This window comes from Sphaerodactylus townsendi, linkage group LG05, assembly GCF_021028975.2.
Source record: "Sphaerodactylus townsendi isolate TG3544 linkage group LG05, MPM_Stown_v2.3, whole genome shotgun sequence".
In the NCBI taxonomy this organism is placed as follows: domain Eukaryota; kingdom Metazoa; phylum Chordata; class Lepidosauria; order Squamata; family Sphaerodactylidae; genus Sphaerodactylus; species Sphaerodactylus townsendi.
The window spans coordinates 76372024-76502102 of NC_059429.1; the positions used below are offsets into that span (position 1 = coordinate 76372024).

General features: G+C 44.2%; 3 protein-coding genes across 7 annotated transcripts; 2 read left to right on the forward strand and 1 right to left on the reverse strand.

Annotated features, from left to right (window-relative positions):
• Positions 1–14736: 14736 nt before the first annotated feature.
• HYI (hydroxypyruvate isomerase (putative)) lies at positions 14737–22625 on the forward strand. The gene is made up of 8 exons (XM_048497165.1): positions 14737–15061; positions 15964–16075; positions 16681–16795; positions 18630–18708; positions 19019–19068; positions 19389–19458; positions 19663–19797; positions 20096–22625. Exons 1-8 carry the CDS (start codon positions 14860–14862, stop codon positions 20167–20169), a joined length of 837 nt encoding a protein of 278 aa, XP_048353122.1. The 5' UTR covers positions 14737–14859; the 3' UTR covers positions 20170–22625.
• On the reverse strand, positions 21076–113742 carry SZT2 (SZT2 subunit of KICSTOR complex). 5 transcript variants are annotated; one of them, XM_048497163.1, is made up of 72 exons: positions 113636–113742; positions 110156–110281; positions 109812–109985; positions 109204–109374; positions 107149–107280; positions 98586–98700; positions 98235–98341; positions 95965–96175; positions 93265–93435; positions 88599–88830; positions 88079–88208; positions 85716–85858; positions 85309–85461; positions 84813–84927; positions 83456–83661; positions 81419–81643; positions 81103–81181; positions 80732–80823; positions 80171–80339; positions 79342–79462; positions 79147–79260; positions 78552–78752; positions 78376–78476; positions 77584–77725; positions 76713–76841; positions 73819–74041; positions 73332–73444; positions 72809–73037; positions 62080–62233; positions 61885–61977; positions 61701–61782; positions 59204–59482; positions 58890–59025; positions 58674–58790; positions 58522–58585; positions 58128–58313; positions 52402–52695; positions 52106–52286; positions 50086–50160; positions 49740–49878; positions 48187–48292; positions 47564–47687; positions 46996–47148; positions 45225–45327; positions 44921–45038; positions 44681–44792; positions 44128–44246; positions 43817–43981; positions 41107–41191; positions 38261–38434; positions 37885–38067; positions 36915–37075; positions 36086–36252; positions 35660–35757; positions 34285–34417; positions 34013–34137; positions 33789–33898; positions 33481–33663; positions 33109–33379; positions 32714–32793; positions 29449–29574; positions 29117–29319; positions 28773–28866; positions 28504–28584; positions 28039–28113; positions 26980–27193; positions 25569–25752; positions 24520–24642; positions 23815–24295; positions 23511–23627; positions 23053–23121; positions 21076–21698 (listed from the first exon to the last, which is right to left on the reverse strand). In XM_048497163.1, the coding sequence occupies exons 1-72, from the start codon at positions 113663–113665 to the stop codon at positions 21555–21557; spliced, it is 10635 nt and encodes a 3544-aa protein (XP_048353120.1). In that variant the 5' UTR covers positions 113666–113742; the 3' UTR covers positions 21076–21554. The 5 variants fall into 5 exon arrangements, with proteins under 5 accessions (XP_048353120.1, XP_048353116.1, XP_048353118.1 ...); XM_048497159.1 differs by having other exon boundaries at positions 78552–78749; positions 98586–98745; XM_048497161.1 differs by having other exon boundaries at positions 73819–74023; positions 98586–98745.
• On the forward strand, positions 113658–121672 carry MED8 (mediator complex subunit 8). The gene is made up of 7 exons (XM_048497164.1): positions 113658–113819; positions 115082–115200; positions 116396–116540; positions 118696–118836; positions 119851–119932; positions 120135–120383; positions 120836–121672. The coding sequence occupies exons 1-7, from the start codon at positions 113664–113666 to the stop codon at positions 120898–120900; spliced, it is 957 nt and encodes a 318-aa protein (XP_048353121.1). The 5' UTR covers positions 113658–113663; the 3' UTR covers positions 120901–121672.
• Positions 121673–130079: the final 8407 nt, after the last annotated feature.

Below are 130079 nucleotides of genomic sequence, written 5' to 3' on the forward strand. Positions count from 1 at the left end.
ACAAAGCAGTTGTGGATTGGCACGCTCATGTTTTGCTAATGGTAGTCTTTGACAGCTCCCCTTTACCACCATTCATGATCTGCTCTGAAATTCAGCTCCTCTTTCTGCAATTTGCAACTGTCCATCACTGGCCAAGATTTTTTATTATTGCTGAGGAGTGGAGTCATGCTTGCTCTCATTGATTAATCAATAGCCTTAATTGAGTTGTAGCTCTTTAATGGATAGCCCACTGGCTCTTGTTTTTTAATCCCCTTGCATGCATTGACCTGAGTCACTCACCTGCAGAAAACTGCTTATGCAGTGGAATGAGCTGGGGGTGGGGGAGAGATCATGAAGGTCAACCAGTGGCATAAATCCAAGTTCACAGGTATGAAGCAAGGCCTGGGTACAATTTCTGCAATCTGTGAAGGGGGGGGGGATGAAATAATTTGCTTAAGAGTGGATGGGTGCAATAATGAGGGTGGATAACTCCTACCAGCTTCAAATTCTTGCTCAATAGCTTTCAAAGGAAACATTCATGGCCTACTCTAGTGAGGTTTTTCTAGTAAAGAATTTGTGTTCCTTGGCCTGGTCTTTGTTAGGACTCCCCTGCATTGACAATGAACCAGTCAAACCGATAAATGTTCAAACCTTTATTGCAAGAGCCAGGAAAGAAACAAAAACCTGTTCTGAAGCTCAAGCTCTCAGAACAGTAGTAATATGGAATGCCCTCCCCCACCCCCACCACCCCGTGAAACAATGCATAGAAACTTTCTCTGAAGCAGTTCTCCAGACTGTCAAGGTTACAGTTGGCTGATAAGACAGCTGTGGAAAAAGACAGAGAAGCAAAAGCATTGCATAGCTGAAAGCCACAGATCCCACGGCAGCCCAAACCCCAAGACTGCCATCCTGACAGTCTTGGTGGGGTCAGGTATAACATTTTTTTAACAGTAGCTTCTTTTACCATGAATCTTGTTTAAGGTCCAAGTCTATTCATTGGATAAATAGATTAGGAATCCTTGATGGAAGAATGAAGGGTGGATAATGCTGTCCTCCTATTTTACATTAATGCTCCTTGCCCAATCTATAATGCTCCTTGCCCAAGCTTTTGTACCATCAAAGCCTGGCAGGATATTCCCTACTGTATTACTTTCTGGATGCCAGCTTGCATGGTCATAGTAATTGTTCATGCAGCATGGCTCCAAAGGTCTCATTTAGAAATACCTCATTTAATGCCAAATATAACAACCTCTATATTGGAAATCCATTGAATGATCCCCTCCTCACAAAATTATTTCTCTCTAGTCCCATGTTGTTTCTGTCTGCCCTTTGCAGACCATGACAGGGCAGGGACGTAGGTATAGACTTTTTATGGGGGGGCTTAGGGGGGCCACACACACACCCGCCCCTAGGGCATGGCCACGCCTCCCCAAGCCCCACCCCTGGCCTTGCGCTTATAAAAGCAGCTCTCCGAGACCAGGATGGCAGACTCCCCTGCCCTGCCCTCCCTTGACCCCCACCAGCTGGACTCCCAGCCGGCAGCTGGAAGTTCTTTCTGCCCTCCCCTCTGGGCAGAGGCATAGAGGGAAAATGGAGCCCAGTGCAAAATCTGAGTTTTATGCCCCCCCTCCCCCCACAGCCGCTGTGATGCTGGAATCCACCCCCAAACAGCATCACTTACATTGGTGTTTAAACTAGAGAGCCCAAATTCTCCTTTTAAATCCACCTTAAAGGGAGAATCGGTGGTTCCCAGTTAAACAACATTGAAAGTGATGATGTTTTGGGGTGGATTATCCCCCACCCTAAAACAGCATAACTTTCAATGTGGCATAGTGGTTAAGAGCAGGTGCATTCTAATCTGGAGGAACCGGGTTTGATTCCCTGCTCTGCTGCTTGAGCTGTGGAGGCTTATCTGGGGAATTCAGATTAGCCTGTGAACTCCCACACACGCCAGCTGGGTGACCTTGGGCTAGTCACAGCTTTTTGGAGCTCTCTCAGCCCCACCCACCTCACAGGGTGTTTGTTGTGAGGGGGAAGGGCAAGGAAATTGTAAGCTCCTTTGAGTCTCCTACAGGAGAGAAAGGGGGGATATAAATCCCAACTCTTCTTCTTCTAAACTGAGGACCTCAGATTCTCCCTTTAAATCCATGCCGAAGGGGGTGGATTTAAAAGGAGAATCTGGGGAAATTTGGGGGGTGCCTGCTGTCAGGGGTGCAATTGTTAAGCTAGCAGCACCAAACTTTCGGGTTTCTTTAGGAGACTCTCCTAATGATACCACCCAGGTTTGGTGAAGTTTGGTTCAGGGTGTCCAAAGTTATGGACCCTCAAAGGTGTAGCCCCCATCTTCTATTAGCTCCCATTGAAAACAATGGAGGATGGGGGCACCACCTTTGAGAGTCCATAACTTTGGACCCCCTAAACCAAACCTCACCAAACCTGGGCAGTATCATCAGGAGAGTCACCCAAACAACCCCTCAAAGTTTGGTGCTGCTAGCTAGCCTAAACAATGCGCCCCCTGGAGGCCAAAAACAAAAAACACTAAACTGTTTTTAAAACCCACAAACGGTGGGGTGGAGCTTCGGACATGAATGGGGGGGGGGTTTGAACCTGAGAACCCCTTACCTACGTCCTTGTGACAGGGTCATTTGTTCCGGCTACTTTCCCTATGAAACTTGGGTGGGAAGTCCTGATTTCTGAGTAAGATCTCTGGCTCACACTACTTTGCTGGTAAAAGACTGACAAAAGGAAATCTACAAGAGAAATATTTATTTATTTATTTATTTATATTTTAAATTTCTAGGCCGCCTCTTCCCCGAAGGGGAAGCTCAAGCTCAAAACACCTCAGCTCTTAGTTATGTCAGTGGCTCTGGCCAAATTAAGAATAAAAAGATATAACTTCTCATTCCTTGCTGGAACGCCCCGGAACACCACACCACACCCCCTGCCACGCCCCCTTCATTGATCTGCCCGGGGCATCATGCCCACCCGGCCGCATTGGCGCTACGCTACTGGTGTAGAGTTTAGGGTTTAGAGGATTGCATGTTTTCACCTCTACTTTATTTTATTACTCGGTCCAGTGCTTGAACAGACCATGTGTACTCTTTTTATTTTGTATTATACTTTCTGATATTCTGAATGCTTGAAGCCTGATACACCACACCTATTTGGTTTTAATTTTCAAAGAGCGGTAGAAGGGAAACAGGTGAGCTTGCCATGCCTTAAACACAATTGTTTGAAACTGTTTATTCCCAGTACCCAAGGGGACAGAGCTTGCAAGTCTATTCCTTCCAAACCCCTATAGGAAAAAGTATGAGTTCCGATCTGTAGTTCCTTTCCATGCAGCCTAATGAAGATTTCTTTGCAATCTTAGAGATTGCAAGCTTGAATAGTAACAGAGTTTGGTAAAAATAATAATATCACTTAATGTCTGCATTCCTTGAGACAGTTTTTTTCTTTTTCTTTGTTTTTGGTAAAATATGCAGCGTCTGTGTGAAAAGAGCAAATGTTTTCTCCATTAATGAGCTGTAGTTATGGACTGGCTCCCTAGGAAACTAATTAATGCACCTCATTGGATACATCTGGCTAACACCTGGCCAAAAATATCTTGTGTGGAATTACTATTTTTTGCAATGTGTTTCACTTCTCCAAGTATCCCTTAATGGGATGAAAACCTTTGCTACAATTAAATATAGACTACAGAGAGACCTAGGCCTTCCACTTTGTCCTAAACAAAGACACCAAGGGGCCTGTGGAGAAATATATTCCATTTCTTGGCTACAAAACCTCCACCTTCATTTCACAACAGCAGGATAGTAAAAAGGATTTAAAAAATCATTCTCAAGTACCCCTATCCCATCTCAAGCACCTCCTAGTCCTTAAGGTTTGGACATGCAAATGCTTCCAAATGCTTCTAACTAGCAGAGAACAAAGGGCCATCTCACACCCTGCCAGGAACGTGACATCTTGGTGGGGACAGAGATTTGGTGATGCAAAATGTCTCCTCCTGAGTATCTCCTCCTAAGAAGGAGAGAAAAAGAATGAACAACTCACAGAGAAAGGTTATAAATACATTGGACATTAGGGAAACATGGGTCATTGGGGATGATCTACTTTATGAGGTCCTTTTGGTATGGTCAGTTTCAGCTGTTAACATTTGGAAGGTTGATATTGCCACATGGAGCTCAAAAAGGGCCAGCAGCCCAGGCAAAGACTTCATGGTAATGGAAGAATACTGTTAGCTCCTAAGCTTAAAGAGCTTTCTTTACAATAACACCAAACTGGAGCATGAATAGGGCCGAGGGTCAGAGGTCTGTGTGTTTCTACCACTTCTTTCTGCCCTTTGCTCTATTCATTGCTGTGTAGAGTATGTGTATGAACCTTTCTTTTTCAATAAATCTTTTTCTGTTTTAAATTCTGGTAGTTGTTCTTTGTACTACATAGACCTCCACTGTTTGAGCACATTATCTAAAAATGCTTGGGAGGGGAAGCGGCTGGTTCCTAGATCACTATCTCTCCAGGAGTGCATAAGAGCAGTAAATCATCCCTATGGTAACCTGTAAGTGGATGTCAGAAGATGTAGGCAATAGACAGAGCCTTTAAAACTGCATTGCTGATGGAGTACTAACCCTTGTTGTTGGTAATATGCTAACCAGCCAACTGATAATGTTACCGCCCAAGAAAATAGTCAAAATACTTTCTTGAAGTCAAGCTACATGACTGCACTGACCTCGTGTCAGGACGCAGAGACCTATGTGTTTCGGAGGCCCCCTTAGAGTTAAATTCATGATTTGCCTGTTGTTTAGGATTTTAGTTTAACTAGATTCCCCAGTTAGCATAAGGTTTTGTTATTGTTAATGTAGGAGATTCTTATGTGCTTGTATTGTATTGTTTTCCCTAATGTTTACGTTTAGAAAAGTTATTTTGATATTTGTGCTATTAGTGAAAGCAGTAGCCTGTAGAGGCTGACATTAAGGGACAAGGAAGTCAGCCCTGGAATGCAGCTTAGACCAACACCCAGCCAACTCCTTAGCGAGGACAAAGACCCCCTTTGGATTTACAAATCAAACTCTGCGGGCAGCACCCAGAGGTCCCAGCCATTGGAAGATGTGCAGAGACCACCATTGGACAATTTGAACTCCCCCTTGTTACAGAGATGAGGCGTGGGAGCCTCAGGACATAACTGAAGGAAACAGCCATCTGATAAAGGAGATAGCTGGGTGTGGTAGTGAGCCCACCTAGGTTTTCTGAATGGACTTTATCTGCTATCCCTTCAGCACCATTGTGAGATCTCGCGGGAAGACGTTTGACAGCAGGATTTTGTAATCCCATTCAAAAGTTGTAATTGTATCTTCTTTTGTATTGTTGTTTTCTTATTGGTGTTTGATAAGGGACTTGCCCCCTTTGATGTTGGTGAATAAAAGTTCTTGCGCTTGTTCGCAAGGCGCGATTCTCCTGCCCGAGCTGTGACCATCACCTCCAAATAAAATCCTTTGCTTGAAGAACGCCGGCTTCCTGCGCCTCATTATGTTGCTGAGCTGAAATCACTTATTGTTACTCGAGCAGCAGCGATAACAATAACAGAGGAAATACCAGACAGAAAAGTGAAAACTCCTCCAAGGGTGGCATGTGGCCAGGCAGAGAGTCCATCAACCACTGAGCACCTGGATACTTTGGAAAGCCAAAATGGAATATGGCTCACAGGACTCAAAGTCAAAAGCTCTTTTCATTTTACATGTGACCCCCCCACCCCCCAGACATGTCAGGAGTGGTACATGTTTCTCAGCCTTCCTATGGAACAGATTTACAAAGATATACACTCCCATTAAAGCTCTTCAGCAATGTACATGAGAAAAAATATGGGCATTCTCTCTAAATGGATTTTGCCCTTTTCTGACAAGTCAGGCTCAGGATGGCTTCCAATAAAAGTTTATAACAATTAAAATATATAGACATTAAAATGCCAATTAATAAAACTCAATGATGTTTTAAACACGGGGGCGGGGGGACTAGTCAGAATGGGAAAAGGCAGGTTAATTAAAATTTGAATAGGAAAATGAAAAAGCAATAATTTAACAGTAGATCATAGGGGAAAGGTAAGGGGGGGGAGAGAGAAGGGAACAGCAAGGTGGAAAACATAGGCTTGGCGGAATATCTCAGCCCTTCAAGCCTGCGCAATTGCATCAGGTCCTGTTCTCACATGAAAGAGAGTGTTATCAGGCTGGAGCCTGGCTCCTTAACTTTCCAGGCACCTTTTGTACAAAGAATAGAGCCTTCAGTGGCTACATACAGAAGAATTGGGGGGTATGATGAACTGAGACCAGACAATCAGAATCACCATTAAAGAATAGGATCTTTATTGCAGGCTGAAGCTCCATCCAAGGACTTGCTAGGAATGAGATAAAAACTACAGAACTTTGTCTAAGCAAACACTCAGCCACCCCCCTCAACCTTCACAGTCCACACCAGACCATTCCGGGAAGAATGCCAGCCAGCAGCAGATAACATACAGTTGCAAAAGCAAAAGTAGGTGTTGAACAGCTCCCAAAACAAGAAGTCCAGTCTCGTCCTTACAGGGGTGTGGATTACGAGGATCATGACCAGTAGAGTATTGTGGTTGTACTGGTGATATTAGTAGAGGTAAGGAGAGAAAATTATGGAGGAAAAAAGCTAGGGAAAAAAGCAGGACTGAATGATAGTGAACTGTGAAGCAGAACCTACAAGGAATTTCATCATGGGACCAGAAAAGGGGTTACAAAGTACATTAAGCCTCTATGCTGCTCGTGAACAGACGAGTAAGCAGGAGGTCAAGGAGGGGGAGGAAGGGATTTGGCACTGCTCTGATATAAGGAATCAGATTTATATCCCACCGTTTTTACTATGTATTTACTGTTGAAGATGGCACGATGCATACACACAAATATCCAATTTATTTCAGAACCCAGATCTGTGAACTGCAAAGTTACTAGCAGAGCCTTGTTCTTCATGAGACTGATGTTTGTGCTGAACTGTTTGATGAAAATTGTACTCATCTTCAAACAAGAAGTGTTTCTCAGGATGGAACAGTTGCTTCTTTAAAACTCATGTGTGCAAAAACCACTCTTACCCTGGAGGAACCGTGGTGAACTCCCTGCAGTAGGAGGCATATAAGAGTGAAATTTCAGACCCATTCTGTGATCAGAGCTGATTCCTGTCCCAGATGGCCTCAGGAGACTGTTGTCATCTGTTGTGTGAGATTTCCCAATCCAAGGGATCTATGCTTCATGCTACTTTGAAGGAGATCCTCCATAGTGACAGGGCCAGGGAGCAACACTAATTGGAGTGCTGGCATTTACAGGCTGCTGCCTATTACTGCAGACAGCACTAGGTGCCATGGATTAACCAGGTGCCCTGGAGACCCAGTGAGTTACACTGTCACCACCGCTTCCACGCTTGGCTGTCATGGTATCGCTGTAATGAGCTAGAGAAGGGCAAGCTGGGCTGTTTCCATGCTCCTCCCCCTCCCCTCCGAGCTGGGTACGGATGAGCAACAGCATCTCTGAGCACTCAGTGGTATAATTAGTGCTAGGGGCAGGTGAGGTGCCCAGCCCTGCTAATGAGCAGAGCCTGAGGCTCTTTCATTCTTTCTGGAGCCTGCAATCTGGGCACAATAAGAAGGCTGGCTTGCATGGAGCACGGCCAGTGACGTACTGAACCTATGTTAATGGTGCATGGGTGCTCTCACTGGAAAGAAACAGAAGGTGAACAAGGCTCTTCCAAGATGTCATAATGAGACAGTATTCTGCAAATATTTATAATTAATATATCTATAGTATACCATGGAAAATGGCAGCCTGTGATGGCCACTTAAGATGATCTTGCAGAGGATACAGAGACAGATTTTGAGGGGGTTATGCCACAAGTTAAACTGACCAACTTGTTGATCAATAATAAGGAGTTGGGTGTTACGGGTTTTCTAGACTTTGTGACCATGATCTGATCGCTTTTGCTCCTAACTTTTTGCCTACATCTGTGGCTGACATCTTCAGAAGTATGTCATGGTAAGATGTGTTTCTCTCCATGACATGCCTCCGAAGATGCCAGCCACAGATGCAGATGAAACATTAGGAGCAAAAACTACCAGACCATGGCCACAAAGCCCAGAAAACCCACAACAGCCAGAAGATTTCAGCTATGAAAACCTTTAACAGTACATCAAACCAAGGAGTTATGGATCAATGTATTATAGATGGGAATGGTTGTGGTGGGTTTTCCGGGCTGTGTGGCCGTAGTCTGGTGGAAAACCCACCATAACCAGTTGAATCCGACCGTGAAAGCCTTCGACAATACATGGATGGGAATGTTTCCCTCATCTCCACTGCCAATGCTCCCTGTCCACCCTAGTTATACACTGACCTTGGTTTTTTGTAGCCTGAGCCTTTCCATGTTTCCTCTCTGGATTTCCATCTATTTTTATTATGCATGCCCTTCCCCAAAGCTGCTGCCTTTCATCCAGCTGCCCCCATTTGACATTTATCTTCTTTTAATGGTTGTTCTTTCATTCAGTGCCTCAGCATTCCATCTAGGTTTCTCACTTGTTATTGCATTCCTCCTTCCAGCATTTTTCAGGGGATGCTTTCATTTTATAGCTTCTGAGGTATTTCATTGGCAGTAAATTGACATGCTTACAAGCTTTCCCCCAATATCAGAGAACAATAGCCCAACCTTGTGTGGTGATGCAAGCACCATACCAATTGTAGTGAATCAATTCGAAACAATACATCCCGGCAAGCTGTTTTGCTAGTTACATAATTATACTGCAGTTATTCCGTCACTGCAGGGGCTCTCATACAATGTCATAATGAGCCTCTCTGAGTCAAGAAAGAAATTGTTTTAACCTCTCTAATGATAATGCAAAAACAAAACAAAAACAAAAGAAGCCCCCCACACAAAAAAACTCACAGCAGATTACTCATTTGTCAATGCTTACTGTAAACCAAGAGGAAATCATGTCCCAAGAAAAGGAGATCAGGTCCACTGAGTGACGTAAGGTTTTTGTGTTCCCCAGGAGAATCAGGGAAAAAGCAACAGAGGCACAACATACGGCAGCTGTTGGTACCTGAACTGGCTGACAAGATTGCCTAGGGCTAAGCATTGGGCTGACAGACCACACTGTACCGCCTAAGGAAAGATTCACCTGCAAACAACATGTGGTAAAACCTCCATTGAAACTGCACTCACTCCTGTTACTCTTGTGAGATCCTCCATCTTCCCCTCTGATTTGTGGTTGGTTGAAATACCATTCTGCTCCATACTGGCATAAGAGGAACTACCATGTGTGAGTAACTACTAGCAAACAGCCATGTCCCTCACTTTCTTTGCTTCTTGATAATTAACAGAATTAACAGGCAAACTCATGGATGGTTACTATTTCATACTATTTTTCTTTGTTTTTCCTAGGTATATGCTGGGAGGGTGGGCTTTTTTTAAGATCAGCTGTCTAAACTGCTGCTATATTGACAGCAGGCGACCAAGCATAGTGCCAAGAGACAGTGGAGAGATAGTGAAGGTGGTCTGTGGACAGGTGGCATTGATTGGCCAAACTGAGTTTAGAGGTTCCAAGTTGCTAACCACAGCCTTCTATGCTCTCTGTATTGTTAATATAAGGAGACAGTTGATAAACATATACAAGATTATATGGGACAATATGCAGTGGTGGGATTCTAATAATTTAACAACAGGTTGTTTACAAGCACCATTTTAACAACCGGTTCTGCTGAAGTGGTGCAAACCTGCTGAATCCCACCAGTGACAATATATCTCCTGCTAGTTCGCAACTGCTGGAAAAAAATTCTGTAGTGTTCTATAGTGTTCTCTGGAAAATATTTTGAAAGCCTAAATAAACTGCATTGCCTGTTGCCTTCCTCTTGGATTCTTTTTGATGTCCCATCTATATCCTACCTATGTGACATAACAGTCTAAAGCAACACCTAGCTCCCTCTGCTTCAATTTATGGCAAACTACTGGGGCACACATATAATTTCTGGAACATACAGTACTTTTGTTACCTGATGAACAATGAACATATAAAGTTATGAAATGGTGTTGTTGGAAAGTGGAAATTTCATGTTTTGTACTATCAAATCTAGAAGGTAATACTCTAAAATCATTGTGTGTGTATATAAATTGCTGCCAAGTTGCAACCGACTCATGGCTCCCCCAGTAAGGGGCTTTCAAGGCAAGTGAGAAGCAGAGGTGGTTTGCCATTGTCTTCCTTAGTAGTCTCGCTTCCAAATACAGACCTTGCTTACCTTTCAAGATCTGATGAGATCAGGCTATACCATGCCACCTTCTCTTCCCTAAAACAGGTGGAGAGAATATGAATTTAAAATATGTGATGGCATTTTCTAGTTTTTACAGTTAATTCTTTCTATTGACTATATTAACTGTAATTAATACAGTCTATAATTTGCAGACTGTTTAATTATAGACTATTTCTATTTATGTGTTCTGATCAAACACACAAATACATGTTCCAGAGGACAATCTAGATAAAGTAATGTGAAATAGGTTTTGCTAAACTGGCAGCAGCAGCAGGGTATTCTTGAACTAAAATATCTATGGAACAAGGGAGAACGATAACTCAGTGTTATGGTTGGGATCCATACATGTGAGAATACCCGGTGCTGTTGACAAGCAATAGGGGTAGGCTCTCAAATCTTGCTTCTGAACTCCCAGAAGTATATCGGATTTCACAGCTCCAGGGGCCCGAGCCAGCAGTGCTCTTGTTCTGTTCTTATGAATTAAAGTTGTCATTATGCAGAGGATTGAAGGGTTTGGGTTTTGGTCTGCAGTGATTCTTAAAGAATCGCTGCAGCTATATTGTTGCAAACAGTACCTTGCAGCTTCATAGCTGAGGCTGTGCCAAGACAGGTGCTTCCTCTGTTGCTACTGACCTGAAATAAGCATTAAATTTGATAAAGAGGATGCTATGTTGGAAGGAGGAGCAAAGCTACATGCAGGGATTGTGTACAGACCCTGGAACAATTCTGTGTTTGGATTTCATTTCATTCTGGTGCTCTTGAACTCCTGATCTGCCATGTGAACTAATAAGGATCAGCTATGGGACTAGCATCATCTATGACTTGTAGGCATCAGGTGTTCTGAATGAGCCCATCTGGCATTTCAAAAATCCTTATCTAGAAGCACCATAATACAACATCTCTCATGTCCCCCAGCTTCTTCCCTCCTGGGCTGTATTCTAGCTGACTTGCTGCTGTTATATAGTAAATAATAATTGCAACGCAGAACACATCACTTTGGAACAGGCCCATTTTTATTAGTCTGCAATGCCTCTGTCTGTGCTGAAGAAAGAAAAAATGGGGCAACACAAAGGCAAGGCAAAGCAGAAGAGCCAGTGCCCCAAAAGCCATTCCTGTCAGTTCTGGGTAATAAAAATAAGGTCTCCGGGATGCAGAAATTCACCAGGGATTTCAGTGGATGGTTGGTGTTTGATGTATGAGGCGAGTTAAATTGGTATCAATAAATACTAACCCTGGAATGACATTCTTTAATTATCAGCGCAGATTATACATCACTTCAAAGCAAACAAACAGCATGCATCGGGCCACAGAGGAGCCGTGCGCAAAATGCAAAGCAGAGACTGGGCAAGGCAATGCCGCAGAGCAGCTAAGAATTGCAAAGTGCATGGTTAGGAGGGTGTGCAATCTTGTGGGGTACTGAGAAAACAGCCATAGGTGCAGTCTTTACAAACATGTCTCTGAGATGCCCTTGACAACAAAACATTTTTGAAAGAAAGCAGGGTGTGTGTATAGGCCTGTCAGGCAGTCATTTGTAGAAAGGAATGGACATGCACCATTCCTGATAATGTGTAGTTTGGCCAAGGCTAGGTTAAGACATGCTGAAGAGCTAAACTATGCCAAGTTTAGGCCCCAGAGCCTGATCAAAAATTATAATTTAGTAATGTATTTAAAGGCCATTCATAATCTGAGCCCGTAAACTGTCATTTACTTAGTTTGTGCATAAATCTGGGTGTTGGCTTGTTTTGGTGAGCTATCTAGGGCTATTGGTTTTCCAGTATGATTGTTTTCTGCTTGTAGCACACTCTAGCCTGAATTACGCAGGCTGGTTGATCTTGGAGTGGTAACGAATTAGATAGATTGAATCGACATAACACACACTACTTAAAGTGCTTTTCAGCCCCTTGCCCACTATAGGTGTTCATGTATGGAAAAACAGAAAAGCAATTTTAAGTGCGCTTGTACCAGGATCCTGAATCAATTTATGGCCATAAAGGAAGGTTGACAAAGGCATTTCAAATTTCTCCGCTTTACAATGTACATGTGATATTGGTCTGTTCCTGTTCTGTGATTTTATGATTTTTCTTTATAAGAGGGTCATGGAATGTGAACCCTCTGGATGAAAGAAACTTGCCTTTTGAAGGAGTTATCTGATTTCCTTACACTTCATACTGCCCTACAAATTTTAACATCTCTTGTGAAAGACAGGAGACCTTTAAAAATTGATACAAAGGGACAGAGAGCAGCGGCAGGTAAATGGCATCTTCTGGAATCCTCTGCAGAAAATGGCTGCTTCACTGTGTCATATTAAAGCCCTGCTTATGCCTGAGGGCTCATTTACTGACCCAGAAAGGTATAGCTGAAATGAACTGGCAATAAGGATTGCTCATGGCTGCAGAGCTGGTCATTCCACAATGAAAGTTCAGCACCTTTCATTTTGGGGACAGAGAAAACCCAGTAAGGACAGAAAATATGGGAACCAAGAAGACTTTTGCCCAGATCTTAGACGTTGGGAACAGTGTCTCCACAGCAGGCAGTGAAATGGCGATTGTGGTGTGTGTGAAAAGGCTGGAGGAACAGAGAAGATGGGAATCTGGGGGGCAGTATTAAGAAATAGTAATGCCTGTTTGCAGACAGTGATGAGGGCATAGGCGGCAAGGTCGACACAGGGATTGTGAGCCGCCATTACCAGGTGAGAGAGAAGGCGGGTAGGATGCTCGCGAGCAGCGCTAAGGGCCCTTAGAAGTGTGTTCAGACGTTCCAAATGAGCTTGACTGTTCTCGGTCTGGGGAAGTCGGTTTTCGATTTGGTTTAAAACGGATTCAGCTCGTGTCGGTACAAAAGTTCTGCAAAAGGAACATAAAGCGATACCAGACTTGCTTGTGAGTCACCCAGAAGGGTTAGAATTATACACAGAGACCCAGGGACGTAGGTATAGATCACACCCGCCTCTAGGGCATGGCCACGCCTCCCCAAGCCCCGCCCCCAGCCTAGCGCTTATAAAAGCAGCTCTCCAAGGCCGGGGATGGCAGACTCCCCCACCCTGCCCCCCACCAGCTGGGCTCCCAGCCGGCATCTGGCAGTTCCTTCTGCCCTCCCCTCTGGGCAGAGGCATAGAGAGAAAATGGACCCCGGTGCAAAATCTGAGTTTTATGCTTCCCCCCCCCCCCCCCCCCCGAGCAGCAACTGTGATGCTGGAATCCACCCCCAAACAGCATCACTTACATTGGTGTTTAAACTAGAGAGCCCAAATTCTCCTGTTAAATCCACCTTAAAGGGAGAATCTGGGATCCCCAGTTAAACATCATTGAAAGTGATGCTGTTTTGGGGTGGATTATCCCCCACCGTGAAACAGCATCACTTTCAATGTGGCGTAGTGGTTAAGAGCAGGTGCATTCTAATCTGGAGGAACCAGGTTTGATTCCCTGCTCTGCCGCCTGAGCTGTGGAGGCTTATCTGGGGAATTCAGATTAGCCTGTGAACTCCCACACACGCCAGCTGGGTGACCTTGGGCTAGTCACAGCTTTTTGGAGCTCTCTCAGCCCCACCCACCTCACAGGGTGTTTGTTGTGAGGGGGAAGGGCAAGGAAATTGTAAGCTCCTCTGAGTCTCCTACAGGAGAGAAAGGGGGGATATAAATCCCAACTCTTCTTCTTCTTCTAAACTGAGGATCTCAGATTCTCCCTTTAAATCCATGCTGAAGGGGGTGGATTTAAAAGGAGAATCTGGGGAAATTTGGGGGGGGTGCCTGCTGTCAGGGATGCAATTGTTAAGCTAGCAGCACCAAACTTTTAGGGTATCTTTAGGAGACTCTCCTAATGATACCACCCAGGTTTGGTGAAGTTTGGTTCAGGGTGTCCAAAGTTATGGACCCTCAAAGATGTAGCCCCATCTCCTATTACCTCCCATTGGAAACAATGGGGGATGGAGCACCCTCTTTGGGAGTCCATAGCTTTGGACCCCCTGGACCAAACTTCACCAAACCTCGGTGGTATTGATAAAAGACTGTCCTGATGATACCTGCCAGGTTTGGTGAAGTTTGGTTCAGGGGGTCCAAAGTTATGGACCCTCAAAGGTGTAGCCCCCATCTTCGATTAGCTCCCATTGGAAACAATGGAGGATGGGGCACCCCCTTTGGGAGTCCATAACTTTGGGCCCCCTGAACCAAACATCACCAAACCTGGGCAGTATCATCAGGAGAGTAACCCAAACAGCCTCTCAAAGTTTGGTACTGCTAGCCTACACAATGCGCCCCCTGCAGGCCAAAAACCGAAAAACACTAAAAATGTTTAAAAACCCACAAACAGGTGGGCGGAGCTTTGGACATGAAGGGGCGGGGGGGGGGGGGGTTTGAACCCGAGAACCCCCGTTACCTACAGATTCTACAACAGCTTATGAGCTTTCATTGCGCGCGGCCCTCCACCGGAGCAGCCGCAGAAGACGCCATGCTGCGGCTCCTCCTCTTCCGAAGCCCAGAACGCGGACTCTGCCTCGACAGCTTGACGCCTTTCCTTGCGAACGGCGCTTGGCCGCGGAAGCCGCCGCCGCCCTCACTCTCGGCCCGTCGCAGCGTCCTGGGGGGGGCATGGGGGTTCCATTGCGCTTCGCCGCCAACTTGGCCTGGATGTTCCAGGAGCAGCCGACGCTTCCCCAGCGTATAGAGGCGGCGGCGCGGGCGGGCTTCCGGGCGGCCGAGCTGGGCTTTCCTTACGCCTGCAGTGCTTCGGAGCTGCGGGCGGCGGCAGAACGGGCCGGGCTAGAAGTGGTCCTTCTCAATACCCCGCCAGGTACCCGCACGTCCGAATTGCCGTCCACTGTCGGACCCACTCTTCCCCTGCCTCCTCTAGAGCCCGCGAATCCCATCACGCCCCTGATCTCAAAATCCGCCCCCTCGCAGGATACGAGGCACCCAAGAGCGCCCTGAGTCACCTTTTCGTTGCTTATGGGAAAGGCAGAAACACACAGGTGAAAGTTTCCTGCCTTTTCCTTTCCGTGCAAGGGGAGGGGACGGGACTTCCAAGTTTTCTGTTCATTTACTTTATCCCGCCTTTCTCCCCAATATGGACCCATTTATCCTCACAAAAACCCTGTGAGGAGGGCTAGGCTGATAGTGTGTGATTTGCCCAAGGTCACCCAGCAAGCTGCCATGGCAGAATGTGGATTCTGCCTATTTTTACAAAGCTTCTAACCATTAAGATAGAAAACTTTGACCAGCCTCACCAACTTGGTTTTACAGTTGGTGCTGACCAGGTGCACCATCTCTCCTCTTGTCCTGTCCACCTTTATCATGATGTCCAGGATAATAATGACTAACATCATACCTACTGCTTTCCCTGTCAGCTTCCCTATATAACCCTTAGTGAGAGCAGTATTTCTGTTATGCTCCAAGCAGTCGCTGGTGCTACCTAGAATTTTTTTTTAAAGTTTCAACCATTCATTATTCATAAATTATCTGAAGCAGGATGAAACAGAGCCCTGCTGCCTTCCAGGGATTCACAATGTCCTCTTGCCTCAAATCTGTGTTCATACGCAAAAATCTATGCATACAGTACTTGCTGCAATAGAGTCAGCAGTTGTAATATATCCCATATCCTTTTCTACCCGAATTTGTTCCCCTCAGGCATAATGTGATTTACCATGTGCCCTGCTACCCTTGAGGCTTGAGACTGTTTACTGCTCTTTTTCTCAGGAAACCAAGAGAAAGGTGACATGGGCCTAGGCGCTGTGCCTGGCCGCCAGCATGAATTCCGAGAGGCTCTGGCCTTGGCAGTGCAGTATGCCAAGACCCTGCGGTGTCCAAGGTATTATTACCCATAAGATGTATAGTAAACCATTAGTGGGTGAGTTCCTATATATAACACGGTATCAGCCTTGCAGAGTTGTGCTCAAAAGGGAAGTTGCTGTGTGCAGGAATAACCAGAGCAGAATCTTCCTGGGGTTGTTACTTTATTGATGGAACATTCACAACGCTTTCCATTGCATCACAGTGCTGCTGGGGGAATAAAATTATTTTAGCCCCCACCCTTATGCCCCATTCATTTTCTGGATTGATGATTCCAGTTTGATTCTGAACTGCATTCAGTGATAGAACATTGATTAAAAGGTGGTACATGCACTGTAATCGTAAACATTTTAGATTCTCTTGTAACACTTGCACCATCCTGAATGTGTTGGCTGGTCCCATATTAAAAGCCTTGGAGAGTAAGGTGATGTTAGTTATCCGTTGCTAAGGGTCATTTCATATGCCAGTGGACAAGCAGCAGACAGTTTTTGCTGAAGTTGCCCTACAGTAGTTAGGTCTGTTTTGATCTGAGGACAAAGACATCGACTATTTCTGCCTCTTAATCCGTGCCAGAATCAACTGGCTCAATTTCACTTTCACCTTGATCTGCCCCTATGCTTGTAGGATCCACATTCTGGCTGGGCGACTTCCTCTGGGGGCTGAAAGGGAGGCAGTGTCTGCTGAGATGGAAGCCACCTTCATAGAGAACCTCAAATATGCTGTTGACATCCTGGCTCAGGTAGGGATTGGATGGATACAATTAAACAGCCGTGTTTGCTACTTTAAAAAAGGAGGTCAGGCAGGGATTCTGTGAGAATTGGTTTCATAGAATAGGAAGAACTCTCCTGAAAACCAGTCCCATAGAAGAGAAACTTTAAATGGATCATTTGAATGCCCATTCTTCTGTGGAGTCAGGACATCTTGCTTGGGTGATTCCCACCCCTTTCTTCAGGGGGGCATGAATGCAGTGGCGTAGGAGGTTAAGAGCTTGTGTATCTAATCTGGAGGAACTGGGTTTGATTTCCAGCTTTGCTGCCTGAGCTGTGGAGGCTTATCTGGGGAATTCAGATTGGCCTGTGCACTCCCACACACGCCAGCTGGGTGACCTTGGGCTAGTCATAGCTTCTTGGAGCTCTCTCAGCCCCACCTACCTCACAGGGTGTTTGTTGTGAGGGGGGAAGGGCAAGAAGATTGTAAGCCCCTTTGAGTCTCCTGCGGGAGAGAAAGGGGGGTATAAATCCAAACTGTTCTTCTTCTTCCTGTCTCCTGCCGTGAGAGATTCCCTGCTTCAATTCAGGCCTTTCCCCCAGCAGTTAAATATCAGTTCTGACTATAATAATGTCTGCTTACAACTGGTAAATAAACTGACAGAAACAGTAACAGGCTAGTAAAAGCAGAACAAGGAAACAAGAAGAAAAAGATACAGAATAACTCACTAACTCATTAATCACATAGATGATGAGACTTTGAGAGGACCAAGATATCCTCTTGACTCCATGGGAGAAGGAGCATTCATGGTGAATATCGAAGAAGAATTTGGATTTATATTCCCCCTTTCTCTCCTGTAGAAGACGCAAAGGGGCTTACAATCTCCTTTCCCTCCCCCTCCCCCCCAACAAACACCCTGTGAGCTGGTTGGCGCTGAGAGAGCTCCAAAAAGCTGTGACTAGCCCAAGGTCACCAAGCTGGCGTGTGTTGGAGTGCACAGGCCAATCTAGTTCCCCAGATAAGCCTCCTAGGCTTAAGTAGCAGAGCAGGGAATCAAACCCGGTTCCCCAGATTAGAGTGCACCTGCTCTTAACCACTACGCCACTGCTGCTCCATTTTATCCTTACAGAATGTGCACAGGCCTGACCTGATGGATAATGTCCTCGGTTCTGACACCCATCGAGCTGACGTAATGGGCACCAAGAATAGTGTTTTCATTTATAGCCATTTCAGCAGAATGTCCTTGATTGGCTTGAATGCAGGTTTTGGGAGTGCAGATAAGACTTGTGTAAATTCATGTGGGAAAAAGTGTATCTTTTTATAACGGGTAGCACGGTGGATAAGGCTGCCACTTAACATCGATCCCTTGAGGCCTGAACTATGACCCTCTTGTAGGAATTCCAGAATTGTGGAGAGTTGTGGTTTCAGGAAGTCTATGTCCTTCCTCTTGCATCTAACAAATACCTTCCATGTGGTGTTCTATATAGAGGTAGATTCATGAAGCTAGAAGTGTAGAAGTTACTTCTGGAGAATACCCATCCTTAAGAATCTCTGTCACTCAATTTCCAAGCAGTGAGTTTAAACCAGTGGGGGCATGGATGGAATATGGGTCCCTGACTCAATGTATCTGGTTCTATTGGAATAGTCATTGGAGGGACGATGGCTAACTCCTGAAGGGTGAAGAACCATGGAAGTCTTGGCCATTATGGCACCAGCATGATCACCAGGGTTCCCAGCTCTCCAATCCTCTGTAGGAGTTTGTCATTCTGCTGAGCAAGGCAAAAACGGGAAGGAAAGCTCAGTGCCAAGTTTCACCTTCCTTTGCAAGGGCTGCATTCCCATTTGTTTCCTATCTGGTTTTACAGCAAAACCTGATTGGGCTGCTGGAGCCCATTAACAGTCGGATTACTGATCCCCACTACTTCTTGACCACCCCCCATCAAGGTAAGCCAAGGCTTGAGGTGGGGATGGTTCTTTTAGATCAGGGGTCTGCAACCTGCGGTTCTCCAGATGTTCATGGACTACAATTCACATCAGCTCTGCCAGCATGGCCAATTGGCCATGCTGGCAGGGGCTGATGGGAGTTGTAGTCCATCAACATCTGGAGAGCTGCAGGTTGCAGACCTCTGTTTTAGATGTTGTTCCAGGACTGGAAAAAAAAGTTACTGGGACTGTGAGATTGGGAAAGACAGAAGAGTAATGATCCCTTTTTAGAATCCCAATACTGATATTAATTACCTTGTATTCCCTTCAGCTGCTGCCATCTTAAAGAAAGTGGGACACCCGAACTTGAAGTTGCAACTGGTGAGTCCTGCATTTAAGAAGTAGTTCCTTACATTTTAGTTTTGTGCATGCAGCCAAGGCCATGGGCTCAGGTGGCTGATTGGCCCAGCATATGGTCCGTAATTAGAAACCATTTCACAAGTTCATAATCTGCCCCATCACTCTTCCCGTCTTGTGTCTGTAATCAGTGCCCTCTTCAAAACTGGACACACACACACACCCCTTGTGCCTTGGTGTTATGGAGGCACTGGGGAGGCAGTACATTCTGCCAAAGGAATTGTCTGTATTACCTGTTCTGACCTTGAGCCAAAGATCTATACATTCTGATATTTGCTCCACAGGACATTTTCCATTGCCAAATCATGGATGGGAATCTGACTTGGAACCTGGAAACATATTTTCCAATTATTGGTGAGAAGGAGAAGTGGAGTTGAATGCTTAGAAACCATTTTACAAGTTCATACCTTGCCTCTTTATGCTCCCAGTTTTGGGTCTAGTCAGTGCCCTTTTCAGAACTGGAGTCCCCCTTATGCCTTGGTGTTAAAGGTATTTAAGTAAAAGGACTAATGGTAGGTCTAACTGCAGCATGATTTTGACAAATGTCCTCCTCTGCAGGACACGTTCAGATTGCTCAGGTACCGGCACGGCATGAGCCTGACAGTCCAGGAGAACTGGACTTCTCCTACCTCTTCCAGCTTCTGGAATTAAAGGGTTACAGTGGTTATATAGGATGCGAGTATGCTCCCACAGGTAAGCCTTCCTTTGTCCCAGGGAAAGGGGAATTTTAATTTTTAAAATTAGATTTATATCCCGCCCTTTCTTGACTGTGAAGCAGACAGGTCTAGATGGAGATTTTTGGACAGTTCTGAACCCACAAGCAGCATCTCCCCTTGCCTGTGCCTGTCAATGCAGACAGTAGACTCCCAGCTGCTGTTTTCTTGCCCTGGGCATGGGCTTTATGGATGTTTCAAGGCTACGTCAGGCCTTTTTATGGGCTTTGACTCTTGACTTCAGTTCTATTTCATGAATATAATGGCTTCCCTTGTAGGAGACACAGTGAAGGGGCTTGGCTGGCTTCGCTTGTACTGGGAGAGTCATGGCCTGAAAGATGGCAGAAGCTGAGAAGTTAAGCTCTGGGGCTGAGAAACTAAAATAAAATGCATCAAAGACGGAATGAGCCATAACCTCTACTACTGCACGCCAGAATAGAGGAAAACCTGGGCTCAGGGCTGGATCAGTTATCTAAAATGTTTCTTCAGAATATGTCCCTCTGTGGGCACATTGCTGCAGCAGGATGTTGTTGTCTCCTAATAAAGTGGCTATGCTAGTATATTTAGTACTGCTGAGATCCCAGAACTGCTAAAGCTCCACTCCCGTGTCACTTCATGTTTGTGAGCAGATGGCATTCCTCCTCACACTTCTTGTAAGAGGCATACTCTGCCTTGCTCTTTTGGAGTGCAGTGTGTCTGCAGCTGCCCTTTCCACCCCCACCCCTTTCTAATTACAGTTATAAGGGTTAACCATGTAGGAGTGAAAAATTAAGTTTTTACTGATAGATAATACTACAAGCCTGTCTCTGCTTGCTGTAAAGGTTGGGAATAGTTTGCTGCGAGAAAAGAAAGAAGTCCATCTGCCTCCAAACTAAACTCTCTGCTACCACCTAGTGGCCCCTATATGAGATTGTCTGTTTGTATTCCAAGAGGCATCTATAGTTTTCAGATTATGTCTTCATGCTGCTCAGCAGGTTGCTGCTTGAATTTCTTACATCCACCCCCAGCCCTACCTTTGGAGAAGCGTATCTTCACTGCTGTACACTTCAAGGCCCTGGGCTCCCACAGAAGATCTTAATTATATAACTTACCCAAACCAGAATCAGTGACTTTGGAAAATTAACTGACGTAGCTAACAAATCTGCGATAGGAATCTAGCAGTGATCTCACCCACCAACCCAGTCAGATGCCTGAGCAACATTGGTGGTTTTCCCCAGGGACAAAGGCAGCAGCTTGGGGTAGAAGCCAACACAGTGTATTTTACAGTCACAAGTAATCTGCTTTATTTAATTTACTGTACATTCACTTCCTGTAAAACATTCTCATTATTGTGCTGTATCCTCCCACTGCTAAAACCCACCCGGTGAGTCATTCTAAAAAGCAGGGCCAAGACTGCCACTCCATCAGGCTTTTGTCCTGCTGCCAGAGAGCCTAAGGGCAAACATCTAGCACCGACAAAGCCAAGGATGGCCTTGCTCTGTGAAGGTGTGGGATCCACCCTTTCATCTCGGCAGGACAGTCTATGCTCCTGTATCCAGAGCATCCCACTTCCCTCAGTGTTTCCATTCAGCTTAGCCAGCTTCCCTCAAAATGCTTTGTCCTCTCAGTTGGCTGGTTATAATCTCACACTGCCAAAAGTCTTTCTGGGCACCTGCCATCCTGAGTCTTCTCCTTTGGTCCAGCCCCACTGTTTCAGGGTCTGTGCTGCATGTCCCAAATGAGAGGGACCAACCAATACTACAGCAACCCTGTCCAGAGGTTGAAGCAAGCTGTGTTTATGACAGATTCCAGATGGTGGTAAGTGGATACAAGTTGAGGCAATGGGCTCTCACTGTTCTGGGGTTGCACTGGAAATGGCTCCCGAAAAACCACCGTCAGGCTCTGCAAAGGAAGACTGTGAGGGTTATTTGCTTCATTTATAGTTTGTCTTCTAACTGGGAAGGTGGATTACAAATATTATAAGAGCTGTTCAGTTAATCAGCAAGCATAATGAAATACAATAATGCAAATCTAACAGCAAAGATTCTTAGTAAAACAGATTAATTCAGTGAACTGATTGCAGGTATGTGAAAGACTATACAGTCAATTAGAGAACAAAGTACCAAATATGATAAGTCAAACAGCAAAGATTCTTATTAAAGTGATGCAGTGAGACTGGGACTGGAGAACTGAAAAACAACAGAAGCAAACAAACAAAACTATCTGAGGCAGGGGTCTCCAAAGTGGTTGATATTGACCCCTGGGAGTCAATTATTTAATTGATTGATTGATTAATTAGATTTGTATACCGCCCTCCCACGAAGGGCTCAATGGAACTATCCAAGGATTAATAAATGCCCAGGGGTCAAAAGGGGGTCGATTATGAACTGTTGGGGTCAAAAACTGACATCTGTATAAGAAATAAAAATGCATGAAGTAATACAATACATTTAAATTACAACTTATTGATTCATGGCTGGGATGTAACCTTGATCAGATGTTACACGTTGTTATACAAATTGTCTCTCCTTGCATGGCAGGGGGTTGGACAGTTGGACTTGATGGTCTCTTCCAACTCTATGATTCTATGATTCTTTAAAAATATATATTGATAATATTTGTTTATTTTACATGCCTGGGGGTGAATGAGGGATCAATGATTCCATGAAGGGGTAGATGGTCTAAGGTTTGGGGCCCCTGTTCTAAGGTAATGAGATAAGAGCCACGGTATACCAAATCCAATTCATCATCATCCTCATCATCATCCTCATCAATGTAGACAACAAACCTAACAGCAAGATTCTTAATAAAATAATAAAATACTACTAAGAACTGGAGAATTATTCAGAGCAACAAATCAGTCAAGAGGGAAAGTTTATTTCATATAGAAATTGTCTCCTGAGCCGATGCATTACACTATAGTTCTCTTTTAACAATGCTCTCCTGAACAGTTTGGTTTTGTACATTCTGCAAAATGGGGTATCTTGGATGCCCTGTCTCAGATACTGACCAGTAAAATCCCTGGGTTGTCTTTTTCCAGCAGCCACACACAAGGGCAGCAGCTCATGAATGGCAGCAGCTTTTCAAACCAAATCAGAAAGCTGGGCACATTCTGCTCATGGTCAGCTAGCTTAAGTGCCAGAAACATATTTTCCAATGTGTTGGGAAATGTTCTTCATGAGCTCTACAGATTCCCCATAACTATCACTCTCATTCTCCTTTGAACTTGCTGGCCAGTACAAGTAAAATTTCTTACCGTTTTTCCTGAATGGGAATCAAGAAATACAAGAACAAAACAGTCTGTAAATTTCTGGTTCAGCACGACCTACAAAGAGAGAGCAATAGTGCTATCTCAGGAGAGAGCCTCCACATTACAGTGATAAGCAAAAGGAAGCAAGGCACTGTCATGTGACTTGTGGGAGGATCAGGGATTCTGCTTGGGATGACAGGGAGGACAAAAGCAATCCATAAAAGAGATACTACAGGATGACCAGAGGGCTTCTGACAACCTGTACATCCAAACTGAAAAAAACCTCTGTTCAGTGGGATCAACTTTTAATAAAGATGTGAAGAAACATCTTTCCTGGAGGGCTCCTGGGCACCGTTTGGTTTCTGACTGGCCAAGAATGGATTGTCTCTGGGAACACTCATGCAGGGAAAGCTAATTAGAAGACAGAGACCCAGCAGGAAAAAAAGTTGCTGGAAAATCATTACCAGGTACTGGGTGCCAGCATCTGCATTTTGGAAGTGGCGACAGCTCTGTGGGAAACGACTCAGCAGCACCTTGATGAGACTTTGGTACCAGGAGACAGTCATGGTGAGAAAACAGCTCTGTAAGGGACAGAAAAAAGAAGAGGGGGCTGATTAGCTTGCAGAACTGTGCATAGAGATGGATGCTCTGTAGCTCAGCAAGAATGGCAGATGCCCTTTTCAACTCTGTTGTGTGTTTCAAAATAGTATGTGTTTCAACTTGCCATAGGATCTGCTGAACATGACTTGACCCAGCCCAACTACTTACCAGCTGGGGATCGATGTCTGCAATGGACTTCCTGTGCACAGCATCCAGCAGCTCCTCCAGTTCTCCCAGGGAGAGCTTGCCTAACTTGAGCTTGTCAGAGGCAAGGGGCTCAAGAAGGAAGAGCCGCTTCCAGAGGTTGTCACGGCGACAGTGACACTTGGCCAGCTGCACCATGTCACTGAGCTGTGTCTGGGCGGCTGCAACTTCTGAGGCGAGCAGTGGAAAGAGAGGGGATGTGTAGAAGAGCCCAGGGCCCACCTTGATCTGTGGGCCTCCAGCATAGAACTCGCCACTGTTCTCTACCTCCTCCCAGGGCTCTGGAACTTCCTTTCGCTGCCATCCATTCTCTGCTGCCTCCCAAGCTGCACGTCCCAGAACTGGCTCCCGCTGCAGACGAGGCAGTTTTTTGAAACGCCGCATATCAGCTGTTAACCGTGGGAACAATTCCCGCTGGCTTGTCATGATCACATAGAAGTTCAACCTGGGAGGGGGGAGGGGGGAGAGGAGTAAAAGATTGCCATTGCAGCTAATTCCTCTTCAAACAATCTCAAGGCAATTCAGCAACTCTAATATAACCCCTTCCTCCACAAATTCTACCCATAAGTGGCCTGGTTTGCTGCATGGCATGGCCAAAAGAGTCATGTCCCTTCAGACTCATTCTGCTCTCCCAAGTTTCTGCCTGCCACTGTCCAACCCCCCTCTCACCGTAGCATATGTCGCTCGACATCACTCTGCTCCTCAAAGGGTGCTGCACTATGGTAGACAAGAAGCGATACATCAAAGTCATCATGGTGACGCAGACCCTCAGAATCCTTGTAGGAACCAGAGCTGAAAGCACAGAGTGACATAAGAGATTCTCTATGGGGTATGTGTGTTAAGAGGGATGCAGTGGGGGAGACAGGTGAAGTTTTTTGGCTCATTGCAACTAGTAGTTCAAATGAACTGGAAGGTAACACCAATGCAACATATACTTTGCCTCTTGTGAGCTAATCCATCACCTACAAATATATGTATGACTTGACTCATCATTAATGAAGAACTGTAATAAGCTTCAGACATGCTTCGGGTTCATGGATGTCTGACAGCTTTTGATTTACAGCTCATTTGCCATATTATACAATTTGGACCAAGTCATCAGATTAGTAAAGTCAATAGACAGTAATAGCTCAATAGGTCTGGAATTGCAGGACATCATATATATTTGAAAGTGTGTACCTGGGGTCCTTTATGTGTTAGTTTCCCTGGCCAGCAGTACTCATTAAACAACTAACATCTCCACCCTATAATTCATCCATGTACTATAGTGGAGTCTGTATATATTTGCTTTTTTGTGAATACTAGTAATGATCTACAAAAACAAGGCAATTAGGAAGGCTGTTGCTGGAAATGTCTGCCTTTTGTGCCAGAAAAAATGTACGCGCACTTGTTTGTTTTGTGCAAGAGGAGTGTTCTGCATTTGAATTTTCCCATCCTGAATATTGAAACTTCCCTGTAGTGCATGCCTAAATCCTGCTCCAGGGCAGCTAACACTTCACAGGAGTACAAATTTCAGCATAAAATGATAGAAAGCTCATTCCATTAGATAGTGAATCTGGAATAGTGAGTGTCCCATATTAAGGAATGGAATTACCTTTACAAGAACTACAAAACAAGTGAAAAATAGAAGCTGACCAAAAGGACACTGGCAGTACCAACCAAATGGCACAGGTGGTAGAGAAACCATGGCTTGTTAACACATACAGAAAATTGCTCACCTGTTCCAAATGGAGACTAGGGCATACTCATTTTGCTCAAGGCTGGGGGTTCCCTTCTTGCCCTCAGTGCCAGTTCCTGGCCTGACCATGCGTAGTGGCTTCGTGCGGTAGGTGCTGGCATGGTCAGTTATGTAGTTGTAGAGCTGGTGGGCTGTGATGGTGTTGGTAGGCAAGGCCAGTGAACCTGTGGAAAAATAATGTGCACATCATTATGTGCACATCACCTATACCTTACGACTTATATATACGACACTGACTTATGGCAATCCAGTGGGGTTTTCAAGGCTAGAAACATTCAGAAGTGGTTTGTCACTGCCTGCTGTGCATTGTGACCCTGACTTCCTTGGTGGTCTCCCATCCAAACACTAACCAGGACTGACTCTGCTTAGCTTCTGAGATCTAACAAGATTGGGCTAGCCTGACCTATCAAGGTTGGGGAGCAGATGTTTCTAGGCAATGCTAACATACCCCCTGCTGTGAGCTGGGCTTTTGCAGGGTTGCTGGATCCATCTAAATGACCTCTGCAATGGGAAGGATGGCATTTTGGGCACATGTGCTCCCACTGCAGGTGCCTATTTCAAGCTGAGGTCACTGTGGATTCCATCTTGCCCGTCTCCTTGTTCCAGCTGTTATCCAAACCCCATACAGCAAACTCTATGTCATGTCACAAACACATGAAGTATGTCAGGATTAACCTTAGGAAACTTACAAAACATGATGCTGCCCAAAGCCCTATTAACTGCAGACCGTGGTGTATGTATATTTTATACCCGTGCAATACACACACATGGCCCCACCTCCCTCACACTATACAGAGGCTTATTTGCTCCGTAAATCTGGCTTGAAGAATGTATAGGCTTTTTATAGTATCTGCTCAGTCCCATGTTATGTGTAACCAGGTATCTTTTTCTAACTGGAATGAAATGCACAGTGAAGTGGAGACAGCTCCTGTGGAATTTAAATCCAGAATTTGGTCTTGTCCCTCAATATTAATTTTAAAATGTTAGTTCCTTGGTCTTCGGGACCTGTCTACTTTGGTTATGAAAACCTATAATATCACGTACATATGAAACCACCTTACACTAAGTCAGACCATTATTCTGTCAAGACCAGTCCTGTCTATTCTGGGCTAACAGAACCTCTCCAGGGTTTCCTTCATATCACCACCTGATCAATTTTAAATGAAGATGTCAGAGATTGAACTGGAACCTTCTGCATGCAAAGCACTCTAGCCACAGTCTCCTCACACTGATGGTGCTGCATAGTAAAATCAGCCCAATTACTATCAGCCTTCTTTTGGCTCCCATATACTATGGCTACTTACTGGTTCTCTAGGACAGTCTTGGATGGATGTCACAAGACCTGTAGTGTGAAATCTAGGAACCTCCCATCTGCCCTCAAGAGCATTTACCCTGGAAGATGTGGTTGCGTCCAAACTTGGGAATGTCAGGATGCTGGGCAATGAAGTCTTCCAGGAATCCGGTGAGGTGATAGCCTTGTCGCAGTGCCATGTAGGAGCCAAGCAGGTATTGGTGCACAATGCGCAAGTGGAAATCATAGCTGAATGAGTGCACATGCATGAGATCACGCACCTTGTCGCACTCCTCCGTGAAGAGCATGGAGAGCTAGGAAGAATCAAGAAATCACCAGCCTGCAATCGACAGTCTAGCATGGCTAGAGTATTATTCCATAGTTTATGGATTAAATGTGATGCATGGATTAGGAGTTTCACATAAAAGGGGGTGATGGAAGCTGTTGAGTCGGATACTTTTCTCAGTACTGATTCTCTCCAATATAGGCAACAGTTTAATTTCTATAGAAAGTATCTTGAGCAGAAGCCTTGGGCAGAATCACTGGGTATAGCTATGTTAAATGACTTTCCTTATTTTGTCTTGGGAGCACTAAGGTTTAACTTGCACAGCCCTAATCTGTGTAGTTATCTTCACAATTCTCCCACAGAATCCAGCTCCCAACTCTTCTATATGCCACATGCCCGTATCCCATGAGCCCAATTCTTCCTCCTTCTCTGGTATTGATGTTTGTTTGCAATTAAGACCAAATGGAAAAACTCGGAATCTGTCCCTTGTGGTTACTTCTGCTGATGTTTCATGGAGTGCTTCATGAATGAAAACTGATTAGTTTAATTAAATAATCTAACATTTACATAATTTATTTAGTCTTCCTTCAAGTTGTGGCATTTGACTTTTTGAGTTGCAGCTGATAAAGAGCTGGTTTAAACATGACAGCCCCCATGTGAAGGCCACCCAAAAGTACTGTTTTTCTTGCTAAGGCACAACGTAAGAAAGGAGAACAGACTGGATAGAACCCACCCTCTCTCTCAAGTCACAGCCAGGGAAGACTTCAGATTCACACTGTCCTCAAGCCAATTTTCGCATATGTATTGGAGCAATATTTCCTAAACTAACCCACATTTTGGTTCCTGCAGCAGGTCATTATCTAGAAATGTTACCTGTGAATTGACAGTCTGACCCATGGGGATCCGTGAGCACTCCAGTGCATACTGCTTCACACAGAAATAACAGCCCTAAGGACAGCAGAAATAAATGAAATATTGGCCTGCACCTGAACAGGTAGTCAAACCTTGTCATTTGCAGAACTGACTGCTGCTTAGAGTGACTAGATCAACAGTGCCACTGCTACCTTCCATCGGAGCTGGACTAGCTCAACCTGTATTTTTCCCCATCAGCGTCAGCTCTATTAGCTTATTCATGGCTGACCATGTCCTACTCCACTGTACCATAGCTCACTTCTGAGGCCTGTGAACACATATACTTGCTTTTGTCACTTAAATACACTACTAGTATTTAAGTATACACTTAAATACACTACCAGAGCCCTCCAGGGGTGGGCGGTATAGAAGTTGAATAAACAAACAAACAAATAAATAAATAGTATGGGAGCACTTTTCACTCACCTGGAAAGCCAGTTCCATTAGCACAATGCCCCCAGGCAGAGCTCTTTGCAGGTGGTATGTAGTGACAGGAGGGCTGGTGCTCTGGAAAAAAAGTGTTTGCACTGATGTGGTGCAAGAACAGCTCTCTGGTATCTAGGGATCATCTGTTGGTGTCTGGTGAACAATCTCTAGCCTGCTCTAAACAAATCAACCCTCCCTCCAAACAGTAGGCCACATGGGCTGGTATGTTTATGCCAGAAGGCCTCAGTGTCCAGTAGGAGATTGCTCACCTTTGGACTCCCATCAGTCTTTGGTCTGCTGAATGAGAAGGATCCTCGCCCTTCACTGCCCATTGCTGCCAGAGCTCTGATCCGATTTGTGCTGCTGCAAACCAGAAGTTATTATAGGGAAAATATCAGGGATCTGCAGGGGTATCCTAACCCTACTGGATGTCAGTATCAGACTGGACATCCCACTTTTTTTTTCATTCTGAAGTAAATATTCCTAAACATCTCAAAGCCACATTCTGAAGCAGATCCTCCTGCAAAACAAGCATTTGCATACTATGCAGTTCCTAAAACAGTAACAGTTGTTCCTAAAATTAAGACTGCCCTGGTCTTCAATCCCCACTGACCTGCGGGTGGGTGAGGTTGGGCGCACCTGCACCAAGATGAAGCCCATGCTCTGCAGGTACTGGATATACTGCTGCAGGAAAGCATGGCACAGCTCTAGCAGCCACGCCTCATCCTTGGTCCGACATGGCAGCCCCTCTGTAGAGTCGCAGCTGTGGCTGCGGTCTCTGCTGGATGCTGTGGAGTCATTTGAATGGTGTCGTTTCTGCACAGCAAGCAAGAACAGAGATAGTTTTCACAAAGAGCGTGGGAAAGGACCTTGCGCTGAAACCCAAGAAACAGTTTTGATTACATGTATCAAAGAAATATGCACAGGTTCCCCGTATTTTTTCACCTTTCCCTCTGGCTTGCTTTGTTGATCAGCCTGAATCTGCTGCCGGAAGGTTGGATCAAAGAGCAGTGGTGTAGCACAGTAGTGGACCAAACGCGATGACTGCTTCAGGGTTTCCAAATCTGCAATCTGCACACACATACATACATGGGTAACCATGAAGCACTTTCTGGCTGTGGTTATATCAAGTTCATCTTTTTGCCATATGGACCTCTTGGAGAATAAAGGGGACTGATGTTATGAAGTTGAACTCAGTTCCCAAAGGTTTTGTTCCTGGCCACAGACATCTCACACAGGCATGACAGCTTATCTGTACAGCTCAGAGAACTGAACATACAGCATTTAGCAAGGGTGCTTGTCTTTAATTTCTGATAACGCGAAACTGAATTTCAGTCCTCGTTAGTCTGAACGGTTACAAGTTTGCTACAACTGCGTCTATGCCTATCATTTGAAGTAGCGTGAATTCAGCTTGCTGCTGCGACAAAAGTGAGGAACCTAAAGGAGCCCTTGTACCAGCACATCTTGCTTTGTTTTATTTTATTCCACATCACCCCTTTTGTGGCTCTGTAGTTCACATGTACAAGGATCCAAATGGGAATGAGCGACAAATGTAATACATGAAGCATTAAGCCAATGCACCAATGTATATGACTGACACTCATGCACCCTAGCCTGCTGTTTCAAGATACAAGCAACAGGAGCATAATTGCTGCCCAGAAATGACAAGGAGACTCTGCCTAAAAGTCAGCACCTTAACTTTTTCTAGTAAAGTTTCCCCTTCAGTCGTGTCTGACCCTGGGGTACCACTGCAAGCAGTGATTTCATAATATACTTTTTCTAGTATAGACAGCCATTTTCAGGAACACTATCCAGAATAGAGACTATTGAGAAAACTCAGCAATCAAGGAATAAGAGGGGAAGTCCTCCTATGGATTAAAAACTAGTGTAGAAACAGGAAGCAAAGGGTGGGTGTAAATCGGAAGTTCTTACAATGGAGGGATGTAGGTAGGGTCCCCCATAAACGACCTGGAAGTAGGGGTGGGTAGCGTGGTGGCCAAATTTGCGGTTGATACCAAATTATGTAGGGTGGTGAGAACCGCAAAGGATTGCGAAAAGCTCCAAGCGGACCTTGATAAATTAGGTGAGCGGGCTAAGAAATAGCAAATGCAGTTCAATGTAGCAAAATGTAAAGTGATGTACGTAGGGGCAAAAAATTCCAAATTTCACATACACGCTACGGGGGTCAGTGCTATCAGTTACAAACCAGGAAAAGGACTTGGGCATCTTAGTTGATAGTTCTATGAAAAAGGCAGCTGTGAAAAAGGCAGACTCTGTGCTGGGGATAATTAGGAAAGGAATTGATAATAAAACTGCAAAGATTGTCATGCCCTTATATAAAGCAGTGGTGTGACCACACTTGGAGTACTGTGTTCAGTTCTGGTCGCCACATCTCAAAAAGGATATTGAAGAGATAGAAAAAGTGAAGAGAAGGACAATGAGGATGACTGAGGGATTGGAGCACCTTCCTTATGAGAAGAGGCTGCAGTGTTTGGGACTCTTTAGTTTGGAGAGGATACATCTGAGTGGGGATATGATTGAAATCTATAACATTATGCATGGGGTAGAAAATGTTGACAGAAATTTTTCTCTCTTTCTCACAATACTAGAACCAGGGGGCATTCATTGAAAATGCTGCGGGTAAGAATTAGGACTAATAAAAGGAAACATTTCTTCATACAACGTATGATTGGTGTTTGGAATATGCTGCCACAGGAGGTGGTTATGGCCACTAACTTGGATAGCTTTAAAAGGGGCTTGGACAGATTTATGAAGGAGAAGTTGATCTATGGCTAGCAATCTTGATCCGTCTTGATCTGAGATTGCAAATGCCTTAGCAGACCAGGTGCTCGGGAGCAGAAGCAGAAGGTCATTGCTTTCACCTCCTGCATGTGAGCTCCCAAAGGCATCTGGTGGGCCACTGTGAGTAGCAGAGTGCTGGACTAGATGGACTCTGGTCTGATCCAGCAGCCGCTTTCTTATATTCTTAACAGATAAGAGACTTTAAGTATCAAATGTTTGCAGTATGCCCTGAATAAGTCTTAGGCTAAACAGCTTTAAGTCAACTGTTTGGCCTGGGCAAATAATCTGATACACAAATGTGCCATGCTATAAATTGCCTCAGTGTGTTTTGATGAGATAAAGTATCCATTTACTGAATTAAAGAAATAATGCTAATGTACTGGCCATTGTGGGTTTTCTGGGCTGCATGGCCAGGGTCTGGTAGTTTTTGCTCCTACTATTTCTTCGGTATCTATGGTTGGCGATTACAGAGAGCAGCCACAGAGAGAAACGCATGTTACCACAACGTGCCTCCGTAGATGCCAGCCATAAATGAAGGCAAAACGTTAGGAGCAAAAACTACCGGACCATGGCCACAACAGCCAGTTGATTAAGGCTGTGAAAGCCTTCAATAATTCAAATCCTTATGTACAGTGAACAGACCATATGCTGGAACCCAGTAGCACTCAAATGATAATGTCCAGTTAACTCATCCTGGTGAGCTTCGCATACTCTGTTGTTCACAGCAACCCTAGCTGCACAGAGACTCCTCTTCACTACCACATCAACACTGCCCTGCTCCACCCCACCTTGGGCTAGTCACAGCTTCTCGGAGCTCTCTCAGCCCCACCTACCTCACAGGGTGTTTGTTGTGAGGGGGGAAGGGCAAGGAGATTGTAAGCCCCTTTGAGTCTCCTGCAGGAGAGAAAGGGGGGATATAAATCCAAACTCTTCTTCTTCTTGATTTAAAAGATATTATTTAAATTGGTTGTCTTATACTTCAGATATTTCAGTACACTGCTTTGGATCTCCTTGGGGTCAGAAATGTCTAAATGAATGAACCCACATTTGCCTTCACATACTAGTTGTTTCTGGGATGGTTGGGAGGAATCTGTGGAGTCTATTATCTTGTGTGAAGTAGTCCTCAGCCTAATAGTTAGACTGTTCAATTCACACTAAACAAACCCCACTGAAATCTATTCTGTGCTTTGTTAATGAGCGTGAAAATAGCAGGGATACAAGTGGCTTCCAAGTGAGTAGGTCCTAAGAAGCCACTGATCTTGTGGGTCTCACAGCTCTCCAGCAAAGTCCTTTTCCAAATGGAAGAAAGCTTCCACTACACCCTTCCCTCTCATTTAACCCCAAGGGAAGCAGTATCAAGCCTTCCCCCTTGAAGCAGTGCCCATGTCCCAAGTCTCTCTGAACTCACACTGATGGGCATGTTGGACTGTGCGGACCTCTGCTGCCATGTCACAAAGAGATTCTCAATCTTCATCTGTTTCTCCAGCTCTGTGGAAGAGAAGTAGGAGCTGAGGAGAGCAGGACCAGACCAAAAGTGTGATAACATTTCTCAGTCGAAAACTCAAGCTTCACCTGGCCTAGAAACTGGATGCCTTCAGAAAACCTCCAACACAGGAAACCTTTCTAAGCTCTTTCTTCCGAAAACAAGACCGTTTTGTGGCTAGTTCTCCTTCTTTATTTGTACCAGTCTTGGGGAATTTTTTCTTGCTCCGTGATCACAGAGAACAGCCCCATCCCTGACCCAATGCAGAAATACTCACAGCTGCACAGAGACCTCTCCCTTACCCCCATCATTCCATTTACCTTTCCTCTCTATATTCTTGATCTCCAGGAACTGAGCTCCATGCTGGGCCACCCGGTCAAGGACACTCAGCTCTGAGCTGTGATGGATCGGTCGGTTGACTGAGATATCACGAAGGGCCTCATCAAAAGGAACCATATAAGAAGGGAAATGCATGGGTGGCAAGATACGTGCAGAGCTGCTCAGCCGACCTTGTTCTTTGCTTGGGGGAGCGCTGGAATTGCGGATCAGGGCATCCACATCCAGAGTGGAATTCAAAAAGGGATTTTGCTCCTATATACAAGGAGGAGAGGGCAGAGAGATTCAGCGCAAAGCAACTAAGGACAGATGGTTAAATGGCAGTTCAGCACAGGAAAGCTAAGAAATAGGGGTACCTGCTTGCTGTCCTCATGCCATGGTGTGTCCATGTAGCAGTAGTGATGGAAAAGGCCAAGTTTCTGGCTGAGCAGACAGTGCACAACATGGGCACGGGCATTCTGCCACTGCAACAAGCGAGTGAGGGAGCTGCTCAAAGCACTGCCCAGGTCCACAGACCAATTGTAAGTGTAAAGAACCATCTGAGGGGGGAAAGGGGACATGTAAATCCACATTTGCATTGCTAGCACAGACTAAAATGGCTCAAAAGCTCAACCTGGGCCCAGAAATTTGTGTAGGTCAGGCTCTAACCCTGTCTGGTAAGCACCTTTTTGTCAATGATCTCCATAAAAAGGAATCTTTGCCGAGGGACCACATCAACACCTTTCTCTGTGGTGCCAAACTCAGTGGCCTCAAACCGCTGGAATCCCTTTAGGACTGAAATGATACAGAGAAGGCAACAAAGCAGAGTTTATTTCTGAGATTCCTGCCTTGATCCAGAAGCAGTAAAGAGCAAGTTTTCACTTTCTGGCTCCCCACACTGCCTTTCACCTTGTTCTGTGCTGTGATGCCATTGATGGAAACTACGCCCCAGCAAGGTGAAGTGTCGAATGACAGCTGGTCGGGCAGTGGTGCCTGGCAGGGAATATGGCACAAAGGAGACCCCTTGGGGACAACTGCAGAAGAAAGACAAGGAGTTTCATGGAAGTACAGTAATATCCACCCCCATCATGTACCATTCTCGCCCTGCTGAGAAAAGTACCCAAATGGCATTCTAGGCAGCATCTAGCCAGCCACCAAGGTGGTCTTGCTCCAGCTCCTACCTGACTCTTTCAAACACTTTGACAGAGATGTCATTTGCCAGTGTGGCGACAAGGCTCACTACCTCCAGCAGGATGGAGGGGAGGAGGAAGCGAGAAACACACTCCAATGAACACTGCTGTACAGAGGGACACCCTGCAAGGGAAAGGAAATGCCATGTGAGGGGGAGGCTTAAGTGAACACTCAGAAAATTTGCAAAAGGCAAAGGAAAGACATGCTGTGGAATGATCAACAATACTCAGCCATTTGTAAGGATTCTAAGACTAGTACTAAGTCAAAATATCCTATAAAGAATTACGGACAAGAAGAAGAGAGGAGACCAAAGAGAGCGCCCTGCATCAAGCACAGCCATGTTCCTAGATGTATGGTGAAAAAAGATCTGGCATTCACAACAGTTAGAAGCAACTTATCTATTATATGTTCCCTCCTGCACACACCCTCTGTTTCTCTCACTTTCTGCGCCCCAAACAGAAACAACCCAAAATCTACGCTGCTGATGTTGCAGGCAGGATGTTGACCAGAGTTGGCTGTAGGGACCTTGCCACTTCACTCTTGGCCCAACTATACTGGCTCCCAATTTGTTTCTGAACACAATTCAAGGTGCCTGTCTTGATCTTCAAAGCCTTATATGGTTTGGGACCAATATACCTGAAGGCCTGCCCGCTCCCTTATGAAGGTGCCTAAACCCTGTGGTCATCTTCAGGAGTGGGTTGCTCTGTGTAGTCCGGCCTTCTGAGATTACAGGCAGGTAGCCACTTGGGAGAGGGTGCTGACAGTGATGGCATCAAAGCTCTGGGACACAATCTCCCCAGGGAGATTCATCTGTTTCCTTCTGTTGCCATTTTCTGCCAGCAGGTAGAGACTTTTTTAAAAATTTCATTTGGTATTCCCTCAGTTATCCCTCCTTCCTAACCAATGTTTCAATTGCTGTTTTTATGTCTTGCACACATTTTAACATTTTTATTGTTCTAATGATCTGTGAAAAGGGGTGGTTTTAATAGTTTTTATCATATTTATTTTCAATTATTAACCACCTTGGGTAAAGGCAGCAGGACGGAATATAAAATGTTGTTAATACCAATAACAACAATTATTATTGTTATCTAGGTTAGCACAGAATTTAAACAACTGACAAGAACAGGGGTGGTGGTGGCACAGCCTCAGTCTGACAGCAGAGGAGGAAACCAATGAGGAGGGAAAGAATTGCTCAAAAGGCACAAATGCCCAGGAACATCCATTTCTGGCTTCTGAATCTGTAACACCACTCCAGCATCGGCAAGCTTTCTTTCCATCCTTAAAAATGCAGAAACAAAGCCATGCTGGGCTACAGTGGAACAAACTGTAGAAGTGAAGTAATAGGGCAGGTTAGGCACAAACCTAGGTGCTTCATGAATGCCATCCAGAACTGGCAGGTCTGACTGAAAACTGGGTGGAGGATACCAGCATCTCCTTCCTCTAATTGGCAGGTCCGACGTCTGTGAAGAGAGCACCTGTTACTCAAAGTCAAACCCAGAAGAATATAAAACAAAATGAGGGGCAAGAAAGGAAAAATCAGGTCAAAAGGCACCCCCCCCCCCACACACACACTGAAATACATGAAGATGTGCAGTGCCCAGAAATCAGCTAAGACTATATCCAGTCTGCACTCAGCAGCACCAACTAGATCACTACAGTAGCCAGCCCTCCCTCCTGGGGGGCGGGGCCCAGGATCTTTTCATAGAGAAATTGTTCCTTCCAGCCAGTGAAGAAAAGGCAGTCTTTGGATAAGACTGCCTGTTCCCAGCTTTCCTGAAAGATGCTTGCCTCTGGGTCTGCCCCTGCTCTACAGCTGCTGCAACCCGCTCCTGGCTCGAGGGCTGCTTTACATTCTCAGTCTTGTGGCGACGGCGGGTGCGACTCTCTTCCGGCCGCTCCAGCACAATGTCATCTGTGGTCTTCGGGCTTCCTTGTTCCACCATCTCTGGTTTACTCTGAAAATCAAGGTTGGGTATTAAAAAGAGAGGCCAAAGCAGCCATGCTTACCCCCATTTCTTTGGCATGGATGGTTTCACACTGTGTCTATCTCTCCCGCAAATTTCTGCATTATGTAACTTTTATTTACTAGCACTGTTCTTCTATTTTTAGCATTTATATAGGATTTTTAAAGCATTTATATATTTTGAAATGCTATTTTTTAGCATTTATATATTTTGAAATGCACTTTTTGGATTTCACAACATTTCAAATACATTATTGTGGTAACCTTGAAAACCAACACTGCAGGGCAGTTATTTTTATATAACAAATAGGGGGTTGGGACAGATGGAGATGTAGTGACTTGGTTGAAGTTCCTTAGTGAATTTACAGCCAAGGCACTTCCTGCCCAACAGGAAGACACACCCTTAGCCATTATGCCAGATTTACCCAGCTTGTGATGCACCAAGATCAGCACCAGGGCTTTCACAAATGTCTTGGGTTTTCTGCCTTCCTGAGGCTATTCAACTACCTGGTTGGTCACAATACCTGGCTGCTGAACCATTTGGATGAACAGGTTATAAATGATATAGGCTGCGCTATTCACAATGATTAGTTTCTGCTCTCCCCTACCATTCCCACAACATATCCCACCATCATCTTCCCATGAAATCATTACCAGCATGTCCCAGAAGCTGCGCCGGCCCATCTTACTGGTAGGTGTAATGGGTTCACCAGCAACTGCAGCAGGCACCATGAAATGCAGTGGGTGAGGACAAACTCTGCCTCCAGCAGGTTGGGTCAGTCCCTTAGTCTCTGTCACCATCCCGCACAGGTTTCCTGAAAGCATATTGCCCATCCATTAGATAGATATTTTAAAATATTAGAACCCCAGTTTTCTCTGAAAGGGCTCAAGGCAGTTCCACCCTGTTTTGCCTCCTTCTCCAAAACTGCTCTAGAAACTCCCTTCCCCTTCTTCCCACCCGTGGAAACTACAAAACGAGCTGCCTTTCTGTCCTGTTGGGTTTCTTGCTTCCACGAGCTTGGCAGCAATATTCACCAAAAGGCACGAGGGGGCAAGGTGGATATGGAATTGCAATTTTTAAATTTTTAGTGCAGTATTGAGTGAAGGTCCTGACCTGGATAGCCCAGGCTAGCCTGGTATCATCAGGTCTAAGATGCTAGCAGGGTTGGCCCTGGCCAGTGCTGGGATGGGAGACAACCAAGGAATACCAGGATCACTATGCAGAGGAAGGCAACGGCAAACCACCTCTGTTAGTCTCTTGCCTTCAAATCCCTTCTGGATTGCCATAAGTCTGCTGCAATTTGATGTACTTTGTACACATTAAGCAAAGATGCTGGTTTTCATCTTCTGGATGTTGGATCTTTTTATGAGTTTTACTGGGACTCAGCCTTAGGTTTAGGAAAGGTTGGTTACAGATGCTTCAACAAGTCAACCAAATGATGCCCTGCAAGCTGTTCCTTGCTACTTCATGTAGTGCCCAGCAAACTGAAGCAAAAGACAACACTGCCTCTATACAAAACAACACCAATGAGGCAACATACACTTGTGTAGTCTTTTCAGACATGTCCTCATGATTGGGGACTCAAAAGCTGGAAAAGCTGCCAGCTCCAAGGCAAGCCCTTACCACTGTTGCCTGGATCCTCTAGCTCAGTGGAAGGCTCCACACATAGTGGATTGGGAAGAACACAGAATTCCATGACAGCATCACACAGGGCATGGCGTACAGTACGGCGCAGCCTCTCGGACAGCTGCAGCAGGCTGATGTTGCCCTTTTCCCAGATATCCAGGCGCACCAGAGGACAGATTGCTGTGGAGGAAAAAGCCAATATCAAGAGAGTGTACTTTGGAAAAGGCACAGGTTTTCTGCTGACTCCCAAGTGAATACCAGATACAACCTGGTCTGCTAGATCTGAATAATGAAGGCCACAGTTGCCCAGTCCCATGTTTGCCCACAAACTGCTAGCCTGCCCAAAAAGCAGGCAGTAGTTCCATCTTCTCACCGGGCTGTGATGTGCCAGGTTCAGCCTGATACTGGTTGACAGCAGTCAAATTCTCAAAATCCGCCTCCTGAAGGAATGATGCATTCAGCAGGGATGTGGGTGGTCTCGCCCAGTGAGTTAACGAGATGGGATTTCCACAGCTGTCCACAAAAGACAGGGCAATGCATGCAATCCCTGTGGGATAAGTAAAAGGCCTGCTTGAATCCCAAAGACCACCATGATTACAACCTCTTAGGAGACAGTAGCCTCAGGGTACTTGTTACAGACACACACACAGCCTTCCTTGGAATGCAACTCAAGGGATAAAAAAACATTGTGCACAGGAACAAGATCACAAGCAAGAGCAGATGGAATGAACAGCCAATAGATCAGCACTGCTGGGTATTCATATGTGAATGGGAAAGGGAAAAAGCCTGCACTCACGAGAAACGTGCTGTGAGCTTTCATCTGCAGAAAAAAGACACCCATCAGACACTCAGCAAAGTCCAACCAGCAAAAGCAGCAAGGAGACTTCACCCCTGTCCAGATATTGTTTCCTAATTTAGCTGAAATTAGCAAGCCAGCAGCTTATCCCACCCGCACTGTGCCAAGAGGAGGCTCTGGCTTGTGCTGCTGGGCGCAATACCTTCGCCAGGAGTCCCTCTGGAAACTAGAAGATTGATCAGTGAGTTAATGGATGGGGTCCCATTTGGGCTCTTCTAATCTTTCTCCCAACCTCAGGAAACCGGTATCAATGATCAAACAAAATGTGGGTGAGGTGTTGCTGTCTGTAAGGCACAATCTCTTACCCAGTCAGAGTCTGACATTTCCATGAGGATTGTGAAAGGAGCTGAGGACTCTTTTAATTAGTGGATGAAATCAGCATGCAGTAACAAGATCCTAGGCCTCTATCCAAGAAAACTGACACTCCTCATAGAAAAAAATAGACATTCTCTCCACACACAAAAAAATGTTGACTGAAGAAAAAGGGGAAGCAGAGATGTTGTGCTCCGCATCATCTCGGCAGGAACCATCAACATAACCCCCATCTTCAGTGTAAATCTCAGCAGCCACCCTCAATCTCCGGCCAGCCCTATTTCTGCTTGATGCAGGCTTTGCATGCTAGAAATGCTTACTGCATGCCTGAGGAAGGGAAGCCTATTCCAGGCATGCAGTGGTCAAAATCCATAGAGATGCAAGCCCCAACAATTCTCCCTAGCCTAAATAGCTGCAGCATGTCCAGTATTACTTTATTCAAAAGAAGAAACTAAGAAGAAGCAAAGCAACAGGAACAAGTCATGTCAGCTGTTTCCTGGCCAACCACACAACCGATAACACTAAAAAGGACCGTGGACATTAAACTCCATGGTCTAAATAACCACAGATTAAGCCATATAATCTAGACATTAGCTATATGCCATAAGCAGATTGCACAGAAGGTGCCGGCTCAACAATGAATGCCAGATGGCTCAGGAAAGACAGCCAAATCCACATGCTACAGCTAATGATAGCAGCTCTCCCTCCCCACCCACAAAATACCCTGAGCAAATATGGCATGGGGGAAATTTCTGCCTGCTTGCAAACATGGCACAAAATGTCCAGCACAAAACAAAACCCATTTTCCTGGGTATCAAAAATGTTCAGTAGCATCAGTAACCTCACCCAGCTCATCAATCTGCCACTTATTGCAAAATTCCAATGCACCAAAGAAAGTCTAACTAGCCTCATTCTTCTGGGGAAAAAATCCTTACCAACCTCAAGTCATAAAATGAGGCACCTAAATGTTATGTTCTGTAAGAGTATTCAGCTTTCTTCCATAACTAGTGAAACTTTTAGCGCTCACATCTCTTTTAAAAGAGAGTACTGAAGAAATTGACCTCTAATACAAGAATTCTTCTAATCTTCATACAACATACAGTAATAGCAAAGTTTCCATCATTATTTCTGACAGCCACTATGAATTCTTGAATCTAAGAAACCCAGCTCCTTGGGGCTGGAAGATGATGGAGTCTGTAAAGGCATCTACTGGAAGAGATCTGGACAATCCACACAGGAGAGGAAAAGCGGGCGATACAGTAGGTACCAGAGCAGAAGCAGAAACCACAGCAGGTATTAGATCAGGAGGAGGACAGGAGCAGCACTGGAAAGGTTCATTGGAACGTCAGAATCTACAGGAAGCTACCTTGAAACTGGGAAGGTGGAAACAGGTGCTGCACAAGATCCAACATGGAACCTACATGACAGAAGAATGTTCAGACGCACTTTGAAGTGGTGTGCTGCCTGTACAACCAGACCACAGTGCAGGTAGGAAGAGAGGCAAGTGGATGGGGGGGGGGGGGGAAGAGCACACACACACAAACACACACTCACTCTTACAATATAGCATAAAACCAGCCACAAGCTTTCAGTACCAGCTTGTGACAGCTTGTGTCAGCCCACGGAATAATAATAACCCTAACCCTGCCCCCACCCAGCATTAATTCATGCTTGAATTCTGCCTGTGTACTCAACAAAGGGCCCTCATGTCTCATTTTCAACAAGTTGCCCTTGCTGTCTCATTTTTCTTTTTGGTGCCTTGAATTAGCAACAGTAATATTGCCTGCACAACTCACAGGGCTCTTCAGAAGAGGAACTCCCATCTAAAAGCTGATCTCCATCCAGTTGTTGACCTCATACCAGACAAAGGGAAGGACTGTAAAGGCATGAGGGCCTTCCAGTTTGATCCTCATAGACCAAGAAGCAAGTGACTCTTCTGTATGATCTTCTGGCTTCTGGTATGTGAACACCACAGATCCAGATAAACTTTTTTTCTCCATAAATTGCTTCACCAAAAGATTCAGGCTGCAGAAGTAAATTATGCTGTTTACCTTTGCCACCAGTGCCTTGGCCTCCAGGTTTATTGTATAGGTACAGATCCAGGTCAGGGCCACTGATGTTCTGATGGAAATAGTGCTGAAAAGTAGGGCAAAAACTTATCAGAATTTGGTTAAGAGATGTCTTCCTAGCAAGTGGAGAAATAGAACTTCTTATGGAGGGTTGTGCTAAGAGCAAAATGATTGTATTTCTTAGCACAGAACACCGCTAGGCCTTAGCTTTTGCATTGCAACAAAGGTTCATAACAGTAAGCAGACATTTATTCTTAGACATAAAAACTGTTCTTGTTACTTCTCCGTGGCTTATCCCACTCTTCTGCAACTAGGCTCAGGGTGAGGTACATGGTCCTTTTTTCCTTCATTGTACTCTCACGATAATACTATGATGTAAGTTAGGCTGAGAGAGAGAGTTTTTCCACATACTTGACTTACACCTGATTTTCTGTTGTCATTTGTGGTGTCATCAGTGGCGTCTCAACACACCCATTCCATTTTATTCTTTTGCACATGCTAATGCTGATACACTGCTACAATGATAAGTTAAGCAGGTTCTCTGAATTGCCAGCTTTCATTTTTTTAAAAAAGTCGCTTATCTTCAGGATGCAATGACAACTGTCCAATCATCAAAAAGTGGCCTTGAGGTGGGTGGGACAAAGAAGTGGCAGAAACTTTACTCACAAGAGTAAGTCGAATCACAATTGGCTTCCAGAAGAACATTAAGGTAAAAGTGGTCTCGAAAGAAACAGGAAACAGGGAAAAACCTGAAGTGAAACTAAGGGCCCAAAAATGTGCATGGAAACCAGGGGGTAAACTAAAGTAGTATGGGGACAAAACGGATGAAAAAAAAACTTATGTGGAAAAGCCCAGAGAGGGGGTAGGGAGAGAGAGATTGGCCCAAGATCTCTCAGTGCGCCTCCATACTGACTGAAGACATGAGTCCATCTTTCCCCATGCATGCCACTCTGCACTTCACAAAGGAAGAGGGATTAAAAACATGTATTACACAGAAATAAGTCCTAAAGTTAGGGAGCATTAATTGCGAGGCTGGCTCTGGGCACAAAGTCATCCCAGTGTACACTTGTCATCCTATTTCAGAATTCCCATTACTTTCCTGTCTGTAGCAGTTCAATCTTCCTGTTCTCTATTTCCTTTTGCTCAGAAAACAAAGCCATTGCCTACTATGCCTTTTTCAGCAGATGGTTGTTTGGCATTGTTCTTGGGACATGTTTTCCCATAATCCAATAAGGCTGCTGGAGTCAATTAGTTGAATTTTTCAGGTTTTGGTGGGCCTTTTCAAAGTGTGGGATGCCACACTGTGCCCTTGAGATGGCATAGGATAGATAACAAATCTAAAATGAACAGCTGTCCTCCTGCAAAGAGGAGCCTTTTGCAAACTGAAAGTATATTCTCCCACAATTAAAAATTAAGAATTCACTGTGTAACATTGCCAGCCACAGATGCAGGTGAAACATTAGGAACAAGATCCACCAGACCACGGCCACACAGCCCGGAAAACCCACCACAACCAAAAATTAAGAAGTTGCATCTGACTGGATCAAGCACATTTTTTTGTGCGTTAGACAGTGGGAATAACTTTTTTAGTTGAAGTGACACCTCCAGACAGTGCTGCAGGGTGTCTTAGCAAGCTAAGTTATGAATGGTGCTCAGAAAAGACAAACAAAGAGGCATCTTGAATGAACCAACACCACCATGACATTTAAGCCCAAGTTCACAGTTTGGTATCTAAACAGAGTCCTAACTTGGATAACAGGCTCGAGTGATTTCATCAGATTTTAGAAGCTAACCAGGGTGGGCCCTGGTCAATATTTGGATGGGAGACCACCAAGGAATTTCAGGGTTGCTTTGCAAAGGAAGGCAATGACAAATCATCTCTGTTAGTAGTTTGCATTTAACTCTACAGGGTTGCTCTAAGTCAGCTGTGACTTGAAGGCGGGCGCATGAGCGCACACACACATATACAAAACCTAAGCAATTATTCCAACCTAGGAAATAGATCAGCAACTGTGTTAGTTTTGAACTTCTGAACTTGTGTGCGGTTTCAAAGAATTATGCATTATGACTACAGAAGCTTACCATATTTAAGTGTGAAGTGTGCATTTCAGATTGTGAGAAAAAATCTTACCTATGGCAGATCTCAAGGAGTGGCTTGCTACCACACTCTGAAGCCTTTGCTCAGTTAATGTAAAGCAAGAATAACTTTTTTCCTTGGTCCAATGCTGGGAAATACACACGGAGGCAACAACAACCATGGAAGGAAAGCTTTCTTGATCTGCTGCCTCAACTTCTATTGGCCCTATTATTGTATCCAGAACCAGCTAGCTAATTAGACGGTTGCTTATCCTAATATCAAGAAGTTTTAATAATCATACTTCTTCAAGGGTATATCTCAATTTGGATTCTTTTTTCTATTTTATATTCTCATTCTTAGAGCTTCCGATCAATGACAAATGGACCTTAGAAACCAGTGATGCCCATCCTGGCTTATATCACGAAGTAGGAAACAGAGGGAGATTCAATACCATATTTCTGCCTCATTCTGTAAACTATACTGTAGCTTGGCACCCCTGCTATGCCCCTTGTCCTTTGCATATACACCCTCTGTTCTCTCAATAGAAGAATGAACACTGACATGACTACAGTTCTTCTAGAATTCAGCCAACTGCACAGGTACCCACATGCTCACCTTGAAGTGGTTCTCTACATTGCTGTCCGTATACTTAGGTGTGTGCAGGAAGATCAGCAGGTTCTGATGTAAGTAGCAAGCTACAGCTGGGAGCCAGGGCAGGTAGAATGGAGGGAGAGTAAACTGTAGCACTTCAGTGGGTGGGCTGCCTGGAGGCTGTATAAACTGGAGAGAGAAGAACCTGTCATTGGTTAGAAACAGGAACACATCCATCCCAGAGGCCTACAAATTTCAGTTAAGGAACAAGGAGTGTGACTGAAACAATGAAAAATAGTTTAGGGAACAAGTACAGTCTAGGGCCCAACGATTACCTCCACGTCGGCTGGGGTGAGCTTGCAATTCCGCACAAGCATGACTGTGATGATATCCAGGGTGGCCTCATCCAGGCGCCTGCGTAGAACTTTTACCAACTCATCTGTGATCTCAGGTCCTCAGAGAGTAGAAGAAGGGTTGTGTTAAGAAGTCTTCCCCTGGCTCAACATCATGCAGGAGGTAACATGTGCCTCTTTTTATTTCAGTCAGTAAGACAGTCTTCTGCCTGCCTGTTGCTCTGCCTAAACAGCTTGCTCCACTATACAACACTACACAGTGAGTCAGTTGTTCTTAAGGTGCAGCTTACCATTTACCCACCTTCACTGTTTTCATCTACCACACTAAAGAGATGACATGTGGGCTGACATTGAGAAAATAAAGGAGATCTCCACCCCACCCCCCCGCAAAAAAAATATTGAATTCCAAATCCAGTGGTAGACTTTCTTTCTAAGATAGGATACAAGATCTCGTGCTTGCAGCAGCAAGACTTTGTTATACCCTTGTTCCTTTCTACTTACTTCAATTGCTACGCTGTATGAGTCTGTGGCTCACCTGCCTGTGCCACTCCATGAACCACCAACTGGATGTGTCTGTCCACCTGGCTCACAGGACGGGCTGAATCCACACTACGGCAAGAGGCTGTGTCCAATGAGGAGTGGGAACCCTATCAAGGAAAATGGAAGAAGCTGGAAAGCTGACTGCAAGCCCTCTTGGGAAAAGAGCAGAGCTCTTATCTGGGCTGCTATCTCTCTTGTTCAAGGCACTAAAGGTGCAGTGAGAAAACAGACTCACACTCAGGTCCTCGATATATATGGGCTCTTGGCTGCGTGAAAGTGCCAGTGAACGGCATGCAAGACTTGGGATGATTTCACCTTCCCCACTCTTTCCACTTGAGGTGGTTTCAGAGAGCCTGAGACAGAGAGAAAAAGGAAAGAAAAGTCAAGAGTGCTGAGTTTAGGGCTATTCTACTAAATCAGCGGGAGGAGATGAAGGCCCCATGGACCCCCTGTTTATGGTGCAGGGATTGAAAAACAAAAGCATATCTGAGTTTTGGAAATTAGCAAAGAAAGCAGCTGTGCCAGAGCACAACTCTTACCGCAAATAGAAAACGGACTTGGTTGAACGCTCCTGATAAACAAACATATTCTTCCTGTTCACAACCGAGAAGGCATTGAGCACAGAGCGCAGAGCTTGGATGGCTGCAGGAAAGAGAGAAACCAGCTAACTGCCACAAGTCCAACACACACAAATGCTGCCCCACCAGCCTTCAGTGTTGTCTCTCCAACATTAACTCAGCCTGTTTTCACAACTGGCTCTGCCTGACACACTCTATTATGGTTGTCATTTTAAAAAGTCTATGCTATTTTTTACTAAAATGGGTATCTTGTTCCACCTTCATTTCTGCTCTCATTCTGCTGATGAGAGCAGAAACTAGCCTCTCCTCTCTTAGGGCATGTGCACATCTAGCTGTTCTAAAATTATGGGGAAAAAACAAAACAGCGAAGACTAAAATAATTTAGCAGCCAATCATTTAATCTGATGCTATCAAAAGATCCAACCTGCCTTGACTTCCTCAATAATATACTATCCTGATTCTCAATCCCAGACAACCTTCTAGGGTTATCAGTGGTTAATTCTCAATTTAGAGACTGGTTATATTTTTGATTGTCTGCCATATACGGAATCCAGGGCTAATTTTTTTTTTGCCAGGATGGTTTCTGATATAAATGTCCACTCTACTGTTGAAATTAATATTTCTGTTAGGAGGTTGTGGGTTTTCCGCATTGTATGGCCATGTTCCAGTACTATTTTCTTCTGATGTTTTGCTGGCATCTGTGGCTAGCATTTTCAGAGGACTGATGATCCTCTAAAGATGCCAGCCACAGATGCGGGCGAAACGTCAGCAGAAAATACTACTGGAACACGGCCATACAACCTGGAAAACCCACAAGATCCTAGTGACTCCGGTCGTAAAAGCCTTTGACAAAATTTATGTTATCAGATTCTGATGAGCACCTTTCTCATAGAATGTCTTTATATGCTCTGGCAGCAAAGAAAATAAGATCCAATGTGGTAGATAAGTCAGCTTATTCTTGATTGTTATATTCAATTGGTATATTGCTGTATATTTATTTAATATCACTGCATATTTTAGCCAATGTTGTATATTTTAATTTATCGTGTATATTCATAATGTTTTTGATACAAGAATTGATGTATTTGTAATGGCCCATGGCTACATACAAATAAATTCATTCACATAAAATTGGTATCAAATATCTTTAATAACAATATTAAATCCACTTGTACTTTAAGCTAAGAGACAGGGGGAAATAGTTGTTTCAAATGGCCTTCTTCTAAGTGATATCTAGTTCTTTGGGGGATTTTCTTACATTTTTAAAGAAAGAGGTTTCCAAGGCAATTTTTTACACAGCTTTTCCAGTTTGCAACGAAATAACTTCCTGCCTCCCCACCATCCAGGCCTCTTCTACTAAAAAATGGCTACACTGCAGAGAGTTTCTGTGAAAGCTTTCCTTCCTTCTTGATAAAAGTGCTTCTCTTTGATTATACAAGTTTATCAGTTTATCTAATCCACTATCTCACCTTTTCTCTAAGGAGTTTACAGAGGTGTTGCCTAGCCAGTTTCCTAACTTAGATCCCTCTGTCAGCCTTGGCCCTTTTTGATAATCCAGCTCTCATTCCAATCCAAGGAATTACTTGTATCTCCAAGAGGCTTCAGCTAAGGAGGCACTAAAATGGAACAGAATTTGTTGCCTAGGAACAGAGGAGAGTTCTGTGTGTGTGTCTGTGTCTCTCTGTGTGTGTGTGTGTGTGTTAGGAAATGTTGCCTGCTTTCAGACACCCACCACGTGCAACACCCATGTTGGGCCCCATCTTGAGCCGTGAGTGTACATGGATAATGGTGCTCCAGACTGCATCGCATGCAAAGTGCCCAGGCATGAATTGCATGGTGGCTGCCAGGTAGTCACGAGGTTGGTAGCTTTCCTCTCCAGGGTAATCTACACAGAGGGAAAGGACAGTCAATGTGCAAGTTCTCCAAAGAGATATCTAACAGTCAATTCGCTCGTTCAGCAGAGAGGCTGCTTTGGCATCTCTCTTCCTTCATACTCAAGAAACAAACGCCTCTTAAGCATCCTGACAAAGGAACATTACTAGGGTCCTGTACTAAGAACTGCTGTAGCACGTCACAGCTCATAGGGCAATGGAAAGGATTCTCCACGATACTTCCAGGTCATGAGCAGAAATAAGCCAGAGAATTTCATTCTGTGCCTGCCTCTTCATTATCACCACGAAGGACTTGTGGACACTGCTATGCCATAGAGGTGGAGGGAAGGGCAGAGATGTTGAGCTAGAGGCACAGCAAGCTGGCAAGTAATACCATATTTGTGTATGAATATTGCTCAAAGCTCTTACCATCAGGCCCAGTGCGCTGCCGGTAGGTATATGGTGTCTCACTTTTCCAGATGTCTTCCTCACTCTCAGCAACCAACAGAGAATTACAAATGTGACTATCATGCAGATCTTGTAGCAACAGCCGCTAAGACAAAGGAAGAGAACAGCAAAGATGGAATGGAATGTTTTCTTACCCAGGTTAATCCAGCCATAGTCTCTGCTATTTGGCACAAGTTATAAGGCAAAGTCTGCAACTATATTTATGTAACAGCCTTGATGGCTGTAACTACACAAAAATTAATGCATTTACCTAGCACCCAGAAGCCTTACATTTTCAATTAAAAATGTCGGTTTCCTGGACTTTATGACTAAGGTGAAAAGACAGATCAGTGTCTGTTCAAAAACCCTGAGATTAAAATAGATCTCATTACAGTTGCTCAACTATTATTTGCATATAGTTTCTAATTTACTTTGCTTTCAGTGACACTGCAGATTTTGATGTTTCTGGTTACAGATCTCTTTTGTTTTACTAGCACATTGGTCCTTTCTTAGGCTCTGGTGACTGTACTCCCATTGGAAACTAGCAAGGAGATACTTCTGCCACCTAAAGGAACAACAGCATAGCCAGAATGAATCATAGTTACCTGATTAACAATGCGGCAGATCTCTCCAACTTTCTTCACCACATTACGGTGAAGATGTACACACTCCCCTTCCTCATTCATGGATGATTTCACTGCACTCAGGCTGCTGTGTTAAGAGGAAAAGAAAAAGTCTCATGGGGGCAGAAGGCCCTGACAAGCTCTATGATTGAGAGCAATAAAATGTAAAAAAAACCTGATGATGATCATCTGTTATTGCGTCACTAAGGCCCGTTTCACATGGGCCAGGGAAGCAGCTGCACACCGGTATAAATGATACTGGTGGAGCCCCAGGTCCATTCACATGCTTCTGTGAGGGCACCTTCACACGGAGGTGCCTTTGTTTTGTTTTTCAGCTTCCCTTCCCTGCGCAGCTCTGCAGGGATAAGGAAACAGCCCCCCATGGCCATGGCAACGCCTCAGGGGTCGGAGGCCAGGAGGCGTATCCCCTCGTCCCCACGCAGCTGCACAGGGAAGGGAAGAGTTGAAAAAAATGGGTACGCCTAAAAGCACTGCCCTCGACCTGGTGCAGTTTGCTCAGCACTGGTTGCACAACACTGTTTTCAAAAAAACTCACTCATTGAGCGAGTTTTGAAAACAGCGTTTCCCCACCAATTGTGGGAAAAAAGCACGGTGCTGCCTCATTTCAGAGGCAGCAGTCATGTGAACAGCGCCCCAGGAACAGTGTTTTTACCGTTTCTGGGGTGCTGTTTTTGGCCCATGCAGAACGGGCCTAAGAGATTGAACATAACGACATACAGGAAACAGTTGAGCACCAAGACAGGGTGGTAGCAGGAGACTAGCTGACCTCAGTATAGTCTCTGTTCTTTGTGGAATGTATCCTTGAGGGGAGGAGAGGGTGGCACTGTCTGTAGACATTTTTAGGATGCGCTATAAGGCCATGTAATTTGTAAAGGCTTTTATTTCATTTTAATGAGATTTGAGCTCAGACATTTTGTTTCAGAGGAGATTAAATGGGTTTTTACAGCATGTTATATGTTTTTAATTTTTGGAATTATAAGGAAAAAGTTCCACGAAGCAAGTGGTAAGCTGAAGTATTCCAGTCAAAAGTTCTGCCAGAAGTCGGTTTCAGGTAGCCAGCTAAAGACTGACTCAGCCTTCCATCCTTCTGAGGATGGGAAAATGCTGGGCGGGGGGGGGGGGGGGAGTGCAGACATTCGGGGAAGGCAATGGCACACCCGACCCCCCCCCCAAGCATAGTCTGCCTAATAAATGTTGTGATGTGACATCACCCAATGGTCCGGAAATGGCCCAGTGTTTGCACAGGGGGCTACTTTTCCTTTTTAAAATTGACTTGAGTCATAAGAAAAAAGACAGGATTTAATATTTTAATTAATAAATGAAAGTATTCCCTCCTCTTCCATCTTCAGGGACAGCAAAAACAGCTCGTGCTGTCACACAACAGCTGTAGTCCTCAACTAAGATAAAGTAGTGGGGGGGGGGGGGAATCAGAGAGACCTCTGTGTAAACGCCATAATTATCTTCTTGAGAATCAGAAGGAGGCACTGGAAAGGGAAAGAAGAAGAGACTACTACCGTGTGTGCGAACAGACTTCTACCCGATCATGGTGGATTTTTACGATCAGCCAGAAGTCAGGCATGAGAGGGCACTTGGATTCCAGGTCACTCATCACTGCCTCCTCACATTCAGAATCGCTGCTGCCACCATCATACCCTGGAAAATTAATGCACACACACACAATCTTGTGAGTGACTTGGCCAATCTATCCAGGTGGAAGGCTAATAACAAGGGCCTCGCAGAGTCTCTTGTTTATACAAAGCCAGTACTTAGGCTCTAGTAAAATAAATCCTAACTGTACCTATTCCACAAAACATCTTTCTCTTAGTTTCTGCACAAGGATAATCCAGTTTATCCACTCACCAAGGAGATCAGAATCCATGCTACCTTGGCTGGACACCAGGCTGTGAACCTGACTGGGATGCTGTTTCCCACAGCCTGTAGGGAAGAGAGGTCAGAAGCTCTTGACAAATCGCCCCCAGTGACATTTTGAGTCCCACAGTTATCTCCTTATTATGTCCGAGATTCATCTCAAGCCCTTCAGCTGGGAGTTTATAGCCCAGACATCAACAAATGGATTTACAAAACAAAGATGCCAGCATGACATAAAGTTGTTTTTACTCCAGCTGCTACATGAATTGTTTGATGAAAGAAACTGAACAAGTTTAACTTCATGAAGCAACGCAAGTGCTGCAGCCTTTTTATAGCTTATGATCTCAGGAACCCAACACCACTAAAGGGCCTTTGATTACAGAAAAATTAATATTAAAGCAGGGAAACAAGGAAAAGCACTTCACAGAACACCTTTAGGAGAGGAAGGGCAAGGGCGAGTTTTTTGCAAATATAGCCTGCTTTCATGTCAACAGTTCTGGCATCTGAAATGGACCTTTTTGTTCAACAAGCAATTTAAAGTGTGTGTTTTCACTGCTTCTTACAAAGTACAGCCATGGCAAATGGTATACATTATAAAACACAGCAAATATCTTCGCTGTCTTAAGGTTAACTTCTTAAGGATAAAAGTCTTAAAAATAATGAGGGTGAAATCAAGCAGTTCTTATGGTCCGGACAACTGCTGGAAATTAAGAGAGAGAGCCAGTAAGAGCTGCTTGTCATTTTCAGTGTGATCCTTTCCATTTCTGAACTGTGTTACATAAAATAAGAATTTGAATAATATTAAAAATAGCAGGTGGCTGACCTGAACAAAGCATAATATTTCCTTCTGCACAAAAGGTGGACAAGTAAATCGATAAAAACAATTTAAAAAACAAGAAAGAAGACATATAGAAAAACTCAGCAAAATAGAAAGCGAAAGATTAGCTGAACAGAAAAGTGAAATGAACCTCCCAGGGTTTACCCAAGTTCGGTATGTGGCCTAAGCAGAACAAAACGGCTAACAATTAGCCAGACATGAGAACGCTTTCTGAAGACCTTTACTGTTAGACAAATTCCAAACAAAATCTACCTCAAAATGTGTAAGTATTCTAACAAGCCATCTTCAACGTTTTATTCTTGGCAAAAGGATGAGAATTTGCACTGGTTTGTTATAACAAATGCATCGTCAATCATCTGTAGTCTGTCACCATCAGCAGGAAGCACTTGTTTCACTTTGGCTCACAAAGCCTCAGGAAGATTCCCTCAGCCACTGATGTATGTGTCCATATTGACTGCTGTCAAGTCACTTCCGACTTACAACAACTGTATGAATTAATGACCTTTTCAAACTGCCAGATTACTTATTCTATACTTTTGCAACTTGCTACATATTATAGAATGGAACAGAAGAATTTAGGCGGGTAATATGCCAACCAAGATTTTACAGAGAAATATGGTTTTTTTTTTATAATAAGCATTGCTTCGTTACATTGTAAATTCTTATGGTAATTACAGAATATGAACTTTATGAACTTCTATGAAGTTCTCAATATTAGCCACAAATGGAAAGATCACTGTATTTGTGTCCACAGAAATGGAAAAAAGCATGGAAGTCAAAGAAACCTGGCTTAAAAGTATGCAAAGAACACCTTGGATTAGAGGTGCAGACTGCCGGGGTCAGAGGCAAGAACAGTTCTGCTTGCACAGATAATAAAGCACTGAGGCTTTATTATCTAGGTACACAACTGCACTCTTTTTGGCATGGACTTTGGCTCACAATGGAGATCTCTGAAAATTGTTGAAGGGCCTGGCAATTTGCCAGCCATTTCCTTTTCTTTCCAAGTAATCCCATCAGCCTTGTCTTGGGAAAACATAACTGCTTAGGTTGCAAGATGATTTCAATTAGTCTAAGGTTTTAAACAATCCAATTTATCTCAAACCATGCTCTCTTGCACTCTACTTTTCATCACCTGGTCCCCATTAAAACATTCAGTTGGAGGCAAATCTTCACCTTCCCTGCCTGTAGTCACAGAGTCTGCCAGACTCGCAACAGATGGTGTAGCCGAGGGAGATTTCTCATTGTTCCACTTCTCCAAGGAGCAAACCAGCGGCTGAGTCAAAGTAGATTCCTCATCCACAGAGCAGCGCTCCAAAGTACTGGCCTGCTCCAGCCTTGAAACGTCTTCTGATAGCTGCATTACAGTGAAGGGGACAGAGAAAGACTTAATTCCAAAGGAGAACACAATCTAGGATGTACCCTTCCCAGCTATCATCCCTGCAATATGAGCACTGTCTTTAATAGCCTACCGTACCATACGCCTGGTTACTCATCCTCAGTAATTCTCCGGACTCCAATCCAGTCCTGCTTTCACTTGCTGTCCATGCCCAAGGACCATGAGCCTCCTCAGGGGGAGTGGAACAAGGTAAGGAGCCTTCCGTCCTGTTGCTGATATCACACCTGCCTCCTGTCATGGTGTTTGCAAGTGTCACTGGAGGACTGGGCCCACCTACTGAGGCAGGCAGGCGACCAATGGAGACATAGTAGAAATCATTCCCCTCAGCATTGAGCACATAGCCTAGTAGGGCCATTCTCTGGAACTCCTGCAAGAAGAGAATGCAGTGAAGCTCCATGGACAAGGAACAAACAATAAACAGTTGCAAGGATGCTGGAGAAGATTGCCCAGGTAGCTCTAGAAAGTACTAAAAAGCCCCACTGAAAGATACTGGCTATCCCTGCAGGGGGGGTCATCTTTCTTTTTTCTTTTATTCTATTTATACTCTGTCCTCCCTGGCCAGCCCTTGAAGCCCCTCCTAAGAAGCCTTGCTAAGATGCAGAAAATGTCTGGCCTAAGTAGAACAAATCCCCCTGTGGGGCCATACATTTAAACACGTGGTAGTTACAAAACTCTAGGTCTTGGGGATGAGACTGATTATCAGGATTCAGTTCAATCAGATTTCAGGCCTGATTTTGGAATGGTAACTGTCTTGGCCACCCCAAGATGTTCACAAATTGCGGTTGGTTTTAATAGCCAACTATTACGTTCTATACCAGGGGTCTGCAACCTGCGGCTCTCCAGATGTTCATGGACTACAAATCCCATCAGCCCCTGCCAGCATGGCCAATCCCATCAGCCCCTGCCAGGGTGGCCAAGGTTGCAGACCCCTGTTCTATACCAACCTCTTAGAGAAGGTTAATCAGCATGTGGGTAATGGTGATTCATTGGAGATTATATACTTCTGACAATTTACCTTACTAAAGACTCCTGAGTAAGCTTAGCACTCATGGAATAAAAGGACAGGTCCTCTTAAAAATTGATTGAATCACTGAAAGTAAGGAACAGGAATAAATAAACTTCTTACAATTGGAGTGGTGTGTGCGGGGGTGGGTGGGCAGCTGGTGCCTCCAGGTCAGAAAAGGGAGCTCTGTGAGGAGAGGGCAGCACATCACCCAGTTCCTCATTTCTCTATTTCTCCTCTCTCTGGCGGAATCCTAACCTTTCCCCACTTTGCCTCTGCTGCCCCACCAACCAGCCAACTGTCTTAGACAGCTCCAGCTATAGCTGTACATGGTATGGTCCCAATCCTATTACTGCTTCCCAGCCTCAAGGTCAGTGTGAAGAAAATGCTAGTGTGAGATTTTCAGAATGTTCTCAAAGGTTATTAGGTATTTGGGGCTGACCCTGGACAAAGACCTACTTGCCAGTGTTATGATTGTGCACCTTGAAGCCATGGCAATTATTTTCACATGAGAAGAATTACTTTGTGCCCCACCCTTTTCTGGAAATGCTGGTGGCTAACACCACATAATATGCACACATGTAATTAAAAATAAAATGAGTCAGGAAGATTGGGTGACAGGAATTGGGTTTCTCTGGAGACAGCCCATGTGGATTAAACACCAAACAGAGGAGTAGAATGCCAGTCATAAAACAACAACAACAAATAAAACCCAAACTGACTGGGGATAGGAAGACGAGGGCAACGTGACAGATGACCTGACTGGGAGAGTTTGTGGTATCTTCCATGAAGGGAAGTTTGGAGGTTTACACCTAAGCAGGCAGAAGGTTTCAAAGGTTTCTTTGTTCTATGGTCAAATACTTCACCTGGATGCTGTGATCTATGATGGAATCCAAACTGCTCTGCAAAGGGGCAGCAGGGAGTTTGGAGATGTGTTTGCATCAACTAAGGCAACTGTCTTGTAACTTAGCTAGACTTACGTTTTATGTTTATTTTCTTAAATCTACCTGCTAGGCTGGACAGGAATTTTCCATGTATGTGCACTGTCTAATCTTTAATAATGAAGCTTTTTTCCCCATTTAAAAAAGCAGACTTTGACTCAAATCCTACTCACACCCAGGAGACCGTTCTTACATAAGACTTGCATGCATGGGGGGACCTAAAGTAATTGGAAGCTCTGACCTTTGTACTTGTTCAGAGGCAACTTTACTGGCGTTCTCCAAGGCTGAACTCTATACGCTGGGGTAGTGGAACTGAGGAGGAACATATTTTTACATGCAGGCAGACACACGACACACATATGAGAACAAGCAGATCCAGGGTAGGTTTGTGACAGCCAGTATCATGTAGGAGAGTGCCTTTGTGGAACGCTGCCCCAACATATGACCTCTACTGAGTGTCAGAGTGCAACCATAATGATTTGCCAAAACTACTCATCCGTTTTCAGTATCACTGACCACGGGACCAGCATCACTGACCTCTGGACTGGTTGCAGTATACCGTTAGCTCTGTTCTTATCTTGCTGAGTGGAACCAGAAGGTGGTGCTGGGTGACAGCTGCTCAGCATTTATGCTGTTGGGTTCCCCAAGGTTCTATTGCATGTGCCACGTCACTCAGTATCTGCATACAGTCCAGAGAGTTAGTTAATTGCCATCAGGATGCTGATTATAAGCAACAACATTTCTCCATTTCAGCAGCATCAGTTGAGGATGTTCCAGAAAGAGCTGGATGTGCAGGAAGAAGGCCAAGGAACTGAATAAAGTGATTTCTATGTCGAATCAGAAACTGAGAAGTCATGGATGGAGCGGCAATCCCCTTGAAAGATGATATTAACAGTTAGGGATGCTAATACATCTGTGAGCACAGCTGGAGGCTCAGGTATCCTATGTGACACATTGCATCTTTGGCCAGGTCCAGTTGGCTTGCTAGCTGTGGCCCCTCCTCTGAAGGCATGAACTGGATAGTTACAATCTAGTCACATCTCCTTTGCTAATTCACTAGCTACCAATTCATTTCTGCACTCAACTTCAAATGCAGATGATTTGAAGGATTCCTGAATCCCATATGAAGTGGTCTGATTACAGCAGTCATTATCTGAAGCCCTACTCTGGTTCCTCCAGTATCTAGAACAGGGGTAGGGAACCTTTAACACTTAAAGAGCCATTTGGACCCGTTTTCCACGGGAAAAGAAAACACTTGGAGCCGCAAATAATTTTTGACATTTAAAATAAAGATAACACTATATATATTTAGGGTTTTTTAACCTTTTACTCCGCTCATTCTGAGAAGCGCATGGATGCGCCCGCCCTGCTGCTTGCAGGGCGGGCAAGGATGAAGCCGGCGGCTTGGCCTCGCCGACCACTGGGAAAGCGCCCGCCCCGCTCCAACGGGGCGGGTGAGAGGGGAAGCCCGCGGCGCGGCCCAGCTGACCGTGGGCAGTTGGTGCACCGGCCCTGCTGCCTGCAGGGCGGGCAAGAATGGGGCCGGCGGCTCGGCTCGTGGAGCCACAGTGCAAGGGCAGAAGAGCCGCATGCGGCTCTCGAGCCGCAGGTTCCCTACCCCGATCTAGAATGAGGCAAGCCACTATGAAAGCCAGGACATTTTTGGTGGGGTGCCTTAATTATGGAACTATGCTATTCCAGGGTAAAGTAATATCAGAACAGGTATGATTACCAAAAAATGGAAGTAATTCAGATTGAATTCCTTAGATCTCTGTTCGGAGTGCTTTGCTGAGTATCTAATGCCTTGCTCAGGCAAGAATCAGGATCAGTCCCATTAGAAACACGTGCTTGGTTTCAAACTTGTCATTTCTGGCTCAAACTCAGTTTTCTTCCTTCTGGTCTAATGTTGTTAATTTTTGTTGATAATTATAATTCAAAGTGGATGAAGGAAGTGGAGGATGAAATCTATCACCCCGGTTTATTTAACACAGTTCTGCTTGGATATCAAAAGCGAGGGTAGCTGTTAAGCAAAGGTAATGGAATATTGCATTTTAAAATTACATAGAACCATTCTGGTTTGGTACTAGGGAACAGTGATAAAAACTATGCTCCCTCAAAGCATCTATATACGTTAGAATACCCTAGAGATCATAGAACAATTACCTTAGCTTTGCTTAATGTCTCCACATGCTTTGTTGGAAGAGAGGTATACTCAGATTCCCTATGCACGACATTCATGTCCATGCCAGTTGGGAATGATGGAAACTACTGAACATACAGAGGCGTAGCTCCAAGGGGACGGGGGGGATGCACTGGGTACATGCCCCTGCGGGGGTGTGGTGAGGGTGTTCCGGGATGTTCTTGGGCGGGGGTGTGGCAGGAGAGAAGGATGCACCAGTGAACCGGGCGCTTTCCCCCCTCACTCTGTCCCTGTGAACATGTGCCCTTACATGGCTGCTTTTATCAGAACATTTGTATTAGATATATTACTTTAATTTTGTTTAAATTTCTTGGTAGAACAAACCATTTTTATGTCACTCTTCTTGCAGATAGTGCTGCAGAAACATCCTATAAGATAGAAAAATTCTACGCTACAGCATGCAAAATAAGGCAAAAGAAAGTGGCTTATTTGTAATAATTGTATCATTTTCATTTATATTTTATACGGATCAATATTTTATTGACTCGAATATTTGTAATATCTAGTGCTTACATTTTTGGTTGCTGATCTTGGACTGTAATAAAATTGATTTGATGTTTGAACTCCCTGAGTAAAGTACCATCAAGTTGCAGCTGACTTACAGGAATCCCAGCAATAGGATTCAAGGCAAGTGATTAAGCAGAGGTGGTTTGCCAGTGCCTTCCTCTGCAGAGTCTTACTTGGAGGTCTCCCTTCCAAATACTGACCTTGCTTAGATGCCGAGATCAGGCTATACTATGCTGCCTTTCCTCTATGGAGCCCCCACCCAACAAATATCGGCCTGGCATAAAGTTTGCTAAATTTTTGGTGCCAGTCAGAGATATTTCTTTTTAAACTAGGCTCTTTTGATTGTGTGGGGCACTAGTGTTGGGGCTGGGGGGAGAGAATTAATGTTCTATACATGTGAAAATCTTTATGCTATGGATGTTGACATTTTGTCTCTGTTTACATTATTAAAGGTAAAGGTAATCTCCTGTGCAAGCACTGTGTCATTGCTGACTCATGAGATGATGCCACATCTCGATGTTTACTAGACAGCTTATGTTTACAGGGTGGTTTGCCACTGACTTCAGCAGTCAGCTATACTTTAGTCTCAGAAGTTGGATACTCATTTTACTGACTTCAGAAGGATAGAAGGCTGAGTCAACCCTAAGCCAACTACTTGAACCCGATTTCCATCGGGATTGAACTCAAGTCATTGGCAGAGCTTTGACTGCAGTACTGCAGGATACCACTCTGTGTCAGTACTGCAGGATACCACTCTGTTCCTAGATAAATTTAAATTATTACTGCTGATTATTTGAAAATAATGCCAATTAATTCACATTTTAAATCTGACTCCTACTAATGTATTCCTGTGATCACAGTGTAAGCAATGACTATGTGACTGCTACTGTTTTAAAATATGATTACTTTGTGCCAGTCTTCTAAAATTATTTTAACTACCTGTAAGCTTTATTTGAGAAAAGAGAATGGATAATATTAAAATAAATGAATTACATTCTTCAGGCATAAAAGTGAGAAAGCAAGGCATGGATGGCTCTTTGGAGGGACTAGCTGCTGCTCACAACCTGAGAATTGAAAATCTCAGGACTGTAAACAACAGCAGGCATACAGAGAAAGTCTAAATAAGGTAAGGATGGAGCATTACTTACCTCACGAAACCTTTCTAGAGAACTCTCAGGACCAAACACAAACTGTAAGGGGACAGCCTCAAAATGGCAGCTTGGACGGCCTTGGGAACTGTAAACATGTGAAGCCACCCGGCTCAAGATATCAGTAGTGATTGGGTGTGAGTGGCGCAATGCTGACACAATTTCATCATCCAAAAGCCAGCGGATCTGAAGCACAAAAGATGGAAAGTCATGAGAGGCATATACAGGCCCTGTTGCAAAGGTTATTGCCAGCAGCTACATTCCTGTCAAAGCTTCCGAACTGATACTTGGCTAGATGCCAAGATTCAGAGACGGCAGTAAAATAAGAAAGTGCACAGGAGGAATATTTCATTAGTGTCAAAGAACAGGAGCTGCTAGGGACAAGTGAACTCACCTCTGTCATGGTGGTTTCAACAGCTTGCCTGTGTACTCCGGGAAGGTTAGAGAGTGCTGGATGCCTTAAAAAGCAAGAAGAATGCAAAGTTCTGGTGAAGTAGCTAGAATTTGGGCAGCCTAGCACAAAGAGTAGATATAGAGGATTTATACCCATCATCCACAGTTGATGGTAGCCTGTCCAAGTTGTGTATAAGCTCCTCGTCGGAGCGGAAGGAGGAGGGCCGGCCTGGGGAACGGGTGAAGGAGGCACTACTCTCAGACGTGTACCTGCCAGAAAAGAGGGGATGAACTACTGGCTTCCAATGGGACCAAACCAACCCATTTTTATGTCCTCCCTCCACACAACCCAGTGCCATTAGGTCCTACCTATTATGATGCAAGTCGTTCACCATTTCAATCTCCAATGGAAGAGTCAGAACAAAAATATCAAGGGTTACACAAAGATCACAGAGGTCAATGGTGTGCATCGCCTTGCAGCTCTCAAGGCAGCCTAGAACCTCTCCTAGAGAAAGGAAACAGAAATCAATCAGGAAAGAGTACAACTGATCTGATCCACTTTCAAATACCTGGGGAGGTTGGGATTCAACCCTATGACCCCCCAGGCCATTTCTACAGCTTACACTAAACTTGCATTTCCTGTGGTCCCTATGACCCCACACCAAGCCTAAAACCTCACTCACCCAGGCATGTGGGCAGCGAACAAACAGGCTTAGAACTATGCTGATTACGCAGTTTCACGGAACATGTCAGATGCACAAAGAGGGGTGGCATGTCCTGCTCGAGTAGTTCTTGCTCTGCTAGAGAGTCTCCCAGCACACTGAAGGAGTCCTCTTCTTGGTTAACTGTGTTGGTGTCTGATAGCGAATCTGTTTCTAGAAATTCATGGTCCAGTCGGTCCCGATATTCCACTTCCAGTTCTGGGTCACTCTCAGTGCCAATGCCACAGGCAGATGCATTCCCTGTGTACAAAGAACTTATTAGGCAAGCTGAATAAAACCATAAGTTTAGGAAAATGCTGTACCGAAAGGATGACTGGACTTTAACTCAAACTAAAATACTCCAACACTGCAATCCAGATGGGGGGGGGGGGTTGTGGAGGTGGCCGGGGACTGGCGCTGCAAAGGTGACACCTCCACAGGGGCGTCAGGTGGCATGAAAAGGAGGGAAAGTCTAAATCTCTGCAGTCACCTAAGTCACTCCATAAAACAAGCAGGCTTACACCACCCTTTCATGCAGCATTAAGTCTGCAGGGCCAGAGCTGGTATTCTGGACTGGTGGAGGCTGATTAAAGTTGGCTCCACCCCCAGGAATGAACCACCCCATCCCACCCCCACATTGGCATCCAGCGTAGCTCCACAGCAGTTCAGACTTCCACATTTGCCTGCCACAGAGCTATGGGGCAGCAGGACGCCAGCATTTTTGCTTCCCCTCTCCAGTGATGTGGGTGCCCTTATGCTAACAGAGGGGGCAAACATGTTGGTGCAGCCATCCACTGCTCCCACAGAATAATTGCCACCCTCCCCCCTGATCCCCATCTGGCTTGGGTGGTACAACTCTCCAACAAGTTTACCTGGAAGAGATAAATGCTCTGTGAATACTGAGATGATAAGTTTTGGATATTACATGAAATCCTGGCACCTGTCTGCAAGTCAGACTTGCCTCCGAAGTATCTCACAAATTGTACATCGTAGCAGTAAAAATGCATGCAGGAACACTGTTACAACATGCCAGTTTTTGAAAGTATAGATTAGAGCTATCCTTTTAGGATAGTTTTCTCAGTGGTTCATGAGCCAAATTTCTCTCAGGCACATGCTAATATACACTTGAAAAAATATAGAGATACACTTCCAAATGAACGGGACTGAATGCTCTGTGGGAAATGTCAAATCATAACCAAATACTGCAATATTTGTAATGAAGAAAACACAGAGATAAAAGGACATGTGATTACTTGCATACATACTGATTATACATTTTTCCAGCCAATTATCTATGTAAGCATATTGGACTTTAGAAACCAAGGTGATGGGCATTAACTTTGAATTTGAGAAAATCTCCAAAGGTTTTTCCATGTAGAAAGCAAGCTGCCTAGTGTTCCTTCCCAGGTAACACAAACTCCATGCCGGTCAGAACAATGTGCCATAAGCTTCCTAGAAATTTCACTCCTGACTGCCCTGCACTCCATTTAATTTCTTTATTCAGTAGATTCAGCAGTTGCCAGTGGTATTCTCACCAGCTAATAAAATATGGCTCTTAGGTTTGTTAGAGGTTCTAGGGAAAAAGATGTCTCATACACAACTGAGGGTTATAACTCTTCTGACTGATACTGATCAGTTGTTCTAATGTTAAGGCTCATCCAATTTGCTGTCACAGAGGGCCTTGATAGCCTTGGGCCAGACAACTAACTGCTTAGGGATAATGGGGATGTTTTTGAGATGAATTGGGAACCATATGGGCTACTTCTAAGTAAATTAGAGCTCACTTGAACTGGATCTATACCATAACTTTTTCACTAACATCTTGCAGCATTGGCCAGTTTTATTTTATTTACACTATTTATAGTCTGCCTACTAACAATAAGCTATACTCAGCAGTACGGACCACAATCCTACTCATTTATCCAAGTAAGTTGAGTGGTCTTGGGATAACTGGATAAGGCAATAACAGGGGAATTGAAACCTCACTATACAGCCCTTCCATGTGACTGCCTCTGTTCAAAAGGGACTGAATCTATTTAAGGAGTGGAGAAGCCACCAAGGACATTCCAAGCAACTTCACCGGTTTAACACCTGCACAACACCAGGAAGCTTAGACTCTTACATTTCTTCTCCCTGCTCCTAGCCTGCTGATGTTAGAGAGAAAAGTGGCTCAGTTTCAACAGCTCTAAAGGACCTCACCACCCTTTCATGGGTGCACATAATCCTTTCTCCAGCCAATTCAAGGAGGCAAAAGGAATTCTGTATTGAAAATTACATGCACCACAGCATTCAGGAACTTCAATAATATAGCAATACAAAGTAAGACTTGTTTTACTGGCTTATTTTATTGACTTGTTCGACTATGTGGTTTGTTTTACTGGTTTGGTTGGTTTAATTGTTTCAGTGTGAACTGCCAAGAGACTGACTGGAAACAGGACATACATTTCCTAACACAAAGGGACCGCAGAAGCTCCCTTACCTTCATCAGCTGCCAGATCAGTTTCAGAACTCTCTACATCTTCACTGATTTTCCTATCTGTATGGTCCTGAGACAGTTCCTCCTGAGAAGAGACAAGAGGTCACTTGTGTCCCACATACAAAGTCTGGAAACTCCTATGTTTGGCTCTTTAGTGTCCCTCCCTTGGCAAAATAGTTCCTCCTACCTCTTTTTTCGCAGAAGGAGGACAGTAGAAGAAATAATGGGGATTGGACGGCACTGGCTTAAAATGCAAACTACCGATCTCCAAGAATTTCTCCTAAAAAAGTAAGGGGGGGGGGGGGGAGGCAAAAAGAAAATATTTGGATGACTTGTGCTGCTGTCTTTTATCATACTTAGTAAAGCAGTATTTCCACTGTACCTGGATAATCCTGTGTAGGTCAGGGTGCGCCTGGCAGGGATGGCTGCTCTCTAGAAGTGAGAGGGGAAACTCTGGACAGCAGCTCTGCCTGGGCTCTTGGGCTGGGCAGGAAGAGACATGGGAATCTTGCTCACTGAAATCCTCCGTCTCAGCACTGCAATGTGGGTTCAGGAAAAGTCAATTCAGTCACAATAATTTCTACACACTCATCCTCAGGTGACTGATTCACCCACCGATCCCTCTGCAACATACTCCTCAAACTGAAGCAGCCCACTGTATCATACCCAACCCCCAGCCTAGATCCATACAATCAATGTGAACACTCTGATCAGTCAGGAACAAAGGACAGTTACATACAGATGACAGAATTCTCTGAGTATCTACATGAGGAAATGTAGATACTCTCTACCTCCCTCCCTTGAATGTCACTCCTCACTCCCTCCCCTCCCTCACTCCCCTTCTCTTGCACGCCACCCCTCCCCCTCCCTCCGCTAAAGTGGGTGGGCCATGTCCTGATGCTGGACCCCCTCCCTTGCATGCCACCCCTCAATACTGAGCATTTCTCCTGCCAGCAGCACATTGTAAGACCATTCTGGGTTTTTTTTTACTCTTCTAAATTTTAATACTTCCTTCAATTCTTAATATTACTTCCCAACTGGGCTTTTATTCCACTGTCTGGTTATAGCCATTTCATTTGGCCAGTTTGTCCTTGTGGGAAGAAAGAAGTTATTATTGGAGATCCTATGTTGTTAATGAGTTATAACTTGAACATCTAAACCAGGGGTAGGGAACCTGCGGCTCTCCAGATGTTCAGGAACTACAATTCCCATCAGCCCCTACTAGCATGGCCAATTGGCCATGCTGACAGAGGCTGATGGGAATTGTGAACCTAGTGGGATAAATCCTTCCCTGGAACAGGCTACACTGGCCATTCCAGCTGTCATCATGCCATCAGTCAGTAATCAAGGACATTCTGTTGTTCTATTTCCTGGACAACTCTCTTCCAGAGCTGGGTCTGGGAACAGAACCTAACAGAAATCTAGGACGCTGCTCACAGATCTAGTCCTTACAAGTTACATGGTCAGTTTTGACTGCAAAGATATTGGAACTAGTTCAATTTAGCTTGAGAGTGGCTGGAAAGTGGTCTAAAACCAGAGACTAAATTGCCCGGCATGAGACTGTTGCAGCAGCAATGATGTCAATCCTTTTTTCTTGCTGAGTTTGCAAGTTGAATAAGAAGATACAAACCTGTTGCTTAGATCACCCTTTGTCTTGGATATTTAGTTGGAATTATTACAGGAAAAGCCTTGATTAGTTGCTTTTGAAAAGTTGTGATTGCCCTCTCATCTTGGTACAACAGATTATTTCATATGCACTTGATGACTGGCTATTTGCATCTGTGTTACTTATATTTCATTTATAGTAACAAATCAGAAATTTAGAAATAGTCACATATTGTTACCAGACAGACACATTGGGGGGGGGGGGAGGGGGCATGCTTCCAAAGCCATATATCTACCTATACTGCCAACCTTGTAGGGTGGCCTAGGAATGCAGTGGCAAGATGGAATGCCATCCTCTGCATTGGCTCAATGTTACCCAAGAAAAACCTGCCTGGATCAGCCCTTGTTAACGTCAGCCTTGCATAATAACTTGCCTCACCTCTTCCTAAAGAGATTAGGTAAAGACAAAACCTTTCAGCCTACAAAGCTAGTTCCCATCTCCAGCCCTGACCCACATGCCTCCATGAAACACATGATATGCTAACAAGGATTTCATCAAGTGTTCCTACCAAAATACTAATCTCATCTTCTAGTTGCTGACTAACCCCTCCAAAGACCACCTTTATCTACATTTGGCATTATCCTGAAGTTTTTATTAAATCTGCTTCACCATAAAAAGCTGATTCCAGGCACTCCCTGGCTTAGAACATTAAGCCAAATGCTAAACCATTAAGCTTAACTTATTCACCACTTGTCATGCAAACATTTTTTTAAAGCCAGTTGTTTCGTAAGCGCCAGGTGAGCACTATGTACAGCCATGATAATCTTGTGAAGCTGTAAATCCCCAGTGGGTGGCAGCCAAGGAACTGGAAAGTGTAGGACTGAAATAACATTTCTCTTGTGGGTGTATTCGTTGTCCTACTGGTTATTAAAGGCTTGAGACAAGGGAGTGGAATACAAAGTCAAGTATTATCTATTATCAGAGTCATGTACCACTTACTACATAGAAACTATCTGCCTCAGGTAAGTTGTTGACACATGGCAAATTACTAATCACCACTAATGCAACCTCATAGTGGAACACTGTGTATTGGATCCACTGTGTATCAATCTCATTTCAGGTCTGGTCATCAGACCAAAACAGCCTCGGCTGACCTAGTGGACGACCTGAAGTGGGAGAGGGAGAGTGTGACCCTTTTAATTCTCCTGGACTTCTCAACAGCTTTTGATACTAACAATCATAGTAACTGGACTACATTTCAGGGCTGGGACTGGGAAGCATTGTTCTGCAGTGGTTTTGGTCCTACCTCAAAGATAGGTTTTAGAGTATGATGCTGGGGGACTGCTGGTTTCACCTTTGGTCTCTGGCCTACAGGTTACAGCAAAGTTCTATCTTGTCCCCTTGCTTTTCAACATCTATGTAAAGCCACTCGGAGAGGTTGTCCAGAGATTTGGGTTGAGTTGCCACAAATACCAACTGGAATCTGCTACCTAGGGAGGTAGTGAGTTCTCCCCCACTGGCAGTCTTTAAGAAGCAGGTGGCTAAACACTTGACTGAGGTGCTCTAGGCTGGTCTTGCATGGATATCTGCATTCTGAAGGCGCTTTATTAGGGAGCCAATATAAATATTTAAAAGGAAAGGAGCCAGGATACATCCCTGTCTCACACCTTTCTGTGTTAGTATTGAGCTTGACAAGTGACCTTTGTAACTATATCTCACTTGGATTCTAGTATTCTCATGTAATGCTATTATCAAATGTAGCAGCCATTTATCAATTGAAGAGTTAGACGATTTCTTCCCCTTGATATTGTATCAAAGGCTGCTTTTAGGTCGATAAATGCAGCAAACAAGGAACCCTTGGCAACTTGAACATATTTCTCAAGTAGGTGATGCAAAATAAAGCAATGGTTAATAGTTGAACGACCTGATCTAAATCCTGCTTGTTCATCCTCAAGGAAACTTTCTTGATCTAGCCAGGTACATAATTTTAAGGAAAGATGTTTGGCATACAGTTTACTAATTGTGTTCAGTAAGTTTATAAGTGTGTAGTTGGCTGGATTAGATTTACAGCCCCTTTTCAAGATGGGAACTATAACAGCAAGACCCCAATCCGTTGGTATTTGGCCTGTATTATCTATGTGAGTAAAAAGTACAGATAATGGTGGAGCTCAACCACTTTATGTTTGATTTTATTAGGTCTGGTGGGATGAAATTGCTGCCTGGGGTTTTGCCATTCTTTAAGCCCTCTATTAGTTTCTTCACTTCAATGATAGATACTGGTGGCTGTGGTGGAGTATCTTCAAGGGCTATGTTGGGGAATATAATAGGGTGCCGTTCCGTATATAAGGTAGCAAAATGTTGAATCCAGGAATCGGCACTGACTTCAGTAGCCGTAGAAATTGGAACTCTTGGTGAACAATTGGATGTTAACTTCCAAAATCCTACAGTATTATTAGATGTCACCAACTTGATAAGCCTTTCCCAATTTTCCAAAATTGCTACTCTCTTTTTATACCTTATCACAGCTTTGTATTCTCTTTTGGCTTCTTGAACTCTTAATTTAGTGGTTGATATTAGGTTAACTCTGAACTCATTAAAACATCTCATAAGAGGGGGTTTTTTTTTGCTGCAACACACACCTGGTCAAACCATCCCTGTAAAAAAATCTTTGATCTGCCATATATGGACCCTCTTTTAGTTAGGAGGGAAGTTAAGCTTTGTGTGAGTTTCTCATAAGTACTTACAAAAATCTGGTATACATATTTCTGACCCTTTCAGTGTTCGTCCACTCAGTTATTCTTTCATTAAGCTGAGGGCTCCATTTAACTTTACATTTCCCTGGTTTAGTAAATGAGTCCAAATGTATTTGGTTCTTATATATTATTGATTCCGCTCCTAAATTACAATGAAGTATCAGAGGGAGGTGATCGCCATCAGACCTCAGCAACACAAGAAATTTCTCTGTCATTGCAGCAATATCATCGGATACAATTAGATAATCTATGGTGGAGGACTTAGAACCAGTCTAAAAGGAAAGGCTGGTCATGCATTGAGCAAGGGTTGAACTACATGACCTATATGGTCCCTTCTAACTCTATGATTGCATGATTTATATGATTCAATATGCAGATGACACTCAGTTCTATTCCATCACATCCCAGGTAAGATGTAGAAACTGGGAACAGGCGCATCAAAGCAATTTGTAATAGATGAGGGCTAATCAACTGAAACTTAATCCACAAAAACAGTGGTACTACTGTTGGGGGAAGGTATGATCTGGGACTGGAAATATAACCTGTTCTGGATGGGGATGAACTTCCCCGAAAGTAGGAGGTCTGTAGCTTAGGGGTGCTTCTGGACTCGGGTCTCCTGGTGGCTAAAAAGATGGCAGTAGTGGCAAGGTGTGTCTGTCATTTTCGGGGTGAAGACCTTTTTGTTTCTTTCGGTGGACAGCTTACTGATCCTCTTTCCTGGTTGTGTTGTGTCTGTATATCTACATGTTTATTGCATTGTTAAATATTTTAATTATATGTTTTAATGCCTTGATGTTCACTACCTTGGGGACCCCTATTTGAGTGGAAATGCAGCACAGAATTTTTTTAAACAAATAAATAAAACTGCTTGTGCTGCACAAATTACTCCATTTCTGGTTCACAATCCAACTGACCTTCAAGGCCCTTTACTACATTCTCTATAGATGAGGCACAAATCCCTTCATTTGGTTAGGCTCCTACCCTATGGAACAGGCTCAATGAGAAGGGGGTGGGAGATGGGCACAGCATTTAAAAGATTTTCAGCGAACTGCAGATTGGGGGTGGAGGCTGAATGGTCACTGTAGTCAGTGAATGCTCACACAGACACACATGTCCTCATGGCCAGTGTAAGTCATGTCGCTCCGCCAAGATCTTCCTGCCACCTTAGAGACAATAAGTGAACTGGAGGCACCCTTGCCGTCTTCTGGCCCTTGTTTGGCCCAGTTCTCCCTGCTCTCGGAAGCTGCTGTCGACAGGGTCTTGGCTGCTTTTAGACCTACTACCTGTCCTCTGGATCCGTGCCCCTCCTGGCTTATTAAAGCGTGCCAGGCGGAGTTACGACCCCACCTGTTCAGTATCATCAATAGCTCCCTCGAGCAAGGAGTTTTCCCTGGTGGGTTGAAGGAGGCAGTGGTCCGCCCACTCTTGAAAAGACCATCGTTAGATCCTGATGATCTGGCCAATTACCACCCTGTCTCGAATCTTTCGTTTCTGGGGAAGGTAATTGAGAGAGTGGTGTTGGAGCAGCTTTGGGGTTTCCTGGAGGACACATCGGCTTTTGATCCTTCCAGTCCGGTTTCCATGCTGGGCATGGGACGGAGACTGTTATTCGTCATTTATCACGCGGATTTGCTTAAACTTACAACCTTCAGACTGAGGCGGATCGGCGCTGCTGGTTTTGTTAGATCTAACCGCAGCGTTTGATGTGGTCGATCACAACCTTTTGACCCACTGCCTGGCCGCTTCCAGGGTGCAGGGCACTGTCCTTGAATGGATTGCCTCGTTTCTCTGGGACCGGATGCAGCAAGTGTGGTGTGGGGACCAAGCATCCTGGAGGTGCTCACTTCATTGTGTTGTCCCCGCTATTATTTAACATCTATATGCGACCCCTTGCTCAGTTGGTGCGGAGCTTTGGGCTGACGTATCATCAATATGCCGATGACACCCAGCTCATCCTGTTGATGGAGCGGCCGCCGCCCCTGCAGCTCTCCAGCATTGTCTAGAGCAGGGGTAGGTAACCTTTAACACTCAAAGAGCCATTTGGACCCATTTTCCACGGGAAAAGAAAACACTTGGAGCCGCAAATAATTTTTGACATTTAAAATAAAGATAACACTGTATATATTGGGGTTTTTTACCTTTTACTCCGCTCATTCTGAGAAGCGCATGGATGCGTCCACCCTGCTGCCTGCAGGGCGGGCAAGGATGGGGCCAGCGGCTCAACCTCGCTGCTCCAACGGGGCGGGCGAGAGGGGAAGCCGGGCAATTGGTGCGCCCACCCTGCTGCCTGCTGGGCAGGCAAGGATGAAGCCGGCGGCTTGGCCTTGCCGGCCGCCGGGAAAGCGCCTGCCCCACTCGAACGGGGCGGGCGAGAGGGGAAGCACGCAACACAGCCTCGCCAACCGCCGGAAAAGCGCCTGCCCCGCTCGAACAGGGCGGGCGAGAGGGGAAGCTCGCAGCGCGGCCCAGCCGGCTGCGGGCAATTGGTGCGCCCGCCCAGCTGCCTGAAGGCCGGGCAAGGATGTAGCCGGTGGCTCAGCCACACTGGCCGCCGGGAAAGCACCCGCCCCACTCGAACAGGGCGGGCGAGGGGGAAAGCCCGCGGCACGGCCCAGCCGGCCGTGGGCAATTGGTGTGCTCGCCCTGCTGCCTGCAGGCCGGGCAAGGATGGGGCTGGCGGCTCGGCTCCTGGAGCCGCAGTGCAAGGGCAGAAGAGCCGCGTGCGGCACTCGAGCCGCAGGTTCCCTACCCCTGGTCTAGAGGCCGTGGCTGGTTGGTTGAAACAGAGCAGGCTGAAACTGAATCCATCGAAGACGGAGATCCTTTGGCTGAGGCGTGAGGGAGAAGTGGGGGATTTCCAGCCACCGGTGTAGGAGGGGGCTATATTGGCACCAGCCCCCTCTGTTCGCGACCTGGGGGTCCACCTGGATTCGTCTCTTTCAATGGAGACCCAGGTGGCCCATATAACCCGGGTCGCGTTTTACCATCTTCGTCAGGCCCGACGGCTGGCCCCCTTCCTCTCCCAAGCCGACCTGGCCACTGTGGTCCATGCAACGGTCACCTCCAGGCTAGACTATTGCAACTCGCTCTATGCGGGACTTCCCTTGCGTCTGATTCGGAGACTGAAAATGGTCCAGAATGCAGCGGCCCGTATGCTCACAGGGGGTGCCATTAGAGAACACATTACACCTGTGCTTCGCCACTTGCACTGGTTACCAATTGAATACCGAATCATTTTCAAGGTGCTGGTGTTAACCTTTAAGACCTTGCGCGGCCTGGGACCTCCGTACCTGCGGGACCGTCTTACCCCATACGTCCCGAATCGGTCTTTGCGTTCGGCAGAGGCCAACCTACTGGTGATCCCTGGCCCCTCAATGATACGGCTGGCCTCCACTCGGGCCAGAGCCTTTACAGCTCTGGCCCCGGCCTGGTGGAACGCTCTCCCACCAGCTGTCCGGGCCCTGTGGGATCTTGCTGAGTTCCGCAGGGCCAGCAAGACTGAGCTGTTCCGCCAGGCCTTTAGGGAGACTAGCCGTTGATAGGGCCCCCCCTCTCCTTTTCTCCTTTTCTCTTATAACATCAAGTGGATCCTACCGCCCCTCCCCCTCTTGGGGTTTTTGAGGGAATTGATAGCAGGTGCCAACTTGTGTTAATGTTAATTTTAATAATGCTGCATTTTAATGGGGTAGGGTTTATTTTTATTAGAGCCTGTATTAATTGACACTTACTGGATTTTAACCTGATATTGTGCTCTATTTATATGCTGTTCACCGCCCTGAGCCCTCCGGGGGAGGGCGGTCTATAAACCCAATAACAACAACAACAACAACAACAACAACAACAACAACAACAACAACAACAAGTGGCACTCATGCCAGTCAGGAGGGCAAACAGTGTGGTATACAGGCACTGGGTAAGGCCAGATTATTTGCTAAAGTCTCTAAGCTGTAAGCTCTTTTCTTGTGGAGGGGGTAATTGGGTTTTTATTTGTATTCTAATCCTCCACCATAGATTATTCTTCTAATTTTTGGAATTTTTAAGCCTCCTAAAGCTATAGAGGAAAGGTGAAGTCCAAATACTTTCACTTACTGTATATACTGGCGTATAAGACTACTTTTGAACCCTGGGAAATCATCTGTAAAATGTGGGGTCGTCTTATATGCCGGGTACTCTTATATGGTGAGTATATCCCAAACTCTATATTTTAACTGGAAAAGTGGGGGGGGTCGTCTTATATGCCCAGTCGTCTTATACGCCGGTATATACGGTATTAATATTTTCATTGAATTTATTACTAAACACACCTCCCTAATGTGCAGAAGTCCTGGACATCTAGGTGGGAATGCTGATTCTTCAAACTGTAGACCCCACTCCCCCACTAGGTGTATGTTATTCATTTATACACAAAATTAGGTTTTGGGGGGGGGGGGGGAACTTGGGATACCTTCAAGGAATTAAGCCCAGAAGGACGACTGCCTTTGACAGTCCTTTTGGTTCAGGCAGCAAGGGTTCTTTTACAAAATTAGTTTCTCTTGTCCCACCCCCTATGAACCTTCTTGTTCTTCAGGTTTCCAAATAGTTTTGTACCCTTCTTCCTTGCCCCTCCCACGTGTCAACATTTGGTTGCTTCTCAGATTGGGTTAACAGGGCTGGCCTCAGAGGAAAGTGATCTTCTGGACATCAAGAGAGGCACCGTAGTTCATGCTGTGGGGCGGTGGTAGTTATTACCTCCCAAAGACATGGGCATAACCACAGCCTCTGGGGCTTTTCCTCAGGCCTCGATGGACCTGGGAAGCAGATACTGCCAGGCTCAAACAAGTTTTTCTGATTTTTTTGAGGAATAGCCAGGAGGCTAAAATGAAAGGAAGGACTGAAATTATATCAGAAGGATGGAAGGAAAAAGAGTTGGGTAAGAGAGACTGAAAGTTTTAGAATGTTGGAGCAGAAGGAGAGGAAATCAGTTGTAGATTACTGCACTCCCCATCCCCCCCCCCAAGAAAAGCTTTAAAAACTCAGCTAACTAGCACACTTCTGCATCTGGACATCCACTTTCACTTACCCAGAAACTTGCTGTTTAACTTTAAAAAAGAATCTAAAGCAGTGACAAGATTCACATATTCATCGCTTGTCAGAAGCAGTCACAAAAGTCCAAAGAACAGGTTTTGGATTTTATGAATCATCTGCTACTGAATCACTCTGACTAAGGGCTGTATATAAACAATGATTGTTGAAGCCAGCTCCATAATCCATCCCACAACATTACTCAAGAATTACCAAAACTAGACACCATTTCTAGAGCTCATATAGGAACAGTACTCATTCCTGTCACTAAACTTACCGTATATACTCGTGTATAAGCCATCCTGCATATAAGTCAAGGCACCTAATTTTACCACAAAAAACTGGGAAAACTTATTGACTCGCGTATAAATTGAGGGTGGGAAATGCAGCAGCTACTGGTAAATTTCAAAAATAAAAATAGATACCAATAAAATTACATTAATTGTGGCATCAGTAGGTTAAATGTTTTTGAGTATTTATTTCAAAGAAAAACAGTAAACTAGCTCTGTAAGTGGAAAAGAGGGTAAACAAAAACAATATGGTCTCAACAATAACTTTAAAAGTACAAAAACCTTAGCTCAACCAGCAACCAAGCAAAAACACAAGAGTTAAAATCCTTCAAAACTGGATTTTTGGTCAGGGGAGGAATGTTTATGTTAGCAGTACCAACATTTCAGAGTATCTTTAGGAGACCTTTCTGATGATACCACCCAGGTTTGGTGAAGTTTGGTTCAAAGGGTCCAAAGTTATGGACCCTCAAAATGTAGCCACATCTACTATTAGCTCCCATTGGAAACAATGGGGGATGGGGGAACCCACTTTGGGGATCCATATCTTTGGACCCCCTAAACCAAACATCACCAAACCTGGATTGTATCAGCAAGAGATTATCCTGATGATACCATCCAGGTTTGGTGAAGTTTGGTTGAAGGGGTCCAAAGTTATGGACCCTCAAAATGTAGCCCTGGCTACTATTAGCTCCCATTGGAAACAATGGGGGATGGGGCACCCCTTTGGGGGTCCATAATTTTGGACCCCCTGAACCAAACTTTACCAAACTTTGGTATCATCAGGAGAGTCTTTTGAAAAATACCTGAAATTTTGGTGCCGCTAGCCTAAAAACTGTGCCCCCTGGCAGCTGACAAAGTAAAAACCCTAAAATATTTTTTAAAATACACCTGACTCGCGTATCAGTCAAGGGAGGCTTTTTCAGCACAAAAAATGTGCTGAAAATTTTGACTTATATGCGAGCATATACAATATATCTTTCACTCATTGTTGCTCAGATTTCAACAATTCCATTTTCAAAACCACTGAAGATTCACAATTCAAACCCCATCATCTAAAGCTTTTAAACTGTTCCCAATGTCATTCCTGCACATTTCACTTCAGTATGCTTGCATTTTTTTCCATTCAAAGCCTTAAAAAGCATACTGAGTAGCCCCCAGAGCCACATTCCCACTTGATACATCCCCAAGGCTATAGAAAGCAGTCTTGCCAGCTTATAGTTCTGGACTTTGGAAAGCAAATTACACCTGTAGGGTATGAAGAAAGGAGAGATCCAAGGCAAAGTAATTCATTAGGCAGCAACTGCATCCAGGAAGGACAGAGAAAATTTTTAAGATAAACTATGCTTCAAACACTCAGCACTTTCTGATTTAATTGTGTTTCTATGGAAACAACAATCTCACCTGGAGACAGAGACTAGCACACCCCGCACTTGGCAGGCTTGCGTTGTTTCTCTCTCTAAACTGGTGGGCAGGTGATGGTGGCGCTCACAGAAGAAACGCGCATGGCTGCACAGGGTAAGCAGGAAGCTTGTGATGTCTATCTCTTGAAGAAGCTCCTCACAATAATCCACAGCTATGAGCAAGTCAGGGCAGCTGATTTGGTGACCCTGTTGCAGACTCCGGAAGAGCCCTGAAGAGAATTAAAACATTACACAGTTATGCAGAGATGCCTAGGAAGGACAACATGATAAGAAGCAGGAAGGACAAACATTGAAAAAGGCAGCGCCATATCAGAAGCTCAGAGAATTTCTACCCCATGCTCACCATGAGCAGGAGGGCACCAGTTTGTCACAGGCACATGGCAGCACCCAGCCCTTCTCCTGGCCCTTCAGGACAAACCCAAGCTCAGTTTGGAAGCAAACGAGAAGAGTTGGGTGTGATATCTCCTTTGCCTACCATCAGTCAGGGTACTTCTATTTCTTACCTTTCACGTAGCACTGGTGGGAATGTTCTTGCAGCATGGTGCAGTAACTCACCAATTCCTTGTGCTTGGGATCTAACCAAGGAGCACTAGTGGAACGCTCCACAGACTGGCTTCTGAAACACAGACACTTTCATCAACATGACAAAGGCAACGGCAACAATACACAGGGCAAATTCCCAATTCCTTTGCTATTCAGCCCATCACCCCAGTTTTAAACTGTTTCCAACAGAACAGTTATCCTTTCTGTTCTCTCATGTTTATCTTGTTACAGCTCTGGCAGCAATGCCACCAAATGGCCTAATGTGCACAGGTCTGTATGCATCCCGGCCGAACTGCTGGGCACAGAATAGTGATAGCATCAACTCTGATACCCATGGGATAGTATTTGGATAGTATCAAAGACTAAGGGATGGTACCGTGAAGCAAGATTTGGCCAATACATGTAGAAATACAGCTGATCTTCCTGGGTCTTACAGTGGGTGCTCACCTGAAAAAGATATCCCGCAGAGGCTTATCTGGCTTGGGAGTGATCATCTGCTCCTGTAGCAGCTCCAAGGAGCAGCTGTAGACATAGACAGGGCAGGAGACTCGGTGGCTCTCGCTGATGTCGGACTGAGACACCTGGTGACTGAAGGAGATACGCGCTTCTTTTTTTGGAGCAGCAGCTGGATCTCCAACCTTATGGCCAATTTCTGTTGATGAAATACCCCCTGGGGAATGAGCAACCCTCTCACACTTGAAGACCACCTAGTTCATCACACCCCATACTGAGCACTGCTTCACAGCAGTGTTGGTTTCACGTGCTCTATTCCCCAGCCTCAAGCACAGTACTTTCCTTACTCCTCCTGCTATTACGTACCATATACCAACTCCATGCTCTGTTGCTTAATAATGAGAGAATACAAGCCTAGCACATGCGAGGTGTCATCACGTTCTCCTTCTCTGATTAGTCCTGCTCTGTCTGTCAGAATCTCAATTATCTCATCATGAGAGTACTGACAAAAGTACAGAGGGAATAGATCGGTTTAGGGTCCATTTTTCACATTTCTACATCAGCCTGAAACTCATGGGATGACCTTGGGCAAACTGATATTTCCCAGGGCTGTTGTGAAGACAGATTAACCGAGATAACAATTTTGAAGCAATCAACAAGCTATTTTCTGCCACAACAGAAATTAGGTTGCACAGCAGCCTGGTAGGGAAAGCAGTGATTTAAAAACAAGTTATACTAAGAAAAGCATTCTTGCATAAGAACACATGACAAATAAATAAAATAGATTCTTTTAAAAATCACAGTATTAAAATGATAAGGTGATATTAAACCTTAGATTTAGATAGTCCACTAAACATTTTTTTAAAAACAACACAAAAATCAGTCTTATTTGGTAGAAGAATCACACAACAGAGACAGAGGACACTGCTGAGACCATAAAGACAAGACATCATTTGAATTAGGAGCTTCCAGTGGTTTAGTTCTGTTTTAGCCATGCTCAAAAACACACTGCACATTCCTGGAGATTTTGGGGGTGGAACCTGGGGAGGGGTTTGGAGAGGAGACGGACCTCAGCAGGGTATGATGCCATTGAGTTTACCTACCAAAGCAGCCATTTTCTCTGGGGAAACTGATCTCTCATTTGTAAATCCAGGAGATCTCCAGCCACCAACTGGAGGGTGGCAACCCTAGAAATGTCCACCCTTCAGCCTGCTGCCAGATTTATTAGAATGGCAAGGTTCTAAGATTTAAGCTTTGCTGTATAAAAAGAGCATTATTCTTGTCCTGCTTCAGTTCAGTTTGACTGCTTTTAGTATTTTGTTGAATTTATTTTGTCTGACCATATATTTTATGCTGCTGTTGGAATTCTAACAGCATTTGTATCTTGCTGCTTTGTATCTTAGAGATGATTCTTAATGTCTTGTTTTAAATGTGTATCATAGCTATATTTTGACTGATAGCATGATAGAAACATTTTCTATAAAGCCTAAGTGGCACCCTTTTCAACACTGATCATAATAGTGCTCCGCCTCACCTGAAATCTGTATATCCTCCTGGGTATTATTTCTTTCCCTGCCTTTGCTTTCTCCAAGGGCCCTTCAATATTCGTCAGGCACCACATTTCAATGCATGTCAAAAAGCCTATCTGGATGACAGTTCAACTCTGATAATTCAAAATGTAATCTGCTGCCCAGCCTCTGAAGCTGGAAGTGACATCTACAGGTTGGGTCAGTTCTTTTATGCATGATATTTTTATAAAAAGTAGGTGCTAGTAATAGACTCGGCGGTGCTATACAAAGGCTCTGCAAAGAAGTGCTGTAATTTACTCATTCAAATTCAGCCTTTTTTGGTAGATGCTCATTTCTCACAAGCACGTGATATAGAAGTCTTTGGGTGAGCAACTTGTGTGTTGTTGCCTCTCCCACTCCATACAAACTACTCTTTTCTAGGCCACACATAAGATGCTAACGTTTGCTCTGCAAATTGCAAGTCTACATTTCATATGACCCATAGACAGCTGCAGCCTTCTGTTCAAATATTTGCAGGTCATGCTCTTGGTTTCCACCTGCAGCTTATCTTTCCTGGCCTCTTTTTTGTGTTGCTGTGTTGAGATGGCAGGAAGCAAAAACAAAAGGGGAAAGGGAAAAAATACGCACCCCCCTCAGCCAGCTTTAAAAAAAAAACACAACTAAGTGTTTATTGACTTGGCCAGCTGTTCTCCCATCTGACCCTCCAAGGAAGTAGAAAGCAGCAGCAGAGAAAAAAAATGCTATGGCTTTCTGCAAGTGCTGCTACACAGCAGAACATGTGTTGGTTGGCTTGTACCTTTGCCTGGTAACTGTGTCAGTGTGAGGGCAGGACTGAAAAATGCCTCTCTAAATGGCCAGGCAAAGAGCCTCCCTGTGAAATTTTGTGTTGGTTTGGTGTCTCAATGAAACTACTGCAACTCATGCAAAGAGATGCAAATACTTAGCAAGCGAGCAAAGTATCTGCCAAGGTTATGGAACTTTAGGGTGCAAACTAAGAAAGTGTGTCTACTCTTCAGGGATTGCAGCAGTTTAGACAAGACCCTGAGCCCATGCATATTCACATAGAGAAGGTCTCACAGGGAGAGCAAAGCAGGCAAAAGAATCAGTTTCAAGTAGGCTTTCTTTTTCTTTTGTAGGCACATGGATGCTACCTGCCCTGCCAAGATGTCAGTGCAGAAACCTGTCTGGAAGCTGCATTCTCCTGCATAAACCCAGCATTGCAGGCTATTCCCCCAGTGGTGAGGGAAAAAATCAGCCTTCCTGTTCTTCCAGCGCACAACACAGCCTAAAATCAAATACCACCCCATCCAAGATCTTAAGCACAAGAGACTAGCTGTGCTGCAAAAGGAAGATCAGTACCATTGGCTGGTGTAACACTGACAGTCGGAAGTAACCCTGCAGTCTCTAACTCCTGCTCAACTTGGGAAGGTGCTGATTCAGCTTCTTTGGAGATGTTCTCTGATTCACAAGCTTCCAATTTCTGTATGTCTGGAAAAGGAAATTTGAGTCAAAGGCTGCTACGCAGTATATATCCCTTTTTCCCCTCTTCCTCTCACCACAAGTGCATAATACAGACCAGGTGAGGGGCTTGAATATACCTATAGTACACTTGCCTATTACACTCCATGAGGATAGCATGTGGCACTGGATGAAGGATTCAGCAACTGGCTCTCTCCACTTTTTAGATGAAGAAGGGGAGGAGGAGGAGTTTGGATTTATACCCCCTTTCTCTCCTGTCAGGAGACTCAAAGGGGGTTACAAACTCCTTTCCCTTCCCCTCTCCATAACAGACACCTTGAGAGGTAGGTGGGGTGGAGAGAGTTTTGAAGAACTGTGACTAGCCCAGGTCATGCAGCAGGCTTCATGTGTAGGAGCAGGTAAACAAATCAGTTCACCAGATAAAAGTCTGCTGCTCAGGTGGAGGAGTGGGAAATCAAACCCGGTTCTCCACATTAGAATGTACCTGCTCTTAACCATGACATCAGGCTGGCTCTCTACTTTTCAAGTTTCTCTCTATTTTCTAAACCAAATTTCCATACTAGGTGAAATCTCAGAATATTTAAAGCAAAGCAAGCAAAATATGTGCAAAGTGGCTTAATTTGTATGGTTTACACAAGTGGCAGGATTCAGTTTTCTTTGGTACCATGATTTCTTCTTCATCTGCCCTACTCCTGTATACTACGAGAATCAGGGCTCTCCTTTTCTTCTGGCAACTGTAAGGCTCCCTTACCTGAGAATGTAGCTGGTAGAAAGGTGAGGAAAAGATGCTGCGGATTAGCCAGCTTAGCATAGCATCGCCACTGTGGGAAGACATTTTCAGACACACCTGCCGGTGAGATACCATCGCCTGACCTCTCCATATAGTTTGAAGTCTAAGACAGAGAAGATCCAATTTCATCATGCCAGGGCTTTCTGATACTGTAGCACAGCTCCCCACCCCAATAAAGCCAGACTAAATCTTCTGATTCCACCCACTGCCCCTTCTCACTGCTGACCTCCCCATATGACTTCTTGGGGTCCCCTATCTAACAAGAATAGCATTTCAAGGAAATCAGTGGGCTACAGTAGGATGATTGATTGAAAGCAGGCTATTTCCATTCTAAAAAAACTTAGTCTTGATCCAACCAAATTGTCTCAACACAGTCTCTTGGACCCCAATACAATCCCCTTATAGAAATAGAACTGCAACACTGAGGAAGACCTAAAGCTCCCCTTTCAGCCAGCACAAGGAAGCAAATGACCCAGTTTCTGCACACAGTATTTGCTGCAGACCAAGCTTTTGGAGAAAGTCTCACTGGTGGCCTGGTTACTAAGTCCACCTCTTATCAGACATTAGATAACTCCATGAAATAACCTGCCTGGAGATGCCTCTGAGGTAGACGGGGAAAAGTAAACCACTCTTGGACAACCACTTCAACTGTAGAGGAATGACAATTTCCTAAACTCGAAACATGGCAAGTGCCACACCTTGGGGCTTTAGCACCTTTGGCAGTGTAACACTGAACACACAATAATGCTCTACCTGCTGGGCATTTGTAGAAGCAGCCATGTCCTTGTTGCCAACAGAATGGTAAGTGCTGGTTGGATCTTGTCGCTCCAAGGATGTGGAGGCTTTCAGGGGGTCTGTTGGAAGGGAAACATGGTCAGAAATGAGAAGAATGAAGCAAGGCAGGCACCAATTGCAGGTATCCCTCTTACCTTGAATCACGGGGAGTATAAATGGAGGGGGGTGGCCATCTCGGTCCCGCTGCAACACCTGCTCCATGAAAGTTACATGATCTGTGCCTGACAATGTGATTTCCCTGTCGCTGAGGTCATGCTGGAGGCAGCCATGAAAGAGGCTGAGAAGCATTTCATTAGGCAGGAAAGAAGAGTCCTTTGTGATCCCATCATCCTCTGCTATAGAACATAAATAATTAGCATAAGCAGAGCAATTCTCTGTTGTTCCAGCTCAAAGCACCTACCCACAATGCAGCTTCCTGACAACCCATAGGGCTGAGGAAAGCAACTGCATTCATTCTATCTCTTCCCCCGCCCCCCCGCCCCAGAAGCTGAAAACAAGAGAACAGTCTTTATAAACAGAACCAGTAGATCAAAGTGCATCTCTCCTTCATCTGCACTCCCCCTCCTATACCTAATGATAGCCATGAGAAGAAAATAGTTCCTGAAAGAGAAGTAGTAGGACTCTTGTACCCTGGGACCTGGAAGCCATGCATCTGAACAGGGAAGATAGTTCAGAAGCATACTCAGTCTAGGCCTCAGCAACCAAGCTTCAAAGGTAAGGAACACTTGCCTCCTGTCAGCATCAGGAAGAACATTTCAATCTGTTGACATTTGGGCAGCAGCTTCATGAGGTCAAACTGGAAAGGAATCTCATGTACACGGGAACCACTTCCAGTATCACGACCTATAACAAGAAACGGAACTGTAAACCCAGCCAGGCTCCCCAGGCGCAGTCCTCTAGGAAAACACTGACTGGCAGAATCACCTTCAGTTGTGGTAGCCTTGGGGTCACATCCTGGGAAGACCCAGTCCTTGTTCTGGCACAGCTGACTGATGTACTCAAAGGTAAGGATGGTATGGATACACATCAGGTCTCGGGGGAAAAGCTGGAACACAGATCTGAAGTTGACACAAGCATAGTGCTATGAGGGAAAAGGTGCATTGCACTAAGGGATTCGGGGCAAAAAGCACACAAGTGGTGAAGAAAAAAACAGAATGTTCTAAATCTGTCTGGCAATGTACAGAAAAGAAACAGATCATTAAAAAACGAAGGCTGTATCTTTATGCCCCTTCTGCTGATTGGGGACCCCAAAGAATGACAGAGGATGAACTCCTACAATTGGCTGATGTGCCCAGTGCTGCTCTGCAGTCCAGCCTAAGCAGAGGTTTGATAATAAGATGGTTGCCAGGAATTTATATACTATTTTAGGATTACATGATTTTCACCTACATGCACATGTGCATGTATTTCCCATAACTGACCCTGGAGATCATTCTGAGGTCAGCTGGTGCAGGGCAGCAACTGTCCAATAAGGATACTCCCTACGTTCCAATACAAGGGGCATCAGCTTAACACAAAAACAACCCACTACAAAAGTGAAATAACAAGAGAGAAGTGAACATTAAGGAAGAAAAGCCTGACATGGTAAATGGAGATTACAGCAACAGTAACTTGAGCTGAGTTGATTGTCCTAGCAAAGCCTTCTCATCCAAGAAGCATGCCAATAGACTACCTTCCCATGGTTTTCAAAGCAATGATCCAAGAGGTTCCCCTGTATGAGTTACGTTACATACTTCCCCTACCACAGACATACCGCTTTGGGGACTTTCTGATAAGACAGGCCCTGCAGGTGCTGCCAACTGTCTGATGAAGTATCCACATAGCCACTCTGTGGCTCCACCCAGCACTCTGTGACAAGGTTCAACTCCATGTCCACCTCAATGGCCTCTACCTCTGTGTCGTTGTCATCATCTGTGGAGAAACTTGAGGGCAAATGAGATAATGTAAGCATGATAAAGCCCTGCCGAGAATGGCCCAGGATAGCCTGATCTCATTCAGTCTCAGAGGCTAAACAGCACTGGCCCTGATTAGTACCTGGATGAGAGACCACCAAGGAAGTCCTGAGTTGCTATACAGAGGGAGGCAGTGGCAAACCACCTCTGAAGGTCTCATGCCTTGAAAACCCTATGGGGTTGCTATAAGTTGGCTGTGACTTGAAGGAACTTTCCATCTCCAAGCATGGCCAGATCCTGCCTCAGTGCTCCACCATGATGACCCTTACTGTTCCCAAAACTCCCAATAGCATTTTTGAGTCCTTGTTCCTTCCTACAATGACAGGGTCCCTTCCCGGATTTCCCGAATTCCTCCTCCTTACCTGTCTTTAGTGGAAGTGGACTGTGGTGGAAATAGCACATATTGGACAATGCAAGAGAGTGCTGCACTGCCACCTTCTCTTGAAGAATCACTCTGTGGAAGAAAACATGTGAGCTGTTACCTTCTGTGCCTCTATCACTTTTCTTCCTAGACATCAGCCTGCAATCGTGATGCTAGCAGATAAGCAGTTAAGCATTATGACCTACAGCCTCCTTCCTGCACCAGGCACAGCTGCATGGCTCAACATGTTTTACTGGCCAGACCCAGTGAGGTAAGTCTGTAGCCACTTCTGGGATACAGTAATGAGAGGCATACTTACTTGGGAGCATGATAGCACTGCATTTTCAGAGCCAATTATCAAGCAAGACTTACCCTCATAGGGAGCTCCAGCACCATGTTGATAATCCCATCACCACTGGATGCAAAATGGAAGCCCTCAGCGAGACGAACCCTGCAAATCCGGGGAGAACAGTGGCAATTAGTGAGCTCCACCTGCAGTGCTTGACATTCCAATACACCCTGCTGCCTCCTTCCACAGTTAAGAACATACCTGCATCTTTACACCAATCTCTCCTATGCTAGTAAGGGGTAACCAATTCACTCTTACACAAAAATGACCCCAATAAGAGTTTAACATCACGTATTTTTGCAGTGCCCTTTGAGCCCTACAGATGAGATGTGTTCTTACTCTGTAAGAGTGGACAACAACTGTGCCACTGCTGTGATGGGCAAGGCAGGTACCAGCCCTGACTGCACACACCAGATCCAGCGCTGGTGATAGAAATAGCGAGACAAGGAGGCCAGGGTGGAGGAAGCTGTACGGTTGACTGCCATTGTGAGCGGGCCTGACATGGAGGGATTCTCCAGGGTTAAGAGGCATGGAACATGGTAGTCAGAGGGTAGCTTCTCATACCTGGACAGAAGGAGAAAAAGTAGTAAAAACAAGAAAGCAAATCAACCCCACAGTTGTCTGTACTTTAGGAATGGTCACTGCTGGTTTCTATGAAGCACACTTTAAGGCGCTGGCAGGCCATCTCTGTGTTGTCTCCATCCATCACACAAGCCGATTGTACAGAAAAAGGACTAGGTCCACACTGGCAAATATGCAAGGAGAAATTAAGTTCTATATTAAGACAATGTAAATTCTGCTTCCGGGATAAAAGTAAGCGAATACCTTGTTAATATTTCCCAGTGTTGTGAAACAGTATGTAAAACAGTCCAGAGGTTGACCGTAACTTGATGGCAAAAAAACCCCCTTTTTGTATAATTAGTTCTTTTTCTTAAATTCCAGAAAGAATTTGGGGTTTTCAAAGAAAAAAAGAACAAGACTAGTGGAATGCAAGAGTAGGAAGGAGGACTGCAGAACACAAACACTAGGATTGGGGCACCAGTAGGACAAAGAGCCATGAGTAACTGCCCTGACTCAACTGAGGCTGAGTTCATAACCCAGGCTGGAGATGCTGAAGGGAGGACACTGGTCCCTCAGGCTTGATGCCAGGGCATGTGCCCTGTGGGGGCAAGCAGGCAGCTACCGTGTTTCCCCGAAAATAAGACAGTGTCTTATATTAATTTTTGCTCCCAAAGATGCGCTATGTCTTATTTTCAGGGGATGTCTTATTTTTTCGCTCCACCGCTGCATGCTCTGCTGTTCTGTTCAACGGGCATGCTTCCAAACAAACATTTTGCTACGTCTTACTTTCGGGGGATGTTTTATATTTAGCACTTCAGCAAAACCTCTACTACGTCTTATTCTCAGGGGATGTCTTATATCCGGGGAAACAGGGTAGGGAGGGTTAGGGAGCCCAGGTGGGCCTGTGTGTGCTCTTTGTTCGCAGGCTGCCCTGCCCCTTACTTAGCTGGGTTGTGGCCAAGCCCTTCCTCTCACCTGGTTCCAGCTCTTCTCCCCACCTATCCACAATTCTCAGTTGTTGAGGGCAGTATTTCAGCTGTTTGCTTCTGTTCCTTACTCATGGTAATGCTGATCGCCATTGCGGGGTCAGGAAAGAATTTTCCTCCAGGATAGATTGGCTAGGGATCCACTGTTTGGGGGAGACTGTGCCTGCAAGTCTGCCTCCCCAGTGGACTCCATTACAGGATCTTTGGGGGTGGAGCAGCATGCCCAGGCAGTGGTTGTTGGCTGGCTATCATCACTAGATGGCAAGGGAACAACGAAAAGGCTTTCCCCCAGCAGGCAAGCTGGGGATGAGTTTATTGGGCAGTAGGCAGGTTGCCTTGTGCTGGATTCCTCCCCATGCTGCACCTGCGCTCCTGTGGCAGGGTTCATTGAAGCTATGGGCTACTTTCCCCCAATCAGTTGTATGTAGCTTGTTATTTCCTCCCAGTCTGGTTTCCTCCCTTGCCCTTAGGCCACAAAAATAAAACAGGAAGAAGGAACTATATAAGGAACAGAAGACAACACTGTGATGGCTCCAAGCCTTGTTCTGCTTTTCCTCTAAAATCATCCTTTAGATCGTTGCTTTCTAAACAAAATAAAAGCCAAGATTTTTGGCAGACAAAATACAAATACAAGTATTTGGTAGCAATACTCGCAGAGAGACTGTCAAACTCCAACAGCCTCAGCCTGCAAAACAGATCTGACATTCAACATACCTATAACGGCATTCATTGCTTCACGCCAAAGCCTGCTGGCTCCAGACCCAATAAAGTTCTACAGAATGAATTTTCTTTGGATGCAAACAAATGTATATGCTTCCAACCCTGGTACCTGATGAGAAGCTTCTCCAGCGGCTTGTGTAGAACAATAAGGCAAGGCCTGTCTGACAGGGTCAGTTGGGCTCCAGGCACAGGAGGTGATTTTGACGGGGAGCTGCTGCCCAGCACCTTCCTCTTCACTTTTGGAGTAGCCTCCTTGCTTTGAACTCTGTGGGGGAAGCGCAGCTGCAGGACACGATCCTGTAATTCTTCCACTATCTGTTGGAGAAAACGAGCATACACAAAAAAGACCTCTTGCTTATGAAGAACAGCTGAAAGGAAGCTGTTCTAAAGATCTCTTTACAGACCACAGTGAACCATATTCTCATTAGGGGAATATGGAATAACCCCTTGCACAGTTCATCACGCCCCACCCCAAGGTGAGAGGAGCTCAGATACTTCCAACTTTGGCTTGGGCTTATTTGGCCTCATACTGGGGTATGCACAAAGTTCTCCAGAAAGATGCTTGGCCATCACTGTCACCCTGCCCACTGCCAGGTAAAAGAAGGGAAGGGAAGGTTGATGTGAATCAGAAGATCACTATTTCCACTTGCTTTTTGAAGTCTTTCATTTTAAGTACTTACTGTAAAAATTAAATATAGATGTAACTTAACCAAGGGGAATTTGCTTAGCATCACAGTTTCCCAAATGCTACCTTGCTTTGGCCAGCAGTATTACCTTCCACAGCAGAGATCATTCAAAATAAGACAAACAAACAGGGTGTTGCTTTCAGAGCCATTTGCCTACAAACTGCAAACCTGAACAGCAAGATCAGTGCTGGAAATGCCTTGCCAGTTTGAAATTTGCTTCCAAAAGCCTGCCTATAACTGGGAAGGGAGAGGTGGTGGTATTCTAGCTGGTTTTGAATACCAATTCCATTGTTGTTTAGTTCTGGAAGTGAAGCTTCTAGTCTATAAACCCAAGAATGAATTCAGAGGTAGTTAAAAGCCAAGGAGAAATATGTTATATGGAAATGCTTAAGTTTCAGTACCAGTCAAACAGATGCCTACCCAGACAACACTTGCTGAATAAATGCATTTTTAAGTGTACACCAGTGATATGTACCCTGATCTGCACAGCCCTTGCTAGCTCAATCTCATCAAATCTTGCAAGCTATAGCAGGGTTGACCCTGGTCAGTATTTAGATGAGAGACCATCAAACAAGCCTAGGGCTGCTATGAAAAGGCAGGCAATGGCAAATTGCATCTGATCATCTGTTTTCCTAAAAACTTTATGGGGTTGCTGCTGCAACGTGATGGCAGAAAAGGGAGGGAGGGAGGGAGGAACGTTATGGGGTTGCTGTAAGTTAGCTGCAATGTGATGGCAGAAGGAAGGGAAGGGAGAGCGGGAGGGAGGAATCTGGTACTCACTTTGTTCCTGATCTTTGCAAGTGTCCCAATAGGGAATCCCAGCCGAAGAACCATGCAGGGGGCTTTGGAAATTATGCGTACCACATAAAATGAAAAAGGAGGCAGATCCTCTGAACTGTAGAATAAGAAAACAGTAAATAGCAGGTGGCTCACAGTGGCAATAGGCCCCAATGAAGTCCAGACAAAGAATTTCTAAACTAGAGCTACTACCCTCTTCAATAAAAGAAAAATACATGGTCAGCATTACAGAGGGTGAGGTTGGAGATGTTCTGTGTTCTGGTAACAACAATCCAGTGATGTCTCCAAACAGTTATTAAATATTTGCACAGATGAACAACAGTCTGGTTTTAGAGTACTGTCCTACTGACTTGGTGCAAACAGGCACAAGCCATGCCTAGATGCTCAGAGTTCATGAGCGTAGCCCTTCCCCTCAGATTCTGCTCCTTTCTAATCTGGTTTTAGGATGTAGCAGCTCAGACCCATTTCATAATCTCACCTGCGCATGAGCTTGACATAGGAGTAGCCTTCCACCAACACAAAGCTACTCCAGTCACGCAGCAAAGAAGTTAGTGCTGAGTGCGAGATGCGGCATTGGATAGTGCTATAGCGACCATTGCTGCCTGGGGTGTGCAAATGCTTTGGAACCGGCCTGAAAATATACCAAAGAGTTACTACGCATTGTTCAGTGAAAGCTACCTCTCAAGCAACACAACGCACAGCAAATTTAGCATTCAACAAGATGACAAGCTTCCAATAAGTTCAGCCAAAACTACAGGTTCTGAGGCAACCATCTGCCCTAGTTAAGGTAGGAAGCCATGGTGCAAATCCTGCCATCTCTGTGTATGCTTCCACAACAGCAGCCTTCCCCTCCCCCCCCCCCAACAGGACCCAGCCTGCACGTACATGTCATGCTCCAAGAGAATAACAATGCGGTGCATGTGCAGCCACCGCTGCCAGAAATTGGCATCCATGGAAAGGATGGGCTTCCAGTAAGCAGCAAACTGTGAGTGACTGGAGTCTGAGCTGCTGTGCTGCAATGACAGTACCTGAAACAAACAAAATGCTCTGTGAGTATCTTATCTTTCCCTCCATGAAGAACAGAAGCCACATTCACCCCTGGAAGATAGAGCCACAACAAGCATTTATTAACAAGGAAGCTGATACAATCCCAAAGGAGTTCAAAATAATAATCTTTATTAGGACACAAATCTAACAGCAAACTTACTAATTGCTGCCACTGTTTGGTCTGGGTTCTGTCATTACAAGTGAGAAGGCTCTGCATATTCAGGACACAGTGAAAACAGACTAAGAGATGCCTCAAACCTTTCCCCTACAACACTTCATTCCGCTATTTGTTCCCACTCCCATCTGCTGCTATCAAATCTGCTATCAAAAAGCTGCTATCAAATCTGCCTATGACCTTGTAAAACTCTTAAGTCCTTGATCAGTGGCACAGAGCCAATGGGGCGGGAGGGGCATGATGCCCCGGGCAGAGCAGTGGAAGGGGGTGTGGTGGCATTCCGGGGGTGTTCTGGGGCGGGGATGGACAGCATTGTGACAGGGGCACAGGGCGCACACACGCCCCAGGCACAGTTCCCCCTCACTGTGCCTCTGTCCTTGATGTTCTTGATTTTGTAATGAAATGATTGCAACATGCTGTATTATTCATGCATGTGGGAGATAAATGAATTGCCCAAATGTACTATATCTGTGGCATCATCCAGGCTTTGCTACAAAAAAAAAGAAAATATTTACAAGTGACCAGTTGTCAGAAATGCTACCAATACAATGAACCACCAATCTGGTGCCTAGACTGTAACGAAAGTTCCTCTCTGCCTGTGTACAGTTTGCAAAAAGGGACATATATAACTACATGTGCTCAAAGCAGGAAACTTCCTGAAAATATAAAAAGGAACAAATAGGTTTTGCCTACAGAATAACTATGAGGAATATCTTTCTGACAAGCTTCCTTAGCCAAAGCAAAGCAGGTACATCAAGAGCTGTACAGTAAATATAAATGCAAACAAAATAATTACATTATCTACCTAGTTAATTGGTAACAGAGATATATATTACAGCAGTTACTAGAATTCAGCCTAATCACCCTTCTGCAAAGTTGTGACAGAGGAGGCCATTTCCACACAAGTTTTCGCCCTAGGCTTGATGATCTTGGGAAGTATTTCTTCCCTGATTCCCCACATAATCAGGGTGTATTTGTGAACCTCCTGTGGTTTCAGCATCTATTCTCCAATCTTTCCCAAACCTGTTTTGCTGCAAAGATTTGGCAAGCAACACAGCAAAGCCAAAAAAGTCACCACATGGGTAGAAAAGTTGAGGTTCTCTTGGCGCTGCTAACGTGGCATCCCCCACCCCGTTGGTAGCCATTACCCCACCCCTAGTTAGGGAGTTCTTTTAGGGTTTTTTCTAATCTTTGGAACAATCTGTATATCAGGTTCTATGAATCCCCAGCGTTCATTTGAAAAAGTCTCTAGCTCTTCAATGTAAAACTATAAAGGGAAAAAGTGTATCCCTTTATCCCACTAAAACTAAAGTGGCAAGAGACTTACTTTTTAGAATGAAAGCTGAGAATTTAGAGAACCTGATACACAAATTTAGTTGCCCATTAAAAGCTCTGGCTGCCCCTGGGGAGGGGGGACAGCTGCCAGGGATCTGAGATAGGGAAACAACAGGGAAATTGGCCATGCAGAAGCCTTATTGCTGCTGCACTGTATTGGCTGCTCAGCACCAATAGAAAAATCACATAAGCCTGTCCCCTTGTGGAAATAGCTTAGTCTGTGATCATGAACTGCTCTCAGTTTGCTGTTGCACTGGGATGTAAATGCATTACAGGACCTTTTCAGAACAGCTTTCAAGGTCACACATTTCCTCACTATAGATCTTGACATAACAAAGGGGAATATCTGAGCAACAAGAATATTCTGGGTCAGATAGCAATATGAAGCATATCTATTCATGTGTATTCAAGTTTAAGGTAATGCATGAAATATTACACCAAAGAGACAAGATTGGTGACTATGGCTTTTCCACACAGTATAATATTATCATCTTCTCTTCTTCACCAGAAAGGTTCAATGCCTGGCTCTCCCATTTTTTGATATCAACATACAGATCAAGAAAACAGCACAACCTCAGATTTCTACAAGGGGAGGGTGGAAGGAATTGCCCAGATAAGTAGCTACTACAGTAGATGTCAGAATTGTGTTTCCTATCTTTCCAGAAACATTCAGGATGAGAAAACAGCATACCGGTGTGGTGGATCCTGGAGGAATGTAGAACAGTGGCACCCCGTTTCTGGTGCTTTCAGGAATGGTAAAGTGCTCTGGAACATTATCAAATGACTGCAGATGAACCAGCATCTGGTCAGTTTGGTTGATGCTGAAACGGTAAAATCACAGTTTCAAAGACACACAGTTATCATATCACATCAGTCATGAAAAAACACTTATCTGTCTGGGATTATTACAGTCTCCCTGCTAATTATTTTTCCACGAGCAGAGCTGAATCTTTTGCTCAATAATGGAGTTATCTTCTCTCTCATATAGCACATCAAAAAACAAAATGCTTTTAAGAGCAGAAGAAAGACAGGATTGCTCCTTAGCTCAGAAAACACATACTTCACTTACGAGAGAATTTTGTGTGCTATACTTTCAAGAGGGCACAGTTGTGTGCTGATGGAACCAATTTAAAGGAAGTATATGTGTGTAGGGGGTTCTATTACAGTAGTGGGGTAAGTACAAGCAAATCTTGTTGGCAAGCCAGAATAACCTCTGAAGGGTGTTCCAGAAGCGGCGAATCACAGTTGTGCGGTACAGGCTAGTGATGGGCTTCCTCATGGTGCAGCTGATGTCATGCAAGATATCATAGCTGCCTTCCATAGTCACTTCCACCCATGTGCTACGTTTGGAAGAATCTAGAGGCCATGGAGACACTGCCAGGTACTCAATCCTCATATTGTGCTTCCACAGTAGGACCAGCTTCACTTCTAGCTGAGTACCACCTGCAAAGAATACAGTGAGATAGTGAGAAACAATGATTCTGTGAGGGTTATGGCTCAGCATCCTCTGTTGTCACACCCCAAAGCCTTTACTGCAACATGCTCAGGAATGAAAGGCATGTGTCGTCCCTAAGGGGTCCTGAATTTATGCCTCTAACACATACCATATCAAAGCTACCCCCAGATCAGGAGCAATATAGTCACACTAATCTGCTTTTTCTGAATATGTATACTTGGCAGCTCACCCTTTTACTGGCTAGTTCCTGCCTTCCTTCACATATTTTCCTTTACACAGAGGTGTGATCCAGCAGGTTCCCACAGGTTCCCGAGAGTAGGTTACTAATTATTTGTGTGCGCCGAGAAGGGGTTACTAATTGGTGATTTTACCACGTGTTTCTTGCCTTAGTTATGCCCCTCCTCTCAGCAGTAGCGTGCAGAACTTGAAGCAGTCTAGCAGGAGGTGCACCGGCTTGCGTGACAGCCTGCGAGCATTCATTTCCCGCCCAAGGACTGGCGCAGCGGCTGCGTCCTTCCCACAGCCCTGCCCAGGAATGCCCCACCCCCAGAATGCCTCGCCACGCCCCCGTCATGCCCCGCCCAGCCCCATTGGCGCTACGCCACAGTTTGAATCCCACCACCATGGGAACCTGTTACTAAAATTTTTGGATCCCACCACTGCCTTTACAGTCATTTTTGAATGGTGTAATTTGAGACCATGTGGATCTAAGGGCTCTCATCCAAGCTTCGTTCTCTCCCCGTAATAGATCAACATCCCATAAAATCTCCGCAGAGAAGCAACTAGGAAAATCATTCAAAGCTCTCCTACTATTATTCCCAAGAGGGAACTTGCCCCAGCAGCAACTTTAAGATTAGATTTTGTCCCTGATCTCATGCAAAGAAACAATAAGGTAACTATAAAATTGTAATCTGACAGAGTAATTCAGTTCTTAAAGCATTTTTTTGTGAAAGGTTGGCCTTTCTGATTCTATGACAGCAATGTCTGTTTTATTTCCTTTTTCATGTACCAACATTTAATGGCAAAGATTCCTTTGAAAGTGATCATAAAGACTCAAACTCACTACAGATTTGGTCATTCTGCCGGATTAACATGTTTCTTCATACTTTATAGTCTTTGTTGCATCAGGTTTGGGTGGCAGAAGCATGAAAAATGGATACATGTCTATCAAAACTATGACCTGAAGAATTTCCAGATGTAAAAAAGCATCTGCAGTTCACAGCAATCTACACTGTACAGTACCACTGTACAGTAACATGCCTCTTTCCCTTCTGGCCACAATATTCCATGTATGCAAACTCACACAAAATATATTATTTTATGTTAATATAATAGTGTTTTGGTGTTCCAACATCATATTTGTTATTAATAATAACACTAACAATAATAATTAGCAGCAGTTGTAGCAGGGCTCACTGAACTGCCTAAAATAGAATAAAAAGAATGGAGTCCGATACAACAAGCTTAGAACCTAAATAGGCACATTAGGAAAAACAGAGGGTAGCAATAAAGGCAAAGAAACTTTCTTCTGCACTTTTCAAGTCACTTTCTTCTCCTGTCCTGTCTTGAGAGCCAGCGTGGTGAAGTGGTTAAGAGCAGGTGGATTCTAATCTAGAGAACTGGGTTTGATTCTCTGCTCTTCCACATGAGCGACAGACTCTTATCTGATGAACTGGATTTGTTTCCCCACTCCTGCATTCCTACTGGGTGACCTTGGGCTAGTCACAGTACTTCAGAACTCTCTCAGCCCCACCTGCCTCACAAGGGGAGTTTGTAAGCCCCTTGGAGTCTCCTTAAAGGAAAGAAACGTGGGTTATAAATCCAAACTTTTCTTCTTCTTTTCTATTTGTCATGCTCAGCAGCTCTAACTTTCTATTTGCTCTGACCAGCTCAGTAACTCTAACTCCAGTGTCCTTGGGGGATGAGTGAAGTCGGCCCGCAGGGGTCGCAAGGAAGAGGCGAGACGCGGTGATATCATCCGGTGGAGAGAGGCAGCAGCAGGAAGCGTGATCCGTGGATCTGGCAACTCTGCCGTGTGCTAGTCCCTGGCACCTTTTATTAGGGTTTACAATAGGGGCGTGTATGGGAGGCGGGAGAGCGGGAGAAATATCATATGATACATGACATCATGGGGTTGCCTACGTGCGGGAGGAAACGCTCGCGTCTGGGTCTAATCCATACCTGGGGGCAAGAGCCCCTTTGTCCCTTTGTCTGGGACACCTGGTGACCGTGAGTCAGGTATTTCATGACCGGTGGGTCGGGGGGATGGGTGAGCGTGTGCGCCCAGAAGGACACAGATGGCACAGGCATTCCATGCGCTCTTTCTGAGGCTCTGCTGGGTTCGCGGGGCTCATCCCTACAGATGAGCCCAAGGAGCCAAGGTTGGTGACTGCAGAGGACCGGAGGGAACATGGAGGGATCATCACTGCACAAGCCTCTGCTGACAATCAACTACCCGCACAAGAAATCACTCTGCAATATAAACCTTGCCACCAGCTCTTGAGGCAGCCACCAAGCCTTGATTGTGTAAGGCTCAAACCCAGGCCTATATCATCCCAGGATTCTCTTCCATTCCACAGGAATGGTGGCAGCAAAGCACCAGACTAGCTGTTCATAATACAACAAGAACAGTACTCTGGTAGGAGTAGTTCCTTGTAGGATCCTGGCTACAACCTCAGATCTGTAACGACTGGTAGCACTGAAGCTGGAACCAATTATCTCCCAGCCTATTTAAGATGAGGTGCTGGAAGACAGCCTTGTGGAACTGACCAGTTCACAAGGCCACATTTCTTGGGTCCTAGGAGACTAGAAGACCATGAAGCCTGAGGCTAGAACACTAAGAATGCTATTTGTTAAAAGTTGAGCTTTAGTCCTTTGGAAATTATTATGCAAATAGAAGCAGAAGACAATCAGCATTGGGTTTGCCTATATACAATCTAAAAACCAGAAAGACTGTATGCATAGTTTGGGAGCAAGCTCATGTAGCCACCTCCATGGCATCTGATATAACATATATGTCCAATTCCCAGCTCAAAAGGAAATGGAGAGGAAAGGATTGTAGATAACCAGGCCACCTATCATATGAACAACATGGCAACCTACTTGATACATCTCTCCAACTTAATGGACTCATCTGCTGAAAATTGACAGCCTGATCTGCTCAAACTGTAACCTGCATGATTTCAATTACTTTATTTCAAGCACCTAATTTAAACTGCGCTATTTTTCCTTAGCATTGCATAAATGAAGGCTGCGTTCAGACCTTACAACAAACCATGGATCACTGTTCCAATAATGTGCCTCGCAAGTCCTTTCATAGGTTCGTGCTTTCATTTCAGCCACCAACATGCACGGTTCAGAAAGACTTCCTGGTTTGTAATAACCAACAGATTTTATTTCCAAATCACAAACTATGATTCATCTCCAGATCACAAACTATGATTCATCTCCCACATACCAGAATTCCAAACAGGGATTTACATCTTTATAAACAACAAACCATTATTTGTCATTATATTCGAATACAGGCCAAATCAGGCTGTAACCCCTCACTGCTTTGTTACCATTATGCAGCACCAAGCTGGAAAACTGAACATCAAAGGTACTGAGTCTGGCAACTATTCTCACCAGTCCAATCTCTTTCCTTCTGACAACTATTACACTTTGCAGGTGAAACAGTCACTAGGCTCTGGCACATTATACTATTCTAACTTCACTAATGGAAGGAAGCATTATCTGATGTGCAGGGACACAGATAGACTTTAAGCATTATGGATAGTTGTGGGTTTTCCAGGTTGAGTGGCCATGGTCTGGTGGTTCTTGCTCCTAACGTTTTGCCTGCATCTGTGGCTGGCATCTTCAGAGGTGTATCACAGAGGGAAGTCTGTTACACAATGTGTCCAGTGAGAAGGGAATGTTAGGAACAAGATCCACCAGACCACGGCCACACAGCCTGGAAAACCCACCACAACCAGTTGAATCCAGCCGTGAAAGCCTTCGACAATACATTATGGACAGTATTGGCTTATGGTTACTCTGCTCAGCCTCTCCAAAACCACAAGAAAGGGCAAGGATTGGGTACTACTTATGTTTCTAATGTTGACAAAAGAAGCTTTTCAAAGGCAGAGACCCAAGAGAAACAAAACATGATTTTGATGCATTTGTAACCTCTTCAACTAATTGAAAAGGAAGCCTCAAAACAAAGACCAAGGGGCCACCTAGTAAATTTCATAGATGAACTGAAACTTGAACTGGGGCTCCCCACATCCAAGTCAACACTGTAGCCACTATACCACACAGCTTTTTGAGAAGCATATAAGAGGATCCCAGATGGCATGTACACTGGACCAGTTGCACTCCGAATTCTAATACTAGCTACTTACTGGCCTTATTTCATAAAGCAGAACAACAATAAAAGTCACCTTTTGTAATGTTGACTTCACGAATACTATAACCCTCTCGTAGTCGGACAGAGATTATGCTGATAAGGTCAGCATTCACTTCCTTTTCTGTGTGCTTCTTCCGCCTCATAGCTAGGGCAGGATTGCTGCTTGCCGAAACAAGGTGTTCATTGAACAGTCTGTGCTGGGACACTGCAAAATAATTAAACATTAGGTAATGTGCCTCATATTTTGCCAGTCTTAAGCCTTCAATTCCTGGACAAAGTTACTGAGTGGGTTGTGGAAGAGCCAATGAAAACCTCACTCCTTGAAACATTTCAATCAACCATTTCAATCAGGCACCAACTCTGATTACAGAGTTAGCAGCCCTGGTATGTGATCTCCATTTGGAGATGAACGGAGGTAATAGTTCTGCCATTATTTCTGCCAATAATGTTGAACACATTTTGCTATATTGAACAGAACATTGTACCTTGACAACAGCCCTCTAATGTTTTCAATCTTTCCTTTGTGGAATGTCACAAGGAATGGCTATTGGAGAGGCTAAATCTTTCCCCAGGGAACTGCAATATGAAGTATCTCAGCATTCAATCTCATTCCCATTTTTATGCAACCACTGACAGTAGCATATTGATGATAACTGATTCTGTAACTCCAGATGTCAATAGGACTCTGTATTTCTTAATGAAACAACCAGGACCTGCTGTCTCTGTGCAAAACCAGCATCTTGAAAAATGTGATCAAATGGATGAGACTGAACAAGTTGAAACTGAAGTTAGCAGTGATCCCAGTAGGAAGGTCAGAAGTTCTGGAGGAAATGGGATACTTTTACGATTGGTTTCACAGTGTTTGTGCTTGTACTCAATGGCCCTTGAGGGGGCAGGGGCACTTATCACACAGTGTTCCCTTTTCGCTCACCCTCAGTTATTTATTTATTTATTCACTCACTCACTCACTCACTCACTCATTTATTCTCTTTTACACATAGCTAGGAAATACTGAACCTTCAATCCAAATCCTCAGTCCCTTTCCTAGGTTTGGAGCCTGTTTGTTAGCCCAGCCCCACCTAGGGAGTGGTTCTGGCTGGAGCTGTTCTGGTCTGGTATTCTTTGCTCCCAGTCCCAGAGCCTCTTCCTTTGTGTGTGTGTGGGGGGGGGGGGGGGGGGGGGAGCCATCTCCACTTCTTCCTTGAAGGAACTTTCTGCAGGAAACTCTTCCCCTGGCCCACCCTCAGCAGCCTCTTCCCCTTTCCTAGCTGGGCCTGCTTGTTTATCAGGTTTCAGTTTGGGGCAGGAGAGGCTGCCCCACCTGCTGCAGCCCTAGTCCTCCCATTTTCAAACTCAGCTGGTGGTGGTTGTTGTGGGTTTTCCAGGCTGTGATTTCTTTATCAAAACAAAGGATGAGTGTGAAGATCTTGTTAGACTTCTTGAATGACTTCTTGATATACAGGTTCCTGCTGTGGCACAGTGTTGGTGTTTTGTTTTGTTTTTTTGAAAAAAATACTTCTTGCATGCATACATTTTTTGATAAGAACTGACTTTGACATTCTGATCCATGCATCGGTAATTTCCAGACTTCACTACACAACAAACTGTGACAGGGCTGCTCTTGAAGACACCCTGGAAACTTCAACTAGAACAAAATCTGACTGCTTGATTGTTAACTGGGCTGGGAGGCTGAGATCCTATCCAACTAGTGATACAGCAACGTTATACTGACTGACACTTAAAGACCTTCCTATTCACAGATCCACATACCAAAAATCCCGTCTCTGACCCTGTGAGTCCACCTGTCTGTTAAGGTCCAGTCAACAAAATCTGTTGATGGGCCTGCCCTGCTCACAGACTCAATCTACAAGGAGCAGGATGTTTTGAGTGATGTCATATACTCCATACAGAATTGACAGAAGCAACCTCTCTGTTAAAGTTTTCAACCTGGACTGTAAGACTGAGATGTTCCACCAGGCCTATGGTTGGAGACAATGTCAGCTCCCATGCTGCCAGCCTCCTTATCCCACAGCATGTTCCCAGTTTCCAGGTACCTTTTCTCTGCTTCTTTCCTTCTCTCCTCCCCCTGCCCCCTCACTGGTTATTGTTATTAAAGTTGAAGGGCATCATCTAGAATTTTAAAGTCAATTAGGATTGTAAACAGAATGTATAAGTTTCATAGAGCATACTGTTTTAAACTGTGGTATATTGCACTGTTAACCACCTTGAGCCTGACTTTGGTTGGGAAAGGGTGGGATAGAAATTGAATAAACCGAATGAAATTAATTAAGGTTGTAAATGTTATGAAGTTGGCATGTTATATTGAGTTTTGAATGGTTAGTTTTTTATTAAATTGTTTCAGATATGTGTTGTGATCTACGTTGTGCAAAATAAGATAGAAGGATATAAATCTTCCTTTTTGGTTTCCGTATGTCTGGAAAACAGCAGCACCATAGAACAGCAGCACCATAGAACAGAAGATGTTCAGTTTCCCCTCATTTTAAACCAAGCAAACATTTGCCAGAGGACATACCTGGAACAGAAGGCTAACTTTGCTTTTGCTTAGTGCTGCAAGCTCATATGCTTAGCAACAAAGAATAAATGACAGCCCCCACAACCCAATATGAAGCACATGATGCTTATACTCTGATAAGGCAACAACAATACACAATCAACCATCTCAGATTAGCTCAGGGTCTTTATCCCTCTGCTGTTCCAAGCAAGTTAAGCTCACCACAGTAATACTCAGGATTCAGGGATTCCCCACTGCGTAGAAAGGAATACAGAAGAAAAGCCTTGTGATAGACATTCAAGTCCAAACATGAAGGCTCCACCTCAGGGCATGTCGAAAGGTAGGTGCCAAATGTTGCCATGGCAATGAACTTCATGAGTTCCACATTGGGGACATGACCAAAACTGCAGTCATACGAGTAGACTCCTCCCACCTGTAGGAGGAAATAAACACAATTACTAAGTCCTTTCTCTGGCACAATTTCTATCCTTATTTCATTATCAACTCTTATTCAACCTAGTTCCTGTGGCTCTAGGTGCACAATACAACAAATTTCTACATATACACAAACAAACACACACTTGTATATGTATGTATGCATGCATCCTTCTTCCCCACATGTGCTCTTGGCCTATGCGGAGCTAAAAAAATAAGGCGAGTCTCCATACATACTGTTTTACAACACCAAAAGCAATTCCCTCATGAATGTACTTGAACATACGCAATCGCCAGTTTTGCAAGTTTTGAATACTTGTATATACTGATGCAAACTTAAATTAGTACATTGCCTGTAATTGAGATGATGCAAAGAAAAATTCAAATCAACCCTATAATAATTTTCAACATTTCTCCTAACATTTGTTCCACAAGTATCACTCTTGAGCTTCAAGGAGCAAGCTTCTCACCTTTCAATCCAGACATTAAAGACAGCTGACATACATCTATCTGCCAGCATCTTATGGATGAATTAATAAACTGCAGGATAGTTAAATTTTTACTTTCACGCTAGTGTCCTGGACACCATGGCATTAATATGAAAGTGAAATTTTAAATATCCAGCCAATCTGAGGTCAGTGCTATATGCTACCTCCTCTAAATAGGGGCTTTACAATGCACAGCCTTCATCAAAAAGAAAGAAACATGAATAAAAATGGTTGATGAAAGAGTCAAATATGATTGTCAATGGCTGAGTTCCAGGTAAGTTTTTGACAACACTGGAGAATGTACTAGGTTACTTCTAGTAGTAGGTTATTAATTTGTTAGTATTTGTTTGGAGCCAGCGTGGTGTAGTGGTTAAGAGCAGGTGGATTCTAATCTGGAGAACTGGATTTGATTCCCCACTCCTCCACTCTTCCTGAGTGGCAGAGGCTTATCTGGTGAACCAGATATATTTCCACTCCTACATTCCTGCTTGGTAACCTTGGGCTAGTCACAGTTCTTCAGAACTCTCTCAGCCCTACCTACCTCACAAGAAGAAGAGTTGGATTTATATCCCCCCTTTCTCTCCTGTAAGGAGACTTAAAGGGGCTTACAATCTCCTTTCCCTCCCCCACCCCCACAACAAACCTGTGAGGTGGGTGGGGCTGAGAGAGCTCCAAAGAACTGTGACTAGCCCAAGGTTACCCAGTTGGTGTGTGTTGGAGTGCACAAGCTAATCTGGTTCACCAGATAAGCCTCCACAGCTCAAGTGGCAGAGCAGGGAATCAAATACAATTCTCCAGATTAGAGTGCACCTACTCTTAACCACTATACCATGCTGGCTCACAACAGGTATCTGTTGTGAGGAGAGGAAGGAAAAGGAGCTTGTAAGCCACTTTGAGTCTCCTTACAGGAAAGGTAGGATATAAATCCAAAATCATCATCATCATCACCTTCTTCTTCTAATAAGTCACTTGTTAATTGAATGTTATCATATCTCTAAGCAATATGTTATGGCAACACATTTAGGTTTGGATCCAAACTAAATGTTCTAACATTATAAAGGAATTTTCCTGTCTTGTGCTCCTATTGCAGCCCCCTGCTCTCAACCATATGCTGCTCCTGGAGGAAGGGGAATCCTGAGTACTGGAACGAGGAAGAAGGGAGAGTCATTAGAAATCGCCAGTTTAGTCTAGCTCCAACCCTAAATGACCAATAATGACTGGGGAACTATTTTCTTATTTACATTTTAAAAGTTTCAGTAAAAGTAATATCTATTCCACATCAGCTTATCTGACCCAGAGATCACCACAAGTGTCTAGGCAACACCACTTACAGATTAGAACTCCCATTTCCCCTTTAAGTATGCACTGGGAGAAAAAGGATAAATCTAGACATACAGGCAGAATTTTTCTTGCCAACATTTTTACAGTACTGAGGTAGATTACCCTGGGGATTTCATCACTCCAAGATTTGTCTCTAAAACTGGGATAATCTTTATCAAAATATTCATAACTAAGCAATGATATATACTAAGGCATTCAGTGCCTGCCACCATCCCAGTCCTACAGCACCTGAACAAAGGAACAAGCCACAGTGCCACTGCGCAGTTGGTTGAGTAGCGTCTCGCAGACTGCCACGTCTGGGACACTGGTAACACCATCTGTGATCACAATAATACCTGTAAATAACAAGCAGAGTCAGCAGTTAGATGAGGGAAGATGAAATGCAAGAATTCTGAGGTAGACAAGTGCTGGTGGATAGGCCAGGATAATAATTACTTTAAACTAGAGAAAATGTGAAATAGCTCCTTCCTGTAGGACACAAGTTCTACACAAAATTCATTCCAAATATTCCTGTCCATAGCTGGAGGCTAGTCTCATTGTCTCACTGTTCTTTACTCCGGCTGAGCACAACAGGCTAACCTGCACTGGAGTTACAGGGCAACAGCTGCAATGCCAGAATTCCCTGCCGAATCATGCTGACAAGTCCAACATCAGCAGTGACCATGGACACTCCCAGCTTCCTCCCTGAGGGCTCCTGGGAATCACATAAACGATTCTGATTAAGAGATGACAAGTCCACCTGAAACAAGAAGTCAAAAGTCTGTGAGCCACATCCAGAACATTTCAAATCCTGCTTCACAACAGAAAGGACTTCCCTTAATTCTGACAGCAAGCACTCAAAAACCACCTCTTGCACTTCTCCTGTATGCCCAGGTCTAAGATGTCAAGTTTCTAAAATGAATGCAAGAAGACACTCAATAATACACTTGCACAGCACTGCTGAAAAAGCCAAGACCCTATTCCTTGGGTTTCCAATTACCCTCTTGTGGAGGAGGAGGAGGAGGAGGAGGAGGAGGAGAATCACCCTCTCATAAAGAAGAAGAAGAATTACCCTCTTATAAAGAAGAGGAGGAAGAGGAAGAGGAGTTTGGATTTATATCCCCCCTTTCTCTCCTGTAGGAGACTCAAAGGGGCTTACAATCTCCTTGCCCTTCCCCCCTCACAACGAACACCCTATGAGGTGGGTGGGGCTGAGAGAGCTCTGAAAAACTGTGACTAGCCCAAGGTCACCCAGCTGGCATGTGTGGGAGTGCACAGGCTATTCTGAATTCCCCAGATAAACCTTCACAGCTCAGGCGGCAGAGCGGGGAATCGAACCCAGTTCCTCCAGATTAGAATGCACCTGCTGTTAACCACTACACCACTGCCCCTTCAAAATTTGCCTAAGGGAAGTTGTCTGGTAGAAACAAGTGTCTGCCTTAGAGTAATGCTATCATCACAGTGTCTGACAGCAGCAGCTGAGTGCCTTCATACTAGAAATTTTGGGATAATTCACTCAACCCAGTGTGCATTGTTAACATTTACTTATGCAGGCCCTTTGCAGCAAGATGACAACAGGGTACAGACAGAATAAACAGAAGCTCAAAACCTCTCCCTTCTGCAAAAAGGTACTATCACAGCTTTTTCATATGAAAAAATTCTACAGTTATCAGTACAGGCTGGTGTCAGCATGTCCTTAAACACTTTCAGGTACAGCCCCAGCCTGAGGCCACCTTGCCTCCACCTCAACATTAGTTTAAATTAGACCACTTAATTTTTAAAAAGTTCTTTCTGATCTTTTTGAGCAAATTAATGTGGGAAAAACACAGAAATCAGAGGAGGAGAAAATGCTGACAAACAGAGCACACAACCCACTATTGCTTCCATCTATTTACTTCCAAATCCAGAAACTGGTTCTTAGCATGTATTATATTTGTCATTAGCCTAGAAACAGAACAACAGGGCAGTGATGGTGATATGAGCACTGAAAAGATCCAAATTACCTTAACACTACGAAAAACTGTCGTTGCTCCCTTGAAAAAAGAAAATATGAAGCACTCAAGGTTCCTCCACTTCATTTACACTGCTGCACATACATCTCTATATATAAAAAGCTAACAGTGACTTTGTTAGTCATGCCCTAACGCCAAAACGGTTGGAAGGATCGCCCCCAAATTTTCACATGACGTCCCTCCCTGTTGCGGGCAGGTAATTGGACTTTCAAATTGCCGAAAGTCCATACCTGAGCCAGGTAAAACATCTTTTTCCTGGTGCACCAGGCCATGAAGCTGCCTGTGTTTAACTGTCACCCTTAGAATATTCATGCAGTATGTCTGTGGCCTGAGGGGTTGGTATGCCCTTAGAATGTTCATGCAGATGGCCAGAGATGAGTATTGAAAACAGTAAATAGGTAATACTGTTAGGTAATACGAGTGGAAGTGAAACATATCCACACTTTGCCGTGTGAGACATCAGGTGGGGTTCCCCCCCCTCAAACGCAAGTAACTTTCACTCTCTGTGCCTCACCCACTGCTACCACGCAACACACATATTCTCATACACATCCAGCTCATCCTCACACACCTCACTCTGCCCTCCCTCACATCCAACCACCACTTACCCACTTCCTTACCCATGTTTGCCACAGCTCTCTTTTACTAAAAGTGAGCTGGAGTTTGCCTTTTTCTTCTAAGAAAATCCATGGGGTGGGGGCAAACCAACACTACTGGCTCCACTTCTTTTGCACATGGCCCTTTAAGAACCCAGGGAGCTGGCCTCGATCTGAGCACCTCACCACCCTGCCTTTGCTGCCTGACTGGGATAGCCTCCTTGCCCCAGTTCTGCCTTACCCAAGCCAGGACTGTGCATGTCAACCAGCCTCGTGGACAGCAGGATTCGCACTCTGGACAGTTCCGTTGTGGGATAGAAAGGGTTACCTTATACTAAAAAAACAAGACAGCACCATATAACAATGTGAATTGAAAAGGGAAAGAGGGATTCCATTTGACCACCACAAAAAGCTATGCTGCAGATCACTGGACCTGCATGGACATCTGTGTGGGTTGCGGACTGTGATGAGAAGGACAATTGCCACAGCAGCACGTGGCCGGGCCCCGCTAGTTTCCAAATATACATGCAACGTAGGCAAATTCTGCACGGGCCAAAATCACCAGTGTCAGCCTGGTAAAAACACCATTTGGAGGGGGAACTCCAAATTGAGGCAGCGCCACTCCCCCCCCCCCCAAAAAAAAACGGTGTTTTGTTGACTTGCTAAATGAGTGAGTCTTTTGGAAAGCGGCGGCGTCCACCCGGTGCCAAGTGAACAAAAACAAACAAACTTAGCTCCTCCTCTTCCCTGCATAGCTCTGTAGGGGCGAGGGGACATGGCCCCCGCCCCCTGGGCTGTTGCCAGGGCCATGGAGGCATGTCCCCTTGTCCCGATGGAGCTACATAGAGAGGAGGAACGTTACAAAACAAAAATGGTGCCCCTCTATGCGGAGGTGCTGCGGCGGGCCGCAGCAGCACCAGGGCTGCCAGTACACTAGTGTGCCAATGGCCCCAGGCCACCACCGGTGTCATGTACACCAGAGTCCCACCACTCCCAGGGTTGTGCAGAAATGGAGGACTTATAGGTGGTGAAAGAAGGAACCAACAGACTAGGTTTAATACTTCTGGAAAAGCATAATTGTCAGCTGACCATATGCTTGGATCCAGGAGACATCAATGACGAACACTTCATACTGCCAACTGAAGAGGTGATAATGGCACAGCCTGCATGTAGATGCTTCCTGGGGATTTTGGCAGCAGAAGTTAAAAAAGGAAAGCTCAAACTGTGTCTGTTTAATACTCCATGTGGAGGGTCAACATTTTCTCTGGTTGCCATTTGGTATCGCTTTTGTCCCAGAAGTTTGTCATAAGACCATACATACGTTATATGATGTATCACTGATGAACACATCCACGGAAGACACTACTGTGTTCAGTGAAACTAAATACCTCAAGAAATATTGAATGCTACAAGAATTGCAAGTTTAAAACTGAATAGTAAGAAATGTGTTTCTGCTTTCACTGGCTGACATTTGAAGGAGACTTAATTTCTAATGAAGGGGTGAAACCAAATACACAGGAAGCACTGGCTGCAGACTTCATGCCACAGACAAAGACATCCAATAAGTCAGAGCAACAGTGAATTAATCTCTAATTTGTCCACAAAAGCAAATTTGGAAAATTGGAAATCTCTAATTTGTCCACAAAAGCAACATCTTTCTATAGACTCTCTGAACAGTAAAATGAATGAGGCTGAGTTACAAAACAGGATAGTTTTAAAGCAACTTTTGATGCAGTTTGTGTTAATGATACACTCCAAACCCACCAAAATTTCACTAACTGGACTGGGTGCAGTGCTCTTACAAAAACATAATGAGACTTAGTGACCAGTGCCATATGCGTCCAAATCTCTCACTAATATATACACCAGATATACACAAATGGAACAAGAGCCTTTCCTACTGTAATTTTAAGAAAAGCTACACCTTTCTAATCTTATGGCTTCATCTGCCTTGGATGTGTTTTAAAATGGTTTAGGATTACACTGGCTTATTTGCCTGAGAAAGATTTAATCAAAACACTTACGGACAGAAATGGCTGCAGAAATTGATCATAAGTCGCCAGTGGCAGAGCTACAAGAGGACAGGGGTGCTCATTGCACCGGGTGCGCCCCTGAGTGGTGCGAAAATCACCCCCGCCCCCTTTCCCCCTCGCTCTGCTTCGCCAGGCCTGCCCCCCCCCCCCCCACCAGCCTGGTCTGTTTTCAGCCAGCAGAAAGCTGTTTTCTGCCGGCTGGAAAAAGTAAAAGGGAGGGAGCGGGGTTGCAGGGGGGTGGAAAACCCGGAGTGTACCCTGGGCGCACTCCTGCCCAGCTACGCTTCTGTAAGTCGCTTATACCTTTATTTAACAATTCACTGAATGACTGTACATTACAGATACAAAGAATGATAACCAAGCTACAGAAATATAATTTGGCTGAGACCTATATATCAGGCAACTTTTGCTCAATGCTGATGCACTGTTTAAGGCAGTTCCCACCACTGTGGCAGAGGAAAAAAGACTTCGGAGAATGAAATGAAAGCTTACATGGATTGTAGACTCTGATTCAAGTTGTAACTGGTCAATGGCTTGAAACTAAATATACCTGTGATTTGAAAATCAGAGACAAATGGAATTGTATACATGAATACTCAGCGACAGAGTTATCTTTAAGAGGAGCAAAATGGTGATGCCTAGTAGCCTCCAGAGAAATGTTGCAGAAAATCCATGAGGATTATCTAGGCATTGAAAAGTGCAAAAAATAAACCTAAGAAATGATGTTCTAGCCCAGGGGTAGGGAACCTGCGGCTCTCCAGATGTTCAGGAACTACAATTCCCATCAGCCTCTGTCAGCATGGCCAATTGGCCATGCTGGTAGGGGCTGATGGGAATTGTAGTTCCTGAACATCTGGAGAGCCGCAGGTTCCCTACTCCTGTTCTAGCCAAGGATACAGTGAATATGGTGAGATGTATTTACATGGAATTCCATTATTTAATAATTACAGATGATTATTCTTTATTTCCAGACAAATGCAAATCAGTGGTGCAGAAAGAGAAATGCACATGATATGGGTTTCTGGAGTAACTTTTAAGTGACAGTGGTTCATAGTTTTCCTGTGCAGAATTCAAGCCATTTGCAAAATAAATCTAGCTCTAACTTCCCTCAGTGAATGGATGTGTAGAAACCTCCGTCCTGCCAGTCAATAATCTCATGAAGAAAGTTTCTGATACTGGTGATGATCTGTATAAATTATGGATAATTTACAGGCACATATCCTCAGAGAATGACTGATCCTCTGCTTCAATTGTTAATGGCAAGTTGATTTAGAGTTAATCTGTCCATAACTGATTATTTGACAAAGTCTAATAAAGAATGTATTACTGTGACAAAAGAACCTGTGCTTTTCTAGAACTGAAATCATGGGACCAAGAGTACATCAGAAATCAATCTACTTGTAAATGAGATTAAAAAGGGACAGTTGTGAAACAGTGATACCCAAAATATTATGTGATCTAGACTGCCTGTGAAACATATTGTGTTGTAACCAATGTGACACAAGACATCAGAGGTCTTAGGAAGCATTAGTTCTAGTTTCAGTCAACTGACAGATAATATCATCAATAGACATATAAACATAGGGACTGTCAATTATCCATGATGAACCAACATGTAGGCAGTCAACAAGATAGATAAATCCTCGAGAATGCTTTAGAGATACACAAATATGATCCGCAACAAAACATTGTAGATTACAAGCCTCCTGCTCCTCCCACGCGCCTGCACTGCTCCTCACAGTCTTGCTGGTTAAAAGAAGTCTAGGGAGGAAAGCTCAAGCAGCTACTTTCTCTAAACTTTCCCATCAGATTCTAACCAGTGAGACTGAGGAAATGGCACTCATAAACACACACCATCCTCATACACACACCCCAAACCCCCTATAGTGCTGCTCTATACAATCTTGCCAGTTAGAAGGTGACTGGAAAGTCTACAGAGGGCAGCAGCTACAGAGATAAATGAGGAAACTCTTTCTCGCCCTCTCGCTGCCTGAGCTGCTCCCAGTAAACTTTCAAGTCACCTTTTAATTGGCAAGACTGTGGAGAGTGGAGTTGGAGGTGTGGAGGACAGGAAGATTCTTCTTACTCAACTGCTCATCTCCAGCATGGCTGCTCTATGTCATGTTTCCCTCCCCTACTGAAGCAGTAGTGCATTTGGGGTTTACCCTTCCTTCGGCCTTTTCATTTCAGGTTTAAGATTTTTCTACAAACCTGCAGAAAAATCTCTGTTCTGTCAATATGGACCCGATCCATGGATATATGTATCTGTAGATGAGCACATACTTGCGTAACAGAATATAAGATAATTATATGATGCATACAATTTCATTTATAACTGGTGATGAACATTTTTATAGTTAATGTATTTTCATTCTGTAGTGTTAACAGCTATGATTGATACAAGATTTTGATTTGTTGTATGATAGTAAACAGAAAAATTGGTAGAATTTACAGTTCAGAGACTTCCTTATATTTAATAGTGTGGCCAACCTATGGAGCTCCAGATGTTCATTGACTACAATTCCCATCAGCCCCTGCCAATTGGCTATGCTGGCAGGGGCTGATTGGAATTGTAGTCCATGAACATCTGAAGCGCCATAGGTTGGCAACCCCTGTAAATAGTAATTTGTGGACTTGCCATAAGGTCACATAACTTTAGTGGGTCCCATAGTAACAAAGACTTTTACACAAAATGGAAGTGAGAGGTAATTTGGTATAGTTGTTATTGTCAAAATAGGGTCCGGGAGACCCAGGTTCAAATCTTCACTGTACCATGGAAGCCTGCTGGGTGACCTTGGCCCAGTCACAAACACTCAGTCTAACCTATCTCATAGAGTTGTGTGGATAAGATGGAGAAGAGGAAAACAATATAGACTGCTTTGGGTCCTCATTGGGGAGAAAAACAGGGTATAAATGAAGTAAAAATAAATAAAACAAACATAAAAGTAACTGATGTCCAGCTTTTCATTACCTATGCTTTTCTGAGAGGTAGGTTTCTAGCATGGTTAGAGAGACAGGCAGGGGCGTAACGAGGAAAACTGGAGCCCTGGGCAAAACCTGAGTTTGATGCCCCCCATGGGCGGTGGAAGGAGGCGGAGTTCCCCCGTCCTCCTCCCCTGGTGGCTTGTGGCTTCCCCCCTCCCTGCCGGCGGAACTTAGGCGCCCCCCCTTACCAGCAAAAGGGCATGAGTTGCGGGGGGGGGGGGCAGGGTGGTGGTGGCGAGCAGCGGCGGCATCCAGGGGAGAGTGGCGCAGTCGGTGGGTCAGCCAGGTGCGCGTGCACCCCTAACTGCTAGTCCTGCCACTCCACAAAGATCCATCCAAGGACACAGCAGGGCTGACAAGAGGCAGAGTACAGGCAGCAAGGCTTGGCAGTTCGGCTCGGCCCGATCCGTGGATCAGGCCGAGCTGAGCCGGTTCGGAGGCGCTTGGAGGGCCAAGGGCCTGAGCCCGCCCCCTCCGAACTCTGCGCGATCCGAATTTGCGGTAACATCCAAGATTCTCGGATGCGTTTTTATTTTTTGGTGTTTTTCGCATTTCGGCCGGCAGGGGGTGTATTTTTAGAGATATTGGCACCATAATTTCAGGGTATCATTGATCTAGCACATGAAGCCTGCTGGGTTCCACCAAAAAACAGCATTTTAAAGCCATTGACACCAGAATTTCAGGGTATCTTCAGGAGACCGTCCTGATGACACCCCCCAAGTTTGGTGAAGTTTGGTTCAGGGGGGCTAAAGTTAATGGACTCCCAAAAAGGGTGCCCCATCCCCCATTGTTTCCAATGGGAGCTAATAGAAGATAGAGACTGCCCCTTTGAGGGTCCATAATGTTAGCCCCCCTGAACCAAACTTCACCAAACATGGGGGGTGTCATCAGGACAGTCTCCTGAATATACCCTGAAAGTTCTGTGACTGTGCCTTCAGAAATGTGCACCCCACAGGCTGCATCAGAAATTCCCCATTGACATCAATGGAAAAAAATCAATGCAGAAGTAAGATTCTTGGCCAAATTTCTGGGAGTGCCTGTCAGGGGTGCAATTGTTAAGCTAGTGACACCAAAATTTCAGGGTATCATCAGGAGACTGTCCTGATGACATCCCCCAAGTTTGGTGAAGCTTGGTTCAGGGGGGAGAAAGTTATGGACCCTCAAATGTGCAGCCCCCATCTCCTTAGCTCCTATTGGAAACAATGGGGGATGGGGCAACCCGTTTGGGGGTCCATAACTTTGGACCCCCTGTACCAAACTACACCAAACTTGGGAGGCATCTTCAGGACAGTCTCCTTATGGTACCCTGAAAATTTGATGCCGATATCTCTAAAAACGTGCCCCCTGCAAGCCGAAAAAATACCAAAAAAATAAAAATGCAGGAGCATGCCCTGCAAAATTCCTGAGCCCTGGGCAACTGCCCACATTGCCCAATGGATGTTATGCCACTGGAGACAGGTCCACAGGCTGAAATGGATAGCAATATGATGACTCCACCTGCACAATGAGGCAACAGAGAGTGCCATGTCCTTCTTACCTGAGCTTTGGGCTCATACTGTTGCTGGAGCACCTCAGCTACTTTGTTTTCAAAAGCACACAGCTGTCTGTAAACTTGTTGTAAAAAACTCTCTGTTTTAGTCGCATCCAATTGACAACCCTGGAATAGCACCTGAAAGACACAGTAAAACTCTTTTCAGATAAATATTTATTCTGTTTTGCGTCGGGTCAGCAACTTCACCAACAGAATTTCAGATCATCTAAAAAGGAGGCTGTATTAGTTCGCCAATAGATAATAAAAGTTGAAAAATTATTTAATATATAGGATATTGTAGATGGGGATTCAAGCCAGAAATGCTGTCCAATGAGGATAACATTTTCTCTTATGAAGTCCTTGTCAGATCAGGCATAAGCAAGTATACTCAAGTATACTAACAGAGGTGACTAAATTATATCCCCTGATGTAAAATTCTGGATCAATACATCAGCATACAACAATATAAATCATATGCAATTTCATATACTATGTTAGTAAGTATGTGCCTTGTATATCCTGCTTCAAATATTGTATTGCAATACATTTGACACACTTTCTGCCCTTCACTTAAAATGGGTCAAGGAAAAAACATAATGTTTGAACTTGGACAGTGTTAACTGTATCCTGAAAGTGAATACTAATTTTCATTCTGATCTCTCACTTCTCAAGGGAAAAGCCATAGTGCAATGTATTTTGCCTTTCATGTCACTCTCTTTAAAAACATGCATAGAGGCTGAGCAGGAATTTGAACTTCAAATGGAAAATTGCACCCAGTTTCACTAATATCTCAGTGTACCACAAAAACATTATAAACTTACAAAAGCATTATAAACTTACAGATATACAAAATGTCAAATTGGAAAATGATGCCATAGCCCTCACTTTGCTCAGTCAGTTAAAGGCTGACTGTTCTTGCTTTGCCTCATAGTCACTGTTCTTGCTTTGCATGTCAAAAGAACGGCCAATCTAATCTATCCTCCCCACCCTCAAAAACTCTACCTATAGTACAGAATATATGTAAGCAATTATCTGATTCACATAGCTCATACAATCATTTATCTGAGCCAGATATTCATGGTCAGTTGCCTCACCGAACACGATTAGGATTTCTGCAAATGAGGAAAAGCAGAAGGAGGCTCCGGCTGCTTTTACAGAAGTTGGTGGAGAATAGCCACTATAACAAGAAAATGTTTTCAAGCACATTCTAGAGGCCACAAATGCCAAGGACAAAGAACAGCAACATGACTTTAAAAGATCAGGAGGAGGATCCACTGGGTATTTTGTAAGGTGTGGCTCATCTCACTGAACACTGTATATTCTTGGGAGGACAGCTCCTGATGAAAGGATGTAACATTAGAAGTCATAGCATAGCAAACTTTATCCCCTTTGCATGTAATTTGTGGCATTGCGAATAAAATTATAGAAAGAATTATAACAGTGAAAAAGTTGTCGGTAACCCCAGGTACTTTTCCTTCTTCACCTACATTAGCATGGCTTAGTCTGTGTCATAGGTGAACTTGGATCCAACTTTCAATTCTTAAATACATTTTGTCAGATCTACTACAACTATAAACTCTGCCCCACTTATGTAATTCCTGTATACCACATAAATCGGTCAATTATCTTCAGGAATGTTGGAGGTGGATGTTGTTCAATCAGCTACCCAGACAGAATGGCCAATAAAATTAGCCAGTGTTTGTGCAAGAATTACCGGTACAGGACATCATGTACAAGACAAGTGTGCAACTAACAGCACCTTTCTAAGTACAGCTACACTCGTCTAAGCCCACTAGAAGTGTGCTACTGCGAGGAAAACCATGATAATCAGCAGGAGAACTTCAGAAGAACAGGAGACATGATTCCTAGTTCACAGTCAGTTTGCAAGATGACTACATATGCGGTGCCATGTAAAGCACACTTGTATTGCAGACTCCATCCCACAAATACCTTCTATGCCACATTCCCTAGCAGCAGGAAATTAGAACTATAGTACAGCATGTCTTTGGTTCCCTAATATTATTATCCTGGAGAAATAGTTTTTAAGGCATAAGATTTTACCTGGTGTGTCGGTAGCCCAATGATGGAAGAATATGCTTGGATAGTAATAAAGATCTCAGGTTGGTAGATAATGTCAGAGCCTGGGATTCGAAAGGGTTTCAACAACCCCACTAAGCATTGAGAAAGGGCATAGAATACTTCATCAAAAATGATCTCCCCTGTAGAATCATCCTAAAGAAGACATTGAAAAATAGTCAGACCTTTAGCCCAACTTGAGGCACGTATTTTACAGATGCTTATAATGTCAACCTATAGAGTAGACTCATTCCTGGAAACAAGTCAGTCAGTTGCATCCATCAGACAAATCACTTGCATGAATGCCTTCAGGATTGGAAACAGCTCCTAACAGTCTGTTGTTTATGGCAGATATAAAGCCTCTTGGATAAGGAAGCATAAAAGAATGAAGAAGCACCTAGCAGTGCAAATTTATTATTACAGAGTGTTTTCAGCCTTAACAGATCCCAAGACAGCTTACAGTTAAAATGACACAAAATAACTCATTATTAAAATCATAAAATAATTCAGTTGTTATGGGAAGAGACACACAGAAGTGTGTGTATGTGCATACACTTAAAATGTTCAATTAGTTGGAGGACTAACAAACTCACCACAATCCCTGTAGATGGACTCAAGTCTAATTCAATCACAAAACGGTACTGGTGTGCAAGGAAGGTGACTTTTGTAGAAGGCACCAGTAGGAAAGGCCTGGGCTGCACTGGCTCATCAGGTTGCCAGTTATTTGGTAGTATACTGAGAATATCTAACTCACTGTTTGATTTCACCTTCAGAAAAGGGGAAAAAATGAATAGAGGCACAACTAAAAGCAAAGAAAAGAGATTGGCAAGTTAAAAGAAATCATAGGAAACTTTCCTGAGAAGCATTTAATTTCTTATCATGTCTTTTTCCACCCTGGAAACATATTCAGAAATAGGCCTACATGTGGCTCACTCACCAACTCTGATTTGGGCACTGTCAAAATAACTTGATGCAAATGATTGAGAAACCAGGCTAGGCGTACATTGCGTGAAATCCGATAGTCTTTCTTCATTGAAAGGAAGACCTGCCCAGCCTCCTCTACCTGCAAGTAACAAAGGAAGACAATTTTCAACATACAGGACAAGCAACAAAATAAGGACACTAAAGGGTTTGTTTATTTATTCATTTATTTATTTATTACACTTATATACCACCCTCCCCTGGAGGGCTCAGGGCGGTGAACAACAGAGCATAGTGATAGAGCACAATTTAAAATCGATAAATATCAGAATTAATTAAAAATGGCTCTCTATATATTAAAACCAGGTCCCATTAAAATGCAGCGTATCAACACCAAGCACAACAGATAGCGTCCTACTAACAAATCCCCTAAATGAGGGGGGGATGGCAGGATCCTCAGAGGTTATAAAGGGGGGGGGGGCATCAGCGGCCGGCCTCTCCAAAGGCCCGGTGGAACAGCTCAGTCGTGCAGGCCCTGTGGAACTCATTAAGATCCCGCACGGCCCGCATACCTGGAGGAAGAGCGTTCCACCAGGCGGGGGCCAGAGCTGTAAAGGCTCTGGCCCGGGTGGAGGCCAGCCGCATCATTGAGGGGCCAGGGATCACCAGCAGATTGGCCTCTGCTGAACCCAGGGGCCGATTCGGGACATATGGGGCAAGACGGTCCCGCAGGTACGGAGGTCCCAGGCTGCGCAAGGCCTTAAAGGTTCTAGAAACTTGTTAATAATTATACTTATTAACAATTTTTATCCAAAATATAACTGCCAGAGGAGGTATACATGACTAGAAAAGTAACAGTGATCACAACTAAACAAATGCACAGAGGATAGAAAGTAGCAAAAGCTACCAGGGAATCAAGTCTCATACTATTTATTTATTCCGTTTATACTCCACCTTTTTTTCAACCAAACCAACCAAACCAGTAGGTTTTTCAACCAAACCTACCTTTATTTTATTCTTACAACAATGCTGTGAGGTAACTTAGGTTAAAATAAGCCACAGGCCACCTAGCAAGTGCCCATATTCAAGTTCCTTTTGCTATAGTGTCAGAATAGGATTTGAAAAGATTATACAGCCAGTGTGGCATAGTGATTAAGAGAAGCTGGACTCTAATTTGGAGAACTGGGTTTGATTCCCCACTCCTCCACCTGAGTGGCAGGCTCTAATCTGGTGAACCAGGTTTGTTTTTCCACTCCTACACATTGAAGCCTGTTGGGTGATCTTAGGTCAGTCATGGTTCTCTCAGAACTCTCTCAGCCCCGCCTACCTCACAAGGTGTCTGTTATGGGGAGAGGAAGGGAAGGAGTTTGAAAGCTGCTTTTGATACTCCTTGTGATTGAAAAAAGTTAATATAAATCCAAACTCATCACCCCCATGTTCTCCACACCCATTTGTTGCAGCCTGGTCCAAACTAAATGACAAGTGGAGGGCATGGAGCACTTGGGGGGGGGGGAGGGGGGGGCAGGAGGAAATGTCGGATGAAGTTACAATTATACTTAGGTCTTTATGTGGAACACTGTATATTGTTATCATGAAAGATGACAATAATATATCAACATACCTTTTTATTTTGTAAGAACAATCATGGAAATTTATAATAAAAATCATTTACCAGAGTCTTTATTTATTTTGGATTGTTATAATGTAATCAAGAATAGCCATTATTGGTAACGTTTCATTTTTATATAATATTCTATGCATAATTTTGTTTCCTCTGTAACAAACCAATACAGACAGCAGAGGTGGCCAGGGATGGCACAGCTCCTATGCTACTATACTGCTTCCGCAGGGGTTCCAGGTGGCATGAAATGGAAGAAAATCTCCAGCTGCCAGACAATCCTCCATAGGACTCCAGCATTGGGGGTGTTGCCAGGCAAAAAGCCTGAGGAAGCCAACTAAGGTTGACTTCACTCTCCAGAATGCCCATAACTGCACCAGTAGCTAGGTTTAGGCAGACGCAGCTCTGGGGCCAGAGCCTGCTTTTGGGTCAGGCACTGCAGAGTTCCATAGCATCCACCCACCTCACTGTTTGCCCTCCCCGCTGCAAGTGGCACTTACACCGATGGGGTGGGCAAACATGCCGGTACATCCTCGTGCTGGCTCCAAGAGCCAATTCGCCTCCCTCCTCCAGATTGGACTACCCCTCTTTAGAACTAATTGTAAATATGATTTGATACTATTTTCTTTTTCTGTTAATTCTCATCTATAAATTTAAAAATGTAATAAAAACGTTATGTCAGAAGAAGGAGAGTTTGGATGTATACTCCCCTCCTTTATGGAGACTCAAAGGGGCTTACAAACTCCTTTCTCTTCTTCTCCCCATAACGAACACCTTGTGAGAGAACTATGACGCCACTGATTATTGCATTATACCACAACTGCCTGATAATCTGGAACATACTCAATCAGTTGCTGGTGTTTGGGATGAAAAAGTACATTAACTAGTTATGGCTGCACCTTTCATTGGGCATGTGGTTATGTGATTTACATCTGTTTACTTGTAAGTCAGACACAGGACAGAGGAACTCAGCACATGATTGCAGGCTAAGAATTCTCTGAAATGAAAAAGTTTGGTCATTCTTACAGTAGAATATGTAATATAGTATCTAATTTGTATCTCTTTTATTGGTATCAATTTTTCTGGAGCATCAGATTGATATCACATACTGGGCCAGATTCTTCAAAGCAGTTCCTATACTTCGTGTAACAGCACATAACATGAGATAACACCAGCAGTTGGCTGACTGGAACAGAGCCAACTGTGCCGAGTCCACTGTGCCAATGAAGGGAGTTTCATGGCTGTTTGGGTGCTGCAGTGACAATACTGAGGGACATGCAGCGCTTAAGATACTGGCACTAACAGGCCATGACTATCCATTATTTTTCACAACATGGAGCTCACACACCCCTCCCCCAACCTTTCTCGAAATATATTTATTCGGTATTTTATTTATGTATGGAATTTAACAGCAGTCTCTCCCGAGTCCTACATGAAGGAACTCATTTACTGAAATCGTTTGTATGCTATCCTTCAAACAGCTGTCTGCGCGGCAGATGTTTGCTGTATATGGGTAGCCTCAATGAAGGATGTATAAACTTAACAGAGAATAAGAAGGTCTAAAAAGAGAAAGCAAGCGGGCGGAAGGGGGTCGTTTGAAGTCTAGGATCAAAATGACCCTCCACAGCCAAACTTTTGCCTCATCCCAAATCCACAACCCTTATCAGCTAAGACAGTCACGGTCTTTAAAAAAAGCTCCCTCTGTCTCCAAAAGCCTCCTTCCGCTCCGCCGTGAGGACATATTGCAGAGCCCGGCCCCGCCTGCGGGGCTTTTCCTTTGTGTCCCGCTGTTTGCGGGGCTCCTCGCGTGTCGCCGTCCACCCCCACCCCCCCACCCCCGCGAGGCCAACCCGCGCAGGACTCGAGCAGAGGCGGTACCTCAGCATCGCCCTTCTCGGAGGCAGCCATGGCCGACACCTTCCGACGCCGCCACCTTCGACCTCGTGACGCGCCGAGCCAGAAGAGGAAGTCGAACAGGGGAAGTCGCTCCCCCGCAGGAAGCCAGGCGCCTCTCTCTCTCGTTCTTTCTTTTTGGCAGACTACGGGCTCTGTTGCTATGCAGGTGAAACTCGCAGCAAGTTGTGGGTGGGCGGGGGAGGCTTGTTCCGTGGGGTGCAGGTAGGCACTGGTTAACTCCTTGTCAAGAGACAAAAAAAAAGCACTGCGGCGCTTTGGGTCTCTTGCCTCGAAAGGACCACCAGTTTTTCTGGTGGAGTCAAAAACGCCGCTGCTTCTGATTGTTTATAGAGAGGGGCGAGCTCAGACCTTTAGTTTTCCGCCGCTTCAGTTAAAAGGCCGGGCTTGCATCTGTGGGTACCAGGCGGTGGTTTGGATCCATTGCAAGGAGCACGTCACAGATAAGTCCGGAACCCCCCGCCCCTCAGTTCTTTCCAGCATAAATTATGTCTGGCATCCTGCCTGGAATGTTCAGGCACAAAGAGGGGTAATTTTTGCCAATTTCTCCCTCCTGCAGCAGCTCAAAATAGTCCCTTAAATTCAGTTTCTCAGGAACTGGGAAACCTCAGAAATAGCTTTATGTTGAATCAAACATCTCCCATGAGAGGAGGGAAAAAGCAAAAACTGCCCCATTCTTGCTTTCTGCAGAAATCCTTTGTGACAGCAGCATAAAGGCAAAGTTGTGCTATCTGTTTTCCCCACAAGTTTTCTTTGATAGCCTGATTACACTGAAAAGTTATCATTGCAAGCCAATTGGGGCAATAATATTTATTAAAAATGTATGTAACACCTTTTTTGTGGTTGAAGATGGCCATAACTGTTTTGTAATGTATTATTGGTTATTTGGTCACTGTGAGATGAACAGTGTATCCCCCAAGCAGAGTTACACCCTACTAAATCCACTGAACTCAATGGACTTAAAAGGGTATCACTCCACTTGGGGTCACACTGTAAGTGTGGGGTATGGCTCCTGGGCTTTTTATAAGAGACCACTTGTATAGGAAAAGTAGCACCTGTTTCAATTCTTTTTTCTGCATAGTCATTAAGATATGCAGGAACACTGACCTGTAATGAATCTAACAACACTATAGTTAGAGGGCAACATATGCTTTTTGTAACAGCAGTTTTCCCTCAGAACACATTTCTTTCCTTTAGTGGTGCTATATTAATTGTTGCCAGGTAAGCCATGTTATGGCTGAAACATTTTGTTGAGAAATTAAAGAGGACTGGGTGATTGGATATGAGTACAAAAAAAATCAGTCCACATACTGATGTTATTGGGATAGTCACCTGAGAAGCCATGGGGCATATAATTGATCCCCTGATATACAGAATTGTTATACTAAACTTTACCTTTATCTTTTCCAGAGGGAAGAAAAGCAACTTGAGCTATCCTTAGAGGCTCTCATCAGTCAGGTAGCTGACCTGAAGAATTCCTTGGTCAGCTTCATTTACAAGCTAGAGAATGAATATGACCGACTTACCTGGTAAGAGACTGAGAAGAAGCCTATGTGACCAGTCTTAAATAGGTCCAGATTTGGTTGTTGTTGCAGAATCCCAAGTAACATGTAGTTGAGCCTGTATGCTGCACAACTTTAGGTAAGATCCATGCTTGGCCACAATAGTTAAGTTCATCTCCACCATGAAAATATATTTCAGGATTTGTGTCAGTTTAATTTGTGTCAGTTTGTTTCAGATTTTAATGTTCATTGCCTTGGGGAACCTGAGTTGGGTTGAAAGGTAGCATAGAAATACTTCCAATAAAATAAAGTTGATGGCCTAAGGCTGCAGTCCTGTGCACAGTTTTACAGGTATCATGGACTGAAAGACAAATAAGTGGGTTCTAGATCAAATTAAGCCTGAATTTTCCTTGGAAACTAAAATAAGGCTACTGTACTTTGGTCACATCATTACAAGACAGATTCACGAGAAAAGACAATAAAATTAGGAAAAGTTTAACAACTGTAGGAAAAGAGGAAGACCCAACATGAGATGGATTGACTCAATAAAGGAAGCCAGAGTCTTCAGTTTGCAAGACCTGAGCAAAACTGTTAATTTTGATGTTTTAGAGGTCATTAATTCATAGTGTTGTCATAAGTGATTTAAAGGCACTTAACACAGAGACACAGGTCCCAATGAGTTCTGTATAGCTTACATCTGTGAAAGTATGTATTATCAAGCTGCTATGCAGATACATGTTTGTGGCCTATTTTCCATTTGCATATGTACCTCTCAGAGATATGTTGTATTGGGAAATCTTTGCATGGCACTCTCAGTTCAGTTCATTTGCTGTGTCATCTGCTAAAACAAAAGTTTATGTTAGATTGTGCGTGGTAGACAGTTATAATATGTCTTAACTGCAGTTAAGTTAATTGTAGTTTAAATCACTGCAGATATTGTAATCTGGACTGTTACTATTTTTTGGCTAAAGGAATTAAAATTTCAACTACCGTAATTCATAAGGTATGATTTAGGTTCAACTTTTGGTTGGAAAGCACCCAAAAGGCATCTTGCTGAAACTGAACTGCTCTGAGTCTTGTCATGGCCTAGATCAGAGAAACCTAGGTGCACTACCTCAAATTCCATGGTGGAAGAAAGACAGGATATAAATGTAACTAATACATATACGGTGATGGTTTCTGCCTATGCCTTGTATCCTTTCTTTTCTCATGTTTGGTTCAGGCCTTCAGTGCTTGACAGCTTTGCGCTACTCTCAGGACAACTAAACACGCTGAATAAAGTGCTAAAACATGAGAAGACTCCATTGCTGCGCAATCAGGTCATCATTCCCTTAGTGTTGTCCCCAGACCGTGATGAAGAGATTATGGTAACCATCATGTTTTCTCAATTATTTGAATCCTTCTTTGGCTCTGGGGCAGAGGAAAAGCAGGCACATGGCAAAATGAGACCACAACGAAATAATTATGATCATATTAATATATCACAAACTACAGTTATTTTTTATGTTTGTTAACAGCTGTCTTTGGGAGGGAAGGGAAATGTGGATAGCATATCATGCAGAACCGTTCAGAACTCCTTCTGCCCTGCTGAATTGTGGAAAAGCAATGAAAGTAGGAGAACCTTCTGCCCTGATGGAAATCCCAACTGCCCATTTGTGTTCTGTCATCAGAGTTCTGGTTTATACAAGTGGCAGGATGAATTAGTAGGACTCTGAAGTAGAACCTTATTCATAGATGAATTCATTTCTAGTGTTTTTTTTAAACCTGCAGTTTTTGTTTTTTGTTTTGTTTTTGCTGTCAAGTTGCAGCTGACTTATGGTCACCCTGTAGGATTTTCAAGGCATTTTCAAGATGTTCAGAGGTGGTTGCCATTGCTTGCCTCTGTTTAGCATCCCTGGACTTCCTTGATGGTCTCCCACCCAAGCACTAACCAGGACTGACCCTGCTTAGCTTCTGAGATCTGAGAAGATCAGCAGCAGTGGTGTAGTGGTTAAGAACAGGTGCATTCTAATCTGGAGTAACAGGGTTTGAGTCCCTGCTCTGATGCTTGAGCTGTGGAGGTTTATCTGGGGAATTCAGATTAGCTTGTGCACTCCCACACACACCAGCTGGGTGATCTTGGGCTAGTCACAGCTTCTTTGAGCTCTCTCAGCCCCACCTACCTCACAGGGTGTTTGTTGTGAGGGGGGAAGGGCAAGGAGATTGTAAGCCCTTTTGAGTCTCCTACAGGAGAGAAAGGGGGGATATAAATCCAAACTTTTCTTCTTCTTCAGAGCAAAAGCCTGCAAATAGGGAGGGTTTTAAATACAAGCTAGCATTCCAAATTATTTCCCTACCTATAATGAGAAGTGGAATAGTCCAGTCTGAATTCTTAGAATGCTGCCATCTGTTGTACATGTCGTCCAAGCCAAAATAAAGAGAAGAGTGCAATATGTAAAAGTGCAAGAAGCCAGAGCTTGTTCATTCTTGCTGTTCAGCGAGCAAAGGTAGGAAAAGTAATCTGTCCTTTTGTACTCATCTTGTACATTTTCCCTGTATTAACTCTTGTCACAGCACTGTCACTTCCAATCCAAATTTCTACAAGGCTTTGTTTACACTGTGCAGTGCATATGAACATATGGTGCAGAACAGTGTGTAAAATGTTTCAGGATATGTACCTTCTGGGTTCCAGAGACTTGGGCCCTTTCCGCACGGGCCAAAAACGGTGGCCTGGGGACGGCAAAAACGCTGCCCCCAGGCCGCCGTTCGCACAGGCGGCGCTGCTGAAACGCAGCAGCGCCAACCTGGCTCCCCTTCCCCTCCATCAGGGCGGCGTCAGGCCGTCCTCAAAAACACCCCTTTAAAGGGGTGTTTTTGAGAAAACAGCGTGTTCCCTGCGGCGCGGTGCAAACGGCACCGCCGGGAACATGCTGTTTCCCCTGTCCCTCTCTTACTTGCCTCGTCGCCGTCATCGCCCTGCTGTCTTCCTAAGCCCATGCGCTGTCCTTCGACCCCTGAGGTCGGGAGGGTAGCGTCAGGCTGGCGAAGACAGCAGGGCTTACGAGGCTAGAAGAGAGGGCGGGAAGAAGCGGCTCCATCGCGGAGCCGCCTCTCCTGCCGACCTCTGCTGGGGCCGCTCGCGACGCTTTAACGATCGCGAAGCGGCCTCCACCCCCACGCCGGCAGAATTCTTGCCGGTGTGAGGGCCCCGGAGGCCTGTGCCGAAAGGGCCTTGATGTTTACGTTGCTAGAATGTGGCTCCAAACAGTGCTACCAGTCAGTTCCCAATGAACTAGTTTTATATAGCTTACAGCCTTCTTTTGTTCAGATGAATTCCTCACAGTATCTTCATTCCTTTGCCTTATTGTGTATAAGAAACAAAGGAATGCAGATTCTGAAAATGCAAGTATCGTTGAATTCTGGCACCAAATTGCCATAGCATCTGAGTCTCTGTAGCTCATACCAAGGCTATAGGATTAACTTACTATTCTGTGCTTTTGTCACAAAATATGGTTTAAGCACTGATAATCTGGGGGTTTTCAGCGGCAGACAGAAGGACGAGTTCCAGTGTTCAGCCATGAGGTTGTACCGGATCATCTGCGAACAAAACCTGATCCTGAGGTAGAAGAACAAGAAAAGCAACTGAGCACAGATGCAGCTCGTATTGGCACTGATGTGGCACAGGTAATTGTGCTTGAAGGAATTTAGAGTTGCTCCAAGCTTTTGAGGTTGTTCCTTCTGTTATTTTTACTCCTCTACCTTCTGTGTTCCTTCTGTTATTTTTAATCCTCTACACCAGCAATGATCTCCTAACAGCCTGTGAAACAATTTTATCTGGATACAGTAGTGGCATAGCAGTAGTGGCAGGAGCAGCAGCGGCATAGGAGGTTAAGAGCTCGTGTATCTAATCTGGAGGAACCGGGTTTGATTCCCAGCTCTGCCGCCTGAGCTGTGGAGGCTTATCTGGGGAATTCAGATTAGCCTGTACACTCCCACACATGCCACCTGGGTGACCTTGGGCCTGTCACAGCTTTTCAGAGCTCTCTCAGCCCCACCCACCTCACAGGGTGTTTGTTGTGAGGGGGGAAGGGCAAGGAGATTATAAGCCCCTTTGAGTCTCCTACAGGAGAGAAAGGGGGGATATAAATCCAAACTCTTCTTCTTCTTCTACATTTGAATCTGCATAGCAGCAGGGTCAACCCCAGTTTAATTTGTAAGGAAAAGTAATTTACAAAACCACTTTGCGATTTGTATGTTACTTGATGAATGCATGAGGCATTACATGAATCTACATGTATTATCTACATATTCTGTCACTATGTCATGCATGTTCCAGAAGGAACGGGGAATTGTGAGTCTGCTTCTTAAGAAGATGCTGGAACTTGTGAATTTTTAATTTAACTAAGCAAGATAGGACAAAATAATAATTTATAGAACTGTGTTACATGCATGGAAAAAAGAACACTGTGTGCCACAGAATCATCCATGGTTCTTTGTGTGCATTGTTTTTCAGATATCCTTTATATACTAAGTGCTGTCAAGATAGTATAAAAAGTATAAAATTCCCTTTATAAATGAATACTTTCATTTTCTTGAAAGTCTGGAAATTGGCTTGGAGCATTTGCTATTATTTTAAGAAGATAATGAGAGGGAAAAGGTAGCAAATGTTCTGACTGATGCAGATTCCTTTGGTTACAGAAACAGATACAAAGTTTAAACAAAATGTGCATGAACTTGTTGGAGAAGATCAACAAAGAAGAACGAGAGTCTGAGAGTGGAGGTATGACCATTGGACAAGTTGAGGGAGGGTGTGTGTACAAGAGGCATCTGATAGGTCCCAGAGCCAGTGGTCCTGAAAACAGATAAGTAGCACTAGAATAATGTGAGTAAAGTCTAGTACAAGTGTAATAGTGTACAGTGGGGAATAAAGAGTAAAACTCTGGTAATTTGTAGTGCACTGTTAATTTGCCTCTCTTCTACAGGATTACGACAGAACAAGCAGACATACAACACTGCTGATACAAATGCTTTGGTTGCAGCTGTAGCCTTTGGGAAGGGTCTGTCAAACAGGCGTCCACCAGGAGTGACAGGCCCTGTTCAGTCTAGTCAGTCGGGTGCCAACGCCATCATAACAGGTGCTTCTGGCATGCAACAAGTACAAATGCCTGGAGCACCAAATCAAGCACAGCCCATGCTTGGAGGTGTACAGATGCCTCAAGTAGGCCAGCCAGGTAAATATAAGCTCTCAGACATTTTTGGGAATTGCTGGAGTGTCAAAGGAAGGGAAGTGAAATGCAGGATGTGTGTTGCTACAAGAGGGACTGGTGTTCAAGTGAAGCTTTTGTATAAAACTTTAGATTCAGGTGTGCTGACACTCAGGAGGCCATGGACAACATTTGGCACCCTCCCTGCTGTTTCACAGTTTGTGTGCAAAAATAAACATCAGCCTGAGGCAGAGCAAATTGCATATATGTTAGCTAAAATAAGTCTTGAAGATTGTAAAGGTGGAGGAGACTGCAGTGGTGGAGGGAATGAAACAGTGGGAAACATATATAGTATGTGCAGGAAAGATCCTGGCTCAATCCCTGGGTAAGAAATGGAAAAAATATTCACCAAATATGTGCGGAGATGTTGGCCTTTTTGTTTATCACTTCACTAAACCCCATACTTTTCCCATCTCTAGGTAAGATGCCTAGTGGCATAAAAACCAATATCAAGTCTGCTTCAATGCATCCCTATCAAAGGTGAGTTTGGGAAATACTTTGGCCTGTGGTTGCTCCTGGACTTCCTTTCAGAGACTACAAACTACTCTCAGCAGTGAAATTCCTGACTGAACATCCACATTCTCCAAGATCCCATGAGTTCATCTATTTATATATGGCTACATTTATCTCTTTGAACACTAGAGCGCAGGGTGTGTGCTTTGTACAGAGTGTGCCAGAGGCAAATGCTTGTGTCTTCAGCCTATCAAGGTCTGTAGGAAAAACCAGTAGGGAGACTGAGTGTCCTTCTCAGAAGGCACTTCTTTTGAAATCTGTATTTTCTCTAGGTAGAAGAAGCTTGTAATATGTACTCCCAAGAAGTTTTCTGTTTAATAAAAACCAGGTGCTCTGCCCTGGATAACTTTTGTTTGTCTTTGATAGGTTGAGTCTGTATAGTTCAGTTTTTGCTTTTGCTTTTCATAAATCCTTTGAATATAGTGCAATCAGAACAGACCATTAAATAATTTGTTTTGGTCTCCAGTATCAATTAGCAGTCATTATTAAGATGAATATTAACCAAATGTTTTCCAGAAATGAAAAAATAGGTACTAATGGCAGAGCTCATTGTACTGATGAGTGCCATTTTGGTGACTCAAAAAGGAAAGCTGAGCCCTTTGCAAGGTATAATTAAAACATCCAGATACTTGAAGTGATTTGATGTATGGAAAAATACTTCCCTGGCCCTGTATCCTGTGTAAGATTCAATGATTGAGTAATAAACATAGGTTCTTTGTGGTACATTGTCACCACGTACTCTATCCAATGGCCTATCTTTGCCCATATGGAAAAACCTTTTTCGAAGTACCATGTTACATCTTTCATCCATGTTATCAAACATATTTCTTGCATTCCATTCAAGGTTTAATGTATTTGGCCCCAGCCATTAAGAGAGCCCTTCGGGGGTGGGCGGCACATTAAATTTAACTAATTAATTAATAGACAGTTACACAGTGTTGCTCACTTGACACATATTTTTGCCTTAATGTACACAGTAGTGCAGAGTCCCCAGAATGGAGTTTGTTGCTGCTGAATCCATGAGCTCCTGTGCATAATCCTTACGTCACCCAGTCTAAACTGTCTTCTTGTTACTCCAGTGCATCCTGCTTCCTACAACACCCAGTCCTAACTGTCTTGTTTTTACTCCAGTTCATCTTGTATGAATGGCTTGAAGGGCAAATGGGTGTAAAGTAGGTGGAGGAGGCAGCAGAACCCTGAAACCCAGTTCTTAGAGGTAATGTCGTAGGAAAGCCTTGGCTTCTGTATCCTGTTTGTTCATCCTTCAGGGTAATTGGTTGGTGGCTGTCTGAAACAAGTTGCTGGACTAGGTGGACCACAGGTCTGATTGAGCAGAGCTATTCCTAATGTTTTCAGGTGCTTCTAATTTCCAGTATCCTGTTACAATTTGTGCTTCAGATAGCACTATAGTATTACTGTTGATGCTTGTAGCAAAATGTTTCCTACGTAGGGGAGTGCTTTCTTGATTCTTTATAAGCAGTTGCTGCTGTTTGTTTCAAGCATTGTATTATGGGAAGGCTGCAGAGGAGTCTCTTGCAGGGACGGTGGAGGCCTTGTTCAAAGAGGAAGGCAAGGAAGAGAGGAGTTTTAGGCCCAGCAGGACCCGCCCGCCAACAGCTGAGTCAGATGCAGGAGATGGGCTGGGGAGGCAGCTTAGGCCAGGCAGGGCCTGCCCGCCCACAGCTCAGGCAGATGCAAGAGATGGGCTGGGAAGCAGCTGGGACAAGGGAGAGAAATGAGAGGGCAGAAGGGATATAAGGAAGTGGGAAAGGGTGAGTCAGAAGCTGCCAAAGCAGCAGGGAATGTGGGTGGTGGTGTGAGCAGACAAGGGAAAGGACAGCTCAATGGAGGGAAGAGGGACCCTGGAGCCCAGACCCCCTACCAGAACCTAGAGCACAGTTTAGGCTGGTCCCAACCCTGTGCAGTAACAGGGTGGGAGTCTTTCACACAGGCTGGAAACACCTCTCCCTGTGAAGCAACAAGGGAGAGAGAGGGTGCAAACTCTCAGGTCAGCCAAGGGAAGGAAGGCAGAGACCTGCTAGGAGGAGGGTGGCGTGGGCAAGGGCTACCACGTACACCATGTGCCTTGTGGGCACAGTTGTTTCTTGGCCCCTTTGGCCAATTGGGAGAGTCACCGTCTGGGGAGACCAACCCCCAGGTTAGGGCAGGAGGGAAGGATACGCCGCCCAAAGGGCCTGGGCGAGGAGGGGGAACGCCACATTAATATATTGACAAATGCATGAAGACTTTTCTTTGCCTAGTATAATTCATAGGGTGGTTCTAGTCCTTAAATTTTTTTTCTACATTTTAATATTTTAATAATGTTGATGATTTATCTATAGCAGCCTATTCCAGCAGTTTATTCAGTCAATCTTCAGATGTTGACATATTCTCAGATTTCCAGTTTCTGGCTATTAAGTTTCTTGCTGCTTAGATCATATGTAAGGTTAATTTGTCATTTTCTGGTTTTACGAGGGACGTTATCATATTTAGCATGAACATCTCCTTTTTCATATAAAACTCATAGCCCAAAATCTTTTTCATTACAACATAAATACCATGACAAAACTGAGTTATTTTTATGCAACCCCACCACATATGATCAAAAGACTCTTTCTCTTGATGGCATCTCCAGCATATTTCAGAAATCTTATGATACATTTTTCCAATATTACCAAAGATACTAACAGAAAAACATGTTATAGAAGTTTTCCTTGAGGTCAGCATTAATTGTACATTTTAAAATTTCTTTTCCAGATTCTATCCCATTCCTCCTAACACAATCATTGAACTAGCCCCTTGAGCCCAAATTATCATATTTTCCTTTATCCTCTCAGTTTCTGTTTCTCTTGTCAGTAATATTTTATACATCATATACTTTTCACCTTTACATAAATCTTTACATAGATACATAAATACATATACTTTACATCTTTACATAAATACATCCCATAAATCACATTTTTGTATAACAAATCAAACTACTTCATGTTGCTTAAATTGTTCCTTTAGTTGGAAGTACAAAAAGCATTGTCTTTGGTCTCCATTCGTTCTTATTTGTTGCCTTTCTTTCATTTTTAATTGGCCTACCAACTAAATTCTATTGGCCAAAATCATTGTAAAAATTTTATGATTCATGTTAAGTGAAGAAATTGCCTGATAATTATTGACATTACTCAAATCCTGATCTTCTTTCGGTAATAATGTAATCGCAGCTTCCTTCCATGTTTCAGGAATTTCCCATGAACTCAGTATATTATTCATTAAGTACTTTAATAAACAAACTACTACTTCTGAATATATTTTATAAAAAATTCTGGTGAACCCATCTGGCCCTAGGGCCTTCTTCGGTTTCAATTTTTTAATAGTATCTTTAATTTCCGTACTTGTTATTTCTTGGTTTAACATTTGTTTCAATCTGTCTGGTATTTTTATTTCACAATTTTTTGGTGATAATCATCAATCTCCTCCCAATTTTCTATATCTGTTCTTTCATAAAGTTTCCTATAATAATCAACAGATTTCATCATAATATCCTTCTGTTTAGTGTACTTGTTCCTTCCTTCCATTATTTCTGTTATTTTTAGTAGTTTTTCCTGTCTTAATTTCCAAGCCAGCCATCTCCCTAGTTTATTTGCTTGTTCAAAATTAATTCAGTTTCACATAATCTATTTTCTTAACTAGTTCTTGTGCCAACAATAGGAGCATCTGGTTTTGGAGCAAACCTCATTTGGTTCTCACTTGCCTTGAAAGCCTTTTGCTGGGGTCACCAAATGTCAGCTGTGATTTAACAGTACTTTGCACACACAAATCTTAACACCTTTCTTTATCTTTATCTTTATTAACCTTTAATAGGCATAAATAGATCAAGATTTACACAGACACATTCTTCAGTCTCAAGTATGGTTCAGCAGCAAGGAAACAGACCACATAACCTGACGGTTGACCCCAAGGGGCTCAAATCACTTCAGATTCCTTTTTTTAAAAGAAACAGCCAGAGCAAATGACAACAAATACCCCTACACATCAGTGCAAAAATACAATCCAATATAAAATTGCAATAAAGATGAATCTGTTTAGCAAGTTAAAAGCAAAATGATACAGCAATAAGGTATCCTACCATGCAGATTAGACAGATTGGAGGCGATACCTATCTTTTTTATAAGAAGTTCTACATTTTGTTTATGTATCATATTTTATATTTAAAAATTTGATTCTGTGCCAAATAATAAAAAACCAATTTGGTTTAGTGTAATGGTATAATATATGTATATATTTAAAAAATACAGTTAAAAGTAATAAAATGAGAATAAATTAGCACTTTAAAATGGTTGTCAGGTATAGAGCTACCATACGTGTTGTATGAGCATTGTAATCTCCAAGAAGAAAGCGATATGGCAACAGTAGGGTTAGAAATTTTCCTCGCATACACTAGTAAAGGGTGAATTAATCTGAGAATGGCATCTGCATTTATTTGACACTCTAGGAGGACATGGGTAAGAGAGTCAATGGAGCCACAGCGGCAGTGTCTTTGTTGTTTTGGAATTTGGTGATACCCTCCGTTGGTAGAGGCTGAAGGAAGACTGTTGAATCTGGCTAACATAAATGCCCGACGTTGTGCAACCGGTAAAGTAGCTGCTAGGTAATTGGCTAAAGCTCCATACTTGGGAAGGATGCCCAAAGCTCGAGGAGAACAGACTGGAATTTTTGGATGAATAGAAAGCCTGGCGTTCATGGTCTTTCAGTCTGTCTTTGATTTGGCAGAAGATAAAGTTCTCATTGCTGTTTTGAAGGACAGTTAGATCTATTCCAATGCTCCTAATTTTGTTGGTAATAGCCTTGGACCATTTGGAGACGTAATTATCTTTAAGTAGGTGTACGGTAATGTCGTCATCCTTGGATCTAAAGTGGATCTTGAGCCAGAATTTTATTGTGAAAATCCAAGCTAGGGTTTTGACTGTGGATAGTCCACATTCAAGACACAGAGTAGTGAAGGTGATACTATTGGGGACTCCCATTACTCTTCTCAGAAATGATGCTTGGATTAGATCAATTTCTGAGTTGAAAGCATTGATCCATATGGGGATCCCGTAAAGAGTCTTTGGAATCACCTTTGCTTGGAAAATCTTCAGGGCAGCAATGATGGATTGAAAACCCTTCCCGTAATAGAATTGGGCGATACCTGATAGCAGCCTTTTCCCGGAAGTTATGGAGCAAGATCTTTGTAGTGACCACTGGAAATTATATTGGAAATTTAGGCCTAAATATTTAAAAGATTGGACCTGATTAAGATGGATGTTATTGTCACAAATCTTAACACGTTAAGTAGCAAGGATCTCACAGATCCTCATGTTGTACCACTTGCCAGTATTTTGTACCGCCATACTTGATTTTGTACATCCATTTTTTATATATTACTAATGTGTCCTCTTCAGCATTTTTATGCCTTGTGGTGGTGAAAAGAATAAAAGTGATGTTTGCAGGAGCTGGACTTCACTGCATTAGACCATTGAAACAGAATTGAGGTTGAATCTTTCCCAGAAAGCATACAGCGATGATTGGCATTGCTTGGAGTGAGGGATTAGAACAACAATGTATAGGCTGTGGAGGGCATTGTCGGTCCTCATGGAAAAAGAATTGCTGCCAAACAAAACATGTTTTCCTGGAGGGTGGTTTCATTGGTGGTTTGAGTAGGATACACAGTGTATACAGAACTCCATGTATACAGAAACCGAGAGCAAGGTTTCTACCCTGCAGGGTCTGGTTCTGAATTTGTTCTGGAGCTGCTTATTCACCTTATCATTTTGATGTCTTTATTACAGTTGCCAAAGAATGAAGTGATTAAAATGTCAAGGCAGTAGAATAGTTTCAGAGGGAAGCCATATTGGCTGCAGTAGAACAGCTAGATTCAAATTAAGTAACACCTCAGAGTCCAGTAAGATTTTCTGGGTATGAGCTTTCAAGTGTCAAAGGTAGTGGAATGGAAAGCACACCTTCAGAATGAAGGTAATAAGAGTTCATCTTTGAATTTTCTTCATATAGAAAACTCAGTGAAAAATAGAACATTAGCACTGTAAGGAAAAAGCTGTGCCTTCTAAGAACATAAGAACAAGCCTGCTGGATCAGACCAAAGTCCATCTAATCCAGCACTCTGCTACTCGCAGTGGCCCACCAGGTGCCTTTGGGAGCTCACATGCAGGATGTGACAGCAATGGCCTTCTGCTGCTGTTGCTCCTGAGCACCTGGACTGTTAAGGCATTTGCAATCTCAGATCAAGGAGGATCAAGATTGGTAGCCATAGATCGACTTCTCCATAAATCTGTCCAAGCCCTTTTTAAAGCTATCCAGGTTAGTGGCCATCACCACCTCCTGTGGCAGCATATTCCAAACACCAATCACACATTGCATTAAAAAATATTTCCTTTTATTAGTCCTAATTCTTCCCCCCAGCATTTTCAATGTATGCCCCCTGGTTCTAGTATTGTGAGAAAGAGAGAAAAATTTCTCTCTGTCAACATTTTCTACCCCATGCATAATTTGATAGACTTCTATCATATCCCCCCTCAGATGTCTCCTCTCGTCTCTTCTCTTTGCTTTGTGTGCTGGTTTCCTATTTGCAGAGAGTTATTAACAGATAATTTTAGATTGGTAGCCATGTTAGTCTGTAGCAGCAAAATAAAACAAAGTGGAAATTGAAAGTTATTGTTTAAAAAAGCTGATTTAAGTATATGTGCATTAAAGAAAGAGTCAGAGAGTTCTAATTTGAAAAAACCCCTACTTAACAGGACTTTTTATAGGCTGCCTAGTCTTTGATTTCCAAGTAGAAGTGAAATTATTATTTCTGGATAAACAGGAGAGTGGCAAAATAAAAGGTTTTGACCAGGGATATCCTGGTAAAGTTTACAAAAACCAGTACTAGAAGCAAAATCCTAGAAATTAAAGATTGAATCCAGATTTAAAAGCAGATGGGCAGGAACTGATAACATTTGCAGTCTCTGACATTAAAGTAAAAGAAATAATTTCAGTTTTAACCAAAACATTGGTGAAACATAAAATTGATTATAGGTAATGCTTTCTGTTTAAATTAGTGGTACAATTTATAAAAGAGGGAGCTGGAAAAGTATAAAGGTTAAGAGTGGCAGATTCTAATGTGAAGAACCAGGTTCAATTCCCCAGTCCTCCACATGAAGTCTGCTGGTGACCTTAGGCTTGTCACAGTTTCCTCAGAGCATTCAGCCCACACAGAGGCAGGAAATTGCAAACCATGTCTAAATTTCTCTTGCCTTGCAAACTCTACAAGGTCACCATAAATCAGCTATGACTCAACAGAAAAATCACACACACACAGTTTAAAGGAACTACCATTATTGTAAAATCAATTATGGACGTTAAACAGTTCTTGGAGATCTTGAATTCTGATATAGAACTGGAGGCAGATGCATATACACACCTAACAAAGAACAAACCCTTCATTGACCAATAACAAATTGGGTGGAAGGTGAATTAAGTGTGGCAGAAGATATGAATGGTGAATGAGACTGTTCTTTAGTCATGAGATCTCAGAGTGAAATTCTTGGAAATTAATATGTGACTGAAGGATATAAGTATAATTTATTTTTTAGATATAAATTTCCGATGGAAAAGGAACATACATTTTTCTGCTCCAGCAACAACTCGCATTCCTACATGGGTTATGTTTTTGCCGATTTAGGATTGGGGTAACAGAATTATGGCTGTTTCCGCACAGCCCAATAACAGTGCCCTAGGGATGGTAAAAAAACATCCCTGGGGCGCTGTTCGCACAGCAGGTGCTCATGCCGCCTAAGTGGCGCGAAAACGCCCCTTTTAAGCCTCACTCAGGATGCAAGGTTTTTCAAAAGCGGCATCTTCCACCCGCTGCTGTGTGAACAGCAGCGGAAGGTAGTGTTTTTCCCGCACTGGCCCCAAACGCCTCCTTACCTCCTCCTGGCTTCCATCACTCTGTGGAGGCCAGGGGACATGTCTCCTGGCCTCCATCCCTGCAGGCGTGTCCCCTGGCCTCTACAGAGCAATGGAAGCCAAGAAGAGGTAAGGAGGCATTTGTGGGGCTATGCGGCCACGCAGGGCTGTGCAGCCAGCGGCGCCATTCATGGGAACGGCCCCAGGGCTTGCATCAGCATGAACCATGCCGATGCAGCCCCATTCCTCTGGCTGTTCGGACGGCCTCTGATTGATTGGGGTAACAGAATTATTATTTGAGCTATGTCTCATGCTGCCAAAGGAAACTTTGACTCTTGAAAGCTCACACCCCAAAATCTTGGTGATCTCTAGGGTGCTACTGGATTCAAATCTACATCAAGCCAAGAATAGTTTGAAATTACATGATGCTTTAATAATAGCAAAATCTTTATTTAGAGCCAAATCAGGCTTTGTGTACAGTAATAAATCAGGAAAGGCTTCACCCAAGCCTCTGACAAAAAAGCAAGTAAGAAATAAACCTTTAGGAATTATCAAGATGTGTTCACTCAGTCGTCTGCCCAAGCAATAAAAGATTTTCAAAATTGTTATAAAAAGTTATACGCCACAGACAGTTCCTGTATGGATGAACTAAGGAGATTCTTAAACAATATTTTCATGCCAAGTTTATAACCATTGCTAGCTTGTAGGCCATTTATGTACTACCAGTAGCAATTCCCCTCAGGTTTTAGTATTTTGTTCTGAGGCTTCCCCCACCCTAGGACATCAGAAGATCAATTACCCACTCCCCTTTCCCCGCTTTTCCCTCGCCTTTTTTTCAACATCTCCTGTGGGTGACAGTTTCTGTCTGCAGAGAATTTGACTTTGGATGGTCTGGGTGGGGTTTTTTATTTGTATACAATTGAACCAACATATCTGCACGGCTCTGAAGCTACAATTGCATTGGTTGCCAGCGTGTGCAAGTGAAGAAAGCCAAGTAACACTGCCTCCTTTACAGATGGGAGCATGAAAATAACTGGCTAATTGTTCTTGTCTGCTGGGTGATAGCACTGTTGTCCAGGTTTGCTGCATTTGGGCCAGCACATCAGTGCAGTGGAGAAACGGCACGCTCGGGTTGGCCACTGGTGCATGCTCGCAAAGAGACCTGTGTTTTTATGTTGGGAGGGGATCTGCCATTGTGTTTTCTCCTTTTTG

Coding starts and splice junctions, on each gene's coding strand:
- HYI (XM_048497165.1), top strand. CDS start 14,860: ATGGGGGTTCCATTGCGCTTCGCCGCCAACTTGGCCTGGATGTTCCAG. Junction 16,076..16,680: donor AAGACCCTGCGGTGTCCAAG/GTATTATTACCC, acceptor CTATGCTTGTAG/GATCCACATTCTGGCTGGGC. Junction 19,459..19,662: donor AACATATTTTCCAATTATTG/GTGAGAAGGAGA, acceptor CCTCCTCTGCAG/GACACGTTCAGATTGCTCAG.
- MED8 (XM_048497164.1), top strand. CDS start 113,664: ATGGCCGACACCTTCCGACGCCGCCACCTTCGACCTCGTGACGCGCCG. Junction 113,820..115,081: donor CGGGCTCTGTTGCTATGCAG/GTGAAACTCGCA, acceptor TATCTTTTCCAG/AGGGAAGAAAAGCAACTTGA. Junction 120,384..120,835: donor GCCTCAAGTAGGCCAGCCAG/GTAAATATAAGC, acceptor TCCCATCTCTAG/GTAAGATGCCTAGTGGCATA.
- SZT2 (XM_048497158.1), bottom strand. CDS start 113,665: ATGGCTGCCTCCGAGAAGGGCGATGCTGAG. Junction 45,328..46,995: donor CAACATGGGTGTTGCACGTG/GTGGGTGTCTGA, acceptor TCTTTCCTGCAG/CCATCCAAGCTCTGCGCTCT. Junction 33,380..33,480: donor GGCATGAGGACAGCAAGCAG/GTACCCCTATTT, acceptor CCTTGTATATAG/GAGCAAAATCCCTTTTTGAA.